Below are 135,089 nucleotides of genomic sequence, written 5' to 3' on the forward strand. Positions count from 1 at the left end.
GGCACTACACAGGCAAATGTGCAGAGAATCACTTTGATACCTGGACCCAACTTCTTCTGCATTTCTGCTTAGCTGCAACTAATCAGCTAAATAATTACTGGTTATTGTTGAAACACTCTGTGTCAACCTACAAATGATCTACAGGAGCTACACAAGACACATGACCAAAGCCTTTATCCCAGGCTAATCTGGAAGAAGGCTCATATTTCTGATTCAATATCTGTTTTTGCCAGAGAGAATAAATGACTTCTGCAATGCAGACTTGGAGACAGCTCTGCTGATGACAACTTGTCAACAGGGTAGCAGAAAGGCAAGGGCATTAGCCTTTCAGTCACTGTGTATGGAAATGTAGATGGATTTCTGGGCTGCTGCTCAAGCCCAAATACCAGCTGTGCACTGTGTTTGGAGCACCAGATAAATAAAGCCACCCACATCTCTTATGAATAACCAAAAATGGTGGACAACAAGGGAGCACCTCCTCAGGCCTTCAGGCAAGGGCCATAGCTGAGCTGCGAGCAGAAACTACTCCCTGACACACGGCTGAGAGCACTCCCACACCACTGTGTCATCCCCTATCGCCAGGAAAGTGGAATCCATCCCTGGTGACTGCTCAGGACAGGGTGACCCCAGCATTGGAGGTGGCAGAGGGAGAGCATCCACTTTCTTGACCCATCCCTGTGTAGCACTTTGCAGCACAAAGCAACAGTGTGGGAGACACCAGCCTTGTTCTGAAGTGGAGCATCCTCCCCAGTCCGAGGCATGACTTTGCTGTGCCAGGCCTGCCCACAGCCACTCACCACAAGAACACCTCCTATACATTCATTTTAAATACAGAGAGGTGATCCACACCCCCGCCACCGTGCAGCTCAGTGATGCTTAGCCAATTAGACTGATCCAAGTGTTCTAAGTGGGATATAGTCAGCATTTAAGTAGATCATTGACAAAAATAGAAAATCAGAAGGACCTAGGAGCTATTTTGGTCTAGCCTTTGACTGTAAATGGTGTGGCTGATAGCTGAGATGACTGGCTCCATTACAAGTAAAAGCCCCTTCTAGAGTAAACAGATGAACTGACTCAAATAGACCAGCTTCTGTTTTTACATTTTTAAAAGCCTTTTCCTATGAGAAATACTCTTAACGAGGTCTGCAATGCCTTATCCCAAGGTCTCTTACAAGTGAAACAATTAACCCCTACTCTCACCAAATATCTTCTCCTTTTCAAGTGTACCCAGTTATTGATGTACACAACCATTTTTAGATTATGCCTTTTCATTCAGAACAACAATATCCATATATGAAAATACAGCCTATATCTTCTAGTGCCATCAGGGAATTTAGTTTCCACTAGATAAGATTGCTGCATGAAACCATGCATGGGAATGCAATACCCAGCCTCTGATCTTTGACTGCTTTAATACTGGCTTCCCACTGTAGCATCTGAGAAATGTTAATGGTCTCTTTTTTTGAGCAGCCAACACCTGTGAGAGGGAGGGAAGTGGTATCATCTCTGTTTTACAAAGGATTGCTGTTAGCATAAACAAGCGAAGGTCAAGGTTATCTGCAATATCTACAACCCAGCTAGAAATAGTTCTTCTGGGTTCTATGGAGGGTATTAAAAAGGTAAAAAAGTTGGTGAAAATATTTACTGGAAACCAAACTTACCCTGACATTAGAAGAATGCTTAATCCAGAAAGAAAACCAAAACAAAAATCAGCAAACCAAAACTAACCACCGACACAAACCCCAGAGGGTGGAAGTTCGGTTAAAGCACTAAAATAGAGAGTATTTTTCCCAGCTGTGAGGGTAACCCTACCAAGATCTCCCAAAAATGGGGTCCTTCAGTCCTCCATTTAAGAGTTTTAATACAAGCTGGTTTGGGAACTCTGATACAAAATGATGTTGTATGGTTGAACCAAGGGGGAGGTCAGACTGAAAGAACACCACAGTTCCTTCCAGCTTGCAAGTCTGTGACAGATCAGTATCTTTCATATGGATAGTTCCTGCTCCAAGCAGGTGCTGAATTATTTCAGCATTTAAGTGTTTTGCTGCTGGCTCTGATAGGATTCTGTGCTCCTACCATGCTGCCTTTCAGCTCTTTATCTTCAGGAGAAAGCCCTGCTGGTAAGGGCTGACATGAGCTTTGTCTTCCAGACACCATTTTATTATAAAAAGTACCTGATCCAGAAACAGACTGACAATCCAAGATAAGAGAGTGGCAAAATATCAATTTACAGCCTCTTACTCAAGACAGGCACATCCCAAAACCACTATCAGAACACATGGACGAACTGCTTGTTCACATTCTCAAGTCTACTTGCCTGGAAAATTTCTGAACAGTACCTGGGATGCCAGAACTGTGCTTTAGTAGATGACACCTCTTAATATGTCACCTTGGACTCATGTCTCTTGTGGAGGAACATATTAGAGTTCAGCCTAATTGCAAAATCATGGAATAATTTAGGATGGAAGGCACCTCTGGAGATCCCTACACCAACCCTTCCTTAAAATAGGGTCACCTTCAAATCTGTCTGCTCCACTTTTAAGTATCTTCTAGGATGGAGAATCCCCAGACTGAAACTACTGAAAGAAGAGTCATAACTAATGGAAACAAACTCTTCTTGCCAGTGGTAGAGGATACAGCAAGAGGCAGTAACAAAGGGGAGCAGAGGAGGTCCCCAGCTGCAGCTGCAGCTCAGAAGTCTCAGACTGGCAGCTTTGGGATGTGTAACTGGAGATGGGGTAAAAACTCCACCCCTGGAGGTTTTCCAAAATAGGTGACCCAAAGGCTGTGCTGGCCTCACCTCTTCTGGCCTGCTTCGAATACAGGTTGGATTAGAGATCACCAGAGGTCCTTCCCAACAAATTGTCTGCGATTCTGTCAATAGATTGTTCAGTGGATCAGTCAAGCAGAAGAAGCCAACATAGTTTTTTGCCAAGTTGTACCTCAAAACTCTATCAGATATTTTTAAAGGATTGACAGCCGTGGGGGACAGAGCAGCTGGATTCACTGCAGCTGGGTTTTGAAAAATACTGATAATTGGTAAAGTCTCCAAATAATTTATTGTCATGGGCTATCATAAACTCATACCAAATTAAAACATAGGGAGTTAAAAGAAGAAGAAAGGATGGTATGAATGCACACAGACACATATGGGTACATATTTTTGCATGCATTTTTATATTCTGACATAGGTAACAGAAGAAGAATTTCTGGAAAATCCCCCAACACCCTGTAACTTGTGCTGGAATTTCATGTATTCAGTGCAATCCTCGTCATCTGGAAAGAGAAATGAGTGATGGGTGAAATGACCAGTGATCAAATATTAAAAATTATCCAAGATTTTCTGATCTAAGCCTGAATGTGAGTAATTGTGGAAAGATGACAGTGAATAGCCAGGCAATAAAGGCACAGTTAAAAGTCAGTATCAGTAAACAGAGATTAATTTATGTGGGAGAAATCATCCTATCCATACACAGAAAAAGAACTGACATAACTGTGAATAATTGTCTGAAAATTCCAGGCCAGAGGCTTTGAAAAAGAGAGTGATAGGTTTATCAGAAGAGGGCAGAGAACAAAATTAGAAGTCCATTGCACATCTTCAAATTTTGTGGAGGGAAATGCTTATCAGAGACCTGGGGTGGCATTTATGTGCCAAGTGACTGCATGAGCTCTGCAGCTTGCAAATAGCTGATGGTGGGGTGTGTCGCCACATGCAGTGACACCAGAAACTGGCTGCTCCATCTGAAGGCTGACTTTCCCCTGACCCTGGCATAGGTTCCTTGCAAAAAGCATAACTGCAAAATTCATACCTGTGCACCCAGGTGCCACCCATAACATGTCCAGAAGACAGGGCAGTTAGCAGCCTGACACCACTTAAATATTTCATTTTTCATGGCCAAATTTCATATATGTGACAAGGTCCACAAGAAGCCTCCCATTTCAGCTTGCAGGAGAGTGACAGAAGAGAAAAAAGCAAGAGACAGACCTCTGACTCACAGGTGCTCAAGTGTGATAAGAATAAAAGAGAAATGGCTCAACATAAGATGCATCTTTCATACCCACAGGCTCCATGATGGGACTGTAACAAACATGTAGTCTTCAAGTGGCATCAGGAACAGCAGGGATTCCAGTTTAAGGCCACTACTGTTTACTTATAAATAGTAGCAGTGGGTGGAATCTCCTATTTCCAGTTTTGTAAGAGAACTAATTGCTCTAGAAATCTCTGGTCTCTGCAGAAAAATCAGTGTCAGGGCCTGTGGCAGGTTCAACAGCCCAGAGGACAAGGGTCTGGGCACCAAGAGCATTGGACAGGACACGACATTCCATGGGCCAAATTTGGGCTGGTGCACAAAATTTCACTTCCCTGTAACTGTTCCCAGGTAATGAGCCCACTGAAAGAAAAGCTGTCTGTCTCCTGGATCATGAAGAACTTGCTGCCATAAGAATCAGGGACATGAACTGCCAAGTGTTTTTCTGACAGCTGAACAATTTTTTGTCTGATGGACAACCCTTTCTAGAAAGATTTTCACACAAAGTGCTTAAATATACTGGGAGATTTACAACATAGGTTATTAAGAGCTAGGATGTCAAAATGGTCAGGCTTAGAGCTCCCACCGATTCTCAAAACCAGTTTTCCAGACACTACATACAGATCCTTGAGGTCTTAGTATGATAACCATCATCCAGATGGATTTGGGATTCTACTCCCAGTATAGCCAATGTGTGAGTCATGGGTGCAGTAGTATTTTTGGCAGTAATATTTTGACTTCTACTTCTTATAGATTGTTGTTCTTCTTCTTAGAGAATGTTGTTACGGAGTCCAGCAAAACCAAGCAATGCCACTTTTGCATTTTAGTTGTGCCTGACAGGTTTCAGAAATCAAAACTCAACCCCACAAAGTTTTGCAAGCAGAGAGTGTGACAGGAAAGTTGGCCAGTGCCCAAGCCCATCCTGACAGGGGAAACTGGCTCAGCTGTTTCTGAAAACACCTACTCAGTTCACCCATGCATCGAGCAGTTTTACAAGTTAGTCATTAACCACCTCACCCCCACTGAGCCACACAGACTATAATAACCTCATGTTGTGACTCTCTGCAGCCAAGTGCCTTGCAGGTGTGTAATGGATCCAAATCCTCACACACTCTTTTGGAGTCTTGGGCAGGAGGAAAAGAAGAGGTCTTGGGAGGAAACTCCCATCATGGTTTCGATGGGACTCCAGCTGACAAAGAGCAGTCAGGAGTCTCTGCAGGTGCAGAGCCAACTGCTGAAGGTGAGTTACAGAAAGTCAGCTGAAGCATTACAGAACCTGAGAACAGCTGCTGGAAGCTGCATTGTGTGACATTGCTTGCTGGCAGGAACTTACCCTAGGGCATGAGAAAAGAGCTCTTCCACCTGGAAAAAGACTCAAAGCCCCATGGTGCTTGGAAGATGTCTCAAACACAGGGGATCACAGGAAAGAGTTGTGGGGATAGAGGCGGGCCAGGTGTAGAGAAATGAGACCTGGTAATTCAGGTGCACAGCAGAGCCCTCACTCCCACTTCTTGTTCACAAATTAAGGATACACATCTTAAGTTGTGGATCCTTATCACTATACCATGCCTCCAGTCTCCAGGACAAATTCTGTATTACAGAATTTTCTCATTCATTTATATTTTCAGAGGCCAGTTAAATCTGGAAGGGAGAGAATAGATCCCATAGAAGAGGATCAGTCCTTTTTGCTCAATTTTGAAGAAATCTACTTTGAGATCTACTTTCCTGCCATGGCTCTTTGTGCCCTCACTGGCACAGGTGAAGATTTCCTGACCACCTTCTAGTACTCTGGGAGACTGCAATGAAAGGCTGGAGAGGATACTCCATGAACAAAAGGCTTCCCTCCCCTTCACATCAGCAACATTACAGAAGAAAACAAATCAAAAAGTGACAGTGGGCTGAGATAATACCCCGCGCCCTTGTACCCCAAAACCCCATTGCAGACAGCGGCTGTGGGCTGGCAGGTGACATGTCCACAGCTGGAAATGGGGTCCAGCCACAGGCAGGCAGGGAGCTGAGCCCCTCGGGCCTCGCTGAGCCCCACCACGCGCTCCCAAGGAAGGAGTTCCACTTCCATCTGGCAGCCCTCAGAGCAACAAATCAAGCGGCGCCTTGTTAGTTTTAAGACAAAAGGGGAGGGAGAGAACAAAAGGTCAGAGTAGGACTGATTTCCGTCTGGTCGGCCTCCCTGCGGGTCTTTCCTGTTTATTGGAAAGTTTGCTGAGGGCTGCAGATGAGCCTCCAGTGCAACCTCTGCTCCAGACAGCCTCGAGCGCTGGGGAGAGGGAAATGACTCCGGACTTGGCAGCGTGAGGCCTGTCTTTGCTGGAGTGGCCTGCCACTCTCCGGGGAGCAGAAAGCCAAAGGAGGCTTTCAGGGCACACCTTTTTGCCATAGCCCTCCAAGCAAAGGCAAACACCCACTGAAATTCTGGCGCTTAAGAGGATGCAGGCAACCCCTGTGTCCAGCAGAGTCATGGCTGCCGAGGAGCCAACAGCACATCTAGAAATGAGGCCCTTCTGCCATGGGATCACACAGGGCTTCTCATGAAAGTGACTCCAAGAGAATGAAGATCTCACCCCTCGAGGCTGCTGAGTTTGCTTGTCATGCTCATCTGTGAACACTTTTAGCCTACAAACCTCAGGCATGTGGCCAAATAGTTATGGAAGGACATTGGCCTGTCCAGATTGCATTGGCAAGGAGGCAGGCCTTTTTCCTGCAGTAATGCTTGTAGGGCTCTGGTTTAAGGTGATTTTTTTTTTAATAGGAGCCAAACCTCAGTTTGCAAACAAAAGAGCCACTTTTCCCTAGAAACAGGCAAATGTGGTTGTGAGGCCTAGCTTATGAGCATAAGTGCAGACCCTACAAAGTTAAGAGAAAGAATCAGAGGAGATGCTGCAGGGCACAGGTGTTGTGTGATCAAAGCCCAAAGTATCCTGGAAGGTAGGAGCTCATCCTTGCTGGTCTCACTGGTACACAGAGATGCCTCTCAAAATGGGACATAGTTACAGGTCCACTGCATGAAAGGTGTCCTTACCCTAATCAGCTTTTCAGGGTGATTGATTCCTCTTTTAATTAAATCTCTTCCCCAGTCCTGGGCATTGAGGGGCTGTTTTCTTGTGGGGCTCTTCCCACCCACAGCCTCTCCATGGCCAAGTCCCTCTCTGGCCAGAGCAGCAGCCTCCAGAGCAGCTGTGAGCTGGGGACCTCCAGCTCCCCTGGCCCGGCTGGTGTCACCCAGCCCCAGGGAGGTGACACTCAGCCACAGAAGGGCAGCTGTTCCCCAAGGCAAACCCCACAAGTGTCCCCCCGAGGGCAGGTCAGTGCCAAGGGACACTCTTGAGCTGGGGTGATACATCCCGCATGGGCAATGGCCTCCACCCCTGCCAGTGAGCTACAGGTGGCCACAGCAACTGCAAGCTGTCCTGAAACTGGAGCCTTTACAACTAGTTAAATAACAGATATGGTCCATTAGTTTGGCAGGCCGGCAGGCCTGCGTGCCAAAAAGCCCATCTCTACTCAAAAGGGACACTGTTAACAGTAACTCAAGAGGATGCAACAGAAGAAAATAAACAACAGTTGAGGCAGTTGGTGTAATTGGCCAGCAGATGAAAATAAATTTATGCCAGCTTGTGAATACAGCTGCTGAGCATGATTCAGTGAGTAAATTGTGTGGCACAGAGCACAGGACAGGCAGGAATAAAATTAAGTAAGAGACAAAAGCCAGGCTGCCTCTTGGAGAATATCACCCCTCCAACCACCCAGCTTTTCCCATTTCTGCCCATTTCACTCTCATGTGTCCCCTCATCTTATTAATGTATGGGTTTCCCAGCCAGCCATAATGTTTTTCAGGAGGGACATATGCTTGAACCACTGCTAAAACAAATACCCAAACCGCACAAAGCCCAAGCAGATTTTAAAAAAAGAAAATGTTCAGCAGAAAATCCCAACCATTTCAAGTGCTCTTTGAGCACCATACATGAATAACAAAGAGTGAGCCTGCCATTTATTCCTTTGCGGATCACTTTTAAGATCAGCTTTTGTTCTGTGCTTTTTAGAGCAGCTCAAGTCCAATGGACAAAAATTCCATTCCCAGGAGCACACAAGAAAGAACTGGGAGCCCTGGGCTGCACATTTCACCTTTACTTTTTCATTCTATCCTATAATGTTTGGCATGGTCTTAACAAACTGAGCCAGCGTCCTCCTTTATGCAGTGGAGCTGACAGCTTGGAAACTGGAATTCTGCAAGCAGGAAAGGAGGATGGAGGCTGTAGATGATGTGAATCACCTAGAAGAAAAGAGACCTCAGCCAGAGTGGATGGGACCTTACCAAACATTAACATAACTTCTACTTTGCAGATGTTGCTTCCTGATTTTGCAGTCAGCAGAGAGAAGAGCTCCCCTTTCTCATCCTGGCCTAGATACTTAGAAGGCATTTTAAGACACCTGTTTATCTCCTGGTTTAGCTGCAAACCACTCACTCTTATCAGCTCTCTCTGTGAGACACTAGCCTGTTTCGTTTTTTTTCCAGAGAAGCTCCAGTTCTTGCTGGTGCAAAGATGGCTTCAAAGGGTGCAGAACCCAAAAACTCATTCTGTCTTCCACCTTCAAAGGGACATCCCAGCTTGTGGCCAGCTCAAGCCCATCCTTTGCAGGGAGCTGGGGGTTCTACTTCCCACAGAAACAAGCACCTAGCAAGACTCTGTATCTTGCCTTTTTCCTCAAACTAATGGGCTGCTTGTTTACCCCTGGTTTATTCACTCTATCTTTTTCAAAACAATCAACCAAATCACAGTGCAAAGCAATGAGGTCACTATAAACTCCACAGAAGATGTTATCACTACTATCCTATGATTCCCTCACTCTTTGCTTTGACTGTCTTGTTTCCCTGAGCCATATGGGAGGATAGTGCCTCCCAGCAAAATATAGATGTGAGAAGTCTCAAAGGCTCAGATAACAAAGACACCAGAATTTCCTTGACAATTATAATGCTAAGAAATAGAATTTTTCCTCTTTTTAGTTATAGAAGAAATATTTGGGCTAGATTTTCAAAGTGTTTTTCAAGTCCCAGGTAGGCATGGCAAATAAACAGCCTGGATTTTTCCCTAGATCTGAGAGGCTCTTTGAAAAATCCGGTGATAAAAATGAGAGTGGGAGCTGCTGAAGGCAGAGACCTTCCAGCAAACCTTGCCCTAAAGAGCTCCTTGTGCAGACAGTCACTTCACTTTTTAGCCTCCCATGGAGCTCCCACTCCATGAGATTGGAAATAATGTGACACCGGCTGCATCGGACAGCTATAGGGGGTAGGGACCACTGAAGTTAATGTTGTTAGGTACAGGTGACACATTTAAGCAGATATATTTTCATGCTCTGATAGGATGAAACCAAGGCCAGGAAGACCCACAGCAGGTGTCTAGCCTGGATTTGTATGCCCAGTACAAAAACCATTTCCTTCTTTGAATATGACAAATACATCTGTAGGGTGGCCACAGAGTCTCCAGGCACAAGGCATCATAGGGTGAGGTTAACTAATTAACAATGGCCTGTGTTTTGGGCACGTTTGAAAACACAATGCTGCTTTGGGAAAGCTGTTGGTGGGCACGTGTGGTTGTGCAGAGGCACGTGAGGGCACTGGCTGCTGCTCCTCGGCAAGGAGGCTCTGGAGCCTGTCTTTGTACCTGCACAGTCACCCATCCAAAGTCCTCCAACTGCCTTGCAAACATTGTTGGCTCGCGTGTCAGGCATGCAGGTAAATATCAACTGCCCTGTTTGACAGACAGGTCGACCATTGCATAATGTCAGCTGATGCCATTCAGAAACTAAAACCAAAAGGTCATTTTCTGTTTTAAGGACTATATCACCTTCCCTGCATTGTGCAATATTTCTTCATGTTATATAACCATTTTTCCTGGTATTTTACATGTGTGTCTATCCTAAATTCTGCTGCCTTCCATGATTGTCTGTTCTGCAACCACAGATAAATGTCCTGCTTATTTATTGGAGATATCCCTTATCTGCAGGCTTTCATCACATGTTGGAGTCTCCAGCAGCTCCCAGCCCCACAGAGCAGCACCAAGCTCCATGTGCAGGTACTCAGGGAGATTGTTTGGACCCAAACCTTGAGTAGATATCATTGAGGCAGCCTGTGAAACAGACACTCATATATCTAATGACTGTCTAGATACATCTGGAAATCTGAAATCCTGCATCAAGCCTGGGTGGGAGGCACATCTGCCCAAGTAAGAACTGGTAAATTTAAGCTGTCTCTGGAGGCTAATTTTCAGGGTTTGGCACATATATTCCCCATTTATTTGGAAAAATGCCAGTGTGATCAGAGAATCTTCAATTCCCCAGACCTCCTTAGGGTGGTGAGTGTGTTAAACCACACCTTATAAAGGGAAAAGTTGGGATCTCAGGACAGACAGCTACTGCAAAGTGACTCAACCGTAGGGAAGCATATCTCAGTTGTGGGGCGATTTCTGCTTGTATTAGTGGGACCTTTTGCTGCTGCTTCATTATTGAAGTGTGCAATGACTGCCAGCTTAAGAATAACCTTGTTTGCAGCAGGTGCAGCTCCAGATTTCATATCTCCGAGTTCATCTTTTGTTTGCTTTTCTCTTGTTGGCCAAACTTCTGGTAGAGCTCTGCTCAGGGTGACAGCACCAAGTTACAAAAGCTGAGTAGATAAGGAGCAGGAAATGAGTTTCTCTAATGGATAAAAAATTCAGCATCCAGATATCAAGGTCAAGCAGAAAATGAGATATTTTTTTCCCCTCCATTTCTTTTTTTAACAGGGTGAAGCAAGAACAATATTCTTGTCACAACTTCAATGTAGCTGGTGACAAGAGGCATAAGAGGCTGTATTTGACTCTCCAGTGTCCTGCAGAGGATGTTCACAGGAGAAGAACTACCTCAGAGAAGACAAAATATGCAGTCCAGGATGATCACCATGGGAGCAGCAAGACTGATTTCCCAAGGAAAGCCACGGTCTGACATAACTCACCCATCCACCTCCTTCATTGTTTTGTTCCCCTTGGACCTGAAGCAAGCAGGCCTCACATTTCCTCTGCCCCCACACTGCACAAGGTGCTATCATTCAAAATAACTAGGCAAGACACCACACAGCCTTTGCATCTTATTAGCATCCATTGTGGAAGTTCCATTTTCCTCCCGCCATAGTGGCAGATCATGAATTTAGACCTGTATCTACCAATCCAATATCTATGGTGGTGCTTGAGGCTAAACCATCATCTTCTGGGCAAGTTAACTTCAGCTTTAAACTGATTGCTCTCCCATAAGGACAACATGATGTTTCTGTTTGTGATGACAATGACATAGAAATGACCACATTTCAGCACAAGTTAGAAAGATGAAGAGTTGGTACCACTTAGGAAAGGCACCCTCCCTGCCCAGCAGCAGTTAAAGTTATGCAACACATTCTAGGTTTCCCAAAGGACCATTTTGCTCTTAGACAGGCCCTTAAACTTTTTTCTTTTTCTTTTATGCTGCACAGAAGGGAAAACACTAGCCTTGCTGATTGAAAACTGTGTTTCAAGCAGTAAAACTGGCGATGCTGAGAAGAAACATAAGCTCGAGAAGGAACTCCAACGAGTGCCCTGTTGTGAGATAAGTTTTTCTTTTAGAGATGAATCAACATAATAATCCATCTGTAACACTAGATGCGTCTGCCTCTACTACAGCAAAGGGCCATCTGCCCATCTGCATATATGTTCAAAATGCTGCTGGGACAACCACGATGGTCTCTTAATGAAAGGCACTTGGCAATTAGTACTTCAGTGAAATCGTGCCTGGGTGGCTCTGAACCCTCATTTGTCCTACCCACTCCAATGCAACAAGTGTCTGTAACTTTTTCTCTTTGTTTTTATTCCAGCAATTTCTCTTTAAAGCCCGGTGAGGAGGGGTGGACATGTTCTGATGCCTGCAACAGCAGGAGCCGAGGCAAGTTGTAATCAACATATGTCCTGTGTGAGCTGCATGGTTGCGAATTAGCGGGACAAACCGCTCCTCGTTTCCAAAATACCCACCTGCTCGGGGGCCAGGCTGCAGCAAAGCCATCCACTACGTGGCTCCATCTGTCTGACAAACAGGCTGAACATTTGCTGAAAGCTGAATCATTTTGCCTCTATTTACTTCCTTTCTTTTCCCCCCTCTTCTCCCCCGCTCTTCTAATTGGGGCTGGTTTGAAAGGTGCAGACACCCACAAAAACAATGTGGCACAATGAGGCCACGGCTGACATTCGTTAAACTGCTCCAACTGAAATCCGCTGGGGCTGAGCGGGCAGAAAGGAGACAGAGCTTGTCAGCCTCCAGTCAGAGCGGGAAAATTTAAAAAAAAAAAATTAGTCAGGCTACAAAACGGTGCAGAAAATCCATTCGGGAAGCCTTGCGTTACAGTTAGAGGAAGTAGCTGCCACCAGGATGCCAAGGGTGCTGTAGCACATGGGTCCTGCTGGGAAAACCAGGGGAGAGAAAACGTCAGATGTTAAAAGTCCTGAGGGGACCTGCTCTCCAGCACCTCTCAGCAAAGGGGCAGCACAGGGGGGACCAAAGCACCCTTGAGTCTGCCCCCATCTTTGCTGCAGCTCTGTCAGGAGTTTTAAGGTAAATCCCAATAATTAGATCAAGCACAGGCCTTGAACATAGTCCTCAGGGTGTACAAGAAAATATCAAAAACTGTGTGCATTGGTATTGCAGTGACTAAGCAGGCACAAGCAAGGAAGCACAGCCTCTTGGAGGAGTCCCTCCCTGGGCATCCACAGCCAAGAATCATCCTGACAGTCCTGTGGTCAGTAAAATAGGCATATTTCTATCCCTGCTACAAAAACCCAAATTATGGCCAGGAATTGGAAAGCACAGACTGCTGCACGGAACTTCTAGGCCAGGACATATTGTGGTCATGAATTTCCTTCATCTAATCACTTAAACTCATTAGGGAAATGACAGATTTCTCCACTAATCAGACCTTTCATTTCACTAACAAAGGAGAGACTAAAAAAGGGAACTAATTGTGATTCTGAAAGACATTTTACTAAAAACTTTCAACAGTTTACTAGGCATTATTTTCCCAGTAGTCTGGACTATCTCCATAAGTAATCTGTTGTGTTTTCAGATGGACTACTCATAAAATGCATTAAAATTAGACTGTAAGCGCTATTTGCAAGGATTATCATTGGTAGAAACACCAACTTTCTGGTGAGAGAATGAGACATGGAGAATGAGTCAGGTTTCAAACAAGATCTTGACAAGTCAAAAAGAGTGTTTCTGGGGAAAGCACCTACTCTTTACAGATGATGGTGAGTTTTTTCTTCATTCTTTGCCACTGCCTCATTGGTTTTCTCCCTAGCACAGCATAACGAGGATCTGAAAGATGCATCAAGTTAATATTTATGATAGGAAGACTGTGGGAGAATAAGGTTCACTGCACAACTGGAAGTGTTGATACACGCAGCCGATAGTGCTGCCAAGTCCAGTAAATTTCTCTGTGGGTTGTGCTGCTGAAACCCAGCTCAATGTCTTTAGAGGTGGAACTCCTCCATTCTTTCTCCCTGTGACTGGCTCTTTTCCTTTGGCTTTGGAAACCCATATACTCACCTGCCCATCCAAGACAACCTTCTTTCCTCACAGACTTCTCACCATGATGAGCAGCTTTTCCCCAGCCCCTCATGAGTCCCCACTGCCTGTCTGTCCCTCCTGATTCCCCCTCTCCAAGGAATGAAGTTTATCGTTCAAGAACCCAACAATTTACATGGCAAATTGCAGTTCAAAGTCTGCATGAGTGGATTTCAACACCTGAAACGGTGCTTGGCCTTCAGCCAGATGAACTGCTGATACTATTTTCCCATCCTTTCGCCCACCTCTGCCCAAAAAGGAAGGTGCTGAATTCCCTGCATCCATGTGCCTGGTGCCCTGGCTGCCCAGAGGGCAGAGCACCCCTGCCCTTGTCATCCATTGAACTATGATGGGGATTTTGATGTCAGTGTGGACACATGGAGGGCTCTCCAGGAACAATGTTACAGGAGTGTATGTCGTGCAACCACTCACATGCAGTGACAAAGGGAGAGGTGCTGGTGCAGCTCATCCACTCACAGTGGTCAGCTCTGGAGAGATTTTGTTCTATGGCTTCAGTGGGGAGAGCTCCCAGGCACTGACGTGTGTTTGCCAAAGGTCGAGAAACACAATGACTGAAGGGAGCCACAAGGTAGGGAGGAGGAAAGGGGCCTAGCCCTTTGTAAAAGGTCTGTGAGGCATCCTGACCCTGTTTCAGGCCAGCCCAGGGCCACCAGTCCCTGTCCCAATGATGCTGTAGGGTGCCAGATCACAGCTCCTCACCATAGATGCTCCGTAGCCAGGACAGTCATGGGGGCTAATGTCCTGTCCCATCCAGCCCTGTGCCTGGGCTGCCCCACTCCCTGGCTGAGGCCACCAAGCCCTTGCTCCCCAACAGTGATCTCCAAGCCTGAGCCCCCATTTCATAGCCAGGCAGGGGGATGTAGCTGGAACCCCCACATACCCCATGGGAGCTGAGCTCAGATGGCACAACCCACCCAGATGTCTCCCAAAGTTGGAACTTTCCACCTCCCTGCAAAACAAATCTGACACCAGGGCAATGAGAAGAGGTGGGCACAGCACCCCAGGAACCTCAGTACATGGTCAGAGGGATTAAAACGGGGTAAAAGCACGGGACAAGCCAACTCCCTGTGGCAGAGCCTGGATGTTTGCTGAAGCATCACAATTTTTCATACCCCTGTGCCCAGTTTCAGACAAAACCTTTCTCATTGCATGGATGGGATGAGGGTAAGAGAGAGGAGCAGGGCCACAGGCAGGGGAGTCGCCCAGCCTGCTTTACAAAAGCCAGTGCACCCACCTTGGGAATCCAGCATTCCTCCCCTGAACAAGAGGAGTTTTGGGGCGAGCCATGGGTCTGAAGGTAAACTCTCAGCAGGCAAATGGCAAAGCTCACCCCAAAGCACCACGGGCACACACAACGGACTGGCTAAGGGGCAGGCTCATCATACAAAGCCCAGCTTCCAGCCTCAGCCGTGGTCCAGCTGCCTTCCTGTGCCCTCCTCAATTTGCATAACTATCCATGGGAGGAGCGGGGCAGCCCCGCAGCCGAACAGCTGGCCATTGGCAAAATGGATTATACCACCCTTTTGTCTCCATGTCTGGCTCGCTCCGTTTGCATATTCAAGCTTTTCCCCCCCACCCAGGCATCTCCTGTGCCGGGAACTCGAGGTGCTCCCGGCTCAGCCCCTCGCCAGCAATTCAGTTTGTTCGGGTATACAAATATCCCGGTGAGGAGAATGGAAACAGATCCACTGGGACAGAGCCCTCACTGTGAGGGAAGCTGGGAGCGTGGAAATGAGGTTGGATGTTACCATTTGCAAGTGGATTTAGGAACAGGTGTAACTCTGAATACTGGAATCTATGAAAATGGAGCATTACACAAATTTTTTAAAACCCTCATACATTTTGAAGTTGCTCTTTTCCTGTCTGAGAATCGCTGTTACCATTCTGAACAGCTCTTGCTGTGCAGGATACATGCATCTTCAGAAGTTCAAGGTCTAGACAGCTTTGTGTATGCACAAATAAGATGAACAGCCCCATGCTTTCCTGCCTATGGGCTAAATTCACATTCTTTTCCTCAAGGGCAATAGTTTTAGGAAAATTCTCTTGGCAAGAACTCAAAGACATCAGTGCCTAAAGACTGTCCCAGCCATTCCCACTAGCCCTGAGTAAGGCTGACTTCAAGAAATTCCTTCCTTTAGAATGAATGTGTGTTTCAGACCAAAAATATGCTGGATAAAATAATTTGCATTTGCCACAGTGGAAACATTGTACCACAACAATTTTGGTTTAAATTATGGTTGCCTATATTGGACTTTTTTTCCTAATAAAATTTTGCTATTTCTGTTGAATTCTGTGTGTTTTCCCTCTTTGTTTCTGTCACTATTTTCTCATCTGCCTAGACAGACTGCAATATAATTACACTTTAAAGCAGAACATCCACATCAGACAGGCAAGTTAGACACACTCACCCTGCCCTATATGATGGAGAGGAGCTCCCCGACTAACAATATTTTTTGTCACGAGGTCCTGATTTTAGAGTTGTTTCCGATGATTTAAAGGTGTTCAGGCTGAAGTTTTTCCTTGACGGGTATTTGCTTTGACTTAATTCCTTCCATTTGTTGAAAAAAAGCTAAACTGGTTCAACACCAAAACCAAAACAAGCCACACCCATCTTAAGGTAAGAAGCCTTAGCATCTATAGGGACTCACATTCCTGTGATCATCACTAGTAACACTAGTATCACAAATCAGCATTTGCAATTCCTATAAAGTTTTGTTCAATTTTGACCTTTCCTTTAAGGTGGAGAAACACAGCAGTTGTAAACTCTTATTTGAGATTGGAAATTTCAGCATCTCAGCTCTCTAAACATTCACACGGGATGGGCACACACCTTGTTGTCCCAACCCTCTCTCACTGCCCAGGCAGCCCACACACCACCCAAATCCAACCAAAAAACTAGCTATGGACATAATTTTCCAACTGAGGGAGGATCATGGTTGTAATTGAGCAGTACAGAGGATAGAACAGAATGATGGGGAGGAGGAGACATTAGGGATGCCTATGACTCAGAGGGGAAAACCAGAACTAGATCATCTTGTAACAGCCAGACTAAATTCCAGAGTAAATCCTATGCTCCCTAGGCATGGATGTTGCTTTCTTGGCAAGTAAAATGCTATGAAGACATCTGCAAAACATGTATCTTATTTCCTCTCTGGTGGATCCATTCTATCAGACAATAAATGCAGCAGTCTTAGGCTGTATGTTTGCATAGAGACTGGCTCTGATGTGGTCCACACAGAATGACACACAGTCATTTGGGTCAGAAAAACTTCTAAGATCATTGAGTCCAACCTTCTGACCAACCACCACCTTGTCAACTGGACCACAGCACTGACTGCCATGTTCAATCATCTCGAGGACACCTCCAGAAACAGCGACTCCACCACCTCCCTGGGCAGTCTGTTCCAAGGCTTAACAACCCTTTTTTGAAGAATTTTTTTCCTGATGTCCAAACTGAACCTCCCCCAGAGCAGCTTGAGGCTCTGTCCTCTCATCCTCTCAGTGGTTGTCTGGGAGAAGAGGAGGTCCCCACCTGGCTCCGACCTCCTTACAAGGAGTTGTGGAGTGATAAGGTCTCTCTTCAGCCTCTTTTACTCAGGCTTTTCCCTCCAGCTCTCTCAGCTGCTCCTTATAGGACTTACAAGGGTCAGGATAATGCTGATGGCCAAATCTGGACAATTAGCATATTTTCCTAACTTGTTTCAGAGGAGGATTTATATCACATAATGTTTTCAAAATTGTGCTAGAGGCAGATGAACATTGAGAAGTCCCCCAGAATTAGCAAACAGCAGAGTCAAGGCTGCCTACAGACTCACAGTTTGAGCTCATGCACCCTTCTGGATTATACAAGATTGCCCATTCATGTAACAACATGCTCTATTTTCGATGGGAACATGTCTCAGTGCATGGGAAGAGCTTTAAGAGAACAAAGCAGAGACATGCAGCAAAATCTCAAGCAAGGGCTACAGCACTGACCTTTTCCTTGCTGTACCCACCTCATCAGGAGCTCTCACACTTCCAGAAACCTGTTCAGTGTCCTAAACCCTCACCTGATGCAGAGTAGCTGTAAGATGAAGTGAGGAAAAAAAAAAAAAGGAGCTGAACATCATCCCAGCCCATACCTGAGTGCTCTGGGAGTACATCCTCACTCCACGCTGCTGCAGAGAGGAGTTCAGCCAAGTCTGTTTGGGAAAGTGGAACACAAGCTTTGAGTAGTCTACAGAATAGCCCTCACTTCCAATTCACATCACTGCTCACATCACGCAAACTTACCTGAATGAGGAGACCACAGCGCTTCATCCAAACTGAAGCATCATGAAACATTTAAACTTATGGTTTGGATTTTAAAGAGTTTAAGAAATGAAATGCTGCTCTAAGGAACTTTTAAACTTGTTTCCATGGAGTTCATGCCACACTTCCCTGGCGCAAAGCATTCACAGTGTAGATCTCAAAGGCATTTTACAACAGCAAAAATCCATAAAGACAGTACTGCTGATGGGTCCAAGAAGCTGTAGATAGTGAAAGCAGCCTCATTTTCTCCTAGTAAATATCCAGCATTGCAGCATGCCAGTGACTATTGAGATGACCAGATGGTGGTGGGAGCAGTAAGCTGGATGATGTTAACTACACACAAACTCCAAAAACACTGATGTCCAAACTCACTTTGAAAACACACCGAAATGGGCTGCTCAGCATATGGCAGCAACGCTCCACTGAAACTGCATTTTGTGTCCTTTAAACAACTAACACACCCCACCAAGGGGTGCAGGCACGAGCAGCCACAGCAAGCAGGGCCACACATCCCAAGTATTTGATGCTCATCCCTTTATAATGGTGACGAAAAGTGCAGAGATGTGGTGGAAGTGTCAGCCTGCAGCTCCTGGACCAGGTCCAGGTAAGGTGAGCATGTGTAACACATGCCACCAGCACAGCTGTGTCTTCTTCTAATGACAAGACCTCGAAGGAAACATCCCAAGTGATCTGCTGAGCAGCACTGGATGATTCCTAATGAAAGGGTGAGCCCTGCTGTGAGAGCCCACTGTGCAAGCACACAGATCTAGATTCAGGTACTTTTAAAAACAAACAATATGTAGTTTGCAAAATAAACACAGTGAACAGATTGAGAAAAATTATTCTGGCATCTGCCAACCTCCACTGAGGGCTTTCCAGCAAACCTGTGAGTTTTCAGAGGAACTGCAGAGACCATCTTTACACCAACAGGTAAGCAGCGACTTCACCTGTGATTTGAAAGCAAAGGTAAATTCACTAGGCACCACCCCTCAAAATGGACCTGCATACACAAAAATACATCTTCATGTTTTTCTGAGATGATTTAGCCCAACATTATACCACAGAGGTCTATATTCTAACAATGTCAGCTCTGAGCAGGATCCACAGATCCCAGCTGAACTATGCATGGGAGCTCCTTCCTTTCTGCTCGAGTGGCCACCCGGCTCTCCTGGCCACCTTATTTTCAGCTTCTCTTCCTCCAGCAGTTATTTACCTTGAAACTTCAAGGCTTGCTTGAACATGCAAGTTACACAGATCCAGAGGAAAATGGGACAGCATCCAAAGCAAAAGGACTGTGGAAAGTCAGCCAGCCGTGTCCCCTGCCCCAAAGCAAGCTGTAACACAGCTATTGCTTCTGACAGATGCTTGCTCTTAACAGATCTCCATTTGTGGAATGGCTACTACTGGCTCCCCGCACATCTGTTCAGTGACTCCCTACCCTTCTTTTTAATACTTGGCCTTAGAAGAAACTACCACTCAACCTAGCTACAATTTAAGCCCCATATACCATGATTTCAAGCTCAGTCCTTCTACTGCATCCTCACAAGTGCTTTTTCCCACATTTTCAAGGTATCTGTCACACCACTCTCCACCGCACTTTCCTGCCCTATGTGCAGTGTCTCAAGTTGCATCGCCAAAGTACAGTATTATCTTGAATCTCACCAAATGCATCACCATTTGTGAATCTCAGCCTGCTACCACCAGCAGGACCGGCTTTATCTGAAACAGTGCTTACAAGTTGTCACAACTCAGAATTTGTGCAGTTGTTTTACCCAACCTAAATTTAGTACCTTGCTCAAAAGGATCTTGTCTTTCCCCACCATCTCCTCCCTGCTGCAACCTTTTCTACAACTCGCCAAGATTATTTTGAATTTTAATGCTATCTTATCTTTCACATCTGTCCAGCTTCCTGTTGACTGAAGATTTAACGTGCATACTACTTTGTTATCCAGGTTGTAATAAAAATGAAAGATAAGTGACCTAGAGCAACTCCCTCAGCCCCACGCAACACAGCCTTCCGTTCTGACACTGGGTGCAAGATGGAAGGAAACCACTCCCAGAGCAGAGCTGCTTACAGCACACTCAGCTGCTTCCAAGCACAATTCAGTCTCTGAAACCACACTTTCCCTTCTTGCAAACCATCCTCTGTTTGCCCAACAGCCATTACACCACCCTATAAGCAAGTGCAAAGGTGCTTGTATTCATCATCTGTGATTTTGTTTTAGAGCAGGACTTCAGATCCCATGGGGCAGATGCAAACTCCAAGCCTGCCCCATCCGAAGGAAGTTTCAAACAATTCCTTTTGCTGTTGGTTCTCAGGGGGGATTACATTGGAATCTGCAGACAAAGTGAACAGATTCCTTCCAGCAGATTTCTTCATTTGCCAGTGTCACTGCACAGCTGTTCAACTGCTTATTTTCCTGTCACTGACTAACACGAGCCTAAACTAGATAATTACTACTTCCTACTGTCATGAAATTCATTCTCCAGTATCCAAATCCACTCCATTCTGTTTGTTTCCATGAAAGGGCTATTTAGAGTTTTAACAGCTGACTTAGCAGGAGACTGAGTCCTGTGTTACCATGAGCAAGTGTATCTGTAACTTCCCTTGGGAAACCCCTTCCTACTCTAAGGATCGGGGTAGGAATGTGGCTTTGTGTTGACTGAAAACAGCACACCTACAAAACAACTCATCAACACCACAGGCAGGCTGTATTTCAAAGCTTATCTGGTATATTATCTGGTTGTCTACCCTTGCCTTTGCTTTATCGCCATCTTATTGATAGCTTCAGCTCTTGTTATTTTTTCATTGACAATGCACATCTTAACCTCCTCCTATCTGTGTCCTCTGAGGCATTTTCTTCTTTTACTTCTTCCAGCAGCTTGTCTTCCTTAGGGGAGGAAGAGCTAAATGGATTGCCATATTAGCTTTCTCATTCCCTGCCATTACACTTTTAACTAGTGCTTGCAAATAGGTAAATTAGCTTTTAAGTGATCCCAGTTGTACCATTGGCCTTTGCTACAATCCTGCATTAAAGCTAGATTCACTTTTACTTACCTCTATTGCTCAATTAAGAATACACTGAGAGGAAAAGCAGTTCTGCAGCCAGCAGCTGCAGTCCAGGAGTGAGCTGGGTTGTTCCATCACCCACAGTGTCTCATCACCACACGGCAGCACTTTTCCCATCTACCCACAAGGGGAACAGGCTGTACCTCGCTCACTGTTTCTGGAGGAAGCACCAAGAACAGAGATCCTCCATCACATAAGATTATTCCAATGACAGTATGTGCCAGCACCTGTCTGCTCTGTGCTGCCCTATGGCAAGCATCTGCAGGGTGAGACACTCCCTACAGGAGCTTCTGAAGGAACTCAAGACTTTGCTCCAACAGTAACTCCTTTATTTACGCATCTAGAAAAAGGAGAATGATTTCCACCAACAGTGAGTGGCTTCACTGCTCCCACACAATACGCAGTAACACACCAAGAACTGGCAAGTCTCTGCAGTGCTCTTGCACTTTACTACGCACACATGCCAGTATCAACAGCACAGATCATTGCCACTTGCAGTGAGAGCCATAAAAGGAAAAAGAAAAATGTTTAGAGCATCTTACGGAATACCCTTTTAAAAAATTCTTTAGATTCTGAGTTATGTGCACTTGTTCAGTAGTTAAGGGCCAATCTCTGTATGATCAAAGGCTGACCCAAACCACACACATGGCTGGATCCTGTATCATAGCATGCCACAGCCTTTGGCACATCCCTCATGATATTTTTTTCATATTTAATCATGTTCCATTAGCTGACTGGTTGCTGCATTTTGAGTTTATGGCACAAGTTCCAGTAGAAGTTGGCTCATTCAAGCATGATGGATTCAAATGCCTTTATCTCAGTTTCCTTTTCCTATCCCATTTAACACCATTTTGAGATCAATTTCTCCCTCACTGAGGAAGTTTCTTAGTGTAGCTGAACTGAACAAAATGTGTTGCAATAGTCTGCAATGAGAGCAGTATGACATTTGAGATGATTCCAATGGATGTAATCATAGAGACACTTTCGGGATCCAGCATGAGTTATTCTGCAGCTCTCCAGATAAACCTGATGTCACTTTTGTTTCAGATGACCAGAAACCTGCCCTTGCCCTCCACCAAATTCCACGCATAAGTACCACATTACAGAATCTACCACATTTTTCACAAGTAAAATCCATGAACAGACACAAGTGCAAAGCAAAATGTCATTTTATTTAATTCAAGGACTATTTTCCTTCTAGTATTGCTGAAGGGATCACCTCCTGGGGAATTGATCATTACAAAGTCCCTGTCTAAAAGTTCAAGTGCTCTTGTTGTACATTCTTTTGAAACACAAAACATAATGACCAAGTAGGTGGGCAGCTACTTGCAGTTTTAGCCCACCTAAATTAGCATTGCTTCAGGCTAGAAAACAATTCAAGTAGTAAAATAATGAAAAATGTTAACCTTTAAGGTCACTACCATATTTTGATCAAAAAGTCCTGAATGTATGAAAAGAATATTTGTACATGTTATGAAGTTGTTTTTTAACCAGACACTGTCAAAGATGGCAGTTAAGTATTTTGGACCAGTTGTCAACCAGATATTTAGGAGTTCTATCTGAAGGTTTATTACCAATTTCATAATGCAATTCACTTTTCACATTAAGCTCTTTAACAAAAGCAACATAGACCCGCACCAGAATCACTGTAGACAGATTTAGTTTTAGAGAATGCCCTTCTGAAAATTCATTTCAAAATAGAGATGCTTTTTCTCCAGAACTGTAAAAGCCATAAAAATGCAAAATATTTGTTAGGAAATTTTTAATCAAAATTATTCCTAATGTTCAAAATAACATTTAACCTCCTACTTTTTTGTTGTTGTTGTTGTCATCCACATATTGACCAATAGACTAAACAGGTAACAATGGTTCACGTTTTTTCCCCCACCTGAAACATTTCTTCTAACACAGGCCCAAAGATAGGCAATACAGAGATTCAGGGACATGGATTATGCATGGCAAAGGTAATCCTCTATCACTTTAATTTAGAACAATTCTGATTCTAGCACACAACTTGGAGTCTCAGTTGTTTTCGATCTGCTCTAGGTCCAAGTCCCCACAGTCTAGAGGGAAGATTCCTTCTTCAGTGCTCTCACAATCACTCGTGTCCTCGTCGCTTTCACACACCACGTCTGCTTTCTTATAATCCCTTGTTTTGAAGCTACGTTGGCATGACCCGTGGTGCCTCCCTTCATCCAGCTGCTCTTTCATCGGGCTGGAGCCAGGGGTGATGATGTTCATAAGATCATTTGAGTCACATGGGGATGACACAATTGTCTTCATTTGTGTGTCATCATCATCATCTTCATAGTCAAGGGAGCAAAGACTTTTGGAATTTTTTAAAGTCTGCAATTAAAAAAAAAAGAGAAATCATGACTATATTAACCATGACTGGACAGGAGGAACAGAATAAATTCTTGAAATTCTTGAACGGTTTGAGCATATGTACTCAAGAGTGCCACGTGTTTAAAGTAATCCTGGAAATGAGAGGCATGAAGAGAGAGGAAGAATGGTATTTACTTACTACACAGTCAGGCTTTGCATGGATACTTTGTCTAGATTCCCATTTGTGAGAAAAACAGTCCCCTTTTTTATGCAGGAAGATCCAAAAATGTACCCTACATGAGGAAAGAAAGACACCCACCCAGCTTGCTGTATTGGGTTTCTGGCAGATCCAGAGCATTTGGTGACACCAGCATTTAGGTCAGACAGCTGCACTGCAGCCTGGTCAACAATTAATTTCCCCTGCAGAGAATGAATCCTCAGGCATCACCTCAGTGAGACTGCCAGGACAACTGGCACATTTGGGTAATCTCAAACAGAGGAAACCCAAAGCCTCTACTGGGAGCATCTTGCTCCAAAGTTTGTCTTTCAGCTGGGTACTGTCTTGAACAAGAGCTCAGGAGCAATTCTGTTTAAATTCAAAGGATATTAAAACTAGAGTGACACTCATCTTTATTTGTACAACAGCGAAAGAAAAACTCAGTAAATGCACTACCTCTGTACCAGAGATAAAGGAAAAATGCCTAAGCTCCTCATGGAGATGTAAAGGATCCTTGGTAGAATCCAGAAAGAGCATTCAAGAAAAAACAAATACACAGAGAGCAGAACTTACACAAAGGGAGAAACTTCCAAATTGTGCCTCATGCAAGCACCTAGTGAGAGGAAGGTGAAATAGCCAGGGCTCCTCTGAGAGGTGGTGCAAGACAGAATAGTGTCCCACTCATTTTCAGTCTCTCACTGGTTAAGTGACTCCAGTCTCATACATGGTAATCATTGTATTACAAGGAGATCCACAGGGAACAAGACCAACTTTCACACTCATTTCCAGCTTCCTCCCCCAGTTTGTAATTTTTTAAGTATTTTATATTTGTTTATTTGGAAAGGGAACACTGCAACATTCCTAGTCTGCTGTATTCCAGATGCTCTTCCAGAAAAGAGTGTAATGGTTCCTACTTTACCAATGCACATCAGCACCCACATAAGGGGGCTTACCAGTATCTTTGGGTATTTTTAAACAAAATTTCACAAATCCAGAAGAAATTTGAATTACCCTTGTCTGTATACAGCTGGTTAAAAGAGGAAAGCTCACTAGGGTGAGAGAATTAGCCTGATCCCTTAGGTGATGTTACATATGGAACATCTTGCAGACAATCCCACTGCCATGCTGCAAGGTCACACAGCTCCTTGGACATACCTAGATCAAATCTACACAGAAAGGTCACTGGAGGGAAAGTTCAGGTAAAGGTAAAAAGCAGAGCACTCAAAGTTTGGGGCTCAGTCACAGAACAGGCAGGCTGAGGGTGATCAGCACTGGGATGGGAGCCCCATCACTGGTACCCCTCCATAGGGAAGGCAATGCAGCAGCATTCCCTGAGCCTGCACCACATTGAACACACCAATGCAACACATTTCTCTACTGATCAGAAGTTTATTTTGCTCTTCCCCTGCTCAAACAGCTTTCATATCTCACAACACACATCAGAAAATTAGTTAATAAGTCATTCATTTTCAGCCAGAAAGATCTATAAGGGATAATCTCGTTTGTTTGAATAGACAAACAAGACCTCATCTAGGAGCTGATTTATGTAACACCAAGGCCTGCATCAGAAGAGGAGCTCTCAGAAAAAAAAAAATTACTGCTGGTCACAGCTCTGTCAGGAGGGATTCTAAGTCTTTGTAAGCAGTGGTTAAAGCCCATATCCAATTTTGCATGTGACTAACACCAACAAGATAAATAACCTTGCATGATCAAACAGATTGCTATTTTCAAATTTCACTCTCCTGTGAAAACAGCTTGGGTATAACATACATTCCTGTTTCCAAAATGCTTCTTTATAGAAACATTTGAGAACATCTGAGTTTCTGTGACTAGAAAGAATGTTTCTATGACTAACAAGTTCAAATTTCTCTCATATTTACTTAAAAGCAAACCAGTATATTTTTAAAGTAAAAAACATTAAGTATATTTAATCCTTAGTCTATCTCATTGCTTTGAAAAACACAACAATGTGTGTTCTATCTCCATATACCGGGGACAATATTTTCAGTTCTTTAAACTTATAGTAGGTACTGGGAGGGAAGGGAACCAAATAAAGGGAAGCTTTGAAAGTTCTTCTTTCAGTGCTTTAGAAAGGAATTCCTGAGTCCCCCTTCAAAATATCTTTTATTCAATTTACTGCTAGAAATTAATCCAACCACACAGCTGTCTTTCTAGAAGGTTTGTGTACATAAATGGAAAATTGCCTGTTAGCTTTACTGTGCTGAAACCACTTGAATGGGAACTTTTAGCCGGTTTCAACACAACAGCAAGTGCATTCAACTGGTTCTTTGTTCACCCACTTGTCACAACCTCACCAAACTAAAAATAGGTGGATTTATTATCTCGCAGCACAATCCAGCTCCTTTCACAAAGCAAAAGGTAGAAATTGCAATGCATTCAGGCCCTCTGAACTGCAGCTTTCCATGTTACACTGGTACAGTACCACACCTTTCAAGAACAATTGGGCTCAGTGGGGAGCCTGCGAGTACTTGCTCAATGGTCCTCATTTTATAAAGGATGCTGGACTAGCAAGACAAAAGAGTCCACAGTTGGCAATGGATAGAACTCAATCAGCTAGAAGTATTCTTTTGTATGATGGAAAAAAAAGGGGGAAAAAAAAGAACCTCAGTTTTAAAAGAAGTGAGGCGATAAAATGTCTGAATATTAAGAAAAAAACCCCAACTTTGTACCAAAAACAATGGTGGAGAAGGAAATAAAAGAAATCTCTCTAGACCCTTGCCATACAAAGCAAACAAGAAAGGCCCAGAGCAGCTTGAAAGGAAGCTAATGTCTGTACTCTTTATAAAACCTTCAGTTCAGAAACCCGTAATACATCACTTTCCAAAAATAAGAAGCAATAAAAAGGTTGTTTTTGTTTTACTAACAAGACTGGAGCATTTGCTACAGTAGTCAAGGGAAAAAAATAAGACACTTAAGTGCATGAAAACCTAGTGTATAATGGGAGCAGCAGTTCTCATGCTTCTCCCCCAAGCCCCCATCATCCTCCAAGTCCACCCCTCAGCTTTGAGTGGGGGTGAAGATCCAGCTGCTCTGAAGTAGTGCAGCTGCAGCAGCTGGCACACACTGAGGAGCAGAGGAAGCCTGAAACCACCATCCTATTGCTTTCTCAGCATCCATTATCACCTCGGGATGGGCTGCTCCCTGAAGGCACAGGCTTAGGAAGAGAGGGAATTCATCAAACTAGTCAGACTGGTTGTTTGGCTAGATTTCTGACCCATCCTAAGACTTTTGCCTATGATGGCACAAGAGATGCTGCTTTAAGACTGACCACAGGACTTCTTCACTGTTAAAGTCTCTCTACCACTAATATGAAATATATTGATGGTGCAGTGGTCTTCATGATGAGGTGATTCTGGAATTTCCTGGAGTATCAGCATCTAATCCAAGAGCAAAACACTGAAGTAGCAGAACCCAAGCATGGAGCAACATGTCACTTTTTTGTTCCTTCCCCGTATCTAGCCAGTTCAGAAGACGGGGCAAGTTAGATGAGCTGCACTTCTCCCTTTGAGAGCTTCCTTACTCTTATGAGTCCTTCCCTTACTTATGGGTCCTTACTTCACTTCCTTGAATTACATTTCCTGTAGATTAGTGAGACTGGCTCAAAAAATGCCTTTACTCATGGAAACTCATAGTTAAACTTCAGATCAGAAGCACCACAAAGAGCACAATGCATTCGTATCTCAGACACCAACCTGCCCCCAAAGTGGTCATCGTTGAGTCTCAGCAACAACAGAACTCAACTATGGTACAAATTTGTTATCTGTAGAGATTCCACCCTTGGAGCTAAGGAGGAGGCTTAAGGAAGGACTTTATAAGAACTGACACAAAAGTTCTGGTGCTGAGCAGCTCTCAGTCACACAGAGAACAAACCATCACCTGGCTGACATCACATCCAACCACACACAGACGGGAAGGGTGTCCCCTCATAAACTGAATTTTCACTTCATGTACCTAGTTACTTATATTAATACCTTCCCCTCTGACAAGTGAAGTTGGAGATATGTACAGTGAATACTGTGAATGATTAGAAATGTCAACTGGTTGTGTAGATTAAAAGTATTCCATCACAGTCCTAATCCCTGCATCTTGCACTATGCATGAAGTCAAAGTAGTGAGAAAAAAATGCTGTGTTTATGTAACAAACTATTAATCTTTCTGTAGAGTAAATCTCTTGACATCTGACTCTTGACTTTTCTGTCTTGAACTGCACTGTGCATTTTGTGAACACTCCAGTGTTTGCAGATAACCTTTGCTTTCAAGAAACTTGTAGCTGAGTAGAAACACTGCTTCACTGGTACAAAGTGGTGCTGACAGGAGGAAAACAATGTAGTATTCTCCATGATGTTATGTGCTGGAGACTTGCTGATGCACTAGAAGTTAAAACTCAAAGTTAAGTGGGAAATAATCTCTCCCTGTTCAAACAAGAAATTAAAAGGTGTAGAAATACATTAGATTTTATAATTCAAGTGTCTTGGAAAATACTTCAGGTCCAGAACCACTGCGGATTTTCAAGTTATGCATCTGAAGTAAATCAAAAGAGTTGTAATTATTTTTCTTGTACTAGGTTAAAAAACAAGTAGTGAACAAAACCATTTATCTATTTATGTATTATGTAGGAACCATCAAATCCAAAGAAAACTCCTAACACCTTCATGGGCAAAATCAAATCTCTGTTCAAATTTCTTTGGGAACCTAAGATGTTCTCTTTTTTAAGCTCTGCTAAGTTACCTCTCCTTTTTCTGGAAATCTGACATGTACTTTTATATATTAAAAAGGCAATGGTTATGTAATCATCTATAGCTAGTAATCAGAAAAGGACTGGAATACTGGATATGAATGAGAAAGAGCAAACAGCCCCTAACATTCTGCCATGTAATTAGACACTGAACTATAATAACCATTTCTTCCAGCAGAGAAAGAATTACTGCTGCAATTCTTCTAGTCAAATAAGGTAAAACTCTATTTACAATGCCAAAGACCCAGTTAAAAATCAATACAAGCTGACAGCAATACACAGCAATATGTCTACACCTTGAAATGATGATTGTTCAGTGCTTTGTCTCTGCTGTGTCTTCAAAGATTATTTCAATTTTTTAGATGTAGGTGCCCAGGAAGGGAAGGAAACTGCCATCAACTCATTTCACATCAGATGCTAAACAGCACCATGATGTAACAGGCTTTCATCTCCCACTAGCCAGACTGTTCTAGATTTAAGTGTGCAGTTTTCTGGTGTAGTCTACCATGAAAGTTGATCTATTTATTGGCCTAGATATTTATGCTCATATTCTAAATTGTGCCACAGTGTCCTTATAAGTTTTGTTTATAAGCTGCAAGAACCTGTGATTTAATTTGGCTTTCTATTTGGTGCCATTTGTTGAAAAAAATAATATGACTTTAAGAAATATTTAGGTGAAATGCTGAATTTATCTGATTATGCTCAGATATGCCAGAATACAAGACTGCTCATTATGTGAAGTAACTGAGAGAAACCACCAGAACAGTTAAAGAGGCCAAGTGAAAAAAATAAAATGCACAAAGACTGGGGGACAGGAGGGGAATTCAGGGTCCAGTTCCCTGACTGAAGATCACTGCATCCACACAGGGTCCCCCAGCACTGGGGAGGGCATCTCAGAACTCTGGCACTGAAGCCTTCAGAGCTGTAAAGCAGCCTACTCACCTAGCTAGGAAACTTGTAACCAACTGGCATCACCACTATCACACCACAACCCAGTCAAGTTGGAGGCACGGCAGATCCCAAATACATCAGGGATTACAAATACCAATAGATTGTGCTCAATCTATTCCCCCTTGCCCCAAACTCAGACTTAAAAATCATCCATCATGGGCACTGCACGTACCACAGTAAATTTCACAAACTAAATATCCTTCAAACAAAGCATCTTTTCCTTTGAGTGGTTTACAAAGATGATCTGAACAACTGAGAGCATCCCCAGCCCCCCTCAAAGTTATCAGTTCACCCCTCTCCTCCTTACAGAGTACACGCAATCAGTGAAGTTTCAACATTAAGTAATGTAAAAAATTAAGAAATTTAGCAGAATAAAGAAAAATTTGTCAGTCTACAAGTGTTTAAACTGAATTTAAGCAGCCAAACCACTACTGGCATTTTGTCACTATATACTGTCATTATTTGTCACTATAAATTTTGGTCAGATGGGGCATTTTAGTGCAGGAAACTCAGTGCTGGGGTTTCGCAGCTCCTACAAGTTCAGGACCATTCATCTCAGGGGTTAACTTTTGTTTGCTTTTAAAGACAAACTGAAAGCTAAGCAAATTAATGCAGTACTTAATGTAATACAGTCAAGAATATGATTCACCACTAGTGCTAACATGGAGAGGGTGAACATATATAGCAACTTTCTCCTTTATAAAGCCCAGACCAACATTAAACCACGTATTTAAAAGTTTACAGTATTTTAATCAAGATGTTAGCCTCTCAGATTTTCTAATTCAGTGGATTTGTGAACTGAAACCTTTTACCTTCCCTAAGTATAAATCATGCAAGTTTTTATAGTTAAGAATGTGGAATTACACTCTACAAACATCAGGCCTACCTATTTCACCTGCATGTAATTAAGCAGAGAAAGTTTCAGCTATTCTTAGGACCAGTCCAGCAGGCACCTACAGATGCTATGAATTATACCATTAGCTACAACAGAGGGGGCTCACACAGAGGCTTTAACCCTTCTGAAGTGACTAATAATCAATACAGTGCCAGAGTGGAACACAGTGACACTGCTTTGTTCAGCTGCATAACACAGCACAAAAGGCTTGGGCCAGGGAGAAGGAGGTTTAAGCCAAATAGGACAATTCCTAGATACAGCAGCAGTGTTCATATGAAAGGCACCCATGCATTAAAACAGAGGTTTCTTCAAAGGCAAAGAAGCACCACAGGAAAAAAATTATTCCCAAGGGCACTGAAAGAGCAAGGAAAGGGCCTGGAGGATGGGTTCTTGCTTTGGTCTTGCTTCAGCAACAGCTGCAGTCAGGGGTCTCTGCAGTACCACAGAAATCCTTCTGCCTTAAGGTAAACCACTGTCTTTGCCCACCTTCATCCAGATTGTTTTCCTACACACTGCTTGACCCTAAGCACATCTGTATTATGGACAGTGAATTTATTCACCTTATGGATAAGACTGAAGAGCTGGACAATATGGAACTGGGCCTCTACTATGCTTGAGCTGCATAAGCTCAAGAGGCTTTGGTCTGGCAAATCCAATCAGCCAACAGCACTAATGAGCAATAGTGTGATGAACAAACAGCTGCACCACTTGTGTGCATACAGGGATGATAAACACATCTGGTTTTGTAGTAGAAGTACACAGAGGGAAACAATGTAAGCACATGCTCTCTCCCAGCAGAAGTGATTCATGCTTTGCCAGACTCATTCCCTCTTTTCCTATTCAAGAACTATTACCTTTCCTTTCAGAAAGAAAACAGGCTGCAGAAGCAAGAAACAACTTAAACTGTGTATTACCATCTTCCTTAGTAATACAACAAAATTTTACAAACATTTGGTTTAAATCAAATCAAATTAATACAGATGAAAGATGCAGCTATTTTTCCACATTTTAGACTGGGAAATAAAGAAGGCACGCACACATCGTTAACATGAGCTACACACACATCCCTGAACAGAAACACAGACACAAAAGGAGCAGCACAAGAAAACTGCTTAACAAGACTATGATTGCTTGCAGTACCATCTCTCAGTGTTCAGCATTCAGGATCCAAAAACAAAGACCACCCTGGGTAGTCAAAGCCTTCTGATGTATTATTCCTCTGACAGAGGAATTAACAGACTACAATCAGCTCTGAAACAAAATAAACAAAAAAGTTACCTCCAATCCCAGGAGTTTTAATAAGTTTCTCCCTTTCTAACTAGATACATTTGGAGGAGAAGAGAAAAAGCAGTACCTGTGCTCCCACAAAACTCCAAATAAAAAGTGACATTTCAAAGTTTGCTTTGCCACGCCAAACTCTGCTCTCAAGTAACAAGGTTTAAGTTGACTGATTATGCACTGGAGTAACACAGGACAGGATTTGACCCTTGTGGCTTCAAAACATGACCATATTGGCTTCATTTCCTGCCATTTGTGTGTCATCTATTTTTATAGAGAAGTTCTATTCCTGAGAAGTTTAGCCAAGGTCTTATTCCTTCATGACTTTGCTATGAGCTGCAAACAATTACTTTAACAACTGATTCACATATGCACTGATTGCTGCAGTGTACATCCATATACCAGCTTCTCTTAAAATTCCTGCATGTTCTCTTTTCATTTTATTTTTATCCTCAGGTCCAATATTAAGTTGATATGACGGGTCAAACTTAGGAGAAATTAGAGAAGTAAACTCCAAATTCCAATGCTACCCTCATTAGTTACTGACAGATGTCAGACTCGCCTATGTTATTGGGTTATGCTGGAACTCCATCATAACTAGCATTTTAAGGGATTCTATAATTGGGCCATAAAGTTCACTTCTGCCAAGGGAGGGGGATGGAGGAAAAAAAAAAAAGGGAAAACTACCCCATCAGCTTGGGAACAGTTCCCCCTTCTTCAAACTGATTTTCCACTAGAGAAATACTTGTCCAAAACAAAGCCCTAAGATCTTGTTATGCAAGGGCACAGAGGGACACATGGGCACAGACACACAAACAAAGCACAAGTGCTGCTATGAATCTTTTGCTCAGCTCAATGCAAACCCTACAATTTTAACAGTAAATTTTTCCAAGAGCATTAATTCAAACTGTAGGTGGACCTTTACCACTAATTATTTCCAGCAACAAGTTAAATTGAACACAATGCGTTTGTTTGAGAAGAACAGAATTAGTACCAGAGACTGAAGGTGAATGGTGCAAGGACTGCATTTTTCTAGTTCAGTATCTGATTTTGCACTATTTCAACATTTTTGAACTCATGTGGTTCAGGAAGTGTTCCTGACATTAAGTGACAAGACTACTATATATTTTTAATACTGAGTCAACTTGTACAAGTTCTGTTTGGTAAATAAAATTCAGACATGCTTCTTTATTGGTTCAAATACCAAAGCTGACAACATGTCAGCAGTTGATGCTCAGTATCTTTTCTTAAAAAGTCAGGAAACCATATATGTGGGTCCTTTATCCTTCAGTGTAATGCATGTTTTAAACACATCAAGTAAAAGGAGAAGCAAAGTACACCCAACTTGTGTAAGGAGAGTCAACACTCATTTCTAAAACACTGAGGTGACACTAAAACTGAGCTCAGCCTCTCAGTTTTCTTCTACTGTGCAGAAAATTCAGAACTTGCATGAAAAAGCTGCAACATTCAAAAAACCTGTACATTCAATTATTACATGTGCTTTGTTTTAAAGATGAGGATCTGTTTATGCTACCCCAGCGTGCAAACTTCCTAGCATACCATGAAGGCCTTTTGAGTTTTAGTCACATGTTTACCAATATAATGAAAACTGAAATCAGGAAACTCATCAGAGGTCTCATTTATTTACAATTCTTTTCTGTTAATACTTAAGTTTTCTTGCAAAGCACATGTCATCAGAACAAAAATAAGTACTTCCAAATACAGAAATAGATGAGCTATTTGATGATAATGCAGCTCGCTTTAACACTAAACCATCACCTCCCAGATCACTTATGCAGAAAGGATCTCCTTATTAACTATATTCCATTAGAAGTTGCATCTAACAGCAACTTAAGAACAGAACGAGCTTCTCTTCAATTTGTCCGTACTTGAAAAAACTTGTAAAAAAGTCAGTATTTCCCATCCTAATGGAAAAACTAAGTGGACATCACTAAGTGAGGTAGAGAAATACCAATCAGTTCATTCTCACAGGCTTGAGGTATCTGTTGTGCTTTTATCACACCTATGCATCAGTGCATACATGCAGCAGGAACTGACCAATGCAATGCAAGATAAACAGAAGACCAAGCGACAGCTAAATTTAAGAACTTTCCAAGTAATTTTAATAAACCTCTCTGCAGAGAAAAGCCTCAGATGAATCAACTTGATTTAAGGTCTCTTTTAGCTGATGATGCTGCATCAAGTCTGAAAGTGACTGTCAAAAAGCAAGTGAAGTTTCACAACAGACAACAGAGTGTAGAAAAACAAAGTCTAGTTTCTGAGTTAAATCCTTGCATTCAAGTACCACAAAGATGTACTTATTTATTAGTTTGGTAACATGTTATTACAAAAACACTGAATATTTAAAGAACCCTCTCCCTGAATTATTGTGAGTTAAATTCAAAGATGTACAACTTCTTTTTGTAATAAATTACAAGAATTAGAAGATTACACTGGGATTTTATATTTTAACAAAAAATCTGGGAAAAGTTCCTATATCAATGAGGAAACACTACTCACCACTTCTGCAAAACATCATCTCCTGCAATTTAGAGCAAAGGAAAAAAAATAACTTAATCCTCTGCCACCTGCCAAAACCCAGATGGTAAAACCTGAGAAAAGTGCTCTCACCTCTCTTTAAACCCTCTGATGCAGCTTCGGCACATTAACTATAAGTACACTATATTTAACACTGAACCATAGCTCTTAACTCAGTACCACATTGTTTTCCAAACAACATGACCAATAATTTTAGTATAATCCAATTTTCTGATGGGATAAGTAATAATTAAAAAGAAAAATCCATAGCTGGCTGCAACCTGGCATGTGAGTCAATAGATGGCCCCTTTCTTTTCTCATAATGTCAAATGCAGCTGGTCTGGTACTCATTAGCTCTTTCAGCGGTGAATACTTATTGTATACAGGAACTTGCAAGAAGGGAAAAGCAACTCTGCAGCAGATATTTAGCTGCCTCCTCTTCTTCTCAGCACATTGCTTACAGGAAAGTACCATAAACATACACACAGAGCTGACTGCAGGTGTGGCAAAGCAACACAGCGATGAGCAGCTCTGATATCTGTAAGACATTAGTTACAGAATCCATTCACTGAGAGGGGGAAAACCTCCATCCTTAATGAGATTTTCCTTTTCTTCACTCTCCTCAGGGCTTATACTCCCTCACTGTCAGAGCACAGGGAACCTCCAGCACAAGGGCTCACTTCATTAAATGCCATTTCAGGCCTAATTTCGCATTGTGACCCACTCTGCCGAGGCAAAGAAAGCAAAACGCCAGATGCTCTCTGGGCCTGCCACCTCAGCAGCGTTTCATTCACTGCTCCAAAAAACTTCCAGGCATCCATTCAAAACCAAGTACCCCCAGCCTGGTCTGTCCTGTCACAGGACAAAGTGCTGGCTTGTCTTCAGCTCACTTTTTAAGCTTGCCTATCATCTCCCAGCCCAGCCTACTCCTATCTCCTTTCCTTCTTCCCAAGCCTGCTGGAATTTGAACTTTAAATGGACACCCTCCATGGCAACAATAGATAAAAAAGGAGCCTTTGATTGTTCATGCGTTGCAGAAAAGAAAGGAGGAGATTCATCCTGGCTGCGACCTGGCAGAAACTCATCAAGCACGGCTCCCCTCCCATTGCAATGGGATGCCTGAGCCTGTAGCTACTCATTCAAGCTATGTTTCCATTCAAAGAGGATGAATTCTTCAGGTTTCCCCTGTTAAGGAATTAAATGTTGATCCTGTGAATGAAGGGCACCACCAAGCTTGGAAAGCTGCCAAAAGGTTCTGTAACACTCAGCAGTTTGGAGTTAATTCAATATTTATTGATACCTAGTAGGATTTATAGCTGCATTATTTATAGGGGGGGAATCACAGAGCCATATTTAGACCTTGGTAATAAACTATTTTTAGCACCATCTGTTTTTCTAGTTTGTTCCTTTGCTTAGGCAAGAGCATACTTTTATCCAGCTCCCTTTTCCTTGCCCATATAAAAGAATCCACAGAGTCTAAATCTAAGCACAAGTTAGGATCACTCAGAATATTTATTGTGCAGCAATCCTCCTAATCATGTTCTGGAAATCAAACCTGCTGACTAAGGACAGTCTTGGGCTGATGTAACACTATATGTTGTCTTCACAGAACTGAGCAGATTTTTTTAATGTAAGGGGCAATGTGTTTCACACAAAGGAGGTTACTATCTGGAAAGAAACAACTGATCATTAACTGCATTAAGCTATCTGAAAAGTGGTTCACAACTTCTGGCAGTGCTTTTCTGGGACATAGTTGCCAAGTTTCACCCTCATTAAACACTTAGATTTTTTTTTTTTTTTTTTGGTCACAAGTACATTCTGCCATGCCAGGCTGCTGTTAGAGCAGGAGACAAATCATAAGCAGCTGCTGCAAGCACCTTGTTTCAGAGACGAGTTTCACGCTGCAGCTGTTACCCACTCAAAAGCTCCCTCAAATTACCTCTGGAGTTTACATTGATATTCTGCTTTTAGTATGTGACACAACATTGGTGTCCTCTACAGCATGACAAGGGACAGAATGAAGGGACTGCTGGTTCCTTGAGCTCTGAGAGAAGCAAGGCTGTGGGTAGTTCATGCTGATTTAGTTCTCAGAAATGCACTTGATATCAGCAATATATTCATTTTACCCTCCTGGCTAACAAAAGCTTTGTTTTTACCCAAACAATAGCACAAATATTCCAAAATTTCACTGTTAACTGTGTCAGGCTAAGAAATTTTACTGCAGACCAAGGCAGCAAACTCATGTAAAATATGAGCTTATGGAGTTCTTACTTGCTACAAAGGGCAGCAGCAATAAGGGTTGTAAGCTGGTTTCCTAGGCCTTGCAGCACAGGTCAAAGCATTCCCAGGAAGCAGACTCTGTGCAGCACAAAACCAAAATAACTCCCAGCATGTAGTACATAGGTCAAAATTAAATTCTACAAATGCACAACAGAAACATACAGCTATAATGGGTTCCAGCAAAGTCTTGAGGGCTTTGAAACTTTCAAGCAATCAATATTATTAATAGAACATTCATCTGGCACTGGCAAATTATGCAACAATAATTTCAGTGTGAAGGAAATATAACAGTGCTGCCCACCCAGCAGCCCCTGGGACGTTTCCTTCCACTTCACTGCTTTATTTTTGCTTTTTTAGCGGAGGAAACAGGACACAGCACTTCTAACACCAAGTACAACAAACTGCCAGGTACATCCTTGGCAGCACAATACATGGACAGACCATTCCCAGGATCAGAGCCAGGATGGTGAAGTCTGCTCCTGGTGAGAAGCATCTCCACAAGTCCCAGCAGCAACCACTGTGTCCCATCTGCCAAAGCTCCCCACTGATGTGACAAGTGGTCTGTCTCTCTCCAGGGGGAAAAAAGCTCCGAATCATTGCTGCTTGGAGAGGACACCTCTCAAAGGGCAGTCTGCCTCAACTGAGAGAGCTCAATAAAAGCTGTTCAAAGGACAGAATAAGTCTGCAGTACTTCGAAGTGGCCACACAAAGCACATGGACAAAAGCCAGCACATACAGTAACTGTCGCAATAAATGTAAGATTCATTGCCAAGTATGTTTAAGAGTAAAAACTAAGATTACAACTTGTAGTTCAGTTCCCTAAGGCTGTTGCATAACCTGCAAATACATTACAACATGAGAGCAAACTAATACTGGGGATTAACCAGGAATATAATCAGAGGATCTGGAAATCTTCAAAAATGCACCTTGTTGCAAGCCTTAGAGCAAAGCATCCAGTGTTCATGGGGGCAAGGATACTCACTTGCTTGCACATAAACATACACTTTTGTGAAGATTTTAACCTACTTGATTCCTTTTACAAAGCTGACACCTTACAAGCTAGTACATACGCATATTTAGTATGATTCTGCATTCAGACAGGACTATAGGGACAGATGAATCACAGTCTCAGAAAGCAACTGGTGAAGATGATGGCAGAAAGATCCAGGATTAGGCTCGCTAAGATCTGCCAATGCACCCTTCCCTTATACACCAGATGGCTCTGGAAAGACAACAGTTATATGTCCTTAAAAATCAGTGATCACAAAGAAAGGGCTTCATGATTAACTTTCAAGTCCTTACCCATTTGAGGAGTGGCTGGGTGCCAGTGAAAGGAACTGTAGCAAGTGAGAAGAATGTGTACAAACTCCATTTATATCCTAGTCCATTCAGGGATCTCTCCCCTCCACCCCAGTGACTAAGGGATCTGAGCAACCAGGATCCACAATGCTAACACTGAAACTCTCAGTCAATATTCTTACATAGTAAGCCTATGGGAAATTGAGCTACAGCTAGTTCTAACTCTATCAAATTATACATTGGCAAAAAACAGGAACCATTAGGAGACTGGTATTTTATCCTACTTAAGCAGCCAATAATCTGTAAGCGAAGTCTGATCTTATCTTGAACCTCCAACTTGAAAAATAATGCTCCAAAAGCATTGAGGTAGTTTGAACAAAATGTGACGTTTTTAAAAAGTCATACAATCATTCTTTTTTTTTAACCTCAGTAAGTTTGTTACCACTTCTTAGCATTTTGAACAGTATTACTTCAGCGCTCATGATGATCAGTATTTAGCAACATGTTTCCACCTCAAGGCCTCCAATGGCAGAGCACAGGGAAAAAAGTACAGAAAGGCCTTTTAATATATAAACGGTGTATCTGCTCTGTAAGCAGCCACAAACCCATCTTTGTCTCCTGACACTAATCAGAATAAACATATCAATACTAGCCTACAAGGTCACTAACATTAACTTATTCAGTGTTAACTCCTCCTGGTTTGGAGTGGTATCACTCTTATTCCTCCCAGCAGAAACATTTTATTGTGATATGTACACAAAATTCCCTGACAATATCCAACAGTTCACCATTTTCTACAGTTGCTGTATTTACACAAGCACATGCTGGCTTATGTCCACTACAAATGTCTGGAGACCATCTGAACGAGTGTTATACTTTACTCAAGCTAAAGGTGGGAATCCAACTCTTTAGTTGTTAAGATTTAAGAAGTGGATACATACTTCAGGTACTGGAGTATACTTTACAAAGGATTCCTCCTACTCCCATCAAACCGAGAATAACATTTACCAGATTAATCACATCCTAAAGTTTAATCCAATTTTTTTTGAATCAGACTGTATCACTACAAGACACAACAACAACACTACAACTTGACATGCAGGCACCCCATTGACTTAAGGACCTATTTCTTTTAAAACTGAATTCTTTCTGCTGCCCATTCCTGAAGGGAGATGACACCTTCCGCAGAGCTCAACCACCACATAACACAGGTAAAATAAGCTGAATTTAAACCAGGGTTTTGTCCAAAGGAGTTGAAAACAACCAGACAGTTTGCATCTTGAAGCCTTTCGTTGATGCCTCAAAAGATGGAAACCAATTAGGTTCTTTCCAGTATACTGAAGCCATTCCAGATTATGAATTACTACCTAACCACTCAGGGTCCGTGCTTGCTGCTGTTAAAGGACCTTAGGCTCAATAACAAAGGACAGAAAATTCTCACTTCTTATGGTTATTCAAATTCTCCACCAGGTGTCCTCTCCCTAGGAGAGCCGAAAGAATTCTGTTTTTAGAATATGAATACCAGAGAACAGTATTTTTCAACATGGAGCATATATTTATTTTAGTTATAAGTCTGAGTTGAGTCTGCAAGTGAAACACACTCCACTGCAAAGTTAAGTATTTCTGTTCATATTAAACTCCATTATTACATTCCTACTCACCTGACAAAGTACTTCTATTTGACAAGCTTAAGGGCCATTTACCAACCCAACTGCACACTGAAAACACACCTTACTGTGCCAACTATGTGAGCTTTGCAAAATTGAAAAAAGTAAGTTTATTGCTCTGGGACATGCAATTTTAACAAGCCCTGGAAATTCAACTAAAAAAGAAGTTTTGGTTCTATAGTAATACAGGCTCAAGTTACAAGAGTTACACAACCAAAATAATATAAAATGCTTAACACAATGGCCTGTGTATTGAGCACTTCAGGACAGTACAACCACTCTGAAATCCCTGAAACCTTCATGTATGTATTTTGAGTCAGGAAAAGTTTCCTTAAAATAAGTATGATTCTCAACAGTAACATTCTCAAAAAAAAAAATCCCAAACTTGCTAGGCAAGCTTTTATGCAAAAGTAAACTTTAATTAAATGCTGAAAGGAGAGAAGTGGAAAAAAACCCGCACACTAAGTTTGTGTTTGAGGGTTTGGAGCACATCAAGAGTCTCAGCTTCTGGATCAATTTTGGTTTTGTGCACTAGTGAAGAATTTCAGTGAGGCTCTATGCTGACTACGCTTCAAGCACATCTGATTTCTGCCACTCTCAGCACACACTACAGCAGTTACAAGTAACCTTGAAGCTCTACAAAATAGGATATGACAGTTAAGCCACAAGCACCTGTCATATGTTTTAAGATCTTTCATATTATTTGTACACCATAACACTGCTTCATATCACTTATTTTAACCTACTAGTTCAAACTTAAATACCCTTGTAACATAAATCTTCTAAAAGGGGTGATTTTCAACACACTGGTTGAAATAGAGTTACCCAAGACAAGCTGAAGTTCAGAAAACTTTCAGTCCTGCTAAGCAATTTAAACCACAGTGTTCTTGTTCCAATGCTACAAAGACTACAACGTTCTCCTGCTCTTTACTGGTAATATAAATGAAGTCTAGAAGACAAGCAAAGCACACACTGATGAACATAAAACAGAACTGAAAAGCGAGATAGTTAAAATATAACCAGACAAAGGAAAAAAGTCTCATACAGTACCAAAAGCCACACCTGAAGAACACTGGGAATATGCAAAACCCTTTCCCAGAAGGCCAACATCTTTGTAGAGCTTAAATTACTCAACCTCTGGTCTTAAAGGCTCTTTTAAACTCCGCATTTGTAAAAACTTTAGAGGCCCAAGCAATCATATACAGAATTTTTGAGTTGTGACAAACTAGACTACCTCTTACATGGAAAAAAGGACCACTTAGGCTGTATGCCTTCTGGTTTTACTACTCAGGCTTGGCTGAGGGAAGGCAGTTTCTTTAGTAAGGAGCTAGAGATGTTATGAGTGTGAAATTGCAGCCACCTGCTACATGCATCTTCCTGGGTGAGGTGGAAGGAGGAGAGACTCCTGACCTACAGCAGGCAGCAGTGACCCCAGAAGGGCCACACTGAGCCAGGCCTTGGTTCTAATACAGACCTAAAGACCTACCAAGAGTGAGATCTACCACTTCTCCTTCCCCTTTCATTGACAGACACAGGATGTTCTTCTCCTATTGCACCAGAACATCTTGTTCTTTTGAAAATGAAATACTTACATACAAAAAAATCTGCAAGAATTTCAACACTTTGATATTTCTGATTAAGGCAGACTATGCAATGATACCTGGAACAATAGGGTACCACAAATAATGAATGTTAAAATTTTTCAATAAGCCTCCAAAATATAACTCAATATTTTATCCCACTGAAACACATCATGAAAACACTTCTGTGCTGGAGATACTTCATGCTCAAAACATCCTACTGACTGAGCAAGAGGGCCTATTTTTGCAACCCCCAAAATACAAAGATATTCTCCTGTTTTAGAGGAAAACAGAAATTATTAAGGGTTTACATGTACAAAGAAAGAACTAGGAAGAGGCACTAAAAGAATTCAGCTATTCTACAACAGTCATTGTCCTTCAAACCTCACACCCTTCTCACTTGATAACTGCTACATAGGCAAGCCTCAGCTCACTCATTCATGGGGCCCTCCTACAACTTGTCCCCTTAAAGTAATGAGTTGTCAAATTGGTGGTATGATTAGGGACAAAAAAAATTAAAAGTCCAGGATTCCTTTGGTTATACTGCAAAATAATTCACGTGAAAAAATGTTAGTGCTGTTTTCAAATTAAAACCAGAGGATGTTTCCCTACTACAGGAGAACCATGTTTGACAGACTGAAGTTAACCCTTGTCAAATCATCTTGCATACCTTGTGTTAATAAAGCACAGTTCAATTAGTCATAAGTACAGTTGAGTACACTGCATTTCATATAGCTGGAAACAATGGTCCTAGGTCACAGAAAGACATTTGTACAAACATCTGCAAAAGAGTTCAATGAGTTGATCCTCTCTCCCAGTTTCCTAAGCACTCTGCATTTTTGCTCCCCCATCATTCTTCTTTATAATGTCTTGAAGAAAGGCTATCCTTTTGGATCAAAGAAAAAAAAAACTACCAAGATCAGCTCTAAAATGCTTCAGCTACACTTGACAAAGTAGTTGCTGAAATCGTTTTAGTTTACATCAGTTTATCCGTTTCTATATCTAATTCGAGTACTTGAGTACTTAGTCACTTGGTTGAAGTTTACAAGGTTACCACATTAGTAACTGAATTATCAGCACACTGCTCAGCAATACTGGAAGCAAGCAGAAGCAGTTGCATTTAAGAACTGAGGATGCATTTGCTATTTTCTCAAAAGCATAGGAAGACAGTTAAAATGGAAGAGCTGTTAAGCAAACATCCGGATCGATGGAACAGTCATTTCACAGAGCACTGAATGAACCAAGTTATTTTTTAACTACTGCAAGTTCAAGATTCTTAAAAAAGGCTGTTGGGCGGAGAAGTGTGTCAAACCAGTACTGCAACAAGAACAACTAATGGAAAACTACCCAGGCTTCTGTTTCACACAAGGTGCTGCAGCTCAGACTCCAAAAGGTTTGGGCTAAGACAAGCTCTTCACATTTCTGCCATTTTATTGTTGAAATCAGAAGGTTTTAGCCACCATAGGTTTATCAAAAACACCCTGTCAGCAGCATACATCTTTTGACATTGCAAATAACACAAAGGGACCTATCTACTACTTATCCAGTTGATGACTTGCACTAGAAATTTTATTTCATCCCTGATTACCATCTACTGCACTTCAGAGTTAAGATCTGTTCAGGAGCTGCATTTTGTTCTCTATCACTTCATTATTACAACAGACCTAAGCTCCAAGGTACCTCCTTATTTCCCAGTTAATGCAAATATTTACTTGAACTATTTAATTGCATTTTTAAACCAGACAGCTGATGTCTGATCAAAGTATTTTCCTGAAAGTCACATACACAAAACAGCAGATGTGTTCACGTGGCAAAGCAACCTCAAAATCTGTGGTGGGATCTCCAATACCAGGAACAGCGCAGAGAAACTATAACCATGACAACAGCAAATCACCTACAAAAAAAGGCTGCAACACCTCCTGATATCAAAACATCACGAGTCCTAACTTCATCCTACGTTGCCCAAATACAAGCAGTGCTTTTCACTCCAAACTGACATTTTCAATCTTGATCTCAAGAGCAAATTTGAAACCTGCTCCTTCTGTTACCCAAAAATGAATAATTTATATAAATAAAAGTGAATCAATTTTGAGAATTATTCAGAAACTAAAAAAAACAAAGACTCCAGGACCTAAAAGCATGTTAAAATAATTCATTTTTTCATTTCTGCTGGCATAGAAAGCTGGACAACTCCAAATATCTGGATATGAAGAAACTAGCAAGAGTAGAAAACTCTAGTCTCATTTACTCCTGATTTTCTTTAGACTCACATGAAAGTAACTGTACTAACTGTAGACTGCCTGTAGTTACTAAATTCTGCCATAAATAATTTTTTCTTCATTGAACAAAAATTCTTTAATTTTTTGCTTCAAAATGCACAGTAAAAACCTCATACACTTGACCACTTGAATGCTGGTGAATCCCCACACAGATTCCAGGAAAACTCAAAATCCATAGCAGAGTACTGCCTACCAGCACTGAGTGATCTTCCTGTTGCTCTCTCCCTTCAACCACACCAAAAAAAGTCCTCAGATTTTAGAGGCTTCTTGGCTTCTTATCTATTACTGAGTAATTCTTCTAAAACAGACAAGATTCCCCTTGCTTTTTGCAAGCTTAAACCATTCTCATTTCAAAATGGAAATTCTCCCCTACATACACACAAGTCCTCACCCCTGTAATTTTTGCAACAAAAGCTCATTTCACATCAGGACTGCAGCTGCATTTGTTGTAAGCCAATTTTCCTCCTTCACCAAAAATCCCCAGCAGTCATTATACTCAAGTAGTCTTACAGATGCAAGTTTGAAGCAAGTTATTTTTCTTAATATGTTTATATACCACACTAAAGTTAAAAAGTCTTTTTGAACATCAAAAACCCCACAGAAGACGAGTCTTCTCCACTAATCCAGTTTAAACCTACTACTTTCTTATCTTCTTCTTGTGTGCACTGATCTCACAGGAAGCTTCTTGGGTGGAGACTTGAGAAAGTTTTCAAAAGCCTCTGAACTGTATCTGAATTACTAGTTTGGTTTCATCTCACATGCCCACTTTCTACCATCCAAACAGACCTTAAACCAGAATATAGTTCTAGAGAAAAACCTCTGCCCTGGCACATCTTCATGCCCTTAGAGCTGAGGAGATCACACACCCCACTCAGCAGAGCAATTAATGCCATATTCTACTCACCCTTTCTGACATAAGCAAAGCAGGTTAAAAGATCTTTTCACAAGTAAGACAGGCAAGGGAGCTGAGTGGCCAGACTTCAGTCCAAGGGAGCCCAGAACAGCAGCATTACATAACTAATCTTGGAAGTTACACCTTGTCCCAAAAGGAAAAGTGTAACTTATCCAAAACCATGCTATGACACAGCACTTGGAATAAAAGTTATAGGCTGTACTAAAGGCCCCAACAGCAACAAAGTTGAACCGCCTACAAAAAAAAAAAAAAAAAAAAAAAAAACACCACAAAAACAACTAAGCATTGAACCTCAGTTGCTTACCCCAGGAAAGACAAGTCCAGAAGAGAATAATTGTTTCTTCTTTATCCTGATCAGGCAGTTTTCGAAGAACTGTATCTCTTCTAATTTCATGTACTTAAGAGCACTTGTATGTTTATTTCAAGCATGGCACACAAACCTATTCTCCCTATTCTACCGTTGTCCTCCACGACCAGCTAAATCATCACTTGAGTTCTTCAAGACACAGTGCAACAATACTGAGACACTGAAATAGAGCAGAAATCTAATTAACACACAAAACAACTGCTCAAAGATGGAGGTGGCAATATATCTTTGTGACGATGTATCTGAAGATAGATTAAAAATGGGGAAAGTATGCCCAAAAGAGTACATTATATTAACATACTTCATGAATTAAAGCTGAGTGACATCAGCCACATAAGGGAAGGCTGGAATATTCATGAACTTGATTGAAATGATATCATGGACACATTTATAGAAAAGCACAAGATCACGCCATCAAACCGCATCCCGAGGAATTAATCAGTTGGAAGGGTCAGAGCAGGACAAGAAAAACAAGTGACTGCAGTCACCAACACAAAACAGCCGTAAAAGGAGAGAGAATAAAAGAAAATAGGAAAAAATAGTAGTCAGAGATAGGCGAGGTTCACAGTCTGCTTCAGCAGAGCCTGGTTCACTTAGCATAGCAAAAGAGACAATCAGTGGTAACTTTCTCTAAAACAGGCACACTGCAGAGGGATCAGCTGCAAGGAAAAGCTAAAGAATCAGCTCCAGGGCACAAACACATTTGATAAGGACATGTGATATGATCAGTCATGAGTAAGTTTAAGAAACCACCTTCTTCATGGCAGTTTTCTAACATAAACAAACCAAGTTGGGAATGAACAATAAAATCCAGTTCCAATTAAAATCCAGGTTAGATGGTTCTCATGTGCTAATCCTATAAGTAAAACAAAACAAACGGCAGGAACTTCTATGATATTCACTTGAATTTTACAGGATATTGAAACCCAGGATCCCGTGCAATCTCTTTCAACAAGATTTCAGCTTAGCTATACATCTGACAGTTGGTACTTCTTGGAAATCGGTGCTTCCACAGTATGCAATCCTAACGAGGAAGGTTAAGGAAGAGAAACTAGCAGGGTGGGGAGTGTTACACAAGAACAAATTTATCATAAATCTCTGGACATATTTAAATAGATCACAGAAAAGCATTTTGATCACAAGCTGGCCAGTGAAGGGTGAAAGTAGCTTTACTCTGTGTACACAAAACCTTTGCAGACGGAGAGAAGAAAAAACTCGAAGTAGGTATGAGTCACATTAAAGAATTTAAATATGACTGCTTTGGACTTGACGTGCAGAAGGTAAAGGAGGTTTAAAGCAGAGGGAGTTAACAGCAACACTCAGTTCACTAACAGTTCCACTGAGGTTTGTTCTTACAGATTAGAGGTTATTACAAATACAATGTTAGCTAAAAATGCACTTCAACATCCTGCCCCTCCTTCATTTCCTCTCTGTAATCCTTTGGTTTACAGTTTCCAAACACGGACTTCAAGGATCAAGTAATTTCTGCTGCAACCCAGAGGTAAAACCACTAATATACATTACAAACCATATTATCATTACAAAACTGGACATGACCCTCAGTCTGAATGAATACAGATCAAATGATCCCCCGTGGAAGACATGATGAAGTCTGTTCCACGGCAAGGGAAAGATTTCACCACAACAGAAGAAAAAAACCACCCTGGTATGACAGCAGCTAAGTCAGCCAAGCAGTACTGCTTGCAACATCTCCTGTAAGATATCAAAGCAAAAAAGGTTGTTTTGTTTTAGATAAACAGAGGAGAAACTCAAAGTGTCCCAAACCTGTCACTTGTTACACTCTACAGACTGTATGATGTAGCACTAGTTTGAATCTCCTTCCTATTTAGGTCACAGTTCCTGCTACTCCCACAAGTTACTGTAGGACAGAGAAGCACCTCAAATCACCACTATTAGTTGTGGTGAATGTGGCAGTATATTGATTTTTGCTTTGTGTAACTGGCAGTTGGTTTCATTACTACTTAAGAACAGGAATCTTAACTCAAGTTATTTCACAGGTGCATGAGGAACTACTACAGTAGAAGATCCAGCATGTATCAGTAGAGCCATACCTGAAGAAGAAAATAGCATTTATGCCTAAACAGACATTTCGAGGCCAAAGGCCATCTCAAGAACATCAGCTTTCCAAACAGTGCTGCTTGGGAAATTAATAATTGGAAGAGACAGGCATTGAGAGCTACTCACAGACCTAGAGCATACACTAAAAAGGTTGCAGAGGACATTCATTCCTTCCCCCTCAAACTCTGGCATCCCCTCCTCAAGTACACTAGTATTCTTTTTTTAACCCATAGCTTTAAGGCACTAACTTCCAGACTATCAAACTACTGACAGTGGCAATTAAAAAAAAAAAAAAGAAAGATATTGCCAAATTCTGCTTGGGAACAGACCTTTTGGGCAGTTTCCACCTTTCTGCCACCATCCTCTAGCTGCTGACTGCCACACATGCAACTTGTCTCATGGTTCCTCCAAAGGTCTTCATATTTTTCAAAATATGTATTAAGACAGGAAAAGCCAAAACTATGCTAAGTGGATTTCAATTTAATATGGTAATGTTAAAGATTTGAAACCACAGTCATTGATTGCTGAAGCAGATTCACTAAAAAAACACAAGTACAAGCCACAAAAAGAGTTGATCACATTAGCAGAAGGATGTCCTGTCTGTCTGGGAGCAAAGAGTGGACAGGGAGATGTTTGAGTGTGTTCACATGGCTTCACAGATACTGGACACTCTCAGATACGCCATGGCTACAACACCCAGCAAACATCAGGGTCACTAGATCCCAAACCTACCTCATCAGGGAATGTTTTGTACAAGGCAGCTTTGACAGTAGCCTAAGAATAGTTCAGTGTATTTATACAGGACTAACTATGGGTCATGCCACCACACAAGAGGAACAGAGAACTCAGTTCCGCTACATCTCTCTGCTACAAGCCTTTGAATATTCCTTACTGCCATAATGAAGGTGGAGCAGGACTTAGCAATGCTCAGCGCCAGGAAAGACAGATGGTTTTCTGGACAGTTATTCTCTACAAGGATCTCAACAGGATTTTGACATCAAACCAAAGAACTTGAAAAAAAATCCCTAAACAGAACGCAGCAGAGCAGAGCTGCAAAAATAACTCAGAGCAAAGCCAAAGGGACTCGTAGAACAGCAATGTACATGAAGCAGAACCCAAGGAGTGGCAAGCTGTGTAAACTTAATTCTGCACATGCCCTGTTCTCACACAGTAATAAAGTATCACTCCTGCTTCCAACATTCAGTTCTACTGTCCTCCCTCCAAAAGACAGAGAGCTTACAGCAGCAAGTAGTATTCCATAACATCCTTATAAAACATAAGCACATGCAGGGACACACAGACAGTAATAGGGAAAGAAGCTGGCAACACTTAGGAGGAAAAAAGGTTTTTTACCATGTAAAATTAGCCAGCAGACATGCTGGGATGGCAATTTCCAGTAAACACAGACATACATTTTGTAAAGATGCTTAAATGCCATCAGAAAAAACATACTGACTCTCAGTAAAACGGTTCCATCTTTAGGTTTGTACCATGTAAGATTCATCCTAGAAGAAAAAGCCTTATGTGCAGACAAACATTTCCTTTTTCAAGGTCTGTTACTGAAGGATCTTTTCAAGTTCAAGAACCTTACTTTTTTTTTTTTTTTTTACGAACACAGCTGGGCAGAATAGCATCCAAATTCAACAGGATCAGAGGCAGAGACTAGAGGTTCTCCAAACCCTGTGTCAAACCATCAGACTAACCCCTTCAGGCAACAATGTTCAAGGTAAGAACAACAGTCATCTGTCTTTGAAAAATAACTAGGTCAAGAAAAGACTCTGCTGTGGTTAGAAAAAACCCACAAGGCCACTTCTTGACAAACTTTATGACCCGTGTAACTCCGGTTTGGAATGTAGTTATCAGTTATGCCTTAGCACAGAAAACTTAAATCTGTTCATGACAGCAAGATCACTTTAAGGAGTGAGACTGGGGAAAAAATGCTCCCCCTCTGACGCTGCTCAACTTAAAACGTTTTTTTCCTAACAAATTAAGGACTCAATTAATTAGAAATTGCAGCTATAAGTAAAGGATCTTTTTTCATCATAACAAAGGGGGGGGGATTCCACAAGATATGGATTAGCCAGATTCAGATGCATTTGAAATGGAGCCTTAGATGGACAGCAATTCTCAACCCCCTTCCCTACCCTTTTTTAAGTTACCTAGATACTCATCCTGTTCGTGGCAGGAAGAGGTAAAAGCATCACATTTAAGTCTAGCATCTCCATCAGCTTGGCAAACCACAGAATAATCCTCAGGTACTTACATTAGTACCAGAATCAATCAAGTCTCAGTTAACTAGGCCTATTTCCTAAAATGGGATTGGAAAAATTAAAAACATGTTTGAATTCAAGCCAGGTAGAGGCTGAAGGTAATGGGACAGGACCTCCTAGTCCTGCCTGAAGGATCTGTCATCAATATGAACAATTGCTCCCATAAGTCTGAGACTATAGAAGAAGCCTCAGATGTGCCCTGGAGCTCGTGGGAAAAGCTTTCCTGTTCTACAACACTTATTTTGAAAGGCCTTCCTTCTCAAAAATGGCTGTTCCTTGGACAAGGTACAAAGACTAACAGCATTAGTGTGAAAAAAACATCAATAACCAAAGGAATTTCACTAGTTTTGCACCAAGCACAGAGCTATATAGGAAGAACATGAGATGCATGGAAATATCAGGGATTTGGAGACCACTCAAGTTCAGCACATGTCAAATGCTATGGGCAGGACTCTCACAAGTGTGAGCACTGATGATTAACTGCCCCAGGCTACTCTCAGAGGAAGCCAAATACTGGCAACTAGAAACTTCTAGCTTACTGCAGTAATTATTTGCAGTACTTTGAACCAAGCTAAAAATACATAGTCTTTGATATATCAAGGATCCTTCTCATCTAAATCAGTATGAAGCTAGCACTACACGCACACCAGTACAGGCAAAATGCATCACCTGTCCCCATCACTACAATAAATTACTTTTTAATAGACTACAGTTTCATACTGAATAGATTATAGCTTAATCTGTGATGCCCTAAAAATATACAACAACTAAGCAAATAAAAAGTCCAGAAGGTAACCTTGTGAGATCAATTCATATTGGTTTTATACCACAATATAGAAAGTTGGCATTTAAAGGCTTCACATATTAGATCAAATTATAACTTGGGTAGAGAATGTTTCTCTAAACCATCCCACTAAAAGTAAAAATACCTGTCAGATGATAAAGCTTTGCAGGACCAGGACACTAATTATCCATGATTCATTAGCCATCCCACAAATCTGTTACTGCTTCCTCATATGGAAAGTTCTTAAGGACTGTCACATTCTCAAGCCTGGCAGTCAGAAGATGACTCACTCCCTTTGAGACAAAACATTATTACCAAAATATAATGCCTGTTTCATACAGACATTGTAATCACCATTGTATTTGAAAGATGAAAACAAGGAAAAGGAATTCAGCTTCCCCCTTCCTTTGAGTCCTCCTCATACAAACTCAAACCACAGGGGTGGCAAGGGGAGGGGAGTGTAAGGAAGGGAAAAACAAATGCTAAAGTGGCTTCTATAACCAAACCTTCCATAATTTCAAAGCATGTATGACACTAACATGTTGCAGAGTGACCACAGGAAAGCAGAGCTTCAGGGAAGATAATGTTTTATACCAGTGCCTTGCACACTGCCATTTGCTTAAGGACAAAAATTCAAGTAGTTGCAGAGCCCAAACTTAAAATTACACAATAGAGGTTGTGAAGTTTTTCCACAGTTAGCATATCTTCATCCACATAAAATAAAACGCAAGAAAACAAAAACATCCAGTGATGGAGGAGGATCTGTAAATCAGGAAAAAAAGGATACAGTTTAAGCTACTTTTTTTCACCTATAGAACTTACTCGAAAAATTAATGTAACTTCCCTATATACACTTTATTGGATGGGGCAGGGGAGTCAATTACATTCCAGATTCAAAAAGAACTGGGAGGAAGCTGAGAAGCAGTAGTTTCGACATCTCATTTCATATTTAATTACGTATGCCCTTGTTTCTAGCTTCATTCAACTATAGAATTATCTGAACTGTTAAGTTCAAGAAACTGATAGAGCAAACATTAATTGCTATCAGAGATGCTTCTACTTGATAAAAAAAAACACCACAATCTTTTTTTTTTAAGGAAAATCAAAAATACTGTGAAATTCAAGTCTCCATCAGTTTCACTGATGCTATACCATCAAGCACAGAGGACCCAAACTCCTCACACACCAGTCTGCTGCTACAGAGTCTCCTACATCTCCCTCTTGCAATAACTACACTCTAAAGCCAGCACTGCTCTGCCAGGAAGCCCTTAGAGCTTGCTTACACCAGCTATACATGTTGTGCAGTCATAAAGGTACACATAGACTGTTCAAAAGGAAAATGAATTCCACAGAGCAGTGTCTCTGACAATTAAATCCTTTGAGCTGAGTTACATGTTACTTGGATAGAGCCCATGAGTTTTATGATAAAAGCTCAGACAAGTAAGGTCAGTAGCTACACACCATTGACACCATCTGGGATCTCAAGCCCTACAAAATTCATTGTCAAAGTTATGACCTGTCCTGCCTTCCTTATAGGCAGATGTTGGAAGGTTTATACAGTGCTTGCCTCCTTCTGAAAAAAGGTGTATTAGATTAGATACCATTCTTCATTTTAAGAAACTGTTCTTCTCACTTCCACAAAAATCTGTGACAATGTATTAAAGAACTAAAAACCACACTTAAGTCTCTGCACCTCCCCAGTAGCAGAAAAAGCTCCTAATGTTTGCTCACCAAAGGCCCTTTAAAGTCAGCCATGGCACAAGTGTTGTCCTTAGACACTGCTGCTATGTGCGGCTATGCACATTTTGGTGAAAATCCTCAGCTCTTTGTACAAGAGTACTTCTGTTTTCACCTGGTCCAGTGCCTGAACTAATTTTAAGAAATTAAAGCTTAATTTTGCTATCTTGCTATGCTAGTTATTAAGCATAATACTCAGTTTCAAAAAAAAAAAAAAAAAAAAAAAAAACAAAAAGATTTTCACACGCTTCACATTAAAAACCATCTGGGAAGGGATGGAAATGAACATCAGTTTTGCAACACCACAGTGTTAATAGGAACTGTGTAATTATAGATAAGCTTTTTAACTGATGTTAACAAAGTCACTCTTGAAATAGAAAAATTTAGAGACCTCCTACATTACTTTCACACAACAGATGTGCAGTTCATCTGTTTAGGATTAGAAGGATGAAAGAGCCATACAACTATGCCTGAAATGACAAAATTCAACTCAAAACTGATTGTCAGATAGTAACATAACGCCCAGTGGAAAATACAGTTTTTTGACAAGGTTAAAAAGCTGTTTTTAGGCCTAAGTCAACTACTTATCCCACAAATGCATACTCTAAAAATAGTTTCATATCCCCCTGCAAATACTACTGTTATTTAAACAAATTCCTGCTCAAACAATGGACACAGCAAGAGACGAGCACTAGCTGCTACATATGATTAAGGAGTTTAAAAGAATGCTATACTGATTTATAATGAAAAAAAAAAAGTTATGGTGGGGTTGTTTTGGTTGTTTGGGGTTTCTTTTAAAGATTTGGAGCTTAAGTGCACTTACAGGCTTTTTATTCTGATGCACTACACATTAAAGAATTTTTTTTTTAGTTCTGAAACCAGAATTTGAGTATTTCTAACAACAGCACTTCAACATAGGAAGTAACATCTGTATCACACCTTACAAAATAGGGTAAATAAGGCTTAAGATGACTGAAAAAGGTTCATCACTTTCTACAAAATAGTCATTTCATTAACCTATTTTACTGAGTACTTTGAAGAGGTTTAAAGGAAGAGATCTAATTATTAGGGAAAGTCTAAATGTTTGACTGGAAAGGAATAGACTGAATGTTTGACTGGAAATGGAGATCTAGCTGAACACTTCAGATAACACTACTCAAGCTCCACTGTGGAGCTCTTGAAACTCTGCAAGAAGCTCTCATCCCTGGCTAATGCTTTTCAGAGCAAAAACTCCTGCTCATGTACAAGTCTCTAACTCATGGGAAAAAAAAAATTCCAGGCCAAAAAAGTAGAGTCATTCATAAATTTTTCACAATGCAGAGAAGTGTAGCTGGATACAGGCTCCCAGGCTCTAGGTACCACATTTAATATCTCTATTCCTACTCTTGTTCCTGCAGAAGTTGCTTTCAAACAGAGACTAAAGACACCTCACTAGTTTTCATTAACTAGAGGACCAGGAAGATTTAAGTTCTATTTCCACGAAATATTATCATGGCAGTAGGAAAGAGATCCAAAAATACATGAGACTATCTTAAGTGAATCTGAATAACTGTTATAGCTTAAGCAAAATTGCCCCTGCTTCCCACAAAAGATTCTTTTATCTGCTAAAGCAACCACATCCCTGGAGGCACTTAAAAGGCTACAGTGGGCCAAACACTAGAAAAATACATACTGAGGGAAGTAATCATGCCTCAACAGAGAATGAGACAGGATGATTTAGGACATCTCTCCTCAGCCATGACTTCCACAATTGCTTTTTAGAGACTGATAGCCTAACGTAAATAGCTACTCTCACAAAACTTGATTCCAACTGCTGTACACTACTTTTTAATTTGAGAATATGGGTGATTTAATCACACTACATAGCAGATGCATATTGCTTAACTTCAGAGAGGCAAATCTAACACACAGTCTAAGTCCAAATACTTGGGAGACTTGTTAGACATCTGTTGTCCAGAGAAATGCAGAGCTCAGGAATACCTGTGCTCTTCCAGCACTGACAGTGGTGGTGGGACTGCCACCAGCCACCACTGAAGTTTGCTCAAAAAGTAAATGCCACAGGAGAAGGCATCTCAAGAAACTGCTCCTACCTTCAACACACCTGTCCCTCTCCAAAGAGAATTTCTTCCTGATCTTCACAATACTCTGGCCTCTTAACTGATTCACACCAAACAAGTATAGCTTGACCAACCTCTAGCCGACTGAAGCCAACTTGTTTCACTGTTCAAAATCCTGGAGGCATAGCAGGAGTTCATCTTAACTCTGCTGAAGGTTAGAAAACCAGCAAGTATCTTACTGTACTCGTTTTCATTCAGACATTGGTCCTCCAAGACAAGATTACTGTTAAAAAAAAAACCACACTGAAATATTCAAGTATTTAGCTTCTTGCACATAGGGGGACATTGCATGAGCAAAGAGTAGAAAAATTCTCCTTGAGATCCATGGTTCACAACTTATTTTCAGCTATAAATTATGCTTATGCCTAGAATTACACCAAATGGATTTAAATCACTGTTTTACTTAGCTGGGCAATTTTGATACAATGTTGATATTTGATATACAAATCAAGTTATCTTTGGCTCTCTTGGTTTATGATCACTTACAGAAATTACCATCATAGGAAGAAAAAAAATAGCCCAACAAGTCCCTGGAGTGTTTTTTAAAGTAAAGGCAAACCAGAATTAGTTCTATTTTTCAAATGTTAAGTTAAAGGCTCCCCTGGTAATAAATTTTCAAAAAAAGAACTAAAATTCTGTTCCTGGCTCAACTGCTTCATTCATAGCTTTTCTTTTCAGTCTTAATCTTATACAAAGGCAAACTACTAGTGTTATACATCTATAATTGCTACCATTTTTTATTGATCCCCATCAACCCCAGCCCAATCCTTCTGTACATATACTCATCTATATCGTATTTTCCACAAACCACATTCCAAAACCCAAGGGCATTGAGGGTGCCCTGCAGCACAAGATACCCACACATAGCGCAAGGCCATCTACCGTCTATTTTATCTGAGCACTGCTGAGCCATCAATGCACCACTGAATTGCAACATGTCATACACAGGTAGAAAAAACAGACCTACATTCTGACACACCAAGATATGCTGTACCACATCTTGCAAGTAAATCACAAGAGCTTAAGTGATTATGTGCTGCAGTTGTGTCAAAGACCTTTCCCAAATCACACTCCACTCGTGTGCAAGGCACACAACAGCCTTTGCTGACTTCACAAGCATAAATTACACCTACCCTAAATAACCTGTTTGTTCCCATTTAGACAGAAGGCTACAAGAGACAAGCTTTACATAAGCATCTCAAGCTATTTAAAGTAACATGTTTACTATTTCCAGTACACAATCTGAATGAACTTCATGAGCCAGCACTTAACCTACTTTAGCCAGTGCAGCCCTGACTCATAGGGCAGGCACCCTGTGAGCTTAGTGAGGGACTTGATATCACTTCTTTATCGTGCACATGCTAAAACAGCAACCTGGGAGAAAGCTTGACAAAAGGGAGCAGCTCCTTCAGTGCACTAATCACAACAAAAATTTAACAAAAAAAAAAAAAAAATCAAGAAGAATGCTTCCACATTTTCTTTACTTAAACTTCATGAGGTCACACATAACATGGCTAATTCATAAACCTGCCCCCATAGTAACCATTTTAGTAACCTCAAAGGGCAAAAACCAGCCATTGCCTGCTAGTTCTCAGACTGCAACCACACATTTTGTTACCCTGGCTTATATACCTAAATAAAAAATTTGTATTACAGCTCACCCTTGTATCTGTTCACACTGGCTTCAACAAACTGGCCCACAAAAATTGAAATAAGTAAGTGGATGCAGAGATTGCACAACAGAGATCAGGAGTTACCAGGAAAGTCTCTGTAATAAAAGCAGCAGCCACTCAACCCAAGTTCAGTTGCAACACTGCTGATGTGCTCTGCCCTAAGAACTGCCTCCTCCTCCCACCCGCCAAGGACACATACCTACCCCCCCTCCATTCACCTTTGTTTTGTATATGTTTTTAAACTGCCGTGGAAATCACTATCAACTAGTCCTGCTGCTTATTGTCACACGTACTAATTTTGCTGCTTTGGTCAAAGTTGAACATATTTGACTCATTTGTTCACACTCACCCTGTGAGGAGCCCTTGTTACTATACAGAGCCATTACATCACTGCTATCTGCATCATAAAGGCAACAGTCATAAGGCAATTTTAGCTCAATTTACTTTAAGGATCAAAGTCATCCAACTGTTTTGCCTGTTGAAGAGCTGAAACTTCCAAGAAAGACTTGACCAAGCATTCAGGTGTTGCAGGTGATGAACTGTTTACAAAAATTCACCTGTTGTGTAACACTGTGGAGGTCCAGGATATGATGTTAAAAAAGCTCATTATCAACAGAAAACAGCTCTGTCACTAGTTGTCAGAGTTTGAACCACTAATGCACACTCTGAAGCCCCCAATATGCACACTGGCAGGAGCCAGGCCATGCTGGAGGAAGTATCATATTGCATATTCATTGTTCCTGCATCCCTCAAAGCAGCTGTTGTGGTTGGGCAGGGTGCCAGCTGCAGCTTTGGCTTGACCTGGTGTGGCACTTAGGATCTCTCTCAGTACCAAGAAAATCCAGTAGCATAAAATCCAGATGACTTGAAAGCATTTCTAAGAAAAGAAGCACCCTGTACTAGGAAATTACAACTTCAGTCCCTGAGTTATTTGACTGTTTAGAGACCCTTAGAACACTTCACTGTGTTGCCTTATCAGTCTAATGTTAATTAATGCATGAGATGCCCCAGAATTCAGTAGTTGAAACTATTACTTATGTGAATGAAGCCAGGTATTTCATATAAACTATTTAAACAGACCAAGCACCACTTCACAGAAAACACAAATAGTTTGGGATTTTTACATATGATACCAGGGTCATTACTTTCTGGAACCTCATGCCTCCACAATGGGGGAAGAGTAACACAAGAATGCAGAACACCAGAAAGACTTCAAACTACAGTGTTTTGTTTGATCTAAAACAGAATTAAATCTCCTTGTCACAGTAAAACTTGCTTATACACAAAAAAACATGTGCAACCTCTTGGCTGCTCTTTCCTTGTCGCACCTCAGGATCAACCGACGTGACTCACGAAGCATAACACTGGAAAAAACTCAGCAGTTTCCACTTCAGTAAAGAAACATTTCTCTCCTCATAGTGCAGTCAGCAGTCTAAACACCACCTTGACTCATTCTGTGGCAGCCTCTGATCCAGAGTGGATCTGCTGCAGGAGAGCACAGGCCCAGAGAGGCTTTGCCACACGCAGGCATCTCCAAGCACCAGGGTGACAGGATGTCTGCTGCCATGGAGGAAGGCTGACACTGCTCACTGCAGCCAGCTGCTGACTGGGGCGCCTGTGAACAAACGCTCAGTGGGCACAGACACCACGTTCTGCTGTGCTGCAACTCCTACAGCTCTTCTTGCACACAAAACTGAATGGAGAAAGTAATTTTGCGCCTTCAGGGGCTGAAAACAGCTATCATATTTTGTTATCTTTTCCTACAGTCTCTTCTACTTGTTTTTACAGCTGTCTGCATGTCCTAGAAGGTCTGATGTTTCACAGGTTTGTATTTTCAGCTTCTAGTCCAGAAAAAGACCCTTCCAGAATTTAGCACTATGTGAGAGCTAAGCAAGGGTGTACAGCAATCTGCCTGAACACTTCAGTCACTTTCTACATACATGAATCACTCACTTTACTGGATATTAATTAAGCATTTTCCATGAGAACTGAAGATAGGGCATATTCCTTCCCAAGAGGGCATGAAAACCTAAACCAGAAAGGGAGTGCAGTGAGGTGTGAAGGTCTGTGGAAGAATAAAACAAAGTCAAAGTACATAGAAATAAACAGTTTATGGTATTCAGAGCTGCCCAATTCTTTACCTCCTCTAAAAGGCACAAATCAGAATATTAAAGATGCAACAGTGGAAGGAGCAAACCATGAACAAGGATAGAAATTAAGAACAAGCATGAATAAATTAATAACCTGAATTTTCTCATCAATGAATTCTGAACATAAAACGCAATGACAATGGAATCTTTGCTTTCAGAATCAGACTTTTGATTTTTCTAGCACTAACATTTATCAAATTATTAGTGACTGAAGCAGCAACCCGCAAGTACATTTTCAGAACTCAACTAGCAAAAAAACCACTTCAGGAATGAAAAGAAGCCCAAAACAAACAACTAATACCAAAACAAAAAACCAAGAAAATAAAACACATCAAACTAGAAAACCCCTTTCATGCCCTTCTGCCTCCAAAGCTTCACCTAACCACAGCTATTCAAGATCTTTATTCAGAAGTAACAGCCCTTGCTTCAAGCTGAAGTAAATAATTCATTTAGTGCTGATAAATACTGATTTGAGAGAACTCTTTGCTGAGAAGCCTTCTGCAACTTTAGCAGATGTTTGTTTCAACCTCTCAGGACATCAGAGCATTGGCAGAAATGTCTGCAGCCCCAAAACCTTCATCTTCAAGCAGTTGTGGCACCAACACACCACCTTCGAATCTATCATATATCATATTTGACCCATGTTAAGTTCTCCACAAGCACTATTATCTAACTGCTGACCTGGTTTGGAGCAACGACTTGGTAAGTTGAGCTTTTTGGGAAGATTTGAGAACATCAAAATATTTGCAATAAAGCTTAAAACAAAAATCCTTAAAAGTGCTTGTTTTCAACAGAGGTCTTTCATTAACTGACTTGGAAGTGAATTTGAAATCACAGAGAAAAAGTATTTTTGGAAACAATAAGGAGTCATCAAGACACATGAAAGGAAGGTCTTACTGAACTTTCTCTGATGGTAGCCCTGATCTTCACTGAGCTCTATGCAGATATAGGACACCTTGTATGACACTTCAAAACAAGCCTTTGGTAGTATTACTTCATGATATTTTGCACAGCAGTAATTTTGCTTAAGACCACAAGTTTCAAAGCATACATATATACATATTTGCCAGAATTTGGAGCATGCAGAGAAGTTAAGATATAAAGACTTCCAACAATAAAATGGGTAAGCAAGTTGACATTCTAAAAAAATCTGTTATTTCTTGGAAACTTAATTCAATTCTTACTTCATATGTTTCCAGTATTTGCCTAATTTTTAAACAGATGATTTCACTGAAGTTTAGCATGTTTGGAAGTTGATATATTTCCAAGCTATAGTTTGTGCCTTTGATTAAATACACAGCAGTATCTTAATAGGAAGATTCTACTCAAATAGCTGGAAAGAAAACATCAGGCCTTGATACTGCAGAATAAACTACTTATCATAAAATCATCACTTCAAAATAGTTTTACAGGAAAAAGCAGTCAAGACTGGCTAGGTATTAGTGTCAGATAAACTTCTGCAGCAAATCCAAACAGCCAAAAAACTTCCTATAGACATGGGCTATAATACGTTTCCTCCATACACCCTGCTGTATGGATTATTTAAAAGGGTAAGATCTGAGCAACTGAAGCTACTCAGTGGCCTGAACTATTGCATCTCACCTCCAGAGCCTGAAGAATGCAAGCATCTAGTCTAGCCAACAAAAGGGGCAGGTTTTAAATTTTACATAAAGAAACCTGCATTAGACCACACAGGCAGTTGAAAGGCAAATCCAATAATACTTCTGGTCTAGATTAGCAAACTAATCTCAGCAGTGATTAACACAGAGGAACAGGTAAGATCTGATTAGCTAACTAGCAAACTTGCATCTTAGCCAAAACTCAGAACACTGTCTAGTCATACCTAAAACAGAACTGGTTACCAACTTTGTCAGGAACTAATCAGATTGTTCTACCCCCACAGCTTCACCAACAATGTATTTTTTAAAGAACATCCCTTAAGATATAAGGAAATTGCTTCACAAAAATAGAAGGGAAGGACAGTTGTCATCGTAGAGACTTTTAGCCAAGTGGATATAAACTGGATACAGTTCCAGTATCTGTCTTTCTGGTATTTTTCCCCATGTATTTTGATGTAAAGCCTACTGATACTGGGACAAGCTGCATGTTTTAGCCAACACCGTGCTCTATTTGGCTTTCCTTTTGCACAGTGCATCACATACAGGGACACTGGCGCACAACTGAGTCTCTTCCTTACAATTTTACTGCTACTTTTACAAACTGCCTCCTCACCACTAGTCATAACAGATCTATCACACAAGCCTGCTAAGTCTGGTATCTGTTGAAGGCAGTAGGGTTATATTCACAAGGACAAAGTGTTCTCTGACCATAACGTTAGATTCAGTTTTACATTTTGAACTGTATCGTTCAACTCTATGGACAAAGAACCTCAAAAAAAATGAGCTCTGTTACATGCATTTGTATTACATGTAAACTATAGGCACGAACTGAAGTTTTCTAGTTTCTTTTTTAGAATCAGCACCTCTACTCTCATGAGGAGGGAATTCTAAATGAAATTCTGGAGTAAAACACCTCTCCATTGAGCTGGAGCACCTGGAGTTGCCATATTAGAACACTATCTCTTTCCAACTACTTATTAGCAGCTTCTTCCGTTAATCCATTTATACAGGGGCTGCTTGCTCTTATTTAGCTTTATGGAATTACTCAAACTAAGGGGAGGCTTAATGAAACAGATTTGCACTAAGATTACTCAGAAATCATTGCATTTGGGAACACAGTGGTATAAATTCTTTGCTACTGTGTCTACTCCATTCCCCATGGCTTCCTTGCTTTACAAAAAGCAAGCCATTTTACTGTGGCCTCTGCTTTAAGCATCTTTTCAGAGTCCTCAGCACTCTATACCAAGCAGAATGGACTTCAATAACTGTGTTTCACAGGCAAAGTGTAAGTTGCTTTAGGGTAAAGTGCAAGCAACCTGCTCTCCTGCCAAAGGTGATAGATACAGGGCACAAGCAAATCTGCAACAACCACAAATTAGTGCTGCTGATCTTAAGCCAGCCCTTCTGCAAGAGCTCCCTTCCCACACTGAGGAAAGTAAAATCTCACCCGTGTCATTTTAAAAAAGTCTAACGATGGCCTGTTCCATCGTACATCCTCCTCCCGTCTGCGCTTCAGCCGGCTTTTCTTTTCGTTCAGGACGCAGGGCTGCGAGCGGCACCTCAGCAGGCCCTGCCGCCGGCTGAGCTCGGGTGTGGAGGTGGGAGTGCTGTTGGCTGAAGGCAAGAGATTTCCCGTCTCGGTGATGTGCTCCTGGGAGAGGGACAGGCGGCGCCTTGGGTTAAAGTCACAAGGGCCTCCAGAATTCCAGCGGGTGCTGGAGCTCGTGCTGCCCTCGCTGCTGTCCACAAACCCACTGCTGGCAGAGGAAGGTCTGGGTACTGGAGAGGTGTTGAAGCTGGTGATGGTGAAGACGTTGTTTAGGGACAGGATGTTTTGTGGCAGGCTGATGCTTGTGCTTCTCTGCAAGGTGGCACTTCCGTGGCTGTTGCAGCGCTGCAAGGTCGCGCTGCCACCGCTGTTACAGCGTCTCTTTGACACAGGAGTCCAAACCTTGGAGCTGCCGGGCTTCCAGGGCGACCGGCAGCGAGCCAGCTCGTCCGGCTCCGACAGGGACCTGCAGTGGCGCTTGGTGGGCGGTGCCAGGGGCTGACCCGAGTTTTCATTAAGGTTTAACTCACTGATCCATCCTGACACCATGGACGTGCTGGAGGATTCCTGCTGCCACGGCACACTGCCATTGCTGGCAGCGCTGGTGCTGAACGGGCACACTGGGAAAGGGTAAGCTGAATTCCTTGTTGTGTCAGGCTGGATTGGGTAACCCCCATTTAAAGCTTTCCAGGGACTGTCTTCTGAAAGCAAAAAAAAAAAAAAAAAAAAAAAAGAAAAAAGAAAAAAAAGAAAAAAGAAAAAAGGAAAAAAAAAAGATACAGGTGAAAGATGGAAAAGGGAAAGAACAATTTGCCTAGTTTAATATAAAGCCATCAAAATCACCTTCAGAAGGATGAGCCATAATTACCCAGCTCTCAATCAAAATTTCACACAAAACAAAAGGTAGAAAATTCAAAAAAACAGAAAGACCAAAGTATTTCATCAGGGACCAATCCAGGTATTCCAACATATATGTACCTTAATACTTTTTCCTCTATACTGAATAATTTCTATATTTTTTTTTCAGTGAGCAACAGGGACAGTTTCCTAGTGTACAGCACATACCACAATTAAATCATGTAACAGTGAAAAACCTCAGGTACAAGCCATCACGGAGCTTTCTATTTTTATTTTTTTATGCAAGAGCAGGATAATCACTTCAGACTGTTGTTCTTCATTTAGCTCTTACACTTTTCTATTAAGAACACTATATTAAAGAAAACTTGAAAGGGTGTTCACATCCTCTGCTCAGGAAAGCTTTACTTTAAATTAGAATCAGTATATAAAGTTGAATCAGACTGAAGACTGTTGCCTTCCCCCCTTACATTCTGAATATTAAAAAAAACCCACAGATCTTAATTTAATGCATAAAATTAAGTATCCGTTAAGAACCTCCTGCAAATTTTACTGTGAATGCAGACCTAGTGCACAACTTCTCATCTGAAGTGGCAACGCTGGGTTAAAAGCAGTCTGCCAGCACAGCCTCTCACTCTTTTGTGAAGCGTTTCTTTGAGAACATTCTGCACATTTTACAGCTGTTCCTCCACATTATACAATGAAGTGTAAGAAGAACTACAGCAGACTTTGGATTTGCAAATTGAAAAGCAGCAAAACTGTTGGCCAGCTAACAGTGCTTCATGCTTGGTTAGAAAATTTGCTAATTTAAACCAATTAGCCCAATAAGTTTCACTTATCCTGGCTTTAAAGAAAGAACATTTAAAATACCCATTTTTTCCCATACACCTGTTTTAAGAAGCTAGATAGAACCTAAACACTGAATACTAATATATTCTTATGGTTGACTTTCTAAACTAAGTTTTAGAGTAATCAACAGCTAAAAGATTTGCTGAGTAGCTTTAAAAGCTGCAAACCCAAATAGTTGTACATGTTCCATGCCCAAAGTATGTCATGGATTATCCTGTTTATTTGGATCTTATTTAAAGAACACCCTATTGTCTCAAAATCATTTAACTGCGCAGACAGCTGGCCTATTCAAACATGTTTTATTAGAATTCCTCTGTCCTTCCTCCTCCATTCTTTCAGATGGGTACAACCACATACTGTGCTTTGCCTTAAGCATGCAAGTTCTTCAAGGCAGGGACCATCCATAATTCAATGCAAGTAAAAGAGCCAACACAAGAGGATCCAGCTAATGTTTGAAACTCCTAGCATCTACTGTAGGACAGTTTCCTAGCTGGGACTCACCTTTTTTTTTTTTTAAATCATTAGGAAGCTTTCTTCCAGGCTAGGAGGCTTATTTAGAAGTTTAATGTACAAAAGAAAAAAGCCCAGAGTCGAATCTATGGTTCAAGTGTTTACATGGCAGAATCACCTAATCATTTAGTCTGGAAAACAGATCAGAGTCCAACCATTACCTTCACCAAGTCCACTGCTAAACCACATCTATGTGTCTTTTAAATACCTGCAGGGATGGTGACTCCACCACTGCCCTGAGCAGCCAGTTTCAATACTTGACAACCCTTCCAGTGAAGAAATTTTTGCTAACATTCCAGTCTAGGCCTCCCCTGATGCAATTCGAGGCCTCTTGTCCTGTCACCTGTGGTTCGGGAGAAGCCTTTCCCTCATTGCACAAGAGAGGTCAGCTTGTTAGAGAAGGAGGATCAGGTTGGTCAAGCAGGACCTGTCTTTCATAAAGTCCTTCAGGCCCTTTTAGTAGATGGGTGTCACACTTGGTGACCTCCAGTCACCTGGGACCTCCCCAGAGAGCCAGGACTGCTGGAAAATGACAGAGTGGCTCACTGATGCCCTCCACAAACTCCCTCAGTCCTCTTGTGTGGATCCCATCCACCCCACTTAGACCTGGGTGGGTCTCAGTGACATACCAGATCTCTGACCACTTCCCCTTGGATTGTGGGGGCTTCATTCTGCTCCCTGTCCCTGTCTTCCACCTCAGGGAGCTGAGTACCCAGAGAACAACTGGTCTTACTGTTAAAAGACTCTGGCAAAGAAAGCATCAAGCATCTCAGCTTTTCATCATCCTTTGTCCTTATATTCTTCCTTGCATTCAATAAAAGATGGAGATTCTCCTTAGCCCTCCTTTTGTTGCTAATGCATTTATAGAAACATTTTTTATTATTATTTTTATGGCAGTAGCTAGATTAGAGTCTTGCTGGACTCTGGCCCTTCTAATTTTCTCCCTGCATAACCTGACAACATCCTTGTAGTCTTGAGTTGCCTTCCCCTTCCTCCAAAGGTCAACTCTCCTGGCTTTTTTTTTTTTTTTTTTTTTTGCCTTGAGCTCCAGCCAAAGCTCTCTGTTCAATCAGGCCAATCTGATTCCCCACTGGCTCATGTCTCAGCACATGGGACAGCCTGCACCTGCACCTTTACCATTTCCTTCTTAAAGCACATCCAGCCTTCCTGGACTCTTTGGTCATTCAGGACTGCCTCCCAAGGGATTCTGGTAACCAGCCTGCCACACAGGCTGAAGTCTGCCCTCCAGAAGTTCAAGGTGGCAATTCTCCTAATCCCTGCCTCTTTCTTTCTCCAAGGACCAAAACCCCCAGTCACTGTACCCAAGGCAGCCTCTGACCACCACATCACCACCAATCTTCCCAGCAGGTCCAGCAGGGTATCTCCCCTGGCTGAGTTCACTCATCAGCTGCATCAGGGAGTTTTCTTCCACGCAGTCCAGGAACCTCCTAGGCTGCTTCCTCTCTGCTGTATTGTATTTCCAGCAGACATCTGGTAAGTTGAAGTTTCCAGAACAACAAGAACTAGCAATTGTGAGGCTTCTCCCTGCTGCTTAAAGAATATTTTCTCTGTTTCTCTTCATCCTGGTTGGGTGGTCTATAACAGACTCCCAACAGGATACCTGCCTAGTTGGTAATGCTATTTAAGACAAAGCACCATTTGCCTTTGAAACCTCACAAACCAAAATTCACGTTTTATGGGGAATCCCACTGAGCAAATAAAAGTCTCTCTGCTCAAAGAAAACATAACATGCAAAAGTCCATCCCTTAATAAGGCAGTACAGTTTACAAATCAATAACTGGGATTTTTGTTTTTGCTAGATAAAACTAATTCTAATAAGACCAAGGGGGAATAAAAGTAAATAATCCTTCTATGAGAGCACCTGGACTTCAGCTTATGGTTTGCATCACGTTGGATGGTCTGTGTGGCAAAGAATATAATAAGGTGTACAAAGATTTCTACTAGCTGAGAAATCTGAAGATGTTTAACATGAAAAACAGCATTAGTGTGCTTCTGTACACCAAGGCAGATATTGAACAAAAAAAGTGTTACAAGGGCTTTTTACTATGCAAAGCAGATCACAAGTACAAAACTAACAACCAGCTATTCCCAGTATTGTTCAAAGACCAGCTTAAACCAGCAGGCTCTACAGCAGCATGCTCCATCCCCCTCACCTTATTTACAAAAGAAAGGCTGCTTGCTATACCAATTACCTCAGTAAAACGCAGCTAAGGTTTCTGAAGAACTTACCATTGATTTCGAAAGGGAACAAGCTGCCACTTTTGTTCAGCTTCTCAGATGAGTACTGAAATCAATCAGAAAAAAAAAAGTTTTAACTGTGGAAAGAGTCAGCATTCACTTAAAGGAAACTGCATACAGTTTTTAGTTTTTCTATATGTGCACTTAACAATGCCTTTAAAAAGATGGGGTTTTCCAATGTAACTTGAAGAAATTCCTGAACAGCTGATCTTTATAAATAAGCCTCTGGCACCTAATTATTTGCAATGTTTTCTGATATATTGCTAAGTATCAAACTGTTTCAAGAGTTACAACATTAGCCCACGTGAACAAACTGGAAAGTTAGGAGTAATAATTCATTCTTAATGAAAAATCTTTGATCCAATTCTCATTTCAGCAGAGAGGAAATTACAATCTGGTAGCTTGGTTTCCATTTTCAATCTCAAGGCTAGAAGGCATAACACTTCATCTTCAACTAAGGGCCAGGAATACCTTTATCTAATTTAAATATACATGGTCCTGAAGTTCACCACCATGAACACGGTTCCAATGAGGCTTTATCAATATTTTACATTTTCTTATAACCAATGCAGTGATTTTTTTTTATTTCTTCTAAGTAGAAAAGCCATTGAAAAAATCTTTGCTATCATCAAAACATCTTTAGCAGACTGACTGCTTTTTAAAATCTCAGTTTATTGGTGAGAAACAACGTACTAGCCACACCACAAACAAGGTTTGTGTCTAAAGGCCTTCAATGAAGCCTCATCAGTAGGATCTGCACAGTAAGACAAGTTTGTAACTAATTTACCTAAAAAATATTACTGCAAAGACACTCTTAATGGTCTAGGTTTCTCAGACAAAGCACAGAGCTTGCAATCCAGCCTCCTATAAAGGAGGTATAAATAAGTGGCTCACAGCTCCATCAGCCCAAGGGTCATTATTCACTCCCCCACCACCACCTCAGGATGGAGAGGAAGATGGCTTTAAAAAACAGCAACACACTTTATGTGAACATTGTTCTTTGTGTATAGCCAAAGAAGATAGCATTGTATATACACTTCCTTTCCAGATACAAAGTCAATTTTTAAACAAACATCCTTGGGCTACAAAGCTTTTTTTTTTTTTTCCTCTGTACAGCAGCACATAGTGCTAATGACAACTTTATACCCTTGAGCCCCACAGAGACAAACACTGAGCTGTGGTAATAGTCCCTTGGTGTTATTGTTTCACAGGTAGGAAATAACAGAACAGATGAAAGGATAGGACAGCAATGAGATTTTTATTCTTATTTTTTATCAGCATCTGCATATGAGATAAACCATTTTATTTTTACTTGGTAAATACATCTGTAGATGTATTTATAACCTCCTTTTAAAGAAGCTACTTTATGTAAAGAGCAGAACGCCAAGTTTAAATCTCCACTGGATCTGTTGTCAATTAGTCCAATTCAAACTACTTGAAGTCTGTAACTTGCTAGTTCTACAGAATTACACTTAAAAAGCCAGTATCCATCGTTTATTTTAGTCAGGTACTAGCTTCATGTGAAACACAGAAGCACATTAAGGTAACAGCAGTTACATTTCAGCTGTCCCTGAAGAGGAAATAAACAAATTATTCTGAAGACCTGAAGATAAGAAAATAGACAAATTATTATGAAAACTTGAAGATAAGGTCTTCCAACAAATTCTTCCTTCCCAGCATTTCCCAAATGAAAGGCAATACCAACCTATTCAACTATCAGACAGTAGCTATGGAAAAGGTGTTTCTGTAACAAAATTCTGCATCAAAAAGTCTCACAGATTATTTATCCTGAGCCAAAGGAAAAGGGCAGCAGGATGAGTTAATATGAGCAAAACAGTTAGGGATATTTAAAAGATTATTTATTCAGACAGGCCAAGATATTCAATGCTTACAAGGAAAAGAACCTCATGGACAATCCTATGTGGCAGTTGACACCTAGTTTTTACAGTTTTCAGGCAAATGCATCTTTAACAAGGTTCTCTTCATGAATGTCCAAGTTATTTGATTACCTGTACTTTTACCACCTTAAAAAGCCCTGTCCATCAGGTAGAGACTAAACTACTTTATCTTTCACAGCTGCAGAGCACTGAAACCATTTTTCAGGACCATGGAAAAAGCAGGATCACATACACACAGACAATTTGTCCTTTTGTCCTCCAGAGAACTGCAACGTTCTCTAACTCAGACAGCAATCTTGTCCTTACAGCTATATCTGACCAGGTTCTGGAGAAGTCAGTGCTCAGTTCCATGACAAAGCAGACACATTTCCTCTGCAACTTGGGATCCTTTTTTACAGAATCATGCTAAGTCACAAAAAAATTTTTGCTAATTCTTTGGAGATTCAGACCAAAAAACCATAAGAACATGCATGACATGTGACATCACATGCTGAAAAGGAGAGTAAGCTGCACTATTTCCAGCAAAAGCTCCAGGCACTGAAATAAAGGTTGAGTGACTAAGAGGACAGTAAGTAACAAATCTCCTTTACAATACATTCTTGGCTTTCTAGAACTGAAACTAAAATACTCGGAAAAAGTGTCTGCTGGTGTACATTAACCAGGTCTGAAAGCCCAAACTTCAGGAGACCCTGTCAGGCTGTAAATTCTTTATAGGAGGGAGGATTTTTTTATCTATACAGCACACAGCACAGGTCCCACTAGATATCACTGTAACAGGGCAGTGAACCAGTTTATCAGCTCTCCTGGGCCAGCCATACTCTACCCACCCCCACTCATTCCCTTTGTGCTATGATCTACCTGAAGCTTCCTCAATGAATACTTTATTTTGTGATTATGCTTGAAAAGAGCTTGCAATTGCTAAGAACCTTGACACAGAAGTCTGCTACCCTCTGTGTGAAGGAATTTTTCCTTAGAATAAGGCCAAATTATTCAACAAGGTCACTTTCCTGAAGAGGAAACACATCCATCTTGCAACTACTGCTTTTTGAATAGATGTTAAAACATTCACCAAGATCTCATGCCTCTGGAGAATTTATTAGGGAAATAAGGCATATTTTAAGATAGACACACAAAACAATGAAACTGTAAGTTTCACCTGAGGTTAGAATTGTTTGCCTCATGCCAAGAAATGGATCTACTTTGAAATGCTTGTTCACAAATAGAATCTCTTTTGTGCAGCTGGAAAGACTATGCTCAAAAGGAAAGGAAACGTGTGGTACAACATTTAGGGTAGTGCTGCAAGTTTCAGCTAGTTTTTTGAATCTTAACAGCTGCTCTTTCGTTAAAATACTCAAAAAGACACCTAGTCTGAACTGAGTAAGTGGAAGAGCTGTGCAAGTGAGGCTGACAACGAATTATAATCTACATCACTAATTTTAAGTGTTCTTTGCTAGCAGAAGCCAACTGTAACAAAAATAATTCTGGTTATTCTACACTCCAATGTACTGCATTGAGGACTTCAAAGCCTGTACTAACTCTCCTCGTTATTCTCAGAATGACAACTTCATCTTCATACTTTAAAAATTAATAGCTTTAATTTCAAGGCATTTTTTCCAGTTTCCAAGTATATTTGAGTTCCTCCAATTTATCAGCATCCTTTCCAAACCACAGGGAACCCACTGTTTATCATTCAAATACTAATTTAACCACCACCACATAGATGTGACTCATTGAGTAGGCCATGCCAGACCTCCATTTCTCTACCAAATATCCTCCAAATGTGACTGGATATGAAGCAGTGATGAGGAACACTTTGACCTTTTCTCAGGATGTAAAGAAGTGATTAAGATAAGTAGTCTGACCAGTGGCTCTTCCTCTGAAGAAGTCAATCGAATTCTACATCTTTCAACATAAATAAGCCTCAGAAACTGAAAATAATGAAACCCCCACATGCCTTGAAGGAGTTTTACAGTAAAACTTGCTCCTTCCACAAGTCCTTGACTGGCAGTGCTCATGTTTCTTTCTTAATACCACATCTTGAAGTCTTACAGCTCACATGCTGTTACTTCACAAACCAACATGAGACTCTATACAGGAATATGGAAAAGGTACAAGTTTAGTCGGAATATACAGAAAAATCCAAGACTTTTGAGCTCTACGGAAGTTCTGAGAGTTCAAAAGAATAGAGACCAAGTATTTGATTTAGTGCTGCTGTCAACCCATGAAAGCCACAATGCACTCACAGAACTTCTCATCTCTTTTGTGAGGCAGCATTGAGCAACCAGGGACACTACCTTGTGAGCTACAGTACCCAAATTGAGGAAAAAAGCCTGGGACAACCTTCCTGCTTCTACAGCAGGTCATTCAGTAATTTTCCTGAAGGCAGGTGCAGGACAAGGCTGTACAACATAACTGAGTATGCACTCACTGGCTGAATTACACCAGCTTGGAAAATTAGCATGTCATTTAACAGAGCAGTAAAAAGCTGCAGCCAGTATTTTACAACATAAAAGAGAGGCACTTGGTCAGCACACAGCTTACACAAGTGAAAAAGTGTACTATGTCCTGTACATGTTACTTTTATGCCTAGTTCGGCTGCACAGTAAATAGCTTTGAAAGAGCTATTCCTTTTTCTTTTACAACCCTCATTCATGAGCTGTATAACAGAATAGCTTTTCCCCAGCTATTTTATCTACTTGTGCCAAGACACTTGTGCAGATGCACTGCAAAAGATATCACAAAACAGATAAGGTTTAACTATATTAACCCAGGCAAGGAAAGCTGGTCTCAATCCTCAATCAGCTCACAATGAGGTTGACCACATGGTGTCACAGAACTTTGTGCCAGCACAAATAACAAAAGATGCAGGCAAGATCACTTCAGAATTGCTCCAAAGTGCTGCTGCTATTAGAAGAAACTACAGCATTAACCTGAACTTCTTGCCAAAAAGCCTAAATGTGCTAGCAGTGATATCAGACCATCACCAGTGGTCTTTCTCTCAATAAAATTTAGCAATTGCCTCCACCAGAGAAAAATCACACTTTTATCATCTTGGGTTCACATTTTAGTAAGGAAGTCATTATTAGCTTCCATTAATCCTTTTTAGTAGGTAGGGAGCAACCTACTTGCACATTTCTTTCACACTTGCTTCTCTATTTCCACACCTCACTACGCAATTTCCACACTTTTTCAGGGTGCCATTGTGTACAAACAGAACCCATTCCTGTCCTCAGAACCTATTTTCTGTAAGAACTAAAGCACTTATAAAGCAAATTACTTGACAGATAAAAGGAGGAGATGAACAGGAGAAGGGTGAGGAGGAAACAACTGATGAGACATCGTGCCATTTTCCGCTCCACTCGCTCTTTTTCATGCTTTATTGTGAGTCCAGATACGGGCAAGAATAAACAACAACCAACCTACAACACACTACAGCATGCCAGCACACTCCTGTACTGACTCCACACAGTGTCAAAACAGTAATGTGTCCTTCTCTGCTATTAGACACCTGTGGTCCAAAACCTACAGTAGTGACTATTGGTAAAAAGACTAGAAATTGCAAGGTGCTGCTGCTACATGTTGATAACTAAACTGCTACTGGTTATAAGTCATTATTGGCTCACAATTAGGCTCCAGAGCTTAGTCGCAAATGGTGACTTTGCCAATTCACAGATTCAGCAGATTCTCCTACAAACTGCATGTCCTAAGTGCTTCTTCAAACCAGACAAAATAAATGCAAGCTAAGTACACACTTCTCTTGAGAGTTAACATCATTTCAACACCTTAAATCTGCCTTTCAAGAATAGCACATAAGGGAAAGGTGAAATATAAGTAAAACCAGTTACTGGAAGAACTCTAAATGGACCTGCTACAGTTTTGAAAATAAAACTGCTTGCTTAACATCTACTGCCAGGTATCCTTACTAGACAAGCAATTGCATACATAAGAATTTCAGGTGCTTCTGCACAAGCTCCATCACATTCAAGGTATGCTTCACCTGCTTTGAGCTCGTGAAATAAATAAGGAAGCAGTTCAATTGTTTAAGTAAGTTACAACAGAGAGAATTTTAAAGTAACTGACATACTTCAGATCCAATATTTGATTTTAAAAATAAAGAGAACTAGAGTTGAACAACACTTGGCCACTTAGTCAAATTAACTTTTTGTGTCCCATTGGAACATTAAGTTTGACCTACAGAAGAGTGACACTGTCATCAAAGCCAGTAAAACAGAATCAGTGTATTCCATACAGAACATGGTTTCAGGCTTGTCAGGTAGGCACCTAGAAGTCACAAGAGACTGTTCTGCATTACTCACTCTGGAGTAGATATTTCATTCACAAGAGAAATGTGAAGAGAATACATTCCTTCATGCCTGATTTGCATGCTTGAACCACACAATGTACCCAGATATTCAAACAGCAAGAACAGCACCATAAACTACAAAGTGTTTCAGAACACCAGGCATCTGAGATACCGAAAAAGCAAGGATCCACTCTACCAGCATCAGTAACAGTCTGGTAATAATGTGACTTTTAGTTTAACTGTATTTACTTGATGACCTGTTCTCCTTCTGACCAGCGCTGATAGTTACCTACATGGCAGTAGGGATTTTTATAAGTAAATATTCTTGTCAGATATAAAGATATCAGGCACCTGGTCTATATGGGGTGAAGAAAACTTCAACCCATACATATGTGTGCATTTCGCTGGCAAAGAAGGAATCCTGAGAAACTTGGATAATCCTTTTCAGTCATCAGAACATCATTTCAAGAAGAAAACAGGCTTTTTCTACTTAAAACGCAGTAGCAAGGTAAAAAAAATTCATTAAAATAAAAAAAAAATCTTCAAAAAGGGACTAAACACTGAAAATCCACTTCTTCCCTTTAAAACTCTCACCCAACCTTGCAAACCAGTTCTAACTTAAATAGCTGAATTCTGGCTGATCTGCATTCTTGAATTTGTTATGCAGTTGTGAGTTACTTGGCATTACACATTTATATCATGTTGTTTTGGTAGATCCTTACCAGATTAATATTGTATGTTTTACAGGTCAGATCATCCAAGCTCTGGTTCTGCAGCTTTTCTGTTATTAGTGTTACCATGGTAGTTGTTCCTTTTCCACTGCTCACACAAGTGTTGGAGGCTCTTCAGTCTCTCCTTTTAATACTCATGAGCCATTTCTGTTTTGGTCTAGAATCTTGAGATTTATGCTTCCATCTTACTGCCAAAGTTTATTTCCAAATGCTGTCAGTGTATCATGTCTGGTTTCCTGTAAAATTGGATTAGAAAAAAGGAAAAAGTCAGAAAAACTCTTGCATATATCATAATAAGTATTGTAACAACACAACTCCTATTTGGACTATTCCTTCACACAAATATATCACTTTGTAAGCAATGCTGACGGCCTGCTGATTTCAGATTACACATCTCTACTCATGAAAGAATACTCCTATTTGAGGTTTCACCAACTAAAATTTCAGAAAGGAGATGAGACTCATTAATGGTGAAGATCAGAGTACTATGTGGCTGTTTCCTGCTACTGAACTGCTTCTACCTAGGAGTTTAATCCAAGGCAGAGGGAAAGCTTTCCCTCATTTAAACTACTGAAGCCTAAGCCAGGTATATTAGAACAGCACATGACACAGGCACTTAGCCACCATATTGTTCTGCACATTTAAAACTATTTGGCACGCTAAAGCATTCTACCATATTTTTTCATCACCAATTCCTTCTTAAAAAGAAAAGTGAAGCAGTGAGTAGCAAATACTATACCCACTTCCCAAACCCTCAGCTACTTTTAATATCTTGCCCTGAGTTTTTTTCAGCTTTTTTCTTTAAAGGTTACATAATTGTTACCTGTCAGCAAACACCAGATCTGGTAACCAGGACATATTCCCATACACATAAAAGCAACACAGACAACACCTTTGATATCTTCATTCTGCGAGCAGTCATCTAAATCAAAAGCACTAGTTTCTTCAGCTACCTCTTTTTATCCTAAACATCCTCTGCATATTTTCCTTCTCTCTGGTGACCTGCATTAACCATGCTTGATGATTTAAATTGGCCAAGCATATTCAGGGACCACTTATGGAATATAAAGTGGGAAGAGATCTTCACAGAGATATTTCTATTTTTAAACATGAGTCTTTGGGAAGGAACATTGATGCTACTAGGACCATAAGTTTACTTATATTTTCTAGTTTTAATGTCTACAGTTTAAAAAAGCCCTGAAAGTTATTTTCAAGTAATGTTTCCATAAAAATATTGCCTCTTCTACACTACTAATTAGCTGTTTAAATAACTAGTAGTAGCAAGGGGGAAAAAAGGCAACTTGAGGCTATGAGTCACATTAAACCCACTTAAAACTAAGATATTAATAGCAGTAATGGTGATGTTACACCATCTTTTAAACCTGCTGCCTTTAAGTACATCCTCAAAAATGATTTTCACATGCTAACCATGCACTATTTCACCTTCACAGCAGTCTGCTACACACCAGCCTCCCTCAGCCTGAGAGCTGTCCCATCAGTGTCACTTCTGCTCAACTTCTGGCCTTGCTTTTTTTATTTTTTCTTTTTCTACAAGATAGGATGCTTAGAAATGCTCTTGCACCACAAATAAGGATACCCAGATAGCTGGAAACTCAACTGTCTGGTCTATCTTGCAGGAAAGCACACAACTTTCTATATTTACATCTTGTTCTGAAATTACACCAGGTCAAGTATTAAAAACCCCTCAAGTTCATACACTCCCTGGTAAAGCCAGCACATACACTGTTCAACTTGAGCAGTCAACGCTAAGTGTGGTTCATGAAACACTGAAGCCAAGTTTGAGGGCAAGCATGTGAACACAGCAGTATCTAGAGCAGCACAATCAAACATTGCTGTTTTAAACCTGGTGGAGTTTGAAGTAAATCTGGAATAGAAGTCACAAGAAAGGCTGACTGGAGGTCAGATATTGCTCCTTCACAGATTGAAATCATACTGAGGAGCTTCATAACTGGTGCAAAGACTTTCAGATTGATCTTAAGGATGAATGTTTCCACTAGTAAGAGGCTACTGCTAAGAACCAGATGAAAAGTTCAGCATGTGTTTAGTTACTTCTATTTGGAAAGGCCATAGAAGAATTTGAGAGTTTTTATTTCCCCCAAGGAAAAAAAAAAAAAAAAAACTCAAAATCCAATAAGACTACCAAAGATGGGAGAAAAACTGATCTGTAATCAGTTATTTATAGTTATATTTTGCTTAATATTTCAAATCTCCAAATGTTTCACTGCAATTTTAAGTCAGCTTAACGTAAGTTAAAATAAGGAGAGACTAGACAGAATGACCTTAGACTTTAGTTAATGAACCAACTGAAACAAAGGATAAAGGGAAGCAAATGAAACCATGCAAGCATAGCACTTCCATGCTGAATTGTAGTTATCCACACTCCTAAATCCTACCAGCTACTGAGAAGAATATTCAAGCACTGAAACCATTCAGGCCCTTTCTGACAGCATGGAACCCAATCAGTTCTGAAACACAGGCAGTGTGGAAAGCCCCAAAAAGTTTCATTTTAGCAGTTCACACTTACAATAATAATTTTTCAAATGGAGACATGCTGCACTGACAAATATTTTATTTTTAAGTGCGGGGCTGGGATGAAAAGGTGCTCTTAAGCCCAAAAAGCCTTCATCTATCTGCTCCCACTTTTTCCTGCTCCCCACCACAAGTAAATTCCATTTCTCAGTATGAAGCACAACCCTGATAGCAGGGTTGTAGTTCAGATCAGAAGCACACTTTACAAGTGAATTCCCTTCTCACCTCTCCTAAATGTGTTTGATTAGTACATTGGCATTAACTGTTTTACACTAGAAATCTGTTCTTACTGGGCAGTTCCTGTTAAGGACAACACAATGAATGTTTAAGTGGTCAAAATGTCACCACCACACTCCTACCACTAAAGTGTCACCATCACAGTCCTACCACTGAAAGCCATTCTAGGTTGCAGTTGGATCTACCTCAGCTGCCATCACAACTGCCAACACATTCTCTTCTCTGGCTATTTGTGGCCCACAGCAGTATGCAAGCACAAGTGTTTCTGCTCATCACAGAGAACTAGATCAAGGAATTTTTATAGCTGGATGAAACCAAAACACTTCCTATTGTTTCTGGGAAATGCTGTTTTCCAGCTGGATCAGCTCCCCAGCCTGGTTTGCCATGAACTGGACACAAATGCTTGCGTGGGCGCATTGTGGGATGCTGACATCGCTTGTCCAAGTACCTGTGCAACTACAGCATCAGAAAAAAAATTCACCACACAAGAAAGCCGGTTAACATCAGCATTTCCTACACTGAGCCACACAGATCCTTCTTTAATTAGAAATTAGGCATCGACTCCTGAAGCATGGTTTGAACATGTTTTGCTCCCATCTTCCTTTCCCAATTTGTACTCCTTTGACTGGTCAAACTCACCAGCTCAAAGGGATCTGAAATCCTCCCTGCAGCCTCAGCACCTTAACTCAGTGACCAAACTCTTGGTTCACTCTGATTTGAGCTATGTATACTCTACAAGGAATTATTTCTCTTAATTTAATATTGGCTGACAGGAGACAAAAGATTCTTCAGAATGACTTCACTGAACTGTGGTCATTTTAAATTTCGTTCTTATGTACTTATAAGCTTTTTGTCCCTCCGTACCTCCTAGAGGGAAGCTCTTCACTTAATTTTCCTATTTTTGAGGGTTTAGTTTATAGTTTATTTCAAGACTCTCTGCTATGGTATGTATTTAATGGATCCACAGAGAGAAGAGACTAAGCTGTTTACTTTACACACTTTTTCCACCATGCTGTTTTTCTAGAGCAGGTTAAAAGCAGCCAATTTTATTTTTCAGTCTCTCCTTATCGTACTCTTTATGCTTATCAGGCTGAATCCCTCCCAAACTGCTCAGCACTTCATACTAATTGGATTTCCAGTAACAGGTACCATTTGACCGTCCCTGTTAGTGCAATGAGGATGCCGCTGAATTATGTTTTCAGCTGCCTCATGACAAAGATCTTGGCACAATCCAGCCCTGCCTCAGTCTCCACAGAGCCTGAAAGCACAGCCCACAGGTAACACACCTCTGCTGTCACCAAGTCTCCACAGACAGCAGCAGAGCCAGGAGCTGCCAGTTCAAACAGGAATATCCTCCAAGCCTTGAGCTAATCACAATAGGCCTTGGAGCTCCAAGTTGGATAGAGTCCTACAAGATTATGGCCATCTTTCCCTTAACACACCATTCTTTGTGGAGCCTGATTAGGTAGGATAGAGAGCAAGGTGAGACCTCCAAGATAAACACACACAACAAAAGATGTTACTCAGTCTCTGTCCTGGGAGAGACTTAATCTTCCTATGATCTCCTTGAGCTGGGGTGCAGAGGTGAGAGGTGGGGGAGGAAAAGAAGCTATTTTTTGTTGTTGTTGAAAGGTAGACTAATCAAAAAGAATAAATGGAATATAAAAATCAAACTCAAAATGCAAGCCAAAGCTAACACTCCTCAAAGCTGGAGAATGAGCTGTGAGGGAGTCAGTATCACCATTGTCTCTGATTTAAAGTTCTTTTCATTCTGAAGGCTGAGAAAAGTAAAGATTCATTATTATATCTCTATAGTACTACTAAAGGAGAGAGGGATTATTTTTAAAAAAACTTAGCTACATGTAGTAATGACTTGTAAAATCTCTGCCAAAATTAACAGCAGAGATAGAACAGAAGTGTTCATGTCACGAATTCTGTATCTTCTCAGTGACATCACTAGGGTCTTTTTTGGGGAAGACTACTATAAATACAGATTATCTAACCTCCCAGTCAATTAAAGGATGTCAGAGGCTCATTCAGTTTGACAAGTTACTTTCAAAGAGATGAAGAGTCCTGATGAAGAACACAAAGCCAACAAGAAAAAAAATCATCTCTCCTTGGCTCTAAGAAAGTAAGACATCCAGACTCATTCCCAACCCACTCCTCCTCCTCCTCTGCATCCTGCAGGACAAAATGTTCCAGCAACAGCTCATCTCGATGGGAAAATTTACATTTGTTTGAAACACTTCTAACAAATTCTTCTCTGTTTCTGGAAGCTCTATCTTGGATAAAAAAGTGATCACAAGATTTTTAGATGATTTCCGCATAACTCAAATGTAGGTGTTTCTTGGTGATCACTATCCCATTATTTTTCTGCCTATGGCATTAAAGTGGCCTGTGAGAACAGAGGATTGTTTCCTCTGTTACCTCACATTATTTCCTACTCTTTGCTCCAAGTGCTACATGGAACCTTTATTACCAACTATCCTATAAATGCACTTAGCTTGCTCCCAGCAGAAGAAAAGGATTAGCTGGAGTCAAAATTCCAATTCGGATAAGTAGGTCCTTTAAAATATTATCTCTGCTTCAGCAAGCCAAAGGAGCTAATCACTGCAGCAGTACTAACTCCAGATCTAGATTATTTTGCTGCTAGACTCTAGATGAAAGGTGATGTGATTTTTTGCCTCCTGGCACTTTCTGCAGCATCCAAGAAGCACTTCAAAATTGAAATATCACACAAAACAGATCAAGTTTTAACAGGGCATTGTCTGTTCATTCCCACTTATCCTTGAAGCAACACTAAGTTGGAAGATCAGCTTTCCTGAGACTGCCAAGCTAATACTTTATGCCATCTAACAAAAAGTTTAAAAATTAGACAGTTTTCTGCAATGCAAAATTCCAACAACCAAAAGGGAAGACAACATGCTATTTCTAAAAATACATATTATTTACTACAGTGCTAAGAAGTTCACAGAGAGGCTAAGCATTCCTTACAACATAAGTCTATTATTAATAACTTTTAGCCCAGAAAAGTTGTTGATAGCGGGCACTTAAAAGAGAATTATTTGGACTCTATCCTTTCCAGCACTAATCTGCAGTGTGGCTATTCTGCAAACCTTCCAGAATTCCACATGAAGTTTAAAAAAAAAAAAAACAAACCACAACTTTTAAATTAGAAAGTTTCCTACAGCTATAAAGTTACTACTCAATGTTTTGGGGGATTGGTACTAAATGAGGATACCCCCATTTCCAACATATACTTCAGGAGTCCTTTCAATGCCATTAACTAGCACCTCTTTACTTTCTGAGGTTCTTTACAGAAAGGTTTTTAACAGTGAACTAGAATAACAGTTTCTGACCAAAAGGGACAAAGAGAAGAGAGTTTATAATCCTAGTTTGTATTCTGTAGAAACTGTTTCACAGCCACCTAAAAAATACTGTTTAAACTGTAGTTGTTTCTCCCTGGCGTTCGGATGTGACAAAATGAAGCCTTAGCACCACACCCTACACATTCTAGAACCTGAACATAACAACCAAAGAAGCCAGTTTCAACGTTTGCAGTTTAGTTTCTCTAAAACGACTGAAGACGGAGTCACAGAACCTCTTCACTTTCTCCATGCAGTGCTTTCATAAGCCAGCTTTTATTAAAAAGAAACCTTCAACATTATGAGGTGTTCAAACTTGGATTCAGGCTGACTCAACTCCAGCACAGAACTCCAAAAATGGACAAGAAAAATAGGCTAGAAGATATCCTTTACATCAGCTTACAGGCACTGGAGACAAAGCTCAGATATTCCACAGGCTCGGGAAGCACAAGGAATATCAAGAGCTCAGTATTGTCTGCTGAAGAACATATCACCTATTGTGCAAGGCAGGACTACAGATCAGCACTATAAGGTTAAAAATTAGGGTTTGGGTTGTTCATGCCTCCAGAGATAGATAATAAATATTAGGTCCACTTACCTAAAATGCAGAAAATCACTCCAGAATTTGACTGTTTTGACCCTAAAGCATCATCAGTAAGACCAACTGGTCACTGAGGCAGCAGAAACAAAATATAAACTGCTACTAAAATAAAGCTGCATCCTACAAATTCACTTCTACTCCATCTCCCACACTCCAGATCCAAGAGCTCCTATGAGAAAGAAGGGAAGCCTCAACCATCACACACAGCCTTTGGATTCCACTTTACTTAAAAGACAGGTGATACACTGGAAAGAGGTTAAAGGTAATACTTCAGTATTACTTTTGATGGTATTGTTCCCCATCCAACAATTCACCCTGCTTGGCTAAGGAACACATACAAAACAAAGGCCTAAAATAATTTAATACATTTTTATTTAGAATCAAAATATTTTACATGCTGAGCTGTTGTCTGTAATAGATATACCCCCTTTTATTTCTTAAGTTACTGTCAGTGGTTTGGGTTTGGTTTTAAAACAAGATACTAGAGAGTCTCCTTCCAGAAAGGAAAAAGAAGGGAGATAGGCAATGTTACACCTTTGTCACAGTTTATAAAGTACACTTCTCAAAGCAACAGAAGTGCTGAATTAAGCTCAAGAGACTTTTTTGAGGTCATACCTAATTAAAGCAGGGAATGTATCACTACAGAAAACTGGGGCTAAGAACTCGACTCAGCCAGAGGTTAAAAGCATTTTTTATTGCAAACTCAAATCAATAAGTCAGTCTCTCAGGTTTAAACCTGTCTTACAGACCTGACAAAGACCAAATACTCATACCACAGACAAGCCATCCTGCATCTTTTAACATGTCTTTGTCAGACAGGACAACAGATGAGCTGTGCCTTGTGTCTGATGCTGTACCAAGACGGTCTTCCAAGATGCTCATGTTACTTATGCTCTTTCCTAAAATAATCCACCACAATGACAGGCGAGGATTTCATTAATTTTGCTGAAGAATATTTACATATACTGTTTGGAGCTCCATTTGAATGAGGCATCGGCACTGGCCCATGACCAGTCATCTCCCTGCAATGTGAAATTTGGACTCTTTCTCCTCAGCTCGACTGCAGAAAGCCCAAGGCTACAGTGTGATGTTGAGGAACAGAAGTCTGATCTACTGAGGCTTGAATATGCGAACACTAAGCCCTTGGCTTTTGCTGTTGTTATGAATTAAATGAGCTAACAGTCATTATTTCAAGACTACAATACTCAAACCAAGAGCTATTGCCTGTTTAAGCAATTCAGAACAGAACCTAGAGGGCAATCACCACTTCTTTACTGTAACTTTCAGGGTATATTACTAAAAGCTCAAAGCTCAGGTCCTACACAAATTACTTTCACCTCTACATGCTGCTTTTATAAATATGCTATTTAAAACCAGCAGAAGTATTTACTTCATAGACTAAGCCTCCAGTAAGATATAAAATTCAGACTCAAATAGTAATTTATACTGATAATATTAATATTTGGAGAAATCTACCAGACTTCCACCAAAGCAAGTGATCCAGACTGTATGAGACCCATGAGATTTTTTTTCTTCAAGCCTTAGAATAAAAACAATTATCAACTGGCCCTACTACCAAGATATTTGCTCCACTCCACTGGTTAGAAAAGCCAGAGGAAAAAAAATAAAATAAAATTAATGAGGAGTATCACCTACTTTCTCTTAGTGTTTCTTAAAACTGAGAAGTGAAACAGGCACATATGCATACTTTAAAAATACCCTAGGCTGAAAAAAAATAGCACTGACCCTTAACTTGTATAGCAGTGACAACAATGATTACCCCATGCATATCCTGTTTCGCTGTGATAGAATGGAATAATACCAACACTGAAGTACTGTTCTATTACCAAAGCCTATGGGCTTGGAGCTGAGGGATTATACAAATCTCTTCCATACATTCTGCCCCCAAAACACACACAGCTAATAAACCTCCTCCTGTTTGCCTTCAGGTTCATTCTGAGGAGTTTTAGACATCTGGTTGGCTTGTTTAAAACAAAAAGCCCAACTAGTAGGTTTGTTTTTATGATCCCAAGTGTGAAATGTTCTTGCTGGAGGCCTCAGGCCAGGTGAAAAACACTTATGTTAAGATGCTACTTCATGGCATTTCAGGGATCTAATGAGCTATATAATCTGCACACAGCAAAGTCTCCCTTCATTAGTTTGCATAATGCATATATGGAAATTAAAAATGAGGAACCTATGGTAGTCCAAATATTTTTCAGTAAATAGTACAGCTGGTGAGCTGCAGATAGCACTAAATTTAGAACTCAAGTTCCAAGCAGTATTCTGTAAATATCCATATATCTCAATGCTTACAGCAATATGAAGTACGTTTCTCCATGGCTCACTGTACTTATTTTTCATACCATGAGTAATATTTCCTTCTCATGACAGAGTATTATGCCCAATTTAGCAGTTCAAGGAAAGTGTCTTTGTCTCAAAATTGGAACTCTGCAGATCATTGTGCAACTATACTGAATAAGCATTTGGATGTGTGTACTCTTATTTTAGCAGTCCACAAGTACACTGTTTATATATTTTCATATAAAACCCTAAAGTATAAAGAAAGCAAATTACACTAAGAATTTACACAACAGCAAAATTCTATGCAGGCTTGCATAAAGTAGCTAAAGCTTGCTGCTACATTATCTGCGTGGAAAGAGCATGGAAATGCACTGAGCAGATATGAAATATGGTGTGTAGCTGACAACCAAGTTCCATCTCATGGTCCAAACTTCTTCTCTATCATGGCTCACCATCCGCAACTTGTCATTGAAGAAACCCTAATTCATGTGGCAGGAGATACCACCTCAAGAGGTGGCACACAAAGTTCTACAACACACAGCTGGTTACCAGATCCACCAAAATCCAGAAAATAAACCCCATGTACCACACAGCTTTCAAGCAGCAAAAATTTTCTTTTAAATAAAGAAAATTTGGGTATCACACTACAAACAGCAGAACTGAGTGGTAACTTAAAGAATTTCTTCTTGTTGCTCTTTACTCTGCTAAACTATGGTTCCTATCAACTTAATAGTTGGTTTCCAACTTCTGTTTTTCACATACCGCAAGGTTCTGAATGGTGAAGTCTCTGAAGGGATCTGCACTACATGTAATCTGCTCTACATGTGAGCTCTCAGTCCACAAACGACCCAAGTACGAGTAGACCACAAATTTAAGCCCATTAAAATAATGGAATGAAATACAAAGACAAAGGCAATATACATCAATACCGTGTGTGCTTCCTTCATTCAATTCAGATGTTACTTCAAGTGTCACCAGGGACATCCCTCTTGCCAGGCCCTATTAAAGGTACTTCAATAAAATTTAGTTCAGTTGAGCTATGCAGCTCTTAGTAGTTCACTAGACTGTTTGAAAAGCCAGATAAGTACTTTGTCTCTATGCAGCCAGCCTTGAGCAGCACACTGAACAGCTGGATTCAGGAAACGCTGTGTTAGAGGTCAAGACACAAACCAAGGGGTACACACTGCAGTAGGTATTTAGGAAAAGCAATTGTAACAATTACATCAACTAATGAAATTCCATGAGACAAAGTTACACCATGTCAGAGAAGTGAAAAAAAGTGAACTACTTTAGCTACATTAGTATGATCGTTTTTTCCTTAAATAGTGGAAAATCACCTTTGCTTGATGGAAAAGCTCCGTATATTTTGTGTACTTCCTCAACACTACCTCAATGTAGTGAGTGAACAACTCATTACTTCTACAAGAAAATTCTATAGAAAGATTCACTTGTCAAAGGGGATTCACAGAAGTCACCAGAATTCCAAATTACAGTTTACTCACAGAGGATGAGCTAAGAAGCCTTAACGTAAAACCATGCCCCTGGTACAGGAAGCAAATAGGCTCAAGGTGCCAATTAGTACACAAATACTATAGACCATAGTTCAGTCAGTATAAACCAAAACAACTATTTTATTTGAGCACAAAAATGCCAGGAGAAAAAAATGAGTGTTGAGGAAGGCCTTGACTTTTAATCTTCCCTGACTGGGACAGAAATTTAGCAGCTTCGAATGGCAGCAGGTAAGTAACTCGGCAAGTCCAGCACACAACATTCACAGACAGCAACTGTGCAAAGCAGGACCAGACCAAGAGCGTTTGGAAGGGAAATGGGATCTCACACTTGGGCAGCCATCTTTACAGAGGACAGCATTCTGACAAGATCAACTTTGGTAACCAAGCTGAAGCACAAAACAGAAAAGATTTATCTGCTTAAGTCAACAGTAAGAGAGATGTGGTCTTCCAAATGATTTTTCAATGCTGACAAAAAGTGTACCCTATCTAAGCTTCCTTTAAAATGAGCCTCAGATTACATCTGGGTTCCTGGCACCTTCACACATGCAAAGGTTAAGCACACTATAATCTGCATAAAGCAGTAACATCTTTTCTGCTGAAGATCTGAAACAAATAACTCTGTTAGGGGAAGTCACTGGCTGAGCACCTGGACTCAAGAAGTACTGAAGTGATAAACAAGTTTCTGACAGCTGCAGCCTTTTGTGCAGGTGCAACAGGCATTTACTTCATTGCAGTTTGGCTCAGTTCAACAGCTACTTTAGAACTCTGAAATAGGTTTGGTAATATTTGATCAGTTTGAGCTCCAGTGAGAAAAGGACAAAGGGAAGGTCCCAAACTAGTTCCAAAGTTTAAGACTGTATATTTAACAGGACTATAAAGTTTAATCTCAAGGATACTTGGCATTTTGCAGTCAACTATGTTAGTAAAATTGGAGTATCACAATTTACATAGAAAAACCTGCCACAACCATGAACACATCTTGAAAGAGCTTTTCTGAACAGAGCTCCTCCATAATTCTATTTATGGTCTGTAATAACTTACAAACAACTATTAACTTGAAGTACAAATTTCACCATCCACACTGCCTTTAACTTCCCAACACCAGCTGGTGCTGCCTTACTGTTCTGGTAGCATTTTGGGTGTTCAGAGTGGTCACAGAGGTAATCCCACCTAACAAACATTCACTATCTTTAGGAAAGGATCAACAGCCCTGCTAAACCTCTGCTCAATTTAACATTGCAGCATGATTTCAAAGCATATCTGTCCATCTCCTTAGAGCATCCAGTGGAAAGAATGATTGGAAGATTAATTATTCCAGCTTGTAGCCAGGCACAATAAAACTCTCAGCTACACTCAAATACATCTGTGTGATGAGAATAAACTGCTACACATGCAAGGACTGTAAATAAGGCAACAATAAGAGCAAGTCTAAGGGAATTACTGAACGGCAGAGATGTAAAGAAAGTTTAGAGGAAGAGGCGCTGGAGAAAAAAAAACAACAAATAGCACTTACAGAACTCTGTCAAACAACCCCAATAGAGACAGGGCTCAGAGAAATCCATTTCTATGCAGCACAGGATTCATTATGTGCATTGAGTTCGACAGGGGAGATAATATGAGAACTAAGATTTCAAACAGAGAACATTGCACCTACAGAGATGTCAAAAAATACTTACAAATACAAATCCAAGAAAAATACTCTAAAGAAAAGCTGTTCCAAGTAGTAGAGCCTATCCTTCGACATATGGCTTGCAATGAAAGAGCAATTTCATCTCAAGAATGGACAGCTTCAAAGAACTCTAACTACAGATGACTTCAGTCACTCTGTAACACCTGGAATTATTTGCAAGGTACTAGATTTAGGCTGTTATGTGATATATTTAAATACAGACAGAAACACGACATGGCTGAGGCTTTTTAGAAGCAAAACAAATGAACAAAAAAGGGTTTGGACATTAGTTTGAGACTAGGCCTGCCTTCATTGTATATCTGCATTAAGAAAAAGGTCAAAATTCATGCAACCAGTCTCCAATTCCCCCATAATTTAAGTAGAACCTCTGGGAAGAGCAGGAATCTTTTGTGAGCACTAGAGGTGTGCAGCACCCACCTGGTTCACTGGGACATCAGTGTAACAGGGTTTAGTGACAGGGAGGAACCTGTGAGCTCGCACACCTAAATGTTACAGACTTGTCTTGATGGGAGGTGACCAAAGGCAGTCCTTGGGGGACAACCACAGCCAGAGAGCAGTTGCCAGTGGTGTGTGGGAGAACACACGGAGCTGGAACCCAGCTCAGTTCCATTTCTGTGCTTCCCGTGATCTGCTGCTGGCAGAGGAGGCTGGTTATATGTAGGAGAACAGCAGGAAGGACTGCAAGACAGCATTAAAATCCTGCATAACTTTGACAAGCTGGAAAACTGTTCTGCAAGTAAAAGGACACAAGTGAGTTCTGAAAGGCACACTCAGGCAGGATTAAATGAACAAACAGAAGGCAAGTTCTTCGGAAGAAAGCTGTGAGCTAGGTGGGATCAAGGCCCTGGACCTTGAAATGAGTGTTAAGCTGGTGTAAAAAAGTCCAATGTATGGGGATGCATAAACAGGAATATCAGCTCCAGAGCACATGAAGCCACTTTTTCACTGTACTCAGCACAGAAACTCTCAGCTGCAGCAGAGACTTGGGTTTTGAGCACCACACTTGAAGCCTAATGTGAACTAAATTGAGAGAACAACAGGAATGATCAGAGCTGAAAAAAATGACCTCTCAGGAAGACCTGAATACTTAAGTTTTACTTAGGACAAAAGTATCACAAGGGTGGAGGGCAAGACACAAGGAAACAGGAACATTGCAAAAAACAATACACATTTTTTCAAGTTTACTTACTATAGTGGAAAGAATAGCTGTCCCTTATGTCCAGGTAATTAGGCAATAAGCTTGACCTGCAGTAAAAAGATGTCTGGTTTCATATTCAGAACAAGTTTTAATACTGAGGACAGCAAAGCACTGGACTAAGTAGAAAGAAGAGCTGCTCAGGTTTCTGTTATGAATCACATTAGATGTGCAATACCAGTATGGGGGCACAAGACTCACAACCAGCCAACATCTTTCAAAGCCCTACGTTTTTTTTTTTAAATGATAAATTCAGTTTCAAGTCCCTGTAATGATTCTGCTTATCCTCCTACAATGTTTTTTGAGTTTCAATGAACTAGATGTTACTCTTCTGATTTGTCAAATTAAAACTTTAGGATTTGCATAATCAGGTTATTTTATTATTACAAAAAAAAAAGTCACAGCTGCCCCATACTATCTTCACACAGAAATAAATCCCCTCCAATCTCCTCCTGTGGCAGCATGCAAGTTTCAGCAATATTGCAGTATCCTGCTGCATCTTTCTTCTGACCAAGAGAAGCCAGAAGCCTATTACTTCAGAAAGACAGGCGTGCTTTGCCTTCCAACACCCCAGCAGGGTGATGTAATGGCTTTCACTGATGTGGTGTCAAGGCACTGTCACACAAACATCTGTGTGCACCTTTTACACCCACTGCCCCAGGCTGGGTTAGGACTTCCTGAAGATGGAAAACGCTGCACGCAGCAGCCAAATACTGCAAACCAAAAATTAAGATATGCAGCATTTTACAGATGGGGAGTTGAAGCAAAGAGCATTAGTTACAGCCAGAGTTCACACTTAAAATCTGAAGTCACTAAAGCACAGAGGAATTAACTCTTAAGAGCTCAAGCATAAATAGGCCTAAAAAGCATAAAACAAGACAAAGTACTATCCTTTTTCATCCCCTGTAATAGTTTGGTACTACACATGTTTATCCAGGTACTTTGCTGCTTTATAAAATGACATTCTTCTGATTAGTGAAGCATGAAAACAGAAGAGCAGCAGCAGTCCACCTTACCCTCCCTGCAGTTCAGCAATTTCTTATCCAAATATTGAACCAGAAAGGTCTGGTCAGGATGGGGTGCTAATGGAAGAAGAGGATGAAGTCAGCAGCCACATATGCAGCCAAGCTCAAGAGGACTGCTATGCATCCTGAGAAGGGAACAGGCCAAGGACCAGGCTGGCACTGAACATGCTGGCTCCTGTTCCAGTGCCACCACAATCTCCAAACCAGCGACACCACTGCTGTCTCTTAACCTCTGGTAGCCCCTTACAACAGGCAGCAGCACTTCAGTTTAGCCTCCAAGTTACTCACACTTCTCATATTCATCAAGGTTCAATTCTGTTGTTTCATTTCATTGTTTTTAATAAATGAAAAGACGAAGTGCTGGGTACTTGTTCCTCTCCCCCTTCCCACTATAACAACTACATACTGTACTTTAGTCAATTCATGTAAGTAGTTCTTGAATGCTGCTTTCATTACCCTTCTCTCATTTACTAAATACTGCATCAAATTACACTCTGAAGCAGGGCAGTAGTCTTCAGGCATGTTCACACACCACTATCCTCCATTCCAACAGATAGCAATGAATTATTTGCCACCACTATTACACTGGGATAAACTGGGCAAAGAGGTTCCTTTTTCTTTTTAACTATATATTCTAATTTTAACTGTCAGTTCATCAAAAACACTGTTCAAACATACGAACAGGTCTCAGGCATCTAAATGGAGACCAGCACTCAATCAATAAATCACACCCTCAAACAGTCCACAAATCAGAAGTTTGCTACCTTATGAAAACATAACACGATACAAAATCCACCTGCAACTTCAACAGCCATTTACATATTGAAATGCTGAGCTGCAGAAGGCAGAACTCCAGATCCAGACCCATTATCCTGCCTCAGCTATGTTCCCACAATTCTGTTTCATAACCTACATCAACACCTGAGGCTCCAAAATTTAACCTCTTCCATATTGTGCATACTCCTTTTGGATAGTGGAAGCTGATAAGGCCACAGGGTTTGACAGATCCAAATGACACACAGCTTTTGTCACTTGCCCTCTCCCTTAAACATGATAAACTTCCATCCCTCTAAAACCAAAGAATTTTCACTGCAAACAAACTTTTGAGGGTAGAATAAAGAACAAAAATATCAGACAGTATCTAGTAGTAAACTGTATGAGAGGGACGAATACGTGACCAAGACAAAAATCTAAAGCCACAATTAAGAAGGTGAAACATAACACATGTGCACAGCACTGAAGGAATGATTTAGAGCCACTGACATCAACACAAGCTGTGCAGAGCAAGAATTAAACATGCTGCAATAATAATCTGGACTGCCCAATTAGGTTAAAAAATACATTTACCCTACAAATTAAAAAACCTCCCAAACCCCTCGAAGGCATTAATGCTGTTCACAATGTTATTTGAGATGCAAATTAGGGACTTAAAGTTAATATAACACCAACAGAAGTTTCTATTATTCCTATTAATGGCTGAAGGGGAGGTGACAGTAGAAGAAAAGCCACAGCCCTGTTACATGAGGTCTTATTAGGACAGTACACGTTTCCCTTAATTTTTAATACCTTCACTTTAATGTAGAACTGGGCAAGGTGAAAATGTGATCTTCCATAACCCAAGAAAACTGGAGTGAATTAACAAATAAACAGCCAGTTGGTTGCCAAGGCTGGCTGGATGAGGGGAGTCTTAAGGAGAAACAGGTATTCTTTTAAAAAAATGAAATTCAGATCTTGTCTTCCAGTATCATAGATCTCAGGCTAAAGAACAAAAGTAAAGGTTTAGACAGTGGTGCTCCACTTATTTCTTCAACTATTTCCTGTACCAGCTGGGTGTTCCAATTTTGAAGCTCAGCAAATGCAGAAACAGCTTTCTTGCAGCTCAAATGCCCTCCTCACAATGACCTGTAGGTCTTGGTACACACACTGTCAGATTCTGCAGATGACACTTCTAATGAAAGCTGCAGGCAAAATACAGTTTGATTTCACACCCTTGGCTCTATCTGCACAGACAGACCCACACACACTGAAGAGCAGTTGCCATCACTGGCACTGCTGTCCCAAGCTCTGGGCCTGATACAACACTGACAATTCTCCCCAGTGCTTTCCTACAGTTTAACTCTCACAAGAACTTAAAGTTGTCATACCAGGTTCAGAGCAATGATGTGAACATCAGGTGATCAGAATCCTCGATCTTACTGTTAACACCCAACCTGCAAAACGTGGCAGCTGCATTTTACCAGAATACACTCAAGTTCAAACAGTAAAAAGCCAATATATTAGTTTTGTTTTTATAACTCAGTAAATATCCTAACTGAAACATTTCATATTACCTTAAAGCATAATATTCAACTGCTTGCTTAAAAAAACAGTGCTGTCAGTAAACTGAGAGCCATAACCCAGATAATGTATTTAGTAACAACCCTGCCTACTTCCTCCCCGCAACCTAAAAATTAGCAGAAACATGGCCTTCAGAAGTTATTTACACCCACTGCAAAGCATTAGCAGTTATCTGAGCAGCTTCTTGTCAGCTTGCTAATGATATTATTCCTCAAAACAACCAAAAAAGCCAAAACAGCAAGCCAACACCAAATGTAGAAAGGGCTATGTTAAGAGTTGACAGATACCTTGATTTCAAATTTCTCTGTACTTAACAGTACCAAAATATCCAGTTGGATCATCACAAAAAAACCATAGAACAGCCTAGAAAGGAGTTAAAAATATGCCACACCTCCTTTGTTTTTTTACAGGCCTCCTCTTGAGTGAGAAGAAAATCCTTAAAGAAACCATTTTCTGAAAATACGACTGTCTCAATTCTTCTAACAGTCTTTACAGTTAAGAGAAATGAAGAAAGTGGAGATGTTTTTCGGTTTTTTTAAGACTCATCACTGGATTGCAATACTTTGCTGCTAAGACCTCATTAAGGACACAAACTTTATGACAATGAAAAACACACTGTCCACGTAAAAGGCTCCCTCACAGGTTACAGAATCAAGAGATTAAGCCTTACCTACCAAGAAAATACCAGACACTGCACTGACTTCAAGTACCTGTATTTCTAGCTATGAACTTCTTCCCTAGAACTGAACAGGGGTTCCCTGTGCTGATTAACTCTTCCTTCAGGAGTGCTCATAAAGCCCTCCACAGGTTTCTGTGAGCAGTTTCACCCCTCCCAGTAAGGTTATGTTACTTAAAATATCGAAAGTAAAAGTTGCAGATAATTCCACAATGGGCAGGAATCTCTTGCATTTTGAGAGTGAAAACCTGCAAGATAGTTTTTACATGACTATCAGATCTCAAGAATGTAGTAACCATAAAAGTCCAAGTTGCTTATTTCACAAAAATAAAAATTACAGTTTAAAGCAAGCAAAATTTTGTCTAAAAAGAAAGCACAGAACCTGTAAGCTTGCAGGGGAGAGAGAAGCTCCCTGTTGCCTAAAAACAAAATTTCTGCTTATACTATGACCATCAACATACAAAGAAGAAAGGTAAATCATAACAAATATTAATATTGTCCACAAAAGGCTTAGAGAGACTTCTTAAAGAGACTTAGTTTTTAGGACAACTCAAAGCAGAACCACACAAGACAAACTTTTAGAAGAAAAATCAAAGCCAGCATCAAAAAAAGTGGAGGAGCAAGGAAAGAATTGTGTTTGGAAAGTTTTAAGTACACCATGATTCTAAAGGGAATAATCTATCAAACCACAGGAGGTGACTAGAACTGCCATCATCACTGTTTAACACAAAGGAATGTAGATTGGGGGGAGGCAACAGAGGAAGGGGGAGAAAGCACAGAGAAGGGAAAAGAAGGAACTAAAAAAAGGGAGCCACAGTAATGGCTACCAGACTCTCAAGGAATTCCTAAAGGAAAGAATAAATCCTTCAAGGTTTTGTTTTAAATAAAGCAATCCATGCAATAAATTGCAGTCGTCTCAGTACAGTCAGGCTTTCAGTTTATCTGCCCACCATATTTTCATAAATATAGTTTTACACCTCTACTAAACTTCCAAAGCTTAACACAATGGTTCCAAATATAAATATTTCTTCTTTCATCCTCCTCATTCTTCTGAATCATAGCACCCTGCAGAAAAACAGCTTTTTGAAAGGAAGTAGGGAAGCTTAACCATCCTGAATTTAAAATACCCCTTTACAATTATTCAACCAACTTTAATTCCCCAGTTAAAGAGACAGTAATGATGGGTTACGCACTGGCAGGTAAAGGCCGCTAGAGGACTGCCAGATTACCACAGGAACATCCCAAAAGTGTATCATACCATCAGGGGGCTGATCTTGCAGATCACTAATTTGAGTTTATGTCTAATAAGGCAGCATTTACTTCCACATGATGAAGAGTAGCATCTTGCTACCGATGCAAAAAACCAGGGCTCATTAAAAATAGCAGATATGTTAATATGGACAGTATTTCAAGGAGATTCAAAATGACGGAGTAGTGAACTCATTTTCTAGTTCAGAGTTCCACCACCTTACAAAGAGCTACTTAAAATATATGTTTTTGTCTCCTGCCTTTGAGCGCAATTCTTCCAGGCATTTCTGGAAGCTCAATAACCGTAAGGATACAAGCACTTTGGGCTTGAGCAAGTACGCTGCATCTCCAACAAACCCAGATCAAGTAACATGCTTCATCAGGAAAGTTTTTGCTATTCAGCAAACATTGTGCTCCACATTTCATAAGCCCGACTAGAAGCATGCAGACCATTCACAATTAAAACACACCCAGAAACACTTCAGCTTGCCACAAGAGATACAAACTTCTGGTTCTTGCCAAAAATGGCAAATTTTTCTGACAAAAGTGTTTTCTATCAGTCGGGCAAATGAACGGGAGGCAATGCAGTAATGGCTCTAAAAACTGTTCTTCTCAGAAGCTGACTTTAATGTAGGCACAGCGAACCAGAAAATGGATTTGACCAGCTGGCTCAACTCATCCCCAGGTAGAGGACTTGGCACTCATGGTGAAAGCCAGGGACAGAACCACCCAGTCCCTCCCAACCTTGCAACCCAAAGCTGAGGTGCTGCTCCAAAGGTTCTGAATGCTGGGATGGGGATGTCCATCCCTAAAGGGGAAAACGCCTGAACGTTTCCATCCCAACCCCAGGAGTTCAGACCCCTCAACACCAACCCTGAGAAGCCTCTACAGCGGTGGCTGCTCTGTCTCATAAGACCTAAAGCGACCTCCTGAAATAGCACCCAGAATTTCAACCACACATTTCTACCCTTCCAGCAGGCCAGAAGACATTGAATAAGCCAAACAACCAGAACAAAGCCATGTTATTGCCTCTAGAAAAGCTGAGATAATACAAAGAGCCCATTCACTTGCCCACTGAGCCCAACTGGTCCTTACACTCCGGAGCCATAAAAACTAGAAATCAGCTTTCCTATTGCTGAGGGGAGGGGAAGGAAGAAAATAACCACCCTTGCCACCCAGGAATCATTATGGAAGGCAGCTATCGTGGAAAAATAGGCACCCCCACAGAGGTAACGCTATCCTTGAGCCAGACAGGGGGGAATCGCCTCAAAATCGCCAGGGTACGTGCCTGCAGACATGTGTTTGCAGGGCAGCGGCACAAAGGAATGTCCGAGCCCCGCCGCGGCCGGGCATCTTCCCTTCCCCGCACGGCCGGGCCTGGCCAGGCCCCTGGGAGACACGGCAGCGCCGCGCAGCCGGCCCGGATTATTATTAACGCTAATAACTTCATTTTCGGGGTTATGGGTTTTCTGCCTCCCGGCGGGGTGGCCGCCTCCAGCTCCCAGCGGGCGCACGGCAGCAGCCCCGGCGGTGCGGGGGGAGCGCGGCCCGGGCCGAGCACGGACAATAACAACAAAATGCACATTTTACCACACCGCTTTACCTATCTGTTGCGGTAACCGGAGGGATGAGCAGCATGCAGCCCTGCGGCAGCAGGAGGTGCCGCTGCAGGGAAGCGCAGCCTCGGGGTGACACCCCCGCCCCGCAGGGTCCCCCGGGCCGCGCTCACTGCCCCGCCCGCCCGGAGCTGCGCGGTGCGCACGGCCTCCGGGGCTTCGCGAAGGGGTCCGAGGATGGCCAGGCCGCCTCCCCTCTGCCCCGCACTGCCTGCGGGCCGACAGCGGGGCTGCTGCCTGTACGGCTGCTACCTGCAGGGCTGTTATTACCTGTGCGGCTGTTGTCTACACGTCTGTTACCTGTTACCCGCCTGACTGTTACCTGCCGGCCGCGCTCCTTACCCCCCGCCCCGCGCCCCCCCCACCCCACGGCGGCTGCCGGTACCTGAGCGGCCGTGCCGCCTCCCCCGCGCGTATGGACCGGGCTGCTCAATGGCAACCGAACAAAACACCGCCGGCCACGCCCCCTCCACCGCCCGCCCGCGCCCATTGGCCGCGCTGCCCGCCCGCCGAACCTTGACCCGCTCTGCCATTGGCCGGCGGTGCGGTCCGGCCCCGCCCACATAGGGGCGGGGGGCCGGCGCTGTCCCGGTCGCAGCAGGGACGCGCAGCTGTGGTGCCGGGTGGGGTGGGGAGCGCGCGTTGAACTACAGCCCCCAGGAGGCTTTGCGGTGACGCGCCGCTGTCATTGGCTGGGCAGCGCGCGTGCGGAGGGGCCAGGGGCTCCCGGCGGGGAAGACGCGCTTCGCGCGCGGGGGTGATGACGTCATCGCGTGCCCGGATGGAGCCGCAAGGGGGGTGCGCACCCTCCTCCTCCTTTTCCTTCTCATCTTCCTTCTGGTCTTCTTCTTCTTGCTCCTTTTCCTCTTCCTCTTTATCTTCCTCCTCTTCCGATTTCCCTTCTTTCTCCTTCTGGCTCTTGGCACCCTTTCTGTCTGTGCTCATTTTGCTCCTGGCTCAGTTGTGGATTCTGGTGCATGGGAAATTGTAGTTCATCTGCTTCCACGATCCTTGTCGGTATCCTTGGCAGGGATTTGGCTCCATCCTTGTAATCAGTTTTTGTTCACAGAATTCCCCCTTGAAAACAAGCTATCCCTGAAGCATTTCATTGCTAAATCGTATCCAAACTTAGGATTTTTTAAAAATTTTTTTTAATAAGGATGAAGTCATGATAATGTGTTTGCCTCTCACAAGCAGGCCGAGGTGCGGCGGGACACCTGAGGCTGCCCCCAGAGCCCCCCGGCCCGAGCCGTTCCCTCTGCTCCTGTTCCCTTCCCTGGAGCCGGCGCTTCCCGGCGCTGTGTCCGTGTGCTTACACTGCCCTCTGCTTGCCCGGCCCTGCTTCCACCCGCCGGGAATTCCTCATCGCCCCCAAAATGCAGGGCGGAAAGCCGCCCCACATCTGCTGCTCGCCCCACGAGGACCGTTCCGATGGGAGTTTCTCAAGGCGGCCGTGAGTCAGCCGGAGCGAGGAAGTGGGATGTGTTTGGACAGCAATTACGCCGTGCACTTGTCAGGGCAGAGGCTGCTTTATGTGGGTGCATAATCCTTAACGTCATGAGAAACCAAACCCTGATTTACTGCTGCCCACAGGCCTAACATTACTGTGGTGCAGGTATTTCTTATTCACGGTAACTGTTATCAAGCTCTTGTCCCTGTGACAGCCATCTGTCATTTCAGCCTTCTGCAACCTGTTCTTCTGTTTTTGCACATGGAGTTGTATTTCACTCACCTTTCCTTCGACCCACGAGGTTTTCAGCTGAATTTACCTTATTTCCCTGTGAGATTCTACTGAATTACAGGACAATGCAGCAAGAGATACCTGAGTTAACATCACAATGCAGAGTCCAAACAAAAACTGTGTTCCTGGGAAATGCATAATTTGGCTAGCTTACTTTCAAATATGAACCTCAAGAGACCAATAAATTAAACCAAATTTTATTTTAAACAACATTACCAGGTTTTACTGCTGGTCTTCATCACTGTCCTCCCGTGTTTTGCACTCTGTACAACCCCACAGTACTTTTTTCACATAGTTTTCCGAGATTCCTTCCCCTGATTATATAATGAATATTTAAATCAATGTTCTAGTTCTCTGTAAGATCAACACATACCTCTCTTCAGAGAGATCTTGCAAGAGATTACAGGTACACAGAAGAAAGTACACAGCTCTCTCCCATTGCTCAGTCCTGGCTCTTGAAATGCTTTGTGATTGTGCTCACTTTGCTCCTGGCCTTATTGTGGATTCTGGTGCATGGGAAATTGTAGTTCATCTGCTTCCATGATCCTGTCGGTATCCTTGGCAGGGATTTGGCTCCATCCTGTAATCAGTTTTTGTTCGCAGAATTCCCCCTTGAAAACAAGTTATCCCTGAAGCATTTTGTTGCTAAATCCTTGTCCAAATTTAGAATGAACAATTTTGCTTGTTTGTTTGTTTTAAATGAAGTCATGATATAATTTGTCTTTCACAACCATTTTAAGTATTCCACTGGACTAGAGCAGCTCAGGTGTGAGAGTTTGATGTAAAACTGGTATTCCTATACCTATGACTTTAGCCATATCCATAGTTTGCAAACATTTGTGTTTCCATTATACTTTCCTCCGGACTCCTATACTGTTTCTGTATCGAGCAAGGTAAAACCAGAGGGAACTTCATGTATCTGAGATTGAAATTTCTTGATTGCAACTGTTCAGTCACAGCCATGGCTGCAGCACTGGGGGAGGCATGTGAAAAGGCACAGCTGCACTTCCCGAGCAGCCAGTGCTTCTGCTCTCAGCTTCCACAGGCTGGGTATTTCCATCTAGGGCAAAGCTTTGCAGGAATTAAACTACCTTATGCATTAGATAAATCCTTGAACTTCTTTCTCATCTTCTGTAATGCTCCCCTGTAATTTATCCCCTGATTTACCACTTTCCATTCTCCTCTGCAACTTTTTCTGTTTTTTTTCCCAGTGTGACAATACTCTACACTGTCTTCTTTTCAGATGGAACTGCTTTTACCTCTCTGTAGTCCAAAACCAAGTGGGAAGATGAGCCTTTAACTAGAGATGTTACAGAGGTGGTGCCTCCTATGATCCCAAAACTTGTCAGATGGGGAAACCACATACAATGGTCAACGAAAACTACAGGACAGAGTGGGAGAGAGGAGTGAGTGATCATGTCTGAGACAGGGCAGGTGGTAGCTCTAATCAATGTCACTCAGTATTCAACCAGAGTCTTCTTTCATTTTATACCCAAGAGTAAAGCCCTGGCAGGGATCCAGTTTATAATTCGGATCTTGGTAAACACAGACCTAAATTTCCCTCATGACAAGGTTTGATAGTAATTGTCTAGCACTTTAAATATCTAATTACAAACATGCTACCACATGGTAAAGTGGTCCGTGTCTGTTCACTCAACTGTGTGTCTTCAGGAAGGGCCATCTGTTTCCAACAAAACAGTGAGACACAAATGTAGGCAGGTTTCTAAATTAAAAAGAGAAAAAAAAAATAGAGAGGGGGAAAGAAAACAAACTAAAGAGAGACACAAAGCTGTCTTTCCAATAAAATACCAGCTGAAATAGGTGCAATCAGAATGAACCTCAGGAGAAAGTTTTCACCTAGGGAATCAATGGATGATATGGCTCCTCTAAGATGTCCTTCTGAGAATTATTTTATGCACCTAAACTGCTGCATTAAGAATATGTAAGTTTTCACTGCAGGATGAGTTTGGCCCATCTTGACCCCCATGTTCCATAAAGAAATAGCAACTCCTCTAACCTCCTGTCTCCACATCCAGGACATGGATACAGATATTCAAGAAAGGGAATGTTTTCCCCTCCTTAGAGCATGACAGGTAGACATGAGTGACACTCTGGTGGTTCCTCTCAGGCAAAAACAACAGACAGACCTGAATGCTATGGGTGTGTGTTACAACTAAGCTGCTGCCTATCTAGGCAAATTACCACCTAAGATCAGGAAGGGAAGCAGAGGAGACTGTGCAACTCAGGCTTTTTTTTTTTGTGGTGTTTTTTTTTTGTTTTTTTGTTTTTTTTTTTTTTTTTTTATTATTTTCATACTGTTTGTAGGCAAAGAGCCCAGCAGCTATTTGATGTAAGGTCATGAAGAGCAAAAATAGTTCAGACACCCTGTAACATGTGCAACTGCTCGTAAAGGTCAGATGAGCATTTTCAACACTATTTCAAACTGATTACACAGTGTTTTGCTGTGGACGCTGATTAGGTCAACATTGGAACACCAAAACTTAGTGTATTTACTGCATACTTTAACAATATTCTTTTAACAGTGAATTACAGAAGCACAACAAGCAGGTTGGGATAGCAGGTCTCAGCTGAGATAGCAAGTCTTAGGTAAATTTATCTCAAATCATGTTATTTCTCTTCTTGTAACAATCACTGTTGGCCATTCATCTGCTTTTCCATAAAATATAAATAATGGCAAAGGAGCCTCTGTTTTAAAAGACACATGTATGAAGGCCTGTCAGAAAGAGTCCAGATCCAAAATCCTTCACTGATCATGTTTCCCTCATGGTCACTTTGCACTCTCCCTGAGGAGCAAGAGGGCAATGTGGATTCCATCTCCCAGCCCAGGGAGTTCCCCACGCAAGGGGTGAGGAAGGGCACTGGACTGACTCTGGAGTCTGACACAGAGCAGGTACAGGAGACACTGCTTGGCTACTGAGTTCACTGTGATGTTCTTCCTGTTTTGAGGGGATGTTCGAGCATGGCTGAGCCCCACCAAAGCTGCTTTTCACACTTCTCCATTCTCTCTGTTGGGCGGTTTCACAGGTTCTGGGCACAAGAGGAAGTTCTGCCACTAATTATATGTATCAGTTGGTGGGTTTAATGTAGACCTTGCTCAGACTGCTCAAATAGATGAAGTTATTGTTTAATGTATTTTTCCTTATTTACATTCACAAGCTTGCTATAAATGAGATAAAGCGATAAGAATGCTAAATAAATAAGCTGTAACTGAGAAGCAGAGCAGTGTTCAGCATCAAAATCTGAAACAAGCAGAGGGCTGACATCCAAGGATATTAGAGTCAGGGGTCTCTCACATACCACTACGAGCTGGCTAGATATTATGTTCCTTGTGAACTCTTAAAAGGATTTTGAAAATGTTGAGTTAATTATGACCAGATCAGTTTTTATTGGATTTCATGGAAGAGTGACTCCATCTCCCATGCCCCTTGCCCACAGCTGACTTTTCCTACACCCAGCCTTTCACCTCCATTACCTGCTTCTCCAGCTACACACTTGCCTGTTGCTTCTTAAATTGAGCCAACTGGCCAGGATAAACTTCCTTCTTCAGAGTACGAATTAGCCACCGGATTTCAAAAAGGGCCAATCAGGCTCCATGTGCTGAGCCAATACAGCATTGTTCAGCTTTTTGCTGCAGTCCCTGAGGAACAGCCCCACTCCTGAGAACTCTAAACCACTAAGAGTTCAGCCAAAGCATCTTCTGCCTACTCAAGTTTCTAGTCCTTCCTACGTTTCCAAGTGCCTTGTTCTTTTTGCTTTATGCAGCACTTCCTTCCTAGACAGTTGTCTGCTTTTCCAAATGGCTTGTTCATCTCTTGACTGAGCTTTTTCTCAGCCCAGAACTTTTACCCAGTTTGTGTCTCCTTGAAAAAGCCAGGGACAGCACAGGTGTATCAGGTACGTGCAGCCTGCTGCTGGAGATCTCAGGTTTGCAGTTTTTCTGCCAGGACAGGGCTTGCAGAGTTCATGCAAACTCCTCCAGTGAGTTCCAGTACAAGGCATAGGGAAGGCATATAATTAACAAATAAATTTGATTAATAAACCCTGTTAGTTAAAGCCTACTCTGCACAACATATCACACTTGTTATGGTTCACCATCCTTAATATAGTATTTCTGTATGAGCCTTTCATTGGCTTCTCATTTTTATGAGTTAAGATTGGGGGGGGTTGTCTGGTTTGGGCTGGTTTTGGTTGGTTTTACTTCATTTTGGGTTTTGTTTTGTTGTTTTGGGGGGGGTTTTTGTGGGTTTGTGGGGTTTTTTTGTTTGGGTTTTGGTTTTGGTTTTGTTTTTGTTTTGCTGTTGTCATTTTTTGGGTTTTGTTGTTGTTATTGTTGTGAAGTTTTTTGTTTGTTTTGTTTCATTTTGTTTTTTGTTTCAAGGAGATGGTAGTTAGCACTGTTCTGATACTTTTCTGCTTTTACTTACCCAGGAATCTGAGAGAGCAATTAGCAAATTAACTTTCCTGAGGAAACACACTGGATAAATATTTTGTTAGTGCTAGAATTGTTTATACCTGCATAGGTATTATTTTCTTTTATTCTGCATCAAACTTGGCTGTGAAGTGGTAGATGTGCAGGGGGCAGTGTCACAGTGTCAGGCCTTAATATCTTTTAAAACCTCTCAGGAAACAAAGATCTTTCAAACATGAAACTTCACTGGAGAACAAAGTGATTGCAAGCCATTAATATCTGTATGTCACTTCATCTCATTCCTAAATTGACTGTGGTTAGATAAAGCAGGGACTATTTTAATCCTCAAATCAAAACAGGAATATAGGGATTAATTTTCTTTGTGTTTCAGCCAAGCAGAGTGATATGTACCCAAGATTTTAACCATGAATTCTTCACATAGCTCTGCACATACTAATCGTGGGGGATATTCAAGTATTGAAGGGTTTTCTCTTACATCTTATATTTCTGGATAATTTCCCATGCAGAAAGCAGTTCAAACACCACATTTCTACTCAGGCTCCCAGACCTGCCTGCTCTGCTCCAGGTGAAATCACAGCCTGTAAAAAATACTGTCCCTGACATGTAAGTGAGAGATTGAGCCCACTGTGACTCAAACAGAACTTTCCATTTTCTCTCAGTTTTCTCCTCAACTAACACAATCTCATCTCATCTCATCCAGACCCACCCACTGCTGCTGCAGTGGCTGTCCAGCCATGTCCTTTAGCCGCATGAGCCTTCTCCTCCTTCTTATTCTGGTGGCTCTGTTTTTGTGCTCTGTTTTAGTTGTATCAACCACAAATTAACCATCTTTTCATTCAAAGCCACTCAAAGCCTGTTGTGCCTCTGCCTACCTTTCACTAAAGCAAAGGCTGCTCTGCCTCTCAAGCCCCCCAGACACTCTGAACTGCACCAGTGTGACCTCTACTTACCTCAGGCCTTTACATTTAACAAAGGTACTCACATAGGAAGCCCAAAGGTTTCAATTAAACTAAAGCATTTTCATTCTCAGGAGGGTAACCTGTGTTTCACAAGCACAAAACAAGAGTGATCACCATGGCCTGAGGCTTTTTTATGATGACCTGAATGATTCAGGAGGTCAGCCAGGCCACTGGCTGTAGAGGAAAGGGATAGAAAAAGACAAATTAATCTTCATGTCCCTTCTTCCCTGTCTGGGAGGGAAATGTCTTCCTGACCCCAAATCAACCCTATGAAAGGGAGCAAGAGACATCCATCAGTCCTGTAGAAAGAGGGGTTTCCTCATTCCCTTCTAAGCACCCACATGAACTGTTCTGTGTTTTGAACTATCAGACATCTAGGATGTTTCTGATGGGGGAGGAGATAATTTTGGAACTAGTACATTTTAAAATCTATTTTAATGAAACTTGGTGTCTTTTGAATGTGTTTCAAGGCTGACTGACTAAGATGCAAGTCCTGGCTGAAACTTTTTCTGCACTTGGGGTAGGAGAAGGCCTCACAAATTTGGGTGTTTTTTTCCTGTGTTCTCTGTTGTCTGAGACCACACGAGCTGATTAAGAAGCCTCGTCTTCAGCAGAAATACTTGTGGGGTGTTTTCTATTCAGTTGGGTACTTCCATGAATTTTGTGCAATCTCCAAAAGGTCTCTGAACCTCTACCAAATTCAGTTGAAGTTGCCCAACTGGTTCTAAATCTGTTACATCGTGTACAGATACGCACAGACAGGCACAGATGACACGCAACAGTGGCTGTGTGTTATCACAGAAGCACAGAATGGCTTGGCTTGGAAGGGACCTCTAAAGCCCTCTAAAGTTCAACCTCCCTACAATGATCAGGGACATCTTCAACTTTATCAGGTTGCTCAGAGCTCCAGCCCACCTGCCCTGAATGTGTCCAGGGATGGGGCATCTCCCACTGGATAACCTGAGCCAGGGTTTCATAATTAAAAGTTTCTTTAAAAAAAAAGAATTAAATCTATTCTTTTTTCCTCCCTCATCTCTGATACTGTTGATTAAAGGCAGAAGATTTAATTATAGCTGTCATTTGAATACCAAACAGCAGTTGTAACAAGTCCAGCAAAGGCTGCCCACGAAGATTTACTCCCAGAAAGAACGAACTGAGCAGGAGGAGTGTGGCCCAGGTACTACTGGGCTCAGAAAGCAGCAGTGAAACCCTCCAGCTCCAAACCCACAGGGCGAGGCTCCATGGTTTCCTCTCAAAGCTAATGAAGCATCTCATGGCCTAGTTTAAAGCAAAGGCAAGTGCAGTGCATTGCTGTGCAAGCAGCAATAATTATTTAAAATCACAAGAAAATGTCTGATTTCAAACATTAATAGATCAACACAATGAGGACCACTGGAATTACAATGAAGATCAGCCATGGTACCTCTGTCTTCTTTTTAAACTAGGAAGAGACACCTCTTGGCTTCTGTGTGCTCCTTGGCAAGGATTATACACTTATTCTGTGTTGATGTACTGCCCAGCACAACAGGGACCTGGACCATCACAAGAGTTCTTAGGTACTTTGGGTAGATAAATAATAATGGTAATCTACAAGCAAGAAATTGTTTTGAGGGGTCAGGGCAGTGGAGTGTTTTCTGCGAAGCAAAAACATGTAGCTTGTCCTCCCAGAAAAATCTCTTAAAAGATTCTGTATACAGATCTGTAGATCCCAAATGCAGGGAGGCACTGTAAACAGCTAAAAGAATTCCTCTCTCCCCACCTCAAGAGCTATAATCAAATATGTGTTTCGAGGGAGAAGTGTAATCTTTGAGTGTATTTTTTCTGTTTCAGTTCTTTTTTAATGTTCTAAAGACAGCAGGTACTTATTTAAAATAAGCATCTCAAACTTTATCATTAAAATAGCTGTTCTGATTTTTTTACATTTTTAAACTCAATATGTATGTCTGTATGCTGAAGCTTTCTGTGAAAAAAATTAAAGGCAAGTTTCAATGTATTTTTTCCTGGTTACCAACCTTGTACAAATTAAAAGCACATTAGCCACTTTGAAAATAAATCCAACTGCAGTTCAACTTCTTTGGAGTTTTAGTTTGAAGATAGCAGTGGCATTCCACTGACTAAGCCACTTGAGTGAATTTCCTGATTTTGCTTAGTTGCTTAATTTCCTGTTGGGCTCACATTTTGCCTAATTCAAGACAAAAAGACCCCTATAAATGGGATAAATGATTAAAATTGCAGAGTTGGACGTAGTAATTTGATTGCAGTTCAACATGTGCCTCTCTGAACAGAGGTAGGATTTCTGAGACATGCATATGAGTAACTCTAAAAATGTCTTTAATTCAGCATTTTCTCCCCTTATTGAATTACCCATCTATGTATCTGAATTTCTGTTATCAAAGGTCTTCTCCTTGTGTCCAGGGTTTAATGTGTGTCTGTGACAAGTTTCCCCCTGTTATGACATCACTCTTGAGGCTCTAAAACAGGACAAAGTGTAAAACAATAGGAAGTGCTGGGGTCTGTTCTTCATAAAAGCTCTCTAGCAGTAATTAGGAGTACATTTAAAGCAGACCTCCTTGTCTGCATCATTTTTGCAGTGATAGGCTTTAACTTTTAAATGTTCAGGGTTATGATGGGACAAAATAATGCCTTACCCATACCTTATAAATCATGGCTATATAATACATAGAATTTAATTCTCTGACCTGATGGTTCCACACACCTTTCCAGTATGTATTGCCTACCCTGCTGTACAAAATTACTGGGCTATAAAAACTTAAACTGTTGGCTTTTTTCCTTGCTTCCTTCCTCAGTGAAGAGCACTGCCAGTTTATGTGGGTTTATGTATCAGTTAGGTCAGGGGAAGACTTTATGAATTTAAAAATGCACTTTGCAGCTTCCCCTGAACACCATCAGCCTGGGCTAAGCCAGATCTTATCTGGGAAGGCTTTCCAGGCAGCTCTCCCTGAAAACACAGTTTCCACAGCACTAGCCATGGTTCAGGAGCTCCCAGCATGTCACCTGTGTGGGGCTGGAAGCTTCAGGGATCTGAATCCTGTATAGACTAAGGCTAAACTACAGTAATTGCTACGCCCCATTACAAGGTCAGTTTCTGTAATATCTGTTCAAGTATCTTTTTGGTCAAGGACTTGGTGGTGGACTGAGTAGCAAATTAATATAGTTAAACTGAACTCTCATATTTGTTAAACTAAAATATTAGCTTGGCTTTAGGTGCTTGAGCCTGATGATTCTGAAATGTGAACCACATTTCCAGCAGCTGATGTGCTTCAAATGTGACAGACAGATCCTTCAGGAAATGAAAATTCTTGGTCTTCTTTAATAAATATTATTATTATTAATAATAATAATAATAACAACAATAATAATAATAGCTCTTGTATCTGTCTTCTTTATCAGATGAACTGTTAGGGGCAGGGATCTCGCAATGTTAAACATCTGGTTAATGGCCTAGGACTTGATGACTGTTTACAGAAATTTTTAACAGGAACTGAGATCAAAGATCAAGTTAATGGAAGAAAGAACAATGAAAGATGAGAGCCAGTCCTCTTTTAGGAGAGAGCAGATTCTGCCCTTGTAGAGCTTTGTCTGATAGGTATTTTTCCATCTCTGATGACTGTAAACCAGATTCTGTGATCTTTATATTGACTAGCTTTGTGTTTAGAACTACGTCAATAAGAGTGCATTTAATTTGGGTGCATTTTTAAGGCACTGCTCTTTCACTTCTGAAAAATCCATTTTACCTAGCAAGAGCTATATAATACTGCCTCTAAAAATGTTGTGCCTGGGCATCCTTATGGCCATAAACCAAGGGTACTGGCTTTTTTGTAGTTGTGGAATTGATCTGAAGGTTGCGTTACCTTCTGGGTTCTTTCAAATAGAAGAATGTAGGTTGAGAGAGGAAAATAATATCTCAGAAGAACCAACTACACACGGATCCAATAGCCTCTTGAAACTTTACAAACTAGGTAGCTCTGAGAGTGGGCTTCAGGTTTCCATCTATATAGGAGAAAATTTAAATATATATATATATATATATATATATATAACATAAACATGACCAAGATACTATGACTGATTTGGGTGGTTCTGTTTTTATGTTATTTTATTTTTAAGCTTGGTGGGAGCAACCATGGTTTAAATTAAACCCAACACTTCCACATAATTGAAGAGGGATTTACAGAAGATGCAGACACTTTTCTTGCCAAATGTTGTGCACGTACAGAATGAAAACCAACAATTACAGTTAATTTCTGAGCCCACAGTTCTATACACAAGAAGCAGCAGCGCGCCTCCTTAGCACAACAAACGCACGGGGGAAGGGGTTTTATAGGGGTTTTATGCATTTTTCTCAATGCTGTCAGAACCTGGAAGTTGTGAAATGCCTCGGATTTCTTTTGCATGCGTTTGTCCAGGCTGGCAGGAAAGTCTGCAGGCTGGGACAGCAAAGGGCCCGGCAGCATCCGAGAGCTTGAAGTGCAAGTTATGGCAGACAAAAGCAGCGCCTGTTGCATTCCACCTGTTATCTCCGGGAGTCAGCAGCGCTGCCTTCCCCCTCCAGCTGCCGGCAAGTCCTGGCAGCGCCGAGATAACATTTAGTTCAAGATCTGCTCCTGCCAGGTTATCGATGGAGTGAGGAAAACGAATACCTGGAGGGAGCAAGGCTAGGTTTTCAGTGTGCTTAATTTATGGGCCAAGTCTCGCCTGGTACAATGGAAGTCCCGCTGTCAGTGCTTTCACCAGCTTTTACAGGATGTCGTTTTGGGACATGAAAGGAGGTTTGAAGAACGCTTTGCGGTGATGGTGGCTGACCTGCTGCATTTCTGGTTACAATTAACAGCACATTCTCACCCACTCTCTCTGATTCTACTTGTTCACAGGCCCGCGGGCAAACCGGAATATCTTTCTTTTGTCCCACACTCCTTCATCACCATGGCAACAAATGGGCAAATATTATAGTGTTTTCGGGTTTTTTGGTTGTGTTTTTTTGGGTTTTTTTGGGGGTTTTTTTGGTTTTTTTTGTTTTGTTTTGTTTTTAATTTGCAAGTAGACTGGTGAGTTTCCAAGACCACACACATACACAGCTACACAGTACGTGTAGTTCACACTCGGGGATTAGCACATTAGAACCATGGGTTTAACCAGTAACTCGGGCTGTGGCCTGGCTCCAGGCCAATGCCCACTGGAAAATGTCGTCACAAAGTCACACAGCACAGTGGTGACAAGGCAAGAATGTGGGCCGTGTCCAACGTGGCCTGTGGTTGTTGTCACCAGCAATTACAGGGAGGCTGAGGTCCTCCCCAGGACCCCCCTGGGTCCATCCTAATTGTGCCGCTGGTGGAAACAAAGGTCAGCTCCTGCGCAGGGGTTTGAAAGTTGAATTTGCACCCCCAAGAGTGTAGCCCACTGTAGCCCAGAGCCCACCGAGACACCACAGTCACGAATCACTGTGGCCTGGGAATCAAAGTCACCATAAGGGCTGTCCCAAATGAAGGGGCAAAAGGAGTGACACCAGGAGTTCATCGTCCACTGGGAATGGAGGGAGGGGACTCACCTCTGCCTCTGTGCCCACTGAAACCCCCATGTCACCAGGACCCCCACCAGGCAATGCTGGTCCATGCAGCAGTTCATTACAGCACTGGGGCTAAAGGCACACGTGGAGTTCCAGTTTCTGGCTTGGAGTCTGGGAAGAGACCCTTGTCAGCTACAGCTGCTGGAAGGTGCCGCGTCTTGGCATGGCTATTGGGCTGATGGATCATCTGGCATCCAGCTCAAGGGAGATTGAAGGCACTCATCTGCAGCCTCTGGATCCAGAAGCCAGCCAGAAGAGCTGAGTCTTTCCCTAACCTGCAGTTCCTTAAGTGCCCTGCAACATCTGTATCATTTGAGTATTTCATGGGAAAGTTTTCTTTTTGTTGGTTACATGTTGCTGCTTGCACAAGGTTTTTTTCCCCCCATGTATCTAGACCATCTATTCTTTTCAAGTGACAGATACTAAAAGTAGTAAGCTGTAAAAACACGTACCACCAGAGCTATAAAGAAAATCTCTTGGGAGACGGTAAAACAAACCCAGTCCCAAACACCCTCCCCTGGCCCACGTTGCCAAACCACCTCCTCTTCTACCGCCCTGCCAACAACTCAATTCTTCCACAATACCTACAGGGAGGGAGGTGGTAGCAGATTAAAAAGCCAGGTTCCTCCTTCGCTGAGGTTTCCCAGCACGTATTGCCGGCCTGGGGAATACGGGGGAAGGGCAGAGGAAAAGCTGGCTCTGCTCTGCGTAGGACCAAGCAAGTTTTCAGCTGTATGAAATATATTAAGTCCCAATCGCGCTGGAGCCGGTGTTGAAAGATTTCAGCAAGGCCAGCACTTGACCTTTCGCAGACAATAGCCCCGGCCCTAATTGGCAAGTGCTCATTGTGCGGCTTCAGCTGTGCTGAACAGGCGGGTTTCATGCTCATTCCCCCGTGGGCTCAGGTCTGGGGCTGCGGGCGGGAAGCGGCCAAGGTTTGGGCATTCCTGATTGTTCTATAATGCCACCTGCTGACTCGAGGGCGACGGCAGCCAGTGTATCAAAAGTCTTTTCACGGAGCCCTGCTTTTAACTTTAGTGCTATTTATATTAATGGGATCATTCAATGCACTTCACTCATGTCCTGATTTAGAGTCCAAGGACAGCCCCGAGTTACAAATCCTGAGTGAGCACCGTAAGATATATTGGACACAAACTATACTGGCTTTTTGTGCTTCAGCTGGGTTGCGACTACGAAATATAATGAGGAGGTGATTGAAAAGGCCCTGAAACTCAAAATATTAACATGTCTGTTTATACCGCACTCTGCTTGGTCGTGACTGAAGCAAGCACAAGCATCTGTGTGCCAGCAGTAACTATAATGTGTCTTCACCAAGTGGCCAAGGTGGTAAGAGGGGGCAGACACAAGGGGCTATTCTGGGAGGCACAGATCTTGCTCCAGCTACAGGCGTCCACAGCAATTCACCCAAGGATATATAGAATAAGGAGGCTCCCATCCAGAAAAAAGCTCTGTACCATTTACTTTTGCAAAGCCTGGGAAAATGCAAACACAGACCTGGAGTGGATGATACACTGCTAATTTAATCCTTTAGCAAATTGAAAAATCATGGCCCTGTTACCTGACAAAATTTGCACTTCCTGAACTCATCCAATTATGCAGTAAGTCCTTGTTCTTCACTTTCTTGTCTAGACCAAAATTCTGTTTTCACCTCCATCTCTGGGTGAACCCTTTTACTGAAGGATCCTCTCTGTTGTAGGGTGTAAGAGCTCCCAGCACCCTTCAGCTACTCATACAGCTCTGCCTGTGCTCTGCTTGTCCCCTCACATCCACTCTGGTTCCTTTTCCAGGTTTTTCTCCTGGCACCAGCCTTATTTATCAGCTCCATAAATAACTGCTCATCCAGGTCTCTACCAGCACCTGCAGCAAATCGTTGTGTCTTTCTTATGAGCTCCCGGCTGACGCTCAGGGTACAATTTTCGGAGGACTCCAGACACGGGCAGCTTGGTGCTCTCTAGCACAGCAGAGACAGGCACTGCAAGGCCTTTTCTCTGCTCTCCTCCTTCTGGCACCTTTTTCGGGGTCTAATTTTTTTGTGCTGGCCTCCCACGCACTTCATAAAAGACGCACATTCAAGCAGGCTTTGTGCCCGGAACGCAATTAAGCATCCAACTGTCCGATCTGTGTGGCCAAATCCTCGGCGTTCCCGGGGCTTCTCAGGTGCAGGTTCACACTGGTTCATCAGGTTTCCATAGGCGAGAGGAAATGTAATTTAGCTCTTTCAGTCTTAGTCATTGAAAAGAAAAGGGGAGTAAGTGAAGCTTGTCTCTGGCTATAGGAATGGCAAACGAACCAGCCATGATTCTTTATCTTAAAGTGAAATTTGCAAGTGAACAAGGCATTATAATTGATGCAGATTTAAAGATTTAAGGTGAGGCTATTCTGTGTTTCCTTTGAATGACAAATCTTATCTCACTTTTCCCATCCCCTCCCTTTTTCTTCCCTTACACAGCAAAACGCTTAACAATGTTTTCTTCAGGCCCAATCCTCAGAACTGCCATTCCCTACGACTTAAGCAGGTTTTTTTAGCAGCTGGAGGTGTTTAAGCAAGCCTGAAAAAATCCCTCCACCAAACCTCTCTTCCATCACAAGCTGACCACAGAAATGTCACAGTACCTGCGATGAGCAGTTTCACTCTGTGCTCTGGGTCAGTCTGTACCCCGAACAAAATATTGCATGTGATGAAAACAACCCAAAATCACAACACAGAAAACAGCTGTCATCTCTACTCAAGATAGATCAGGTGTGTTTAATTCCAGAACCAAATCAAACTTAAGCTCTGGACTATCAGCTGTGCACCCTGCTAAACTGGCAGAGCCTTACATCACAAAGCTGTGCCCTGTACCCATCAGTATCTTCCCAGAGAATGCCTGGCACGGCTTGGGGAATAGCAGGCATTCCTAAAATTCAGGATGAATAGTACAGAGCAAACCACAGCACCATAGACCTTCTGTACATAAATGGCCGTGCCACTTTTCTTTGGGGCTGAAAACAACATCTGCTCTGTTGTATTTAGCAACATAGCTGTCACCATGGAAAGGAACAATTTCACCTAGGACTTACCAGGGGGCAAAGTCTTAAGCTATAAACTCTGTTATGAGTTTAACTCTTGAATCTGAAACATTAAAGACTTGGTCTCTTCTGTTGGTTGAGGCAGAGGGAACAAGAAGTTTAGAAGATGGATAGGAATGGCTGATGGCACAAAAGTAAATCTTGAATGAATGGAAAAGTAAAAAAAAAAAAAAAATAATGCTGCTACTAAATGACAGAGATCCATTAGCATATTAATGCCTTGTGTGATTTCTGTGTGAGGAACACTGCTCATCCATCCAGAGATGGATCTGTCTAGAGATGGGTTGTAACCTTTTTCTCTGTCACACCTGTTCCTTTGCATACACTTGGGCCTTTGCCCTTCAGCTGTAACCAGGCAAGGAAAAATAAAGTGTGTAAAGCAATAAAAGGTGCAAACCCACTCAGATTTCAATCAAAATAAGAGACCACAGGAGCTCTAGGTTCTCCTGTTTTGATTTGCATTTTCCAGCCACTGCAGAAGAAAATGAGATCTCATCTGACTGAAGGCAACACTGGCCACTGGAATGTTTGACTCCACAGACACAGATGAGCCTTTGATGGATTAGCTCAGGTTTGAAAGAGGTGCACAAAGAGGGAAACAACACATTGGAGAGCAAATGGAAGCTAAGTAAACCTTGGCAAACTGAGCTCTAGGTTTTTTTTCTTGTAACTAGGAATTACTGAAGTTTCTCTGAAAATGTTCTGTTGTGTATAATAAAAGGACAGTTTCACTAACTGAGTGGGTCAACCTTACTAGGTCATATACATTAAGAGTAAGAAAGGCCCAAATCACAAGATTTAAAACAATCCATCTAGGAAAAGTCCTTTCTTTTGGTCAGTGCATTCAATGAAAAACAATTCCTATTGCACAAGAGCAGGAAGAGGTGGAAGTGAAAAACAGTCAATGAGGAAAGCATGTTTCCTATTGTTTTAAAATCTGTCAGCCTCTGCAAGGATGCCCAGGACCTGCATCCAGCTCCTCACTGGTTCCCCAGCTTGCAGTTTTCCAAATGACTGTCATCTTCCTCCTTGCTTTGCCCTCCGTGGCTGTTGGGAGCCCATTCTGTCTCATTTCTCTACCCTCTTAAATGTCCCTCCTTGCCCTGCCCTCTCATTTACCCAGAAATATAATCAACAGGTCTTTTTCCACTCTTCTACATCTTTAATAATACCAAGTAAACCAAATAGACCAAGTGCAGCATCCTCACTGTCAGAAGATCTGAAACACCTGGCCTGGGAGTCTGAAGTGCTATAGGACAGTTATACCACAGAAACAAAGAAAATAAATATCAGACTGTAAAGATTTTAAGTAATTCCTACATAAAAACTTGAATTTTTAAACTCTGGTACACTTCTGTACAGCTGTTTAGCATTAGTTGTTGAACTGTGTGATACAAAATGTAAAGATGAATTTGCTTTAGTGGGCAGATCTCTTCTGAGTAAACCAGAAGGTTATAGGTTTAATGAGGAGTCAGTTTTTAATTATATTTTCTATTTAAATTGTCATCTATTTATTATGTTTTCAATGCTTGAAATGAGAGTGAGAGAGAACATGAGAAAAATGTGTTTTGGGTGTTTATCTGAAGAACCAAAAGTCTGAAAACACACTTTGAACTAACATTTGCAGAAGTTTTGCCCAATCTTTCAGCTGCAGAGATTATTTATGAAAATTAAAGCAATACTGCTATTTTCATTCCAGTTTGGAAATAAAGGCTGGATGAAGAGACCCATTAGAGACCAAAAGTAGCTACCTACTGTTTGCAGGAAATACTAGATGGGATATTTTTCTGAGAAAAGAGAAACCACCAGTACAGGACAGCCCGTTCAGTGGTCTGGTTTAGAGCAATCTCAAGCCTTTGCACACTGGTAATCTTCCCAACTGAACTCCAGATGTTAAGGCTGGCTGGCTGGAGAGAGGAATGGAAGATATGGAGAGGAAAATGCACCAGATATCCAAGATTAGAAGTTATGCAGTCTCAGGCATTCATAAAAGATGGGAGTTTGCCAGTTCCTCCACATATGGGACGGAGATTTGAAAGTGGGAAACAGCTGCTGCTGTCCTGTGCTGCCTCCCAGGCCATGGAATTTGTGCCAGTGGTCCATCAGAGGCAGAGATGGAGAAAGACCCTCAATGCAGAAAGCCAGCTAGATGATGGAGTTAGAGGACAATTGATAGAGGACAATCTCATCCAGGAGAATCATCCCTGGCCACCAGACTACATCTGACCCCTGAGAATGACAGCTCCGGTTACACCCACTGGGATGATGTCAACCACCTTCTCGGGGAAGCACTGCTTTGTAAAACCCACATGTGACTGTCACATGTCACATTCATTAGAGCAAGAGTTCCCTGAATCCCCCTGTATGACTGATGAGGTTTTACATTTCCCCGGACATCTCCAGAAGGAACGTGGGCCTTTGTCCGGCTGCAGTCCCATATCCCAGCTCATTTCACAGGCAGCTCAGGCTGTTACTGTCTGCAACCCCGGGATGCTGAAATCCTGCACCACACTCTGCACTTTGATGTGGCATTGGCAAAGGGAGGATGCTCCCCTCCAGCAATGCAGAGTGAAACCATGCAGTGAAATGCCGTGTCCAGGCAGGGTCAGAGCAGATTCCATGGCTTTTGTGCTGCCTCCTCTGCACTTTTCCCTTCCTGTAGCAATTATTGCTCATCAGCACAGATTAACAGTTGCACAAGCAAACCCTCAGAACAAATGAAATCAGGGCTGAGGGACAATCTCAGTCAGTGGAGTTCTGCCACTGACTTTAAATGGGATTGAGATTTAGCTCTGCAGCCTTTCCCTGCATTTCCTCTTTTTACCCAGTCATGTGCTGCACATGTGTAGCTCTCTGGCAGCTTCTCTGGCTTTGTTTGGGATGAGGCACTCACAGGTACAAGTTCCAAAACTTTCACCCATAACCTTCTGGCATTCTTCTCCACCCATTCCCTAGCCCTGGCTTTCTGCTAAGAGTTGGTCCAGCCATTTTATGGTATCTTTTAAAAGGTAGGAGAATAAAGACAAAAATAAATCTCAATCCATTCATATGGGTTTCTACTGGGCTGTGAATAATGTAAAGGTCTTCTCACCTCATCTCTTGTTTATCTCATAGCCTCAGGCCTCATCTACATGAAAGAGTTGCACTCATTCAAGTAGATGTTAATTTAAACCAATTCATTAAACTAATAGAAACCCCCGGAGCGAGCAGAGGGAGGGATGCTCCGGTGCTAAACCCGGGCTCCTATCGGTTTGCTTTAATCTGGTGAGAAACTAAACCAAAGTAAGGAGCGCCCATGGACAGGTTTGCTCTGGTTTTACAGAACCCATGTAACAGAACAATGCAAATTATGCCAGGGAGTTCTCACTGGCAGAGCTCTTCTGCTCACTCCCCGCAGGGACAAGCTCAGACATTCACCAAAAAAAAAAAAAAATCGTCATGAGTCTCCAACATACACCCCGGGCCATGAGCCTTGAGCTGGGCTGTGTTGTGGGGGTGTCACACTTCCCACCCAACCCAGGGGCTCTCTTGCAGGTCTGCACTTTTTGGCCAGTGTCCCTGCAGGTGGTAATGCAGCCACACAAGTGTTTTCATACCATGGCTAGCAGGGGCTATATGAGAAGCCAGGTAAAGTGTCAAAACCTGCAACTGTAAAAAACCTGAAAAAAAGTTATGTCAGTGGGAGCCAAAAATTGAAAGAATTGCAAGGAATACCACCCCAAAGTCACACAGAAAAATTTATTCAATGAAAACAAGCCCAAAAACAAAAGAGGGGAGGGATGGGATGGGAATATTTTTGCTTCACAGTTCTGCCCTCTTTTCAGTGAGTGTAAAGGACTAAATCACCTGTTGTCAGTATTGAATGAGGACTACGAAGAACACAAAGCCAGACTCCTCTCACGTGTGCCTAGGGGGAGGATGAGAGGCAGCAGATGCAATCTCCATCAGCAAAATTCCAATCAATTAAGTAACTTCCAAGAAGTTACTTAATGAGAGCAGTTAAACAGGAGGCCAAAGAGATTGTGGTATCTCCATCCATGGAGATAATCAAAACTAAACTATACAAGACATAAAACTACCTGATGTAATGTAGAAGCTATCTGTCTTCTCAGTAGGGTAAAGGTTTGATCTGGTAGTTTTGAGTCCCTGTCAATTTATTCTGATTTATTCAAGTAAAATACAGCAGAAATTTCTTTTCTGAAGCCAGCTTTCCTGATGTTCCAAAGTCACACAGCTGGTAAATTCACCTGGCTATCACCCAGTTGCCCACTGTTCCTGAAGAGAGAAGGCAAAAAAAAAAAAAATTTAAAAAAAAAAAATTTAAAAAAAAAAAAATTAAGAGACCTGTGTGTCTGCAAAATGGTGTCAGTTGGTGCAGTACAATTCCATGGGGCAACACAGAAGATCTTCCATCAGGAAAGTGCAAATGGGACACTGGAAGCCTACAGAAAGCTTCTTAGCATCCACTTCCTTGCTGAGTGGGTCACACCGAGATGTCTTGGCTCCAGGGACACCCCTAGGCTTGGGAAGTAGCTGGAAGTTCTGCTGGTGGTGCTGGTATCCTTTGGCTTTCCCCAGCCTTGGTAAGCACTGGGAGTCGGCGTGTAGGTGGCTGGTTCTGGCACTTCAAAGGTACACCTGTAGCACCACACCATGGTACCACCCCTCCTCTAGCAGCAGCCACAGCTCCTAAATTTCCATCACTGTGAGTGCTCAAGGCAGGAAGAGGGACAGAGTCACTGTGAATATGGGCAAAACCCCTTAGGCCATGTAGGGGCAGCATAAATATAACAAAATCCTCATTATTTCAGTGAAGAGAAAAACAAAGGAATGATTTTGCAAAAGGTATATGGATTTTGCCAACATTTGAATATTTTTGGATTTGTTTTCCTTTCTATATATATATACACACATACTCTATGAAAAACATTTGTGTTGTTTACATGAATTTTTCATCATACTGGAGAAATCCTGCAAGATCCGTTTTTGTATCACTGTGGTTCTTTTCATCCAAGGATCTTTTATCAATTATCATGCTGGAACTTTCATGGGTTCAAAGACATGAAAACTAAATTTCCAGGAGGAAGGCATGCCAAGGGCCACGAAACAAAAAGGCATGATGTCTAACTCAGGAAGCCTTTAAGGCATGGATAGCTGGAAAGTGGGATAGTGTACCAGAGAAATCCCAGCACTTAGTGCTGTCCTTGTTTTCTGTTCCAGCACCCAGCACAGATGGGACACTGGCTATGTGCTGCCTTCATGTTCTCAGCCTGACCCTCACATCTCTGGTCTAAGTGATGGTGCGTGCTCCCTTGGATTCACTCATTTACTCTCCCTGGGAACTGACTCCTGGGCTTTGTCCATGCTGCAGGACCTTCCCCTCCCACAGACTGAGGGTACAGCTCTCCCTGGGTCCTCACCCTTGCCTCATACTCACCCTTTGCTGCACTCATTCAGATCCCTTCGAGATGCACACGCCTCTTTTATTCCCTGTGTGCTTTTCTGCCTGCTCAGCCAGTTGACTAAGTGTGCCAGAGCTGGCCCACAGGAGAGGAAGGGAGAACACAGCTGGAAGCAGACAGAAGAACGAGATTTTCCTTCCCCATGACCTGTTCTCTCTGCGTCTGCAATAACACAACTTCTGCCTTTGGGCACAGCTTCACCACTCCTGAAGATCTCTGGTACATCTTCAGTGCAGTCTCTCAGCCTCCTGCCCCCCCATTTTTCCACAGGCTCTGGATCTTTTTGTGACCTTCACTGAGCTGAACCAGCTGGCTGATGCACCAGTTATTTGGCCTAAAGAAAGGTCTGACAACTACAAGTGATGGTACAAAAATAGCAGGTCCACGTGGTTGTCTTGAGGTCTCCTCCAGCCTTAAATTATGTTACTTAGACCTTGTTGCAGCTGTTGAATTTGACTCACCTCTCCCACCCCACTCCCCAAAACAGATGTGGTTGTAAATTATAGCCAGATTAGAAGCATCAGTGAAGACCATAAGAATGTAAGAGCAAATAACAGGTTGTAAATTCTGTTGGGTTGTGACTTATGTAAACAGTTTTCAAGTGGCTCTGACCTCCAGCACAGCACAGTCCTCAGTGTCTGTGCAACATGGACAGAGGAGGAGTCTGCTCTGCTGCACTTCTTTGACAATCCAAGATAACTGTGAAGGATGAAGGAGCAAGTGCATGTGGATCTCACAGAGCTTCCCAGAAGCCTGCTGATCCTCACCTTGCCCCTGGACATTCATGGGAGATGCTAAAGTCAATCAAATCACAACTGTAGATGCAAGAATTCACATCTCAGCCCCCAGATGGGCCAGGTGGGTGCCTGGTGAAGCCCTGTGTTCACAAACCATGTGCAGTAACTTCACCAGAAAAGCAGCCCAGCAGTTAACACACTGCTATAGCCTAGAATGAGAAGTCACACAGAGGCAGAAAACCTGGCATAACACCACTTGAATTATTTCTCTGTCACAGGTGGTGTTTGTGGCCTTCCCATACACCTAATCTGGGAGCCATCTGAAGTCAGTGGGAGGATTCAATTTACTGCAGATCTCATATCAGACCAGTTATCTAAAAAGCATTGGGATATGAGTATCTTTCAGTTCTTGAAGTTGGTAGAACCTTGCCAAGGTTGCTGCCTTGGTCAAATTTGTACAGATGTTAAGCTGATTTCTACTATGATGTCTAGGCATAGTTGAGGGGAGAGTGCTTAGAGAAGAAATTTTAATAAAATTACTTTTAAAAGTATAAAAGTGATCCTCTTATTGTCAGTAATAGTTTTTGTGCTCCATTGATCTGAAGACCAGTTTTTATTTGCTGAGAAAGTACTGCAGAAAGCTGACAGAGGCTTTAAGAAATTATACTGAAGCAGGTAGTGTAGTTGTCACTGGGCTTTGTCTTTTTTTTTTTTTGGTAAAGATTAGAACTCAGGAAGTGGTAAGTTTTGCATGGCAAAGAGCACTTCAGAGTTCTAGTCAAAAGAGACCCCTCTCTATTTCATGTCTGCTCCATTAAATATGTCCACCTCAATACAATTGATTATATTATTGGACACAGAAGATAAAATATATTTTATTTGTATTTAATATCTGGTACAGGTATTGCATACTCAAAGCTGTAACATAAAGAAAATAAGTGAGAATATAAAAAGTTCCTTCCAGTCACGTGCTGACAAAACAAGAACCTGTATCTCATCTTGTTTGGACAGCAGCGAAAAGATGAGAGGGGGGCAACCAGAGCAGCTGCAAATAACTATGTCTGTTTCAAATTCAGAACCAATCATCTTCTTGGTGTAATTTCTGACAAATAATTTTCTTGTCCAACAATTTTTAGGTTGATCCTGCAGGACTGCTGGGATAATCATCCTGACACTGCAGATAACAGGATTGTGATCATAAATCTTAAGATTCAAGCACATTCACCATGGTTGAGTGACCATCAGCATTTTGAGGGAGTGAGAATACTTTTCCCCTGAAAAGATGACGGCATGAAGGGCACATATGCAGAAAGTGAAGCCTCAGAAATACAGAACAATGCATCATTTTTATTTCTATTTGCCATGCACTCCTTATCTCATTTCACCCACATTCTGCCCACTAATTAAGGGGAAGAGGCTTGGCTGGTGCAACTGGTTCTGGGTAGATCTATTTGTGGCTGTTACTATTGCAGCAACAGCAAAAGTGCATTTTTTATAGAAGAATCTAGGCTCTGACACAAAACGTGACTTATTCTGTGAATGATTATTTTTATCTACAGAGTGAAAGAGCCTTTACACCAGACTGGTGGTGTGTGGGGCTATTCCAGTCATGCACATGTAAGTGATGAAGGGAAATACACTTCTTTTCATTATTTGGAGCTGCTTGGTACAATTCTGCTTTTTCTGCACGGAAGAGGAGAAATCAGGCATTTAAGTAATATTAATATTACAGAACTATGGAGCTGGGTTTTTTGCCTTTTAAAGATAGTTTGTCTTCTGCAAGCAAAATGAGAAAAAAAGTACAAAATAGCACTGGGTTGCTTATCAATATAAAACACTCAGCTGATGAGATGCACTAATCCACAGCCAAACCCTGGATAAAGGCCCAGCTGACTGCTATTTTGCCACCACCTTACTCCACAGCTTTTATATGTCAAATCCCTGACAGTACCTACAATTTGAGCCAACTCCACAGTTAACCACAGCCCTGCATATCCATGGTGATCAAACAAATGCTCGCCTTCCAAAATGTGAGGAATTTGACATTAATAAAGGCATGTTGCTCCCTGCTAGGCAATGTATGATCTGGCCAGACGTGCCACATTATATCCCTTGCAAACTGGCAGCATCAGGGGGCAAGTGTGTTAACTGGCATACTGCTGTGAGAAGGGGAACGGGATGTCTGGATTTACTTTCTTCCCCAAGGACCTTTCCAGCAGCCAGCATCTTCTCCATTGCACATAATTCTCTTTTACTAGAAACACCTGGTAGGCCTTGTAATTCCTGTCCTCATGTTGCAGAGCGTTCTCCCTTCTCACATCACTGTCCTCAGGCTACACAAGACACCCTCTTTAAAGGAACACAGAGCTAAGAACCAGAAGAGGTGGAAGCAGATGACTCCCCCAAAACTAGAGCAAGGCTATAAGCTGTGCTGCAGCCTCAGCCTCAGTCTAACAAGGAGTCCCCCTTTGTTTCCATTTCCCCTGGACTGCAAGCTGCTGGTAAAGCAAAGAGAGCACTGCTGCTGCACAGGATGCCCAAGTTTTCCTGGAAAAAGGTGGTTTATGTCAATGAGTTAACAATTTGTTTCAATTACAAGAACAGTGGCCTGGAGTACAGCGAAAGTTTTTTACCTTCCTCTCTGTAATTGCAAAGCTCACGCACCAAGACCCTCTTACCCTTGCTTCATGGTTTATATATTCTGTGCGCATGGGAGTGAGTGCTCAGGGATTTGGGAGGGGTGGGGGAAAGGGGGAAGAGTCCAAACAATACATTTAAATGTAATTCCTTTGATGGTGCAGCTGTGAGAGAGCAACTGAGATTTTGCTGTATTTCAGAAGCTGTAAGGTTTTCCTGTCCTTTATTAATTAGAACTCATGTTTCCATGGCCAGGCTCTTCTCAACTCAATCTCTTCTGCCTGCACAGCAGACCTTGGTTCTAAATTCCCACATAACAACAACTGATGTTTCATTTCCCCCATCTCCCACCTTCTCTCCCAAACATGGCATACCGGAAACATTTCCTAACCAGTGCAAACACAACAGCACAAATGAACCCGATTTGCTTTGCGATAATACGGCGGAATAGCGCCCAGATGAGAAAGATGAGTTGGGGCATTGGAATTCCTTGCAAGGAAAGTGGCTTCTTGGCACATTCTCAATTCCTTTACGTGCTTGTACACTCTTTTACATGGTGCCATGAATCCTGGTCTCTAGGGCTCAAGGAACACGGAGCAGAACTAGCTCAGGGTGATCCAGCAGCACCAGGAGTAGTGGCAGGGTGCGTGGGTAATGCAATCCTGCTTCCAATCCATGCAACTCCTCCAGGAGCCCAGATCCCTGATGACTTCAACACCTCCATCCCAGGCTTTTGCATGGAGCAGGGACCTCCTGACCTGCTCTGTCAAACACTTGCCCTGTCAGACCAAAACAATGGCACTAAGTGACATCACAGGGGGTGTTTTCAGAACAGAACACACTGCAAGGCAGTTCTCCAGCCTTGCCTTCCTTGACCCTGCACCCCCAGCTCAGAAACCATCTAGCCATTTCTCTCTAACCTTGGTTAAATCAGGAGCTAGGGTGGCAGTGCTGCAGCACTGGGCTGGTGCCACTGGACAGCAGATAAATGACCACAGAGAAGGCAAGGAGTCAGCACCTGCAGTGTTCTCTGGTTTTATTGTAGCAGCAGGGGTGGAGACAGGGGAGGGTTGGAATGCTGTTTTACCCTCCACATTCAACAACATACATGAAGGCTTTTCAATCCCTCTTCAAGAATAAATAGTGCAGCTGAGCCTTTCCTGGTGCCTGGAAGGGATGCCAAGATTTTTTTTTTTTAATTTTTCTTTTATATGCCTTTTATATAACTTTTATGTATCCTCAGTATTCTTAGCATGCATATTTGTAATGCTTTAAGTCTGATAACTTAGCATAGCCCTGGTACTTTGTTAGGCCAGGAGACCAAACATCCTAAAGGCCTCGTAGTAGGAGGCCAGAAAATCCTACACTATCTTGGGAAACCAAGGTCCCCTCTAGAACATATCCGATAAACTGGGGTTTTGGCCAATCCAGGGGGGAATTCCTCAGATGAGGGAAAATCACACCATTGATCCAGGCCTCCCATTGGGGCATCCTTGTTAGATATGTTAATTTATAAGGTCTATAATTGTATATGTGATCTATTGTGTGAGGGCACTGCAGTGTGTCCCAGCTTGGCAAAGTGGTGCACCAATAAGGATCCTTATTGAAATACTGAGGTAAAACCCCCTTATCCCTTAACACGTCTGACTCTCAATTTTTAAGACCAGGAAAAGGCATCAGAAGGGCTAAGCCATTCAGAAGGAGCAGAGAAAGGAGAGGATGCAGAAGCATCTCCTCAACTGCAGACAAACAGTGGCCTGACACAATTATTGAGCTCTCAAGCTGGACACCCTCCCTGCCAAACCATTCATCCTCATCTTCCCAGCCCAGCACCTGGCACCCTGGCTGAGCTCACCACCACCTCTGTTATTTGCAGGGTTACTCTGATGTCTGTGAAAACAAGAAACTTGTGTCACACTCCAAGCTGCATCTCAGAGCATCCCGAAGCAGGGGGGCGCAGGGAGGGACAGGGTTACCTAGGAGCTCTGGGATTTTCTCCGAGAGACTTGGTTCATTTTCTCTGAAGCTTCTGTGTTTTCTTTTTTCCCCTTTCGCCCCACTTCTCTCAATGGTCTGGTGCCCTCGGAGAGTCCAGGAGCAGACACCAGCTGGCCCTAGCAAAGGCCACATCCCCCACTGCCTGTGTTGTTCTCTCCAGCTCGCCTATATGGATCCCTTAATTGCATGCATGTCTTTCAGGCTATTCTCCATGCATGAGCTGTCAGCAAAACCTTGCTGGAAACACTGGAATTTCACATTTTTCATGGAGATTTTCCATATCAAATGGGCAGTTTCACATTTTCCATGAAATTCCTAATGACTACAGAAAAAATACAGCCCCAGTGTTTGGAAGGGCTTGCTCAGCTTGCCTTCGGGCACCATTTGCGTGTTAAATGCATGTGTGTGAATTTACTTAGCATATCATTTCAGGGATGGGATTGGAATATATTTTTTGGTTGTTGTTGCAGATGACAGGAAAGAAGCATGCATTCATCCATTCATTCATAAACCCAACTTGTGGCATGGCATGCTGAGGAAGGGATCTTTCGCATCATTTTTAAAACAGAGAGAGTGCAAAGCCCTGTCAACTGACAATATCCATCCAAGCTGTCATTGCCAATCACTTGAATGGACTGCAGCAGAGAGTATTTTCCACAATGAGATACCAATGGGGGTGACCATTAGGTCAGGAATCTTATTTTCTCAGCTCACCAACCCCTGCAAATAAATTCTCACCAAAAGGAGAGAAAAGCCTCATTGATTTGACAAGCGATCAGACACTGCAGTTGTCATTTTCCCAGCAGTTGCTGGCATATTTTTTGCCTGGTGTGTGAGATATGAATTTTGTGACTTAACCTATCCAACTCTTAAAGGGATCATCCCTTTTTCATCCGCATCCTCATGAAAAGCAGAACTCACAGCAGCAAGACTCTGAAAGAAAAATACTGTTTCAGCTTTAATATATTATTAGCTAATTTACAACAAAGTTCATGCAGGGGCTCTACTTTGTTGTTAATAGTCAGACATACTTATTTGACCAGCAAGAATGTGGGTTTTTCCCCTCACCAATACCCATTTTAATTTGTAAAACACATTTTTCCAGCGTTGCTGGTATTGTTCCCTTATGAATTCATCACAGCCAAACCAAGAAAGGCTATGAAAGCAAGAAAAACCACATTCTTCAATGAAAGGAGTCACATTTTCTTGGAGTTCTTAGAGACATGAGTTTTCACCATTTTTAAAATACTGCATTAATACTAAAACAAACAACTTTATGCTGAATTCCAGCAAACAGCCTAAATTCTAACTGTGAATCCAGTGAAACAGATCTGTGCTGGCAGACAAAATGTATCTTCTTCCACACTACCCAAATCTACTTCACCTAGTCAAATTAAAGCTTGAAAATTCATCTCAGATTTGCTGTGGAGTTTTTTTAGGGAATATCTTAGCAAAAATAATTTATTAACTGATGTAAAAACATAGACTTTGTGATGTTTTTACAGGCAGGTTCTTTAGGAAGATTTTCTGACCCTGATCCTGGTCCTCAGCTATGAGCCTGCAGGGAAGTGAGTCCCTGGTTTAGCTGCCTTCCCACAACAGGCACAATAAGGATCTGAATCCAACTTGCCCAGTGATAGTTTTGCTTTTTTCATGAAGAACAAAAGTTTTGTCTGCAGATAGTTTTTACACCATGGGAAGCTTGTCTCTGCCCAGTTGTAGACACTTTCTGAGGAGCTCACCCACCGTCTGCTTGAAAATAACTACTTCAACCAGACTGGATTATGATTTGCAAAACCTGAGATTCCATCCATCCAGCCCTTTAGTTCTCCACTGTAAAACTGCACTAGGTCTTACTTAGTCTATGGCATTATTATAATTCAGAGAAATAATGGGATCCACTTCAGAAAAATAAAGAAAAATAAAGAAATCCACTCATTTTGGAAGCACTTCTGTCAACAATTTGGAAGATTTATAAATATTTTAAATATATAAATAGTTTAATTCCAATAACTGATGTATCTAAATTTACTATTTGGAGGAGAACACGACCAAATCAGAATGTTTCTTTACAAGTATTCTAAGGAATGGATTCTAAGAATCCATTAAAAATGGGTTAAGGATCAGGTAAAGTCTCACCTCTGTGCCTTACACATGGTCTAGCATCAAGATTGTTGCTGCCAGTTTAGTTTCTCTAGTAAAAATGAGAGGAAGCAGTTTTATTCTCAAATGTCAGAAAATAATAGTTTATTATTTTGGTAAATTGACAGGTCACTGGACTCAGCATCAAATTTGTCTAAGCACTATGCGGCCATTCTTTGTTAATCAATACTGCACATTTCTTACTAGTCTTATCATTGGAGTACATTGTTCCAGAAATTCTAGCAGCATATTGAGGCATGAGTCTGCTTCCAGATAAGCCTGGCTGGCTTAATTTTTTGCCTTTTTGTTTATTTCAAGATAAGTGCTCTAGTGCAGGGCAGGGCAGAGCATTTTATTCCTGATATAGCTATCAATTCTAGCTTTGCCATATCCTTGCAATACAATATTCAGCTGCCCAGGCTGTGAGCCAGTCTCTAGGTGGGACTGACTCTCTCTGTTCCTTTTTCTGAGGTTCTTTCCTCTGTGCACACGTGGTAACCTCAGCAACACGCTCCTTTCAGTCGCTGCTAATTCCCTGCTATGATTTCACATCCAACACTCCAACTACGAGGTGTAATTTTAGCTCAGACAGCAAAACTTTCAGAGCAGTGAGGGCTTGGTAGGTGTATGAGACAAACACTTTCTAACACACGTCAAGGAATATGGATTCTATATCCAGGAATGTTCTGAAACTGGCCAGCTGTGGATAAAATCCAGAAATTAATTTTCCCTGGGAAATCTCAACTCCTCAGGAAAAAATAGTTTTCTGTTCTTCACAAAAGTGAAGTTCAAACAGTAAGTATTTTCAGATACTTCCACTGTAGATCACTAAGGATTTTAAATGCAAGCAGGCTCTTACTGTTTGTCAGGAGGACCTTTTCTCCCCTCTAAAGTCCATTTTTCTTCTGTCTGCTGTTAAGTTACTATTATCTTCCATTCCTTGTAATAATGGGCTTAAGATCAAGTGAAAACTGGAAATGGAAAGAACAGTGAAAGATGACAGATTTGAAGGGGCTTTATTGGAACTATGGGCTGCTCCTGAGGTCAGAATCAGTAAGTATAATTAGATTCCTGGCATTTACAACAAATGTAAAGCAACTCAGAGCTCCCTTTTGTGTGCCTGTAATTAAACATGCACTTTTACTGCCCTCTGCAGTGCTCCAAAGTATCTTTGATTCCAGCACATGAAAGTGGAATGAAAGAGCTGGCCCAAATCTTCATCTCTATATGGCACTCATATTTCTGAAAACAAAGTATTTTGCAGCAGAAAAGGAATAGCCTCTTTCTAAAGGAACACAAAAGGGAACATTGTTTTTTTGCTAATAATTAGAGCCACTCCTGTACCTCCCAGAAACTTTCTTTTTAAGTTCTAGAGACTTGGATAGATAGAAAGGTCCCACCACAGACAGCTGGGCCCCACTTTAACCCAAGTGGGTTAGAACGAGTTCCAAATTTCCACTCAAAGTGAAGTTATTTCTTGAGTGTATGAATGAGCATTTTTTGGATAAACTGGTTTTCTCTTGTGCTTGAACACAATCCAAGAGGTAAGTGACAAGCTCAAAGTATACAGGACAGGTAATGAAAAAATATGGTGGGGGCCAGTAGTGGCAGCTGCTAAACCTTGGTTCCTTGCATGTTTTGTGTTTAGGTATTACCCAGACACCACAAAACTAAACAGTGCACAACTGGAGTAAATTCTGCTCAGCATTACCACTTTCTCTCACTAAAGTGTATATATTACATTCTAACCACACTGTTTTCCTTGAAAGTAAAATGGATTTTTGACACTTCACAAAGTAATTTCAATCTCTTAACTATTTTTATAATATTTTGGCAAATTTATCCCTACTTGTCAGGAAGCACTCAAACTTAGTATTCAACAGCTAGCAACCAATCTTCTCACATAAGAAACCATATAGAAAAAACCACATCAGAGCAAGAATGTCTAGTAAGGTCAAAATTCTTTTAAAAGGGGTCTTTTACTAGCCCAGTTTTGATAAAGAAGTGCGTGATCTGTTTCCACACAGATCCATCCTCAGGCATATGTAGTTGCTCTCCACATGCTCTTATTTACATCAGGAACACAGTAAAGCAGATAGTCCTGAAAATAACTTCATTAAATACTTGCATGAACAGAAAAATGTTTGAATGGTATTTTGGACCTAAAAATGGATTCCTGGAAGAAGGCTGGTTTTAGCTTGGCTTCCTTAAGAGGATTAAATTGTTGTACTGGCAAGTCTTTTCCAAATTCTCTGTCCTGTCACCTCTAATTTTTGAACTGGCTGTCCAGGTACTGGGCAGAAAGGTAAATATGTTCCCTTATGGTTTATGACAACAGCTGAGTAATGAAGACCAAATTAATGCCCAAGTGAAGGACAAACTGGGACAGCTCAGCTCTTTAATGTTCTGCTTGCCACCCTACCCACACATGTGTACCCATGGCCCAGCCAAAACAGATGGAGCTTTAAATTAGCCACAGCCACGACTGCTGTCAGCCAGCCATGGCATGAGGGCGCTGAAAGGGGACAGGGCTTGGTGTGAAGGGAGTAAGAGAAACACAAACCAGAAGGCACAGGTCTATAAAAAGCAGGGTTGACAGGTTCTGCTGCCTACAGAACAACCTGCTCAATTTTATTTTTAGAGGAATTTAACCTAATAAGGCTAAAATTTGACAGCAGTACTTGCTTGTTATCCATCTGAAGCAGATTCCAGTGTATGCAACTATGCACAACTCTACATATGGACATTGTTTTTCCATAAGATTCCTCTATTACCCTACACTGCCCTAAATGGATGGGGTTAGCTCACATTTAACCACTAGAGGGCTTAATTCTATCACAAAAAACCTCCGTTTTTTTCCCAATTTGGTGTTCACTACCTTTGGAAAAACATCCAAACTGAGTGCTCTCTTTAAATACCAACCACAAAAACTAAGTGATCTAAGTAACTGAGACAAAGGGAAATTTTTGTAGTGAAGACATTACTGTGGATGGCCAGCTCCTTCAGGAAAAAGTAACAAATCTGAGCCTGTTTCACAGCCAGCTACGGACCAACTACATTTCTAGTCTGGATCATACCCACCTGGTTCCTGGGTGAGTGTGCTGCACAGAACTGAAAGCTGAACACCTCAGATTGCTTTTAATGAGCTCAATAGAATTAAGATATCTGTAAGCAAGCTGGAGCACACCACAGAAAAGGAAAACAAGGGATAAATTAGCAAAAAATAAACAAACAAAAAAAACCCCAGTGACAGAACCTTACAGAGTGACAGAGCACACTGACAGGATAGAGCAGAGATGGAACAGAGTGAGTGAGCACAGTGAGAAGCAACACCCATCTCAGCAGGGCAGGGTCATGTACAGGAGGACACAGGCAATGCAAGAGGGTCATACCCCAAGGCCTGTGCTGAGAACCTTGTCTGAGTAGTAGCAGGTTAGCTGGATTAATCACATATTATACACCAGATTATGGACTAACCACTGAGAAGTTACTCTGCAGAAATTTAAAAGCATCTCAAGACATTTGCCAGAGGAGAATTATTTGTGTGCTCCATTATAACAAAGAGGTGCATCCCAGTTGTTTGCCTGAACACTGCCCAGGAATTAGTGTTCTTCACAATGTTTTCCCCACATTCCACCCCAGAGCTGGATGCAGCACTCAAGGTGGGGTCTCTCAAAAGCAGAACAGAGGGGCAAGCCCCTCCCTTGCCCTGGTGGCCACGCTGCTCTTGGTGCAGCCCAGGACACAGTTGGCTTTCTGAGCTGGGAGTGCACATGGCTGAATCACTTCAAGTTTCTCATCCACCCACCAACATCCCCAAGTCCTTCCCCTCAGGGCTCCTTCTCCATATGTTCAACCCCCAGCCTGTATTTGTGCTCAAGAGACTGTCTCAACCCATGTGCTTCCTTATTTCAGTAACAGGTGTAAGTAACCTTACCCCTCAGAAGCCTCTAAACAACCTCCTCAACATCCCACCGATCCAACCTGTTTGGGTAGCTATAGTAGGACAGAAAAACCTCTTTAAAAAAAACCAATTCTACTGGCAGTTCTGATACTCAGCTACAGACAAACACACCAAAAATACTTAAGAACAATCAGGAACAGGGTGGCTAAAAAATGTGACATGAGAAGAGCAATCTGGGAAGGACAGAAGCTGCTCAGTCCAGGTAGAAAGCAACTACCATATTGTTGCCTTCTCTGGAAAAAATACATGTTAGGAAGGCTGTCTCCTTAACATCAGAGCTTCCAGCCTCATCCCAATGCCACTGCTTCTTCTTGGAAGTTTCTCCATCAGATCAAGCTACCTGATTTCAAAAGTGCCTAACAAATTAGACAGCTGTAAGCAATATTACTAGCTAAGATACTCCCTTGAGTTGATGATTTTAAGGGGTGTAACATCAACACCCAGAAATTCCATTTTAAGAGATAAAACCAGGGGAGGTGACTGTAAAAGATGTCCTGTTAGTAAAGAAGAGTGAAGGGCTCAACAGCTCTTCTAGCAATTTTCCCTAGAGAACAGAACTTGGCAACCAGTTAATGGACATCTAATAAACTAACTTGTCTCAAATCCAATCCAGTGGCCAAGTAAATAGATTTTAAAGCCTCTTCTGAGTCAGAGGACAGTGCTAACAAAGATATATCCTGGCTTAGTACCAATATCAGACACTTGGCTTTCAGTATGTCCCCGCATTTCAATATCCACATAGCACTGCTAGCAAGAAATGAAGAGTCATATGTAAATGTAAATGCAGTTCTGTTTATTTTCCAGCAACATCCGATGCAAAGGCAATAGAAACATGAACTGCTCTCAGCAGAAAATCTGTACAGTTGTTAACATTTACAACAGTTTTACATTTAAAATCAGAAAACTGAAAGAATCAAGCACTTTCCCTAGACATTGTTTTCTTAACTGCATCAATGAATGACTGATGACTATTTACAAATTTCAAATTAAGGCTACTGCTTCTACAAAACCACCAACATTATTGCATAGACTTTACCATGTTGACTTCCAATTTTTTGATTGACTTCCAATGTTTCTGAAACATTTTTGCAAAATCCCTTTTTTTTTTTTAAGGTAAACTAGTTTTTCTATTGAAAAGGTTTATAAAAAGAAATCTGATATACATAAATTAAAAGTTAACAACAAGTCAAACGACTTAATTGCAATTTTACATAAGTCTGGTCTGGAGAATATCTAGACCAATCACAGTTTGGAGAACAGTCTTCAACTTTGCTTCAGCTTTCTTACTATCAACAGGTTATGGATCAAGCTAACCCCCCAAATTTAAAAGAAACTCCTCCCAAATTTAAAAAAGAAACTTTCTCTAGAACAGCTTGCATGAGACTATTTAACTCACAGTATCAAATTCTTTCAGTGGCTCACTCAAACACACTTCCAAGTCAAATTCTCCTTCTGCTTGATAGTCAACATGTCTAACTTTGGTGGGAGTGCCAGAACAGGTATCCTGGAAGGGAGAGGTAATTAATAATTACTAGTTAAGTAGAGGTTAATAGTACAGGTAATTCAATTAACTTCTGTAATTCATTTAGACAGCCCTATAACAAAGGGTAACAAATGCTTAAAAAGCCATAAAAACTCAATGCTAGTCTTAAGATTAAGGAGATGTAGGCTTCTGCCCATCCAACCACATTTGAAGATACGTTGCAAGTGTTCTAAAGACTTATGTATGCAAACATTAAAACATTATACAGATTTCAAATTAGAAAAACAAATCAAATAAGAAAAGCATTCCTAAATCTTTACTGCTCAGCTGCACCAAGTGCTTTCTGGACACAAAAGGAGCCTACTTCTGTGTGACAAGGAAATCCCACCTATTTTAACATTAGATATTGCAGTCTAAAGTAGTATTTCAACCATACGTTACAGTTCATAACTGATCTGCTTTCAACAGATAAATTTTCTTTTGTAGGCTGTGAAAAAATGGGACATTTTTAATTTGAGATGATCATTTAAGATCTAATTCTCTAAACCCAAGACAACAGACAGATAACTGCTATAGCCGGAAAATACCTGAATTTCAAGATTGATCAGCTTTATAAACAGTCCCTAAACAAAGTAGATGATAGGATCTGTGAGGTATTCAGGCCATTCTGGATATAATTCTAAGCAATTAACCAATTATCATCAAATAGTTATGCAAATGACAGATATGCTTACATCATTATCTTGACAGCTCGTTTGAGATTCAGTAGAATTGCTTCCAACAGATTCTGTCTCCATCTCACCAAGGTCAACAGGACAACTGTAAAATCATTTAGAAGAAGATAGCATAAAACAAATTTGATTTTTCAGTGTTAAGATGCACTTTCTTGTGCAGTTCTGAAAAAAAAATGGTCAGAGGAGAGAGCAAAGAGACATACAGAGATCACAGGGACAGTGGTGGTAAACTGGGGAGAGCAAACAGAACCGCAGGATAGCTCAGTACTGCCAAAAAGGACTGAATTAAAAGTCTTGAGACTGAATACTGCAACATGCCAAAAAACAAAAATCCAGTGCCCAAGCAATGCCTCAATGCAAATGTTACAGGAGAGGAAGGATTTTTTTTTTCCCAGACAAGGTTTTCACCCATCTGTTTTGCAAAGATTTAATATCCATTATACACAGACCCAGACCCCAGCAACTGAAGGTCAACACCAATGCACACGGCAGGGTTCTGGCTGAACAGGACATCTCACACTGATGGCAAGTAAAGGGAAGCTAAAAGGAAGCTTTGCTTTTAGATCTTATTGTTCTGCACTAGTTTTAAAGTTAGCATTCCATTAAGGAAAAACACAACTTAATTACCACAAAACCGCTTGCTGAGGAATTAAGTTCCACCTTTGGCACCTTCATTCTCTACTACCAGTTTTATGTCACATGTTGCTGATCAGCTGTATTGCTTTCTGCAGAGGAAAATAACTAGGGCATCACTCTACATCTTCCAGAGCTTGGACTGTGAACACTTGAAGCCATGCTTTGAGCTTGGTGGTACCTTGGGATGAGTTCAAAATTCTCCCTCTGGTCAAGAAACATATTATACCACCGTTCTTGAACTAGCAAGCGATAAGGGTGAGGCAGGCTCGTGTACACTGGGTTGGTCTAAGCTCAATACTCAGGAGACCTGCCATTAGTGAGCACTCCCCAGCACTGCTCCTACCAGATAATTTGAAACTGGCTCATGTAGATGGTGTGGTGATTGTTTTATAGAGCAGTGCAAAACTGGCTTTGTTTTCACCTTTAAAAAAAGTGAGGGATATGTATGCATGCCTTTCCAAGGACACTGGGCAAGGACCAGGAAGCCACTGGATTATTTTAATTGCGAAGGAACTGAACAGCACTAAGTGTGGATTAATAATTAGTGAAAACAGTCAGCACTCACTGGCTTGTCTCAAAAAGAACTATGCTGGGGGTGATGTTTATTTCTCAAACATGAGACTTCCCATCATAATTTCTATAAAAGTATCTTAAATACTCTGTACATACATTTCCTGCAGATCACATCCTCCTTCAGTTGGAGGATCCCAGGAATGCAGTGCAACTTTCCACAGTTTAATTTGCTGGTCCCACGACCTCCGGCTGTACTTCTTAAATTTGTTTGGAGTTCTGGGATGAACTCCTGGAATGCGATGGCATCTGTTCAGACATTAGACATGAAAAAATGATCAGTGCTTTATTCACACATACACAACATAGATTTAAATGTTAACTGATTGTATCATTTATGAGAAAAGACCAATGTGCAATTCTGGCACTCAAGCAAAGGTTTGCCAGCAATGTACAAACTTCTTAGTTTTTCTGATTTCAAGTCAAATGAAATAATAGTAATAATAATAATAATAAACAATAAAAAGGATTATAATTCCTAGGTCTGAAAACCTCATTCCAAACTCAATAGCAACTGCAGCCCATATTTGTCTTGTAGTTAACTCACAAGAAAATTGACAGCAAAAAGCAGTTTCATTTCCTCTCATTGACAAGCACATCCAAAAGAACTTTCATTTCCATTTCAGCAGCATGAGGTATTTCTTATACACTGACTCATTAAAATAAAATCTCAAACCACACCTCAGTTGATTGTGTGATTTAACAGTCCAAAAATATCTTAAAAGTCTAATTTGTAGATACCTTTTTGTAAATTAACGTGCTTATAAAGCACTGGTATGACTTGTAGGTGGACATTTAGTTTTCTAGAAAGTCAAGCAGCTTACCTGGGAACTTCTTTAATGTATCTATCATATGCAATCGTGTTTTTTCCATAATTTATCTGTTTTTGTCTTCTCAGCAAAACCACCTCATCTGTCTCAAGTTCTACTGTCACCGTGGACTCCTTTGAATCAGAACTGAAGAAAAAAAAACATTGTAGGTTTGGGACTACTAGAAAACCACTGACACTCAAACCCGCTTGTAAAAGGCTATAAATAAACATGTTAAAACTTTTCACACAAATGCTCAGGGTGTTACTAAACCATGGTGTTGGAACAAACTTGAGATGAACTATTTTAAACTGTGTGTTTTAAGAAACCAACACTGTACAATGAAAATTCTATTTTTAAGATTTTCCTCAGCTAAGCTAGAAATTTAACCTACCTTCCTGAGGAGGACTTCCTTTCTCTTGAAAATTCATTTATCAGGAGTTTTCTTCTGTGTCTGTAAGAATGCAAATCAGTTTTAAGAAATTATATACATAAAGAGGAACATGAAGTCTGCACTGTCACAGCTCACAGCTGAATTAACTTCTCAGAAAAGCAGCAGCATCCCAGACACCGCAAAAGTCTTTTTGCTATGAAATGGATGTTTCAGTTTTCCCTTAAAAAACAACAAAAACACAAGCACTTTCTTTTCCTGACTATTTTCCCTAAAGCAACTTCTTATAGCAATGATATGAAAAAACAGTCATTAGTGAGAGGGTATTTTAAGTATTCAATCTAAGAGATTCAAGAAAAGCTTCTTCCTAAAGGAAGGTATTTAGGGACACACATCCAATCTCCAGAGAGTATCCCATGACATTCCTGCAGGACTTAACCCAAAGTTGATCTAAAAGCAGCAAGCAAGAGGCTAAGGTTGGCCTGATTTTACTACAGTGGTGAAGTTAAAAATACAAGTTGAAAGAGATTCTACAAGAGAACTTCCAATTCCCTTCCTTTTACTACTTCATCTTGAACACCCAGGAGTACCTTGCAATTTCTTTGTTAACATTGGTCCTCATTTCATCTTCCTCCACTGCAGTTCCCCAGTCTAAACACCGGGAAATGGGTCCAGGACCTTCTGGTGTTGTAAAACTAGAATGAAAAGCAAATTAAGACTCTGTGTTAAAAGTCTGGATTATTGTATTTATCTCCCCCACTCACACCTTGATTCCTTAAACATAATTATTTACAGTACTCAAAATGGCCGTGAAAACCTTTTATTTTATTAAAATTTTATCACTGTAAAATTCAGCATCAGTTGTGAGATTCACCTTGAGGCTGTGTGGTTTGTGTTGGGTTTTCTTAAAATTTATGTGGGTATCTATAGAAACATACCACTATACCTTGATAACCCAGCCCATGCTTTCAGTAACTTCCAGCTCATGTTCTTCAGGAAACGGTACATGAAATACCAACTTTATTAATTTACTCACTTGTTTTCACTCCACTAAATAACTTAGCAATTATTTACTCTTTGTTGACTGCAGACTCATTAGCTGTATAAGAGGTAAAAGCCAGAACACAGGATTAAGTTGCAAAGTTAATTAATTAAAATTACATGATAGCACCAGGAGTTGCTCCACGTAAATATATGCCTCTGCCTAGAGAAGGCAGAGGCACAAAAATGTCCTATTTCAGCTAGGAAACTGAGATTTGCTATGACTTTGCAAACTGGTTTAACAACTTTACTGCAGTCCATTAGCATAACAAGCAGGTTCAGACTCTTGAAGGGGAATAAGGTCATATCCCTTCCCAGACATCTATTGCTGCCTGCATTCGGATTTTTGATGTTTCTCCTGCCTTCCTGATGACCAATTTTCCCTAAGTAAAACTCAAAACTACCCTTCAGAGCAGAGCTTTTTCAGTAGATCTGGAAATGGTCTGGAGCCTTTCCAAGATTCTATGCAAACATGGCCCTTGGAGTCAGGGAATTAGATCCACCTGCATTAAAACCAGCTCCAACTCCCTCCCTGCTCCCGAACTGGTTTGCACAACTTGGAATGTTTTGTTAAACTCAAACTAAAAGTTATTTTTAGATGAAAACCAGTTAGAAACTCAGCAAAATTAGAAATCCATAAAAAAAGGTACAGGCCCCTGTACCAAGATCTGCTCCAAGGATTTTTAACTTTTGCTTATACCAATTTCTAGATTTGCAGAGAATATAGGCCACGTTCAATTATTGTTCTCCTGTGGTAGACAGCAAACGGCAGAATCCCTGTTGGTCTCAACTCCTGAGCCTTTTCCTCACTGTGATGTACCCTTTTATACTTGTTTGATTCTGCACCTGTGCTTTGATTATGGAGGCGACCCAACCTCCATCCTGATCTTTTTTAGTTCTGAGAACTTTAATTTCACATGGTTGGATTGGCATAAACAAAAAGTAGTTTTGGCCGAGGAAAAGAACAATTTCAGTCAGAGCTCAATCCAAACAGAAACCAGGAAGCATTCTTGCACAATTCAATACTGGAAGACACACAGAAGTGCTGCTTATTTATGTTGAAATTATCTGTAAAGTTTCATCCTTGTACTGCTGTTCAACCATGCCTCCTGGAATAAGTGTAAGCTACTCTGGATAGTGTAACTTGAGCCACTGACCCACGTGTTCCCTGCTAATTGTCAGGAAAAGGAAAATGGGTGGGCACCACCTACCCCTTTTTAGATTAGAAACCTTGATTCAATCAGCTGGGCTGTGGCCACAACTCCCACCGAAGATCAAAGTGACTAAAGAGACTGTGGCATAAATAGCTCAGACTATAAACGTGGTATTTGAATTTTTGTAATTTCTTTTAACTTTACCACAACTGTTTGTACAGCCGGTATTTACAAACATAATGGGCCTGTACAACAGTAGTTCTTAATAAATGGCAATAAACCAGCATGAAATAGGACATAAATTATCAAGAACGTATTTCCCTCTTATTTCCCAAGAGGTAAGAATGAAAAATATTGACTTTTAAGACCTGACTCCAAGATAAGAGCACTGCACTCGATCCTTTTTCCTCCTTTGAGACCAGCTATTTTTGGCTGATTGATAAACAGGCAGGGCTTGGAAAACTGAGTAGAGGGGTCAGTTTACTAGCTCCTGTGAGCAAAAGAGCATGAAGTCGCTGCCATTATCACCACTGCTCACCTGTCCAGCCGGCCGTCCTCAGGCCTGCCCTTGTTTTCCTCAAGCACGGAGGATCCGGGCTCGTTCTGCCTCCGCCGCCTCCCATCGGCGCCGCGTTTCCGCGCCTGGGCCCAGCGCGGGGGGTGCTGCGGGGGGCTGGGGACAAACACAGCGACACGGGAGCACCGGGTGGGCTTTAGCACTTTAACCTCCCTCAGAGACCGCGCTTACTGACCGATTTCACCGCCACCAACGCAGAGAGGCGACGCCACTCGCTGCGGGCCCTCTGAGGGAGCCCTGCGCCCCCCCATCCCCTCAGAGAACTCCGCCCGCGGGACGGCGGGGAGCGAGGGCCGGGAGCACCGGGGGAACGAGGCCCGGCGCCGCCATCCCCCGCCTCAGCCCGGCGGCCTTACCTGCTCTTCGTGCTGCCGTGCGGGCTCCTCTGGCGGAAGGACATGGCGCGGCGTATCCTCGGGATGGAGGGCTGGAGGCAGAGCCGGGCACGGGGAGCTGAGGCGGGCGGTGAAGCAGAGCCGGGCGGTGAGGGACTGGCAGGCGAGAGCAGCTGAGGCGGGCGGTGCGGCAGAGCCGAAAGAGTGCTGCCGCCTTCCCGCTCAGCCCCTTCGCATCTCCCGCCGGCTCCGCCTCCCCGCGGGGCGCCTCCACGGGGACAGGTGCGGAGGGGGGGCGAGCGGGAGAGCGCAGAGGCCGCCCCGCGCCCGTACACGCTCGCACACATCCCCCACCCCCCCGCCAGGATAATGGTTCAGCCCGCTCCGCGCGGCCCCGCCCCCGGGGCGTGTTGGCGGGAGAATCGAGCGCGGCGGCGCGCGGTTTTGGCGCGCTGCGGCGGCGGGACTTACTTGAAACAGGAAAAAACCCTGGCCCAAACAAAAAGAAAAAATACACATCCCAGCGATTTAAAAATGAAGGATGACGGTGCCCGCATGGCTGTACAGTCGATGAAACGCACAGGGTATTTTAAGGGCCAGTTCAAACCCGACGCCAGACGGTTACCATATACATTTCCCAATGACACGGCATTAAATTTCGTATCAATAGTGAAGAAGGTTGGGTAATGAAACGAGGTGGCTCTGCCTTGGCTCGTGGACCTTCCTGGGGTTTTTACTTGCACATGCATGCACAGTGAGATGCCGTTTATCCTGCTATTGGGCATATATTTTAGAACAGTAATATAGAAACAACATAAAACTCCAGCAGAAGAGCTCCAGCAGAACAGAAACAGCTTTAAACAATAATACATTTGCAGCCTGAAGGCTGGTGGGGCACTTCAGTGAGATGGCTTTCTTCTGGCCTTACAATCGCAGGATTACTGAGGTTGACAAAGCCTTACAATAACAGGCTCATTAAGGTTGGAAGAGCCCTCTAAGTTCATCAGCCATAATTAACAAGGCATGCTAAGCCCATCACTAAACTATGCCTCCAAGTACCACATCTGGTAAAACAGATGTCAGAAGTAGCAAACAAAAATTTGTTTGGTGGGTTTTTCTAATCACCTTAAAGCACAAGAGCAACTATCGAAGTGCAGCGATGGTTTTGGAGAAACTTCCTGAGCACACAGTAACAGGTGGTGTTCGGGTTTGATTTTTTTTTTTTTTTAATAAAGATACACTTCAGCCTTGCTATGCATGAAGGGATTTACTTTGAAAATTCCATTTTTCTTGTCTGGCCTTACTGCAGTAAATTTTGTACAAACACACATCTTCTGTGTGGCGTCTGCATGAACATCCACATTCCTGCAGAAAAGTCTGCTCTGCTGGCACCTCTCCTTTCCCACACACTACTGTGGAAAACAGAACTGTGTTCTTGAACCAAGGTCATGCTTGAAGTACAGCAGAGGTTCAAAACATGCACAAACAAACTCCCCTCCCTTCAGCCTGGCACTGGCATCAGCTATAACAGCATGTTTACCTGAACACACCCAAGCAAGGCAGTCAGAGGAGAGCTACAGTCTGGAAGCCACACAGTACTTTCAGCACAAAATTAGCTACAAATTAAATTCAGTTTATCCAGCAGAACTATCTGCCGGGACACAGCTCAGGGATTACAGCTGCATTGCATCTTTCTGTCCTCATCAGCAACAAAAATCCTTCAGAAAAGCAGTTTCACACCACGGTGGGAGTTTAAGGGGAGGAGATACTCTCAGCTGTGACCTCAAAGGAGTTTACAAACAAAACAGAGTAAGCACCACCTGTGGCCTTCCAGAATTGCCAGTGAAAGATGGTTTCCACAAGCACAGATAATGTATCATTGGTAAGTAGATTATCCCAGTGGAAAGCATGCCAACAGAAGATACTTGTCACTTCTAGAGAGAAACAGAAACCTGTCTGCTGAAGTTCAGGGTATATTTTGTCTTAATTACAAACTGAGCACAGATTTGTGCAGAGGAGATTTAATTAAGTTGGGTGAAATTAAAGGAAAAACTGGAGGCGGAGTGCCAGACTTCTGCTTTGCTTACCTCAGTTGTAAACTCTGTGTCAGACAGCCCTGGGTAGGTAAACAAGTGCATGGACAGGCTGCATTCCAGTTTTGACTGCCCTGTTTAGACTAATGAGGTTACTAATTAGAACACAGGATGATTCTACATCCAGTGGTAGCACTGCATGAAATTACTTTAGCAGATGTCAGACTTCATCTGCTGTATTCCTTCCCTTGTGCTACCATATCTTGTTCATGCACACAGAATCTGGACTAGGGAATAAACCTGCCCAAAATTTAACTGCCACAGGCAGATTGGTTATGCTATGTCTAGTCTAATACCTTCAACAAAGAAATACAAAGATCTTCCAAGGATTGCTGAATTGCAAGTCCTATGGATGTGTCCCTAAACCCACTGCAGGCCCT

General features: G+C 41.7%; 2 protein-coding genes across 3 annotated transcripts; both read right to left on the reverse strand.

The window, feature by feature from the left end:
* Window positions 1-22,190: 22,190 nt before the first annotated feature.
* Window positions 22,191-92,587, reverse strand: FAM53A (family with sequence similarity 53 member A). 2 transcript variants are annotated; one of them, XM_066317362.1, is made up of 5 exons: window positions 92,508-92,587; window positions 71,759-72,003; window positions 64,827-64,881; window positions 60,261-61,060; window positions 22,191-23,385 (listed from the first exon to the last, which is right to left on the reverse strand). In XM_066317362.1, the coding sequence occupies exons 2-5, from the start codon at window positions 71,834-71,836 to the stop codon at window positions 23,062-23,064; spliced, it is 1,257 nt and encodes a 418-aa protein (XP_066173459.1). In that variant the 5' UTR covers window positions 71,837-72,003; window positions 92,508-92,587; the 3' UTR covers window positions 22,191-23,061. The 2 variants fall into 2 exon arrangements, with proteins under 2 accessions (XP_066173459.1, XP_066173458.1); XM_066317361.1 differs by having other exon boundaries at window positions 60,261-61,063.
* A 33,071-nt stretch (window positions 92,588-125,658) lies between these two features.
* On the reverse strand, window positions 125,659-132,831 carry LOC136360254 (histone RNA hairpin-binding protein-like). The gene is made up of 8 exons (XM_066317352.1): window positions 132,638-132,831; window positions 132,243-132,377; window positions 130,100-130,204; window positions 129,513-129,572; window positions 129,134-129,265; window positions 128,409-128,558; window positions 127,104-127,188; window positions 125,659-126,390 (listed from the first exon to the last, which is right to left on the reverse strand). The coding sequence occupies exons 1-8, from the start codon at window positions 132,679-132,681 to the stop codon at window positions 126,274-126,276; spliced, it is 828 nt and encodes a 275-aa protein (XP_066173449.1). The 5' UTR covers window positions 132,682-132,831; the 3' UTR covers window positions 125,659-126,273.
* Window positions 132,832-135,089: the final 2,258 nt, after the last annotated feature.

The sequence above is a fragment of the Sylvia atricapilla genome, chromosome 4 (genome assembly GCF_009819655.1).
Source record: "Sylvia atricapilla isolate bSylAtr1 chromosome 4, bSylAtr1.pri, whole genome shotgun sequence".
Lineage (NCBI taxonomy): Eukaryota > Metazoa > Chordata > Aves > Passeriformes > Sylviidae > Sylvia > Sylvia atricapilla.

What these genes read in the sequence shown, in the direction of transcription:
- LOC136360254 (XM_066317352.1), bottom strand. Translation starts at nt 132,681, where the DNA reads ATGTCCTTCCGCCAGAGGAGCCCGCACGGCAGCACGAAGAGCAG. An exon ending in GTTAACAAAGAAATTGCAAG is followed by an intron (nt 129,573 to 130,099) that starts GTACTCCTGGGT and finishes GCATTCTTACAG; the next exon opens with ACACAGAAGAAAACTCCTGA. An exon ending in CGAGCTGTCAAGATAATGAT is followed by an intron (nt 126,391 to 127,103) that starts GTAAGCATATCT and finishes TCTCCCTTCCAG; the next exon opens with GATACCTGTTCTGGCACTCC.
- FAM53A (XM_066317361.1), bottom strand. Translation starts at nt 71,836, where the DNA reads ATGGTAACACTAATAACAGAAAAGCTGCAGAACCAGAGCTTGGATGAT. An exon ending in GTTCCCTTTCGAAATCAATG is followed by an intron (nt 61,064 to 64,826) that starts GTAAGTTCTTCA and finishes TTTTGCTTTCAG; the next exon opens with AAGACAGTCCCTGGAAAGCT. An exon ending in ACTTTTTTAAAATGACACGG is followed by an intron (nt 23,386 to 60,260) that starts GTGAGATTTTAC and finishes TTTTAATTGCAG; the next exon opens with ACTTTAAAAAATTCCAAAAG.